Source organism: Strigops habroptila, chromosome 3 (assembly GCF_004027225.2).
Source record: "Strigops habroptila isolate Jane chromosome 3, bStrHab1.2.pri, whole genome shotgun sequence".
Classification (NCBI taxonomy): domain Eukaryota; kingdom Metazoa; phylum Chordata; class Aves; order Psittaciformes; family Psittacidae; genus Strigops; species Strigops habroptila.
This window is the reverse complement of record NC_044279.2, coordinates 69,928,648-70,072,826: the sequence shown is the minus strand read 5'-3', so window position 1 is coordinate 70,072,826 and position 144,179 is coordinate 69,928,648. Positions and strand designations below refer to the sequence as shown.

The following is a 144,179-nucleotide window of genomic DNA, read 5'->3' as shown; positions in this document are numbered from 1 at the left end:
AGACACAAACAGCAACACCCTCATTTCCCCAATTTACACAAGTAATTTTCTAGCAAGTGGTTTTAAAGATGTACATTCCCTCTAGTGAAAACAGCCACTTCTGCTGGTCATGGGGCTGTGTGAGGCAAATTCAGGACAGAAGCTGTGCTAAGAGTCAGCAGCACATCGCATGTATTAAATTATAAACAAGTAAGTGCTCTACCTTGAGATTTATCTCTCATTTCTGTGACCTGCCTTCCTGATCAGTTCCTGCCTGGAACAGCTCCTCCACCTGGGCAGACATCACTGAGGCTGCAGAGTAGGTTGAATGCTACAGAAATGATGGTTGTGACAGTAGAGGTGGCATCAGAAGCTCCACCTGAGAGTATCACTAACACTCCAAGGGCTGGCCAGCACTGCAGAACTATGGAGAATGCCTGTGTCCCACCTGACAGGCAGGTCTCACAAAAACCCCCAAACATTCCAAGCAGAACTTCTTCACTAGTGGTTGGGACTTAGAGCTGGGTTTCTAGTGTGCAGTGAATTTTACCTGCTTCCCATACTCAATCCACTACAGGGAATCATCCAGGCAGTACCAGTGTTTCCATGACAGCAAATGAGTGAGCAGCACAAACCGTCAGAAGTTCAGAACTGTCTCAAAAAAGATGAAAGGGAGAGAGAAAGGGTTAAAAAAAAAAAAAAAAAAAGAAGGAAGAGGGAAGGGGAAGAGGGGAGGGCAGGAGGGGTGAGGAGAAGAAGAAGAAAGAAGAAGAAGAAGAAGAAAGAAGAAGAAGAAGAAGAAAGAAGAAGAAGAAGAAGAAAGAAGAAGAAGAAGAAGAAAGAAGAAGAAGAAGAAGAAAGAAGAAGAAGAAGAAAGAAGAAGAAGAAAAAAGAAGAAGAAGAAGAAAGAAGAAGAAGAAGAAAGAAGAAGAAGAAGAAAGAAGAAGAAGAAAGAAGAAGAAGAAGAAAGAAGGAGGAAGAAAGAGATAAAAAAAAGGAAAAAAGAAAAAACCCATAGCTTCTGTCAGGTTGCTTAACAGAAGTCTTGAGAGGGAAACCCAAACTCAGCAGGAATTCCTGGACTGTTGTCATCATTTCACAGCCAGAACATTGTCTGGTTTCCAAATCCTCTGGGAAGAGAACAAGTCCTAAAAGGTTTCTGGTTTCCTTTTTTGCCTATGCTTAAACCCAGGCATGCCATTTTCTGCCCTCTGAGTGTGCCAGCCCCTGGTATTTGCACTGAGCAGATGCCTGATCCTGGTTGGTTAGCAACAGCATTAACTGGCTGTTATCAGTGTTTCAGCTGTAGAAGTCAATACTTCTGAGTTTCCTTGGGGTCCCCAATAAAACCTCATCAGATGTGGGAGTAGATCACCTGGCAACCAAGTCCATGTCCCTCATGCTGCCCACTGCAATGATGGCCTTCCCAAATGGTATGCAATGAAGTTTTTGCATTACTTAGGAGTCTTATCAATTATATTTCAGATCAGGAAACTGCCTAGATACCACATGTTAGCAGGAGCAAGTAGAACTAGAAGTTGGGGGGGGGGGGGGGGGGAGAAAACAAATCCAAATTTTGATCTGGGAAGCAAAAGAAAAGCTGGTGAGTGGGACGCATCATGGAGCTAATCAGACTAACTCAGACTACACAGAAATAGCAGCAGCTGGAGGAAGACCTGGTGGGAAAAATACATTTTTGATAGTGCTGTCACAAAGCTTAGGTTTGATTTGTAGCCTTCAGTTTCATGTAGTGAAACTAATCACATCTCAGACCATACTAAAGAAAAGTAGAGAGGACATTATCTTAGCAAGGAATTTGAGCTGCCCAGTGAAAGAAACAACAGGAGGCATTTTTTGACAACATTACGGTAGATGTGAGAACTTTCAGTCAAATAAGTTATGTGAAGGGAGAGGTTGTATAATTGCTAATAGGACATTAGATTGTATGAGGATTGAAGGGGAAAAAGGATGTGGAAAACACTCTTAGAATCTACTTGAGCTGAGAGGCAAAATGAAGGTCAGTTGGCTTGCAGGACAGAAGAATAGATTACACCTTGAGATGAATGCTACAGAGTATAGGTAAAAAAATCATAAACCTAAAGGGACTTTCAAAAGGAAAACAAACTGGAAGATGTGAGAGGCCATCTGCAAAATGCAGTCAGAAGGACTCTGCAACAAGCAAGAGTGAAAGCATGCACAAAGCGCTAAAGAAAGCAGAGCCCAACACAACTTCTAATGTCTCCTTTGGACTTAATAAAGGGAAAACCACTTTGAAAAGAAAAAAAAAATATAATAAAGGAGACCAAAGCTGAAGATACAGCCCAAGAAAAATGATTCCAAGAACACACAGTGAAATAAAGCTTCTCTTTGGGAATGGGTAAAGACACAACTTCCTCCAGTGGTGGGGGAAGTGTAGACACTTCTCAAGTATTTACTGGTGCACTGATTAATGGTTCCTCTGATATTGCAGTAAAGGATCTGGATGGAAAATCTAAGCTTATTAAGAACAGATCAGTAAGAATCAGGTCAGCCTTTTCTATTGCTCCTGCTTGTAAGCTAGATGTAAAAGTAACCTTGGAAAGACAGTTTGAGTTGTTCAGGGAAATAGTGCCTAGGACTCAACACACCAGACAATGGGGCTCATCAAAGAAAGACTGCAAAAGAATGGGTAAAAACAGAAAAAGTTGTTCCCTGAGCCATAAAAGTCTGATTCTTACAGATGTCTCCTGCAGCCCTGAACCGAGGACTACTGCCCTCCCCCAAACCCTCAGCCCTGCATCATTACCACAGCTACAGTGATCCGGGATCATTATTCCCTCGATCCAGAAACAGCCTTGTTAAATAATGCAATAGTTGAGCATGTCATGCCAAGAACAATATCTGTGTTTTCTTCACCTGGCACCTATACAGCAGTCGTGCCAGGTTATGGGGCTCAGGTTGATTTTTAGGAGTTTAAATGCTTTGGAAAATAACATGCCATTGAGCACGTTCAGTCAAGCATTAGGTTTCTGAAGTTTAATCACCCTGTCATAAATTCTGTCAAAACTGTTTAAAAGGATTCTTAAAAATGCTGAGAAGTCAAGTTTTCACCAGTAAATCAAATGAAAGCCTGAAAACTTGCTGAGATATTATTTAATAGAAAGCCTAGAGCAGGTGCATGAGTGCGTTACCCAACAGCATAAAAGCTAGGGACACTGTGAAGCCCTGAGAGCACCACAGGAAAATCAATTAGAAATACACCATGATGAAAAGATCACTCAAGCTAACATCTCAACAGGCAGAGACAAATACAGTACATCGAAGTATGTAGAAGAAATACATTATGTATATGGGTACAAAATGCAATTGATCCTTCTAAATTGTTGCTGGTTCCTGCAAAGCAACTGGTAAAGAAATCACTGGAGAAGCTGCCAATGCCTGTAGCAGCCTCTCCAGGAGATAATGAAGAGAGGCTGCTGCTCCAGGATAAGGCTATCCCAACAGGGGCCCATCCAGCACCAGGCTGGCTGGCAGGGAAAGCAGCAAACTCCACAGGAATCTGTTTGGCTACTCCCAGTGTTCCTCAGGTCAGACCTTTTCCACCACCATCTCAGTGATTCTGAAACTGTCAGTCCCATGCATCTGAGTCGGAAGATATTTAACCTTTTCTCAACAGGGTAGGGAGATCTTCAAACGCTTTTTCAGGGAAAAAAAAATTAATGAAAAGCCCACAGATCAGATCCACACTTAGTGCCTGCCAACAACTGCACATGTTGATGGATTGCAAGAATTTCTCATCTAAAAGGGTGCTGAGGAATGCTTTCTGCTCAGAACTTGGGTGGCACACAGGTACTCCAGACGTAGCAGGAGGTTCAGGTCAGGAAGAAGTTTTAGCAAGTTTATAACACTGAACAGAACTCCCATGAAGAAGTATCCACAGATTAAGTTGCTTTTCACTTTTACTAGTGGTTTCTGCTCTCAGTGCCTCACTGACCAAAATATTGCTAAATCTTTCATCATTCAGAGCTCTTCTGGAGGTGAGACTGCTCCTTTTGGGAATGACACAAAGTGAGAGTGGCAGAGTGGGACCCTGAGAGGATGTGGGCTCCTCAAGGAGCACTTCCACTTCACATCTGGTACTCCAACACCTACAAAGCCCGTGGCAGCTACACCTCAACAATCCTGCACCACAGTCCACTGTTACAGCTGCGCATACCCCAGAAAAGCCCACCTTGCTGGAAACAGCTCTCTCCCATGCGATGGATGGTTTCTTCTATCATGGCAGAGAAGAATGGGGAAGATGGTTTGTACAAGGTCGTAATTCCACCGAACGTTTTCTCTAATATCAAAACTATCCCCACACATCTCCCAGCCTCTGTCAGTGTACAAAGGCTGTACACACAACCCTCCCAACAAGCTGATGGAGCAAATCTATGCAACATTGCAAGAACCAAGGCAGGGTGATAGCTGGAAATGGTCATTATTCAGTCCCTCCCCATCCTCATGAGCCTGCAAGCTGGGAGGCAGCAAGGGGAAGGTGATTTTGGGTTGTCCTGAGTTCAGCAGCAGCAGTCATTTTTCTCCTTCTTAGTAGCTGGTGCAGTGCTGTGTTTTCAACTTTAGTCTGGGAACAACGCTGATAACACACCGGTGTTTTTAGTTGTTGCTGAGTAATGTTTACTCCAATTGAGGACTTTCTCAGTCTCTCATGCTCTGCCAGTGAGGAGGGGCACAAGAAGCTGGGAGGGAGCAGAGACCATACCACAGCATGTCATGCCCAGTATATAAACTGGGGGGAGTTACCTGGAAGGCCCAGATTGCTGCTCAGGTCGGGCTGGGTATCGGCTGGTGGCTGGTGAGCAATTGTATTCTCTCCCCTTGTTATTTCCCTTATCACTATTGTTATTGGTGGTAGCAGTAGTGGTTTTGTATTATACCTTAGTTACTGGACTGCTCTTATCTCAACCCATGGGTGTTACATTCTTTTGGTTCTCCTCCTCATCCCTCCAGGAGCAAGGGAAAGAAAAAGGGGAGGAGTGAGCAAACGGCTGTGTGGTTCTGAGTTACCAGCTGGGCTTAAACCACTACATGGGTGAAGGTGATTGCAGGTGAAAGCTCACCTGTGGTTGACAAGATTAGATCACTAACTTGCAAAAGAACAAACTTTAGGTTCCTGCAAAAGAGGTGGGACATGGAAGTGCACTAAATAGAAGAGCTCAAGGACTCACTGCAGTCAGCTGCCTTTCTGACATCTTCTAAGGGCACTGATTGCACCTGAAAACAGCAGGCTTTAGGGAAGCTGATGAGATCCTACATACATCCCTAATCTTGGTTCTTCCCACTCATGGCATGAACCACTTGTGACTCTTTTGCTGAATTATAACAGCTTGTACAGCCAGACTGTTTTAAAATAAAGCATTAATTTTTGTTTCTATGCTATTGGTAATCCCAAATGTTATCCCACCATCCACCAAGTTTCAAGTACTATGTCCATCAACCAAGCTGTCTTCTGTCCATCAAAACAGGAGCACATACCGCTGGGGTGCTTCTCAAATACCCGGAGAAATGCCAGGCAGCAGCAGGGCAATTCAAAATAGCCACAACCAACTTCAGTCTGCAGGGTGGGAAAGGGGGTGGCTGCACCAGTGACCACCCCTCACAAAACCTCTTTGCCTCACTGGCCACTGCTGCAAGCATTGGCTCCACAGCCCTGGTGGGACACTGCCATGTGCAGTTATTCTGCGACTTCCTCATTGTTAGTACCATGGTATGGTGGGGATCTAACTTCATCAGTTGCAATGTCCCTGCTTCTCTTAACCTCAACACAGTGGGGACAGAGCAAGGACAGGGTACCATGGAGATGAGAAAACTTGACACAGAACAACATGAAAAGAGCTGTCAGCAACGTGACCAGGAAAGAAAGTTCCTTGCCAGTATTGATTAAAAAGCCTCCAGGATGCAGGAGCTTCCTGCCATTTACTGGAAAGACAGGCCATGATTCCTCTCTTGTGCACCATGATGTAGTTACTTTCACTTTTCCTCCTTCCACATTCCCCACCCAGTCTCCCTTTGGCACATTAGCACCATCACAGGTAGGATTCATGCCTAACTGACTATATCAGTGGGTCAAGTTAACCATATATTCAGCAGTGCCGCTTTCAACAGAGGTAGGTGTCACTGCATCAGGGTATGCAAGGCAGGTACATCCCCATTTCAGGCTTAGAAATAAGGTGGAGATTAAAGTTCACCACTTTCTGCTACTGAAATCCTATGCCCCCAAATCCTTCAGGGATCTGATACTGGTTTGCTGCATTACAAAATGTTCTAAAGCTACTACTAAAATTGAACAATGTTAAAAAAAAGATGCATTAAAGTGTAATTTCTTCAGTGTAAATTCAAAGGAGAATCCAGCATTCACTACAGGATCATACCGCGGGTATTGCTGCTGTACTCTAAGATATAGGCAGGGTAAATCTGGTGCTTCTCAAAGATGACAAAGATGGAAGGGTCTGTTGGGTCAGCCATGCAGCTGTCATAAAGTCTGTTTGAATTGCTGGCTCCTCTGGGTGGAGGGAGAAGGTATTTGGGGTTTCCCTGAACAAAGTCTCCCACAAGAACATGAGCTACAAACATGCTGTAGCGACTACTTTGAGAGGAACAGAACTTGTGAGAATAGCTGGCATCTCTGGCAAAGTAGCTTCCTAGGGACCAGAAAAAGACACAGGTAAGACAATATGTGCACCAAGGAACAAACATCGGCTATCGGCACTTTGGCAGCCAGCAATTCAACAACCCCAGGTAGCTCTACACACATCTTTGCCAGGTGTTCCCACATCAGCTTATTTTAAAGCATTGACAGTCTCTATCCACATTTTGCCACCAAAATCCCAGTTCACCTGTCTAAGAGCTTTGCTGAAGAGCAGGTACCTGCGACAAAGACAGGTGGTTTTAGCACCTCCCAAAATGGGACTGATGTGGATGCTGCCTGCAGCAATGCAGATGCATGCAGGTGAGACTGCCCTAATGGCAGGAGAGCAGGAGTCAGGGACACTCGGTCACCTCACACCCACTAACCTGGCTGGAGTTTGCAGCCTGTGCTGCTACAGCCCCTGAACCCACACTTCCACACATGTACCTTTCCCATACATCGTCCCGTGAGCCCCACACATCCTCCAGTCAAAGTTCAGCTCACAGATGGCAGGCACATGGGACAGACTCACCCCATGGAACAGAAGTCGCTCATCTACCAATTTCAATTTACTGAACTTCTTCATCTGCTCCTTTTGCCTAGGGACAAGAAAAGAATAATGTGTTACCCTGGTTCAAATGAGGACAATTTCCCAACAAGACCCCTCCTACTTTTGGGTCACAGAGATACAGCGACACAAACCACTCTCTGTGGGGTTACTGCCTGCTTTGCACTCTGTTGGTACCCTGCTGCACAGCTGGCTCCTTCAAGCAAAACAAAAAGTTCTCAGCATTGCTATGGACTGTGTCACCCACAACTTCATACCACATGAGAGAGTAAAGAGACAAACATCTCTTGACTGGGAATTGGTCAGTTCCCAGGTTATATAAATCCTGAATGCATAAATATGATTATAAAACTGAGCTGTATGAAACCACAGAGAAGATTGCATAATATCTACTCCTATATTTATCACATAAAAAGCCCTTAAAAAAAACAAAAACAAAAACCAACCAAACTCCTATATGAAGGAGACTAAAAGAAAAAAAAAAAAATCTGAGATTTCACAGTTCAGACATGGTGAAGGAAAATAACTTTGTTTTTTAATAACACTAGCAAGGAAACACCCCTCCACATTCCGCCCTCCCCCCCCCCCCCCCCCAGCGTGTTAGGTTATGCAATAAGAGGCTCATTTCCACACACACAGAACAGAAACAACCCCAATAACCCGATCAACAAAAAGAGGAGCACCAGCACCACCCAGGGCTGCCCCAGGGGAGCCGCAGACCCAAGGACCAGGGGGACACTCAGTACTGTGAGCAGAGGAAAGTGTGCAGAGCAGCTCACAGTCGTAAGGACAGCACTGCCTATGAGAGTATGCGACTTCTTATGGGACAGAGGGAAAAAGTATTCGAGGATTGCACGGCACTTATAATGGCATGTTTAACAGAGGAACTGCAGGTGGGAGAAGGGAGGGACCAAGATGGTCTGAGGAGGAACAAACACAGGAAAATAGGTGGATAAGGGGGTGCAAAGAGCTGGTTGTGTAAAAACAGGCAACTGTCTAGTCAGTAGGCTTGTCTGGCCACGCCCTGTGCCTGATCAATGCAGTCTGCCCTATCTTCTCATTAAACTCCATTTCTAACTCTTACCTGGGTGATGGACTCTCCACAGTCTGTGTGCATGTGCACATATGGGGGTCTGGGTGCAGCAACTGGAGTAGGATCTTCGGCCACAAGAGCCACGTGTCTATAGCACCAGCAAGCACAGCAAGCGAGGGTGTGCGTGTTAGTGTGTGATCACTAGCCAACATAAGGCTGGACAGCCAGGGAGGAGGGTAGCTGGCCTGGAAGCCAGCTTTCGGAGCAGTCATAAGTCTGGGCCAGGTGCTAGAGAGACCAGAAGGTCTGAGCTTGTTTACCAAAGGGACCAGGAGGTCCAGACCAATTACTGTAGACACCTTAAGTCCATAGAGACCCATTTGCATGTGTGTGTGTCTATGCAGAACATAACTGGAGACAAGAGGACCCAGGGGCCAGCATAAGAGTAGGGTGAGTGCCTAAGACCAGCTCCTAGAGGGACCCATGCATGTATGTATGTTCCAGTAACTGCCTTTCATCCCAACCGGCAAGAAGAAGGGAACAGGATGAGACCATTGGTGCTATTTATGATTGAATAAGTGCCATGCTGTCTGTGTTAGGTTTTGTGGCCAGCTGTGTGCATGTTCATGTTTTGTGTGTGTGTGTATGTGTGTGTACTTACTGGGAACATGTGCTGAACCTCACTTCCAGGTGGACCTGGCAGACAAATACGTGTTAGTCTCACCTCTGCTGGGCTGCTGGATGTGGCAACTCCTAATGCAGACTATGGAGGACAACAGATCAGGAAATACCAGTCTTCTGCTATCATAAGGATAATGAAAGAGAATAGATACGAACCACTGAAAAACTTGCCAAAGCATTGGGTTCTGGATCCTCTGCAGTTGGTGGATGAAGAAATCCTTCATTGTCTTCTCAAACAGGTTCTTAATTTTTCTATATTCATGAGAAGTGCAGCTGAGCTCTACCAACTAAAAATTTTAAACACACCAAAAATAAGGAATTACTGACAGTAACAACTCCCAGGCCTTCCAAGGGACTCACGAACTTCCTCACGTCAGATGAAAAGCCCTACCATTAAAATCCCAAGCTGCTTCTGTCTTTTTGTCTTCTGCTCCCCACTTTCACCCTCATTCCCCATGTGGAAGCACAGGCACTGAGGGAAATGAGTGCAATCCCATATGAGCTTTCTTTGGTGAACACACCTCCACATCTAGATTATTTTTACTTCAGAGTAACCTAAAGATGAAATGCACTGCAGTATTCAGGCTGGAGAAGAGTATCAGTTTCACCTTAATTTGACACCCTAGCTCCTTCCCTACACAGCTAAGCCCTAGTTTTTACTACATCAAATAACATTTTGCCTCAAATCAATGGAGGAAATACTACGACACCCCCTTAAGGTGCAATTTATCCAGTTTATCAGAGGATCAGGTGCCTTCAGAGAGTGCAAAGGACAAGTAAGAACAGTAATGGCCAAAAGAGCCTTTCTTATCCTGTGTGGTATGTGTAAGGAGACCCAGGGAGCCTCCCAGGAGACACAGGTCTATTCTGAATGTGAAACCATCAGCCTTGTTTCACCTCATAGTTACTTATTTTATAAGATCTGTTTAATAGCTGTGAACATCTCAACTGCCTTGGCTCATGTCTTCAGAAGAATGAGTACAGGACCCAGTTTGCCCTACAAATTGGAGAGCTGGAAAGACCTACCTTGAACCCGATATCAGGCAGTGCAGATTGGTCCCATTGAGGAGGACAGACGAAATGTGATAGAGTCATGTTTGGGCTGCAGAAAAGAAAAAGGAGCAAGTCAGTCCACAATACTCCTAACCAAATCCCCCTTCCAAAGGATCCAGCCGCTGGCTCTATGGCAGCCTTAGGGTATCCCAAGGCTTTTATTTTTGTTTTACTTTCCACATAATAATTATCCCTTTTTCAAGTCCAGATTTCTACACACATCCTACTGGCACTAATGACTCTCTTGGCAGGTAGGAGAGCTTCGAATGAGAAGTAGCATGCTGCTAGCCAGGTGGTTTATACAACTGCTCCAGCTAGGCCTCCACGTGTGCTGCTTGAACCTCTAGGAAACTGGAGCATGAGCCCTCTCCCTCCATGTGGCCACTCAGTTCCCAGTCGCTGGACAGATCCCATCCCCAGGACCAAGCCTGTCAGGAGGCTGTGGTGGACAGTTGTGCCCTGCAGGCAGTACTTCACCAGTCAGTGCTCAACAACTTCCAGCACTAATGCCTTCCTGCACACGTGCATGTTTTAACCTGGGCAATAGGAGCATTAGAATCCATTTAGGGGTTACAGTTTGTTTTCTTTTTGAATCAACCACCCTTGGTTGAAGCAACATTTAAGTTCAACACCTGGCTTCAAATTCACTGCCTGCTGGTGAGTTTCTGAAGCGAAGGTGGCTCTTTTTATAATAAAGCAATACCACAATTAAATTTTACACCAGACATGCTCAAATCCTGTCAACTTTCTTTAAAAAAGCCATAAGATAAGGTATCCCAAATAAGTGCATCCAGTTCATTTCATTTAGAGGGATTTGCTTCTGCCTTTTTATTTTATCCTTAGCTTCCCAGGATCTGGCCTCTATCTGCTCCACAGTTCTCGGGACTGGCAGTCCCTTGTTCCTACTCTGTATACAGTTTATTCAGTATTATCGGAGCATAAATCAAGGAATAAAAATTCCTGGCCCAGTTGTGTCAGCCCTATGTGGCCTGGCCTTGCTCTCACAGAGAGAATAAACCTACTCAAGGGGTCTTTCACAGCTGCCAGAGACTGCCACCAAACATCCCTCCAGCACACTTCACAGAAGGGTTTCACAATTTACAAATACTGTTACTGCAGAATTCGCCATTAAAACAGTCAGCAAAAGTATCTACAAATTAAGAAATCTAATACTGAATTCTGCACAGGTAGGAGGAACTTCTCAGCAGGAAAGTGCTGTCACCTAGAGACATTATTAAATAATGAATGTATATTACCTTCTGTCTGGTCCATCTTAAGAGGACAGAAATTTTGGCCATCCGAGAACTTTTCTTTCAGTTTCATAGATCAAGTTTATTTGTACCATGCCTTGAAAGAAAAACACAATGACTCAATAATTAGATAATTTTTTTGTTCAGGGACACACTCTTAAGTGTTTAGAAGAAATAAAAAAGGAGGTAGCCCTGAACACCACATCACAGTGCTCTCTGTAGCACAGCCACACCACTCCATGCTTTGAAACCATTCTCACTTGTGCTGCTTCCGCTTGGAGATCAGCAAGATCAGCACCTGCTAGCACCTATCACGACCTGCTAGCATAGGTCGCGAAGCTCAAAGGCACCCAAACAATAGCTGCGCCCGCACACCCATTCACATCCAGGCTGTTGGACAGAGAAAACCACATCTGATGTCAGGCCTACAGCAGTGAAGAGCTTTCAGTAGGATGGAAGCCATAAATCTAGCTTTCCTGGCAGTGCGGGATTGTTACTGGTGCTAGGAGGAAAGTCTGTCTACAGGACCTCTCTTCTTGGTCCTGTAACAATATTACAGAGGGCATGCTGTGTGACATGGCTAATTATCCATTGTTTCCTCCTTTAACCACCACTCTCTTCATTCATGCCAGGAAACAGATTTAAAGTTTGGAAAGCTAACAGGAATTTTAAGATGGGTAAATAAATGAGAAACAGAAAAGCATTTCTTATTTTCCTATTTCACTCTCTGTGCAATCAGCCCTAAATTTTCCTTTGCTGCACTGCATGCTCTCTCTCTATAACTAGCTTGCAAAATGTCTACCATGGGCTCACTTCTTCACCATTTGACTTTCCAGTGCATTATTTTTTTTTTTTTGCCTTTTCTCATTTCTCCTCTTTAGTCGTATAAACTCAGACATGTAAGTCAGATGTCACAAAGTGTTTACTCTCAGCTCTTCTTCTGAACATATGATATTGTCAGAGATGCTTTTTTGACTACAGATGTACAAGTTTAGAAGCTTGAGCGTCTCAAAACTGCAGAGATGTACATACTGCTCAAGTTCTGCTTGGAGAAAACTTATGGGAGGAAAAAGACCTGTTCAGAGAAACCCAAACATAGGATGAACACTCTGCATGAAGAAGGCTACCTTAGAGCCAGCTACACTGTGTAATAAACTTAAAACACGAAGATACTTCACTGTCAAAGTCTAACATACACACTTGAGAACCAGCCCTGAATAACGCAATGCCTTCCTTGTCGTCTTGGAATTCCTTCTCCAGATCTGCAGATGTTACCGTGGCACAGCAGTGATTCGGATGCTGTAGAAAGAACAAGGAAATTATACCTGTTAGAAACCAGCCTTTGGTTTAGGTGACACAAATAACAGTGTTTCCCCAGCCTTTATCACAGAATGCCATTTTGAACTAAGCCTCTAAGGCTTCAAGCACCTCATTCTTCAGCGACAGAGGGATACCCCACAGAGAACTGCTGCTTGTAACACCACCAACAAAGCAGCCTTCAGCCTGTGTGGTCAGCTTCAGCCAAAAGATGTCTGTCATCTCTGGAAAACACACCCACTTTCAAAGCCAGTCCTTTGAAAGCTTTCACAGAGTAGCAATACTGCTTTGTGGGACAATTAATAAGGCCAATCTACCAGTGCACAGAGCAGCACTGCAAGGGCCCCCAGCATCATGTGTGAAACACACCAGCTGCAGAGCAGTGTGCCCTAACTAACTCTCCAAAGATGGCTTAACAAGAGATTTTTGGCATCAACAGCAGATGGATCTCACCTTTTTCCCATATTCAACCCACTGCCCAGAATCATGGAGCCAGTACCAGGCGTACTCCATTTCAGGAGCAGACAGATGAGTCAGAAGATACCACAGGCTCAGAACAGCTGACTGATGCCTGGCTGCTTGCTTGACCCTAGCATCAGAAGAGAAATCCAGATTAAAGTATGGGTCTTTTCCAAAGCTGCCAAACTATGTGATATCCCTGGTCTGGTCAGAAGCCTAATCACTTCTCAGAAGAGGAGACCGCTCCAGCTGGGAAGTGCAGATTTGGCTCAGAACCAAGGAAGTGAAGTTTGGGTGTTTATGGGGCATGGTAAGCACCACAGAAATGACCCTCACCTCTGTGGCTTGGACCTGGGTCACTGTTTTTCTCTAAAATATATCTTTCTAAATTACATATTGTAAGAAAACACAACTTGACACAATAAACTCAGCTCATTACATGAAGGCCAATGGTGCCACCTGGCTAACAAGAGTAAGATTTAGCTTCTAGGCAGTGTGTGATCAGCTGCAGAAGTCAGAGTGCCTTCAGAAGGCACTGATAGCATCACCCCTCTTTTAGTGTTCAGGGAAGCAAAGCAGCTGCTCATAGGTACTGTATCGGGTCTAAGTGCCCATGTGCTGGCAGCGGGGGCTGCAGGAGTGGCCTCTATGCAAAGAGACCAGGAGGTGCTGGACACAGCCAGCTCAACACACTGACTGCAGGATGCAGTTGAGCCCATCAGCCAAGCTGGTGGTGCCTTTGAGAATGCTCCCCTGCAGTGATAAGTGGGGACAAATGTGAGAGAAACAGCCCTGCAGACAACCAGGTCAGTGAAGAAGGGGAAGATGTGTTCCAGGCACCGGAGCAGAGATTCCCCTGCAGACCATAGACCAAGGCCATGGTGAGGCAGGCTGCTATGCCCCTGCAACTCTGTGGAGTACAATGGCAGAGCAGATATCCACACTGAAGCCCATGGAGGGGCCCATGCTGCAGCATGTGGACATCCCCTGAAGGAAGCAGAAGTTCATGGAGAGAAGCCCATGCCAGAGCAGGCTTATCCTGAGGAGTGCAGCCCATGGGAAAGGAGTCATGATGGAGCATGCGAAATTTTTGAGGATAGTGGGCTGCAGAGGGCAATTCTTAGGGACTGAATTCAATACCCATTCCCTACCACCCCTGCGTAGCTTCAGTGGGGGGTACAGGAGGGGAGGTAGAAAAGTTGGGAACTAAGGACTGAAGTTAAGCCTGGAAAGAAAGTGGATGGGGGGGATGGTGGTGTTCTAATCTTTGGTTTTATTTCTTACCATCCAAACTATTTTAATTGGCAATAAATTAACTTTTTCTCCAAGTCCAAGTCGGTTTTGCCCAGGGATTTCCCTGTCTTTATCTCAATTCTTGAATGTTCCCAGCTTATTTTCTCCCCCGTCCTGTTGCGGAGGGGGAGTAAGAGAGCGGCTGGGTGGGTGGGTGGGAGCCAGCCAAGGTCAGATTCTGTGCTGGGGGTCACTTACCAGCAAAGTCTCTGCTCCGTGCTCTACCCTGGAGACACAGCACCTACAAAGAAAAGAAGCTGAAACAGGTAGCCACCAATAATTCAAATTCAGAGGATTTTACTTTGCTTGCTGTCATGCTCCAGCCTCCTTTGGATGTCCCAGTTCTGGACCCAGCCAACATTTTTCTAGGCATCTCATCATTTCTCTGCTCCTATAACATTCCTCTGTTGAGAAGCATAAACACACAGCTGAGAGCTGCCCACCTGCCTGCCATGGAGTTTGCAAAGGTCTGTGGCTGAGCCACTTAGAGCTGCCTGAAGAATTTGAGCGCAGTATTCAAATCGAAACTAAAAGATGATTTATCCGGTGCTGGTACACCCTTCATGCTTTGGCAGGGATCACGGGTATTCAGACCAAGCCAGTCAGCGGAAATCATTATAGGAGGAGCTTTACAGAGTTGGTTACAGTACAAAGGTCCACAAACAAAGTCTTGGCAGCGCTGGACTGCCAGGAAAAATTTCAAGGAAAGGCCCAAGTCTCCTTCACAGCCTTTGCTCATTCCAGCGCTGTCTTCAGACCACGGTTGCTCTTTGTACGCAGTAACACCAGCCAGGCCTGTTCCTAAAAAAATGCTCCCAATGCATTTTCTCTCAAATCCCATTGCATGAGATTCATGAGATCCAGCACTCCTCGGAGATTTTTTTGGATGTGGCTGTCCCTTTACTCGCCTTTGCACAGCAATGTGCTGCTGCTGCCATGGCAGAAGAATTTGAAATTTGTGGATTTGAAGGGTGAGATTCGACAGGGGTGGAGGGGAAACGGAAAGGAAAGCACAGGAGTGGGGTGGGATAATGTTTCCAGGCAGCTTTTCTGCATTGCTCCCCCCATCCCTGTTCCATCTCTCCCTGCTCCATAGGCTACTGCCCAGCTGCCCTGCCAAGACGCAGGGCTCCCAGTTTGCCCTGACATCAGCTTTCCAAAATGTCCTTCTGTGCCCTACTTTCACTTTTACTTGCTCAGTTTCTGCTTCTTGCAGGGATTTTCCACTCACCAACTAACCCCAACTAGAAAGAAACAGAAGTGAAACACTTAATAAAGCAGATAGATAGAAATATTTCTCTGGCAAGACAGGGAGTGTCCTTCGCCTTCTGCTGAATCAGAGAATCATAGAATCAACTAGGTTGGAAAAGACCTTTAAGATCGTCAAGTACAACCTTTACCCCAGGACTGCCAAGCCCATCACTAAACCATGTCACTGAGAGCCTCATCTACACAGATTTTGAACACTTCCAGGAACGGTGACTCTACCACTGCCCTGGGCAGCCTGTTCCAATGCCTGAGCACCCTGTGAATTGATTTTTCTTAATATCCCATCTAAACCCCCCTGGTGCAGCTTGAGGCTGTTACCTCTTGTTCTATCACTTGTTACTTGGGAGAAGGGACCAATACATAAAAAGCAACTTCATGTCACATTTTCTCATGTATGCTTCTCCCTCATGTAGAAGAAAGGACGAATTAATGAAGACACAAACACAGCTTGCTGTATTACTAACTGCAAGCAGGTGTCCTTCTAGCAGACCTTAAAGCCAAGCCCACAAATCATGAAATCCCCAACTTTTTCTTTCTCCATCCCTCCCAGCTCAGCAGCAGCCCAGGAGACCCTGACACACACTGCCTCCCCAGCTCCCCTACTCACAGTCCCACTGTCGGGCTGCCACCACCCTAGGAGCTGAGGGCATCAGCTGCATGCTCACCAGTCAGATGAGCCTCTGAACCTTTGCAACACACAGGAAAAGTCCCCCTGGTGCAATCAGACCTTCAGAAATAAAACACAACTGGACTGCAAGAGCTTCTCATGAGCTCCCAACTGCACACGTCTGTACCTCGCTGTCTCTCGGAGTCTCTCTCCACGGGACATCACGGATGCCTCCCCGCTAGCCACTGACCTTTAGGCAAGGGAGCTGGGTAACACTTCTTTCTGGTTATTGCGCCATACACACGTGCAATCCGCCAGGCATGAGCAGACCGGCGAGGCATAGCTGATGTTTTTGGCAGATGCATTAGTAAAATCAACATCCCTACAAACCAGCAAAGTTTATCCCTATGAAGTGGCATTGTTTACCCCTGTTTGGTTCCTGTCGCCGCACACCAGCACTTACCTTGAGCCAATTCCTTCCAGTGGCTGGGGATATTCAGGACCGTCTCCTTTCAAGATTCCTGCTGGGAGCAGCTTCTGCTGAAGATCATTCTTTGAAAGCCAAAAGCTGGCATTGCCTTGTAAAGTAAACCCCAAATCTCAATGCAGAAAGCGGGTGCATCTCTTAACACACTCTCCCTGTTGGTTATCTCACTATTTGGGGGGGCTGCAGTATGCAGCACTGCGCAGAGCAACCCAAACCAGTGCAGAGCAAGCACAGAGCCCTGCGGGACAGGCTGTCAGCCCCCACGGGGCTCTGTACTCTCCCCAGTATTTGTATTCCTTTACCTTGAAGGCTGAGCCTCTGCCCTGTTCTTCCCGCATGGAAATCAGAGAAATGTTAGGAACTTATCAGTCTGACCTCCAGCCTTTCAGTCTAAAAAGTTGACAGTGTTTCCCAGGAAAGCTGTGAAGCATAAAGCTTAACAACAGGTCAAGTAGTACTATCTACATAAACTTGTCCAGATGTAACCTTTATTTATTCTCTCTTGGTTACACAAACTATATTCAGCTGAATTGCCCAGAACATTTATATTTCCTGATGATCTAGTCAGACCAGATCAGTGGTGGCTGAAACACATAAATCTCTATTTCAGTTTCTGGAAAGGCTTCACTCTTGAGTGCATTTTATAGACACAGTATTAAAAACAAATTCACCAAACACACCCCCCCAAAAAAAAAAACAACAAAAGAACAAAAAACCCAAACAAACAAAAAAGCCACAAATGTGATTAAGAAGTTGAACTTTGTTTCTTCCCCATCTGGCCTTCCTTGACTGGCTTTTGACCTCCCGTATAGTATCTGGCTCTCAGCTCCAAAATTGCACAACTTTTTATGCTTCCCTCTGGCTGATGAGATTTATAGGATTGGGTCCCACAGGTTCACTTTTGCATATGTGAATTCTGTAGTAAAATACTCTCCTGAACTGAAGCCAAGAGCTTCAGGAGGCATGAGATATCAGCTCTAGGAAAAACATTCTGGCTTGGTAGAAAATGTTTACATGGCTTTTCTGACAGCGGCTCACCACAAACTGGAAACTTCAGCTCACTGTGAACTGATACCTTCTGAATGCCGCGGGTTTTATTTTTGTCACTTTCAACTGCAATGTCATCTGCAGAGCTGCTGAACCTCTGATTTCTAACTGTCAGTGTAACCGTGGTACTATATCTGTCTGCATTTCCAGTACCTGACAGGTCTTGGAGCAGACATCCTACACATAGCCCTGCAAGATTATATTCCTGCATAGTCAGCAGAGGCATCCTAGTGTGGTTTCCTTGAATACGTCAGATAATTTATCATGTATAAAAAAACCACTGTCTGGTGGTTAGGATTACTTATTTCTCCTCTCAGGAATTTAAATTCTTGTTCCCTTTTCCTCTCTGGATGAAACGAAGAAGAAAAGGGGATGCTTCACTGCTTCATCCTTTCCATGTGTTTATCTGCAGACACACAGCACCTCTGTTGTAATTTTGGACCGCTCCAAGGTTTGATGCACGAGTAGTGATGCTACAGCATGGGCACACTGTGCTCACAGGGGTCCTGCAGCACAGGACCAGGCTGGTAGCACCTCATGCTTCTATCTCAAGATGTGTAAAATCCCCCCAGCCAGTACCTACAGGGGTGGACTCAGGCTATGTTTGGGTGATGGGGCTCACCTGGTTCTGCAAGGTCTTCTGCAGGTTGCTTCCCCAGCCACCCACACCGGAGGCTGGCCACAGGGATGCTGCGGGAAGGTGTGTCAGGGGGTTCAGCTTCAGCAAAGTCCAGTGCAAGGGAGGACCAACCAAAGGCTGGGAGCCTGGAAACATTTCCAGCTCTCACTTGAAACCACACTACCATTTAAAGCCAGTACCTTCTTGAGTAGGTTGTGATGGTTTTCCCAGTAAGACTGGATTTCCTGTTGGACAATGTCCAAAAGCTTGTAAATTAAACTTCGGGAGGCGGGAAACGAGCCCTGCAACCACAGTGCTGCTATCCCAGCTTAATTTAGCACAGGAAGAGGAAGCAGTCATAACAAGAATAATAATTCTCAATTGCTTTGAAAACAAAACAAAACAAAACTCCAAACCAAACAAAAACAAAAACAAAAACAAAAAAAAAAAAAAAAAAAAAAAAGGAAAACCAACCTCAACTTATTTAGTTCCAAATCTTGATGGTGAATTTTACAAGTTTCAGTAGATTACACTGGGTTTGTACTTTGGTTTTTCTCTAAGTACATAAATGCTTGATATAAAAGATTAAAAATGCTCCATGTTCTGCTATTCCTCTCTCCAGCCATCATTAGAGGAGTCTCAGCATACTAGTTCCCATCTTTTAGGAAAAGAATAACAATTAATTGATTGGGAATAGCTAATTGTTGTTTTATCTGGACATAACATTGACACATTAATAACGGAAACCAAAGTAATCCGACAATGGAAACCTTTCTCATGTCAGTAGTTCAAATAAGCGTTTATGTATTGATTCAGCAAGTCATTTGACTGCATATTCGAAGTTAAAGCTCTGACATGAGGTCTTGCATGTGTTCTTACAGCAACAAAAGATACATGAATTCAGGAATCTGCCTAAGTCTCATCAGTGGTCTTGTCTAACTAAAGAAGAAATTGAATATCACTGGAGTTGGGCCAAAATCTGTATTTTCAACTTCACTGGTGAGGACCAAGGCTGGGGAGGTGGAGGAAAGATCAGGATCTACTTTATTATATTCTTGTTAATATTTAACTTCTTTTTTTAAAACGTGTTTATAAATTTTGAAAGGTCATTTCAGAAAAATAAAATTTTAAATTGAAAATTTAGATTTCAAAACAAAATAAGCTTATTCTGCTTATTCTGTTTATTTATGCAATAAACAAAGCAAAACATTCCCACCTTACTTTGTTAATATTTAAATTTCAAAGGGTTCACTTTCTGGTGAACTAAATTTAATCCCCCTGCCTCCTACTTTCCAATTCATCTAAATTAAATCTAATTTATTCTCCCCACACATTTCCCTTCATAATACTTGTCCACAAGTATTATGGCTACTACAACATTTCAGTTTGAAACCTGCATTTGGCTTCCATGTATTGGACTCTAAGGTCTGCAACATGCTCCCTTCCTCTATTTGCCAAGTTAGAAAATTAAAAGATAGTGTGTGTACACACACACACACACACTATTTTACTGAGGACTGGGCTAGGCTGCAAAATTAGGATCTTGGTTTCGAAGACACTGCAGGCAAAGCAAGCTCATTTCACAGAAGTAGATTGTTCTGCTAAAAAAGAGAAGGGCAGATGTGACACACTCATCTGATCCCAATCAGCAAACTTAGGAAGACTTGCAGCAAGGTGTTGGCTCAGGCTTATCCTCGTTTGCAGCAATTAAAAGAATAGTAGCATGGCCTGCTTTTGGTAGGATCAAAGGTATCAGAAACAAAGTAAGTAGATTTTATCTTCTCCTGTGAGTTCTGATGGTTTTCTCAATAAGTCTTGATTTCTTGTTGGACTACTTCCAGCAGTAACTGTAGTTTATGTGTAAGATAATCTGAAAGAGGAGGGAAAGAAGAAAAGTTTAGTCCAGAGGAAGTCTTGAGATATGGCTGAAAATCAGAGCATCAGCTGATGGCTGGAGCTCTTTATGTTAGCAAATCACTGTATCCATTTCCTTGCTTGCTGTATGTTTTCTTCTGTTCAATGATTACTGATACACCTCAGCCCAACCCCAAATCAAAACAAAACAAGATTCATAAATGAAATTATAAATTAAATTCAAAACTGGGCTCCTGTCTCTGAAATGGTTGTGCCACCAGGGCTACACCCAAAGGAAGTCTGTGCTGGACATTATACATAGTGGAGATGTCTCCCCATTCATACACCCACATCTGTGCCCCAAACCATGCTGGCTTTTTCACCAAAGAGATAGCCCTCACGCAGCACTGCCTTCTCCTACTAGTCCTCTCCCTAGCCTTTCAACAAGTATGTTTGGGCACGGGTTTACAGTGTCTGCCTCTCAGTCTCTCCATCCTAACTTTTGATCTTGTTCCTCGGTGTCAGGCAAATTTGACTGAGAGGTGGTGATCCTGAATATACCATAACATTTAGTAGAATCCAAGGGCTGAGGTGTGAAAACAACCCTCTTTCTTTGTTGCCTGTTGATAGACCTCAGCCCTGTCTTCAAACAAAACATCAAGCTCACTTGTCAGTATATTCACCAGCCAGGCAGACACAGTCCGTGCCTGGCTGCCAACCAACACAGGTAGTCAGCACAGCGTACCCCCTCAGCTCTTTAGCTGCAGAGATTGTGTCTTGGGAAAGGCACCAAAGGGGTGGCGGGGGTCATGATTTAGATTTCTTGAAGTCTGTTGGTCACGGAGCAATTTGCATTAGAGATGAGCCCTGGGACCAAACCAGCATCCCCACCCTTGAGTGTATTTAGGTCCACAATACTGAAACTGAAACGTATACTTACATAACGGGCTACGGAAGCAATCTGACATTTGCCTGTGGATTATGAGGTAGTAGACTGGAAAACCGCTTAAAACTATGGTGCATCCGATGCTAATGTTCACAGGGTCTGAGTAGAAAGACATTGCCACTGTGAAGAGGCAGATGATGGTAAAAGAAATGGGAATGAACAGGGGAACCTAGGGAAAAGAGCACAGAAGACTCTCAGGCAAAACTGATGGCTGTAGCAAATCAGCCTCCATATGTACCAGTACACACCATATTCACTTCTTCATCTTAAAGATGACGAGAAAAATCATATAGCTGCCCTGCTCACTGCTTCTGTACAACCAGTTGCAAATGAGTAGGATGCATTGAACAAAAATTGACTCATACCACCTTTGGAGCCCATGTGAGATGCATGCCTCCTATATTCATGTGAATCAAAGTATGAACCTCACTTGCAACTGGAAGCCAGGCAGAGGGAGAAGTCGGCTATACCCCGCTGCTCTCTGAATGTGCTGCTCCTGTGCATGCACATGCACACATACTGACTTGCCATGTGTGGCAGCTGCTGGTGGAAAATCTGAAGCCAAGAGCAGCAGCAGCACTTTCAATCAAACCATTCTTTGGTTATGAAACTCGTGATTCACTTAAACCTGCCTCCAGCTTGCCAGAGGCATATAGTGGCCAAAACCAGACTCCCTATCTCCATTGCACCTGCGTCAAGAACATGAGTTTCAATAATACCCTGATGAAAAGACCAAAGAAGCAGTCAGCACTTCAGCTTTACCCTGTTGGTTGAGCCAATTTGTCTGTGTTATTTGGAGAGTAAATTGGAAGACTGCAATAAATAATAAAACTGTGAAACAGTCCCTCAGTCTTTGAATCCAACCTCAGCCAAGTTACTCTTTGCCATTGCTGATGGAAAGAAGGAGCTGCTGGTCTCATCTAGGGTGACAATCTCTTTTCCGTTAATAGAAATCCTGTTTTGGATACTGACCATGCCAAGCTGGAAGAGATCAGTTGCTCTAGAGGTGGCAGTCATCCAACCACCAAACTTATGTGCTCTTGCTGTCTTTCCAGATGGAGCATCCCCTACCAGCCTCTCCTGTGCACACACACTCACGCTGCACATCTGCTTGAGAGGTGTGCAAGAGCACTGCTACCTCTTCTTTCCGGTGTTTTCTCACCATTTTTAAACTCAAAATGCTATAGGGAAGAAAAGTACCAGCAGAACCACACGTATTTTATGCTTTGCTCTCCGTACGCTGGTGGCAGAAGACAACCTGTGTCTGGCCACTAGAGCGCAGCACATGCCCACACCACAAGCGTTCAGCCTTTCCCTCTTCCAGAAAACTGCTTGGCGGGTTTCAAGGGGTTATAGAAATTATGGATAGGGGAGAAAAACCCCAGCCAAACGGACCAAAAGCCCAGCATTTCCCTCCCTTACTTAATCTGCCTTTATGAATCGTTAAAATCCTAATTCTCATCTAAACCACGACTGCTGTCTAAAATAAAATGGGGCAAAATGTCAGCAACTGAAAACATCACCAGTGCTACCACTAATAAACTTCCCCTGAGAGCTTGGTTTAAAAGAAAAAGAGGAAAGTTATTTAAATTCTGTTTCTGGGTGAATATATGAATGCAGCCAGCCAACAAGCTGGAAAGCTTCAAGGTCTCTGCAAAACACGCTGTCTCCAGCAAACACCGAGAAGAAAACTCACCCTAAACTTTGCATCAGGCTTTGAACGGCTCAGGGAGGAGCCCTGGGAGCTGCAGGAAGCATTTCTGTCCCCTGAGCTTCTCGCTGACCAGCGGCACAGCGCCTGTGAGCAAAGAGGTCTCCTCTGCCATGCAAGAGCTGGCTGGAGGTACCAGATGGGAACAAACTGCACGCCTCAAGCACTGCACTAGCCAAACCCTTTCTGCACATTATGCAGCAATGGGAAAAGTGCCCTGAGTACAAGAAAGCTGCTCCAGCACCAACTCCAGCATCTCCCACCAACACAAGGAGGATTCCAGCACCGAACAGTGTGAGAAGGGCCACCAGAGGGGCCCAGTTGAGGCTAGGGAAAGGCACAAAAGGACAAGGCGCCTTGCACTTTGTGGCACGCATTTATGAGCTGTGCAAATCCTCAAGACCTGCGGCAGCAACAGTTGCACACAAGCTGCTCTACACTATACAATATTTTTGTGCCAGCAGATGATTCCCCTCAAGTCAGGTTTGCTCCCAGGATCCCTCTGGCCATGCTCTTTTCCCTCTGGCCTGACACCCTCCTGCTTCTCAGCTAGAGCCGAGACTTACCTATCACTGAAATAACATCCAGGCAAGGGTGCCTCCTTGCAGCTCATGACAGATAAGTGTGGCAACTGCCTTCTGTGCATCGTCCAGTTCCCAGCCTGAAACTTTGCCCACTGGAGCAGGCAGCCATTTTACAGATGTAGCTGCTGACGCCATGTAGAACCAGCTTTATAGAATTCACCACATCTGGCTGTTCACACACATCAACCAATTTCAAGAGCTCTCCACATGCCTTACTGAGCAGTAGGAATTAAGACTCCTTAGAGCCTAAAGGCAACCACAACCATGCAATGCTCTAATTATTAGCAAATACAAGAGAGAATGTCAAGTCTGTGCATTCCTGGCTATTAGATACACGCCATGTGTTACCTTGAACGGGCTCTGCAGCTCTGGGTGACGGTAGCGATGGACAATGAGACCAAGGGTGGCTAATCCTATGAAGAGCCATCGGGAAAAGCTGAAGAAGTTCAATAGATGGTAGATATCTCCAATACACACCATGGTAGTAACCAAAGGGAACTGGGTATTGTGAAGATGAAATACAGTCATTAAAACCTTACTGTGGTCCTCAGACTAGAAGAGGGTAATATGGATCACCTCCTCCAGCGCCCCTGCAATCACAGGCAGCTACTTCACAGCCCCAACATTTCAGAGGTCAGAGCGCTTTATAAAACAGTGTCACAGGCTGAAGGCAAAAGGCCTAAACACACTATAATGATGTGCTACAGAAAGGAGCAATCCTTTCAAGATCAAGAGCATCTTTGATGCTTTATGTCCTAAGCAGGGTAATTAAAGCATGCATGATCCAAAAGACTCCAGTGCCGGCACAAAGGCTAGCTATAAAGATCTCTGCTAAATTTTTAGCAGGTCAGCCAACCTGCAAGAGGCACTGCAGCACAGTTATGATGGAGCTGGATCATTCCTGGAGAAAAAAAGAAAACCATAAAGCCCAGCTGAGAGTATCTCTGCAAATGCTCATTCCCTGCATTTCCAATACACCTGGGATTTTCAGTTTTCCAAATAGCCAATAGCCAAAGGTGTTTTCATAGGACAATATCAATCAGCAATTGCGGCAGATGGTAGGGACAGCACTTTTAAAAAAGCTGCCCAAGGCTATAAGGCAGGGACTTCGAGATAGTGGGTTTGGATACTGCTGCTGGCACAAGAGGAGTTCATACTTTGCAGCCATTTTCAGTATTCCTCCTTCATTGTTTTTCAGAGGCTGACTTAGTGTCAACATGCTTTAAAACTCCTCAGCTTCCGCGGGCTTTGCAAGAAAGGCAAGACTGCAAGAGCAGGGGCTGTAACACAGTCAGATTTCCTTACCATTAACATGACTGCAGGAAGTGGTGTATGCCTTCGGATGTGGATCATGGAGAAGAGAGGAGGCCACTGTCCTTCCCTGGAAGCCACAAACAGGGTCCTAGGAAAAGACAGGGAGCCCTGTGCATTAGCATCACACATCCAGACTAGAAATAAGATCAGTCACTGGGCTGACCTGAGGCCACAGAGAACTGCCCCCCAGCACAGGTCTGGCTTTAGCCACATTTTTGGGGGCACTCGGTAGAAAAACCCAATGTTGAATTCCCATAGCTCTCCCAGGACCAGTTAGTTCAACTCAGCACAAATCCCACTAGCAGGACCACTGTCAGCATCCCCTCAGGTGGCCGGTTAGCAGAGACCTGTGGGCAGGTCCAAAGTGACCATGAATGAGTCCAGACTGGAAACAGAAGCAAGAAAGTTTCTTGCCATCAGAGAATGGGTTAATTTTTCCAGTAGGAAGCGGAGGTGTCACAAACTGCAACTCTTTATGAGAAAGGAGCATGAGTTTATGAAAAGGGATTGTCAGTCTTGATGCTTCTATTTTTTATATATATATATACACACACATGTATATATTTAAATACATATATAAAAGAAAATAAAGTGCAGTTTCCTCAAATAATAGAGAAATCTCAATCCTCTGGCCAGCTGTTGGAAAATACAGCTTGGCATACTGCCGAGAGGCCAGCTATGCACAAGACCAGCTACAAAATGACAGAAGAGATCTCCTTGCCTGCATCTCTCCTTTGACTCACGAAAGGGCAATTAGGGAGAAGGCATTGCATCTAATTTTATAAATTTAATATCCACAAACAAACCATGCCAGAGCATCAGCTGGGCTGGAGCAGCGCCCAAAGCAGCTGGGGCGTGAGTGTAAAATTGGTTTTATTGCTGTCTCTGTGGTTTTGCAGGGGTGTGACTGGCCAACAGCCAGGGAGGCCCCATCGCTGTTTATTTGGCCTTTCTGCAGTGATTATGTTAATGGTGCCAAGATGGGGGAGAGAAAGGTGATAGGGACATGCAGAATCTCTGTGCTGTCCAGGGATTTTTTATCCTCAAAGAAAACCATGATCTAGAGAAGCTAACAGGGAGGATTCTCCCCACTTGTATAAAATACAGGGCTTCAGGGTAGTGCATCAAATAACTCATTAGCTTTTGTGCTATGATACATCCCTTTCATATCAAGGGATTTTTCCTTTTGCAATCAAAGCTGTGAAACAGAACCAGCTCCAGAGGGTTTGCTCAGCTCCTTGGGACCAGCATGACGTGCTTCTCCCTGGGCTCTGGCCTCCTCTCCGATTTCAAGGCTCCCATAAGCGCATGCAGTATAGCAGCCAGTGAAGCTGGCAAGATAATTTTTTCATGGAACAAAGCTCTTCTTATTGCCACAAGACTTGTTGAGCCTTAACTATTGCTTTAGGAATAGCTTGTCCCTGATAACATTTTGCTGACCTCAAAGCAAAGTCCTTAAGGGAGAGTTTGCCTTTGGCCAGAGGTCCTCACAACAGAGGAACCCTGTGCCCTGCAGCCGAGCAGCTGAGTGAACCCAGAAAAAGACAACTCAGTCTCTCTGAGCAGCTGCCAACATCAACAAAGCCTCCAGTTCACCAGAAACGTTGACATTTCACTTTAAACCAGGGATTTAAACTGAAGCGGGAGGAAGAAGTTAAAATATTTGTTTGTGACCAGCCCTAGGTACCAAAATGTGGACCTGGTCAGAAGTAGGCAGGGTAACTCTTAGCCAACAGCAATCATCATGTAGTTGACATCCCAGGAGTCAAAGGCCTTATTTTCCCTTAAGGGCGGCTAAAATGCCGCTGCATGGATGGGCAGTTGCACAGGTTGCTGGTGCTTCCCTCTGATTCAGTAAGCCAAAGAGTAATAAATTCTTAGAGACACAACCTTGAAAATGTGAAGATTCCTCCATTCATGGTTCCAAAGCAGGACAGCGAGACAAGGATAGGGATGACAGAGGTCAAGCTTTTGAAGGCTCGTTGCGCAAAGCTCTGGAGGAAGAGCAAATGTGATTTTAGGAACATGTGGTGATCTCTAGGCAGTATCAGGTTCAAAAGAAAGAAAAATCCCTCCATTGAAGAACTAAAATATAACACATAAATCTTGCCTTTTCTACTGTCACTGCAGGTTATTTTCCATTATCTTTTAGGCAAGACTAGAAGAAGTTACTGTTGCCCAATATTCCAGAGAAATGAGAAAGCAATAAAGCACTTCATAGGAAAACCACCCTCAAAACACTTGCCATGACCACCCCTTCAGTATAAGCTGACGACACTGAAGAAAGGTAGCAGTAGGGGTGACAACTCACCACAGCCACAGCAGGAGAGGCCAGAACGTCTTGGGTTCCCAAGACTGTGTAATAAGAGACGTTGGTGAGCATGTACCCCACAATTACTGTGATCACGGACACGATGACAGCCAGGGGGATGTTTCTGCCAGAAAGGGGAAGAAACACACACAAAAACCAAGCTGTTATCCCTTGTTATGCACAGTATTACTGCAGATTGCAACTGGCACTGTTTAGGTGAATCCACAAACTTTTTTCCTCCCGTACTGAGTTTGGGAAAGCGACGATACCCCAGAGGCTGGTAACCCAAGATGACTTCTTCCCAGCCTTACCGTTCAGGTCTGACCAACTCTTCACGCACAAAGCTGGTCTGAAACCTGCATGGTGGGAAGAGACAGGGACAGAGTTTAAGCCATGTCTGGGACACCACTCTGCTGCCCATGGAGCGCCCTCCCTTCACACCTACCAGCCTGAATATGCGAACATGCCTGCATAAAAAGCCAGGGGAAGTTTATCCAAAACCAGGGACTGTCTGTCAAAAGGATCCTGGAATTTCTCAGTGTGGCCTACAGAAGAAATAAACAACAGACACGGAGCAAGCAAACGTCAGAGATAGGCTTCCTTCCCAAGGGATAACACCTCTTGTACCTCTTGCCCAGGCCAGAGAAGACCATTTGTGACTTCCTTGGAGCCAGGTATTCAGATTTGTTTCATTGCTTTAATTTGCAGTGCTTGCCAATGCATTTACTTCACAGTGGCAGAATAAACCCATCCCCCATCCAGCTACAGGAGACATTTCAGAAAGGGCAACGGCTGGTTCTGTTTCAGGCAGAGCCTGCTGTGGGAACAGGAAATTGTGGAGACGAGAGGACCGAAGTTGTCCTGTCCTTTCTTTAGGTCCAAAATTAATTCACCAGGTTGACCCCCCTCTTCGTCCCCCACAGCCCCCTAAGCAGCTGGATGCACACTCTTCTTTGATGTGGTGCAGCCAGTAAGGCGGCTAATTCGGCTCTCGTTGTGCTCCCTCCTGATCCTGCTGCCAGAGCACTGACCCCAGCTCCACGCTGGCCAGAGCATGGGAACCGGGGTGGAGGAGGGAGCGGGAGCCACCAGCCTGGCCTCCTGCTCTGGGACAGTTCCTGCCCACCTCCTGAGGCTCACCAATGGTAGGGAGACTGAGGACACACAGAGCAGAGCAAATAAAATTTGAAAGTAGAGGAGCCTCAGATAAAGGTCCTGCTTTACCAACTCCCCCAATTTTCCTAAAAGTTCTCTGCTTGAAATAACAACAGTTGGGATTTTGGATATGAACCGTAGAATGGTAAGGTTGGAAAGGACCTTAAGATCATCTAGTTCCAACACCCCTGCCATGGGCAGGGACACCTCACACTAGACCATGTCACCCAAGGCCTTATTATATCAAACTCCAAAAAAACCCCTAGGGAAGGAAGAAACACCTAATTGCCTCTCATTCGAAGGAAGACCAATAAAAAAACTCAGTCAAAAGGATTTGTGTTTTCAAATGCAGGTGGTCCAAGGTTTGGTTCCACATCTATATTTGGTTCTTCATATCAAAGTCTCTTTAAAAGTAAAAGGTGCAGAGCTCGCATGGTTGTGCTTCTCCAGGAAAGGGATGAAATGGCAACCAAGCACATACAGGAATTCAGGCCACTTCTATGAAGGCGCCCCTACAAGGAGCTCTGTGATGAGATTTAGGCATTTGGGTTTGAAACACTGGGCCAGCAAGTCTCTAAAATAAACCCGAGCCAAAAGGAAGCTAATGGCAGAAGAAAGGACACGATTGTAACCGGAAAAAAGAAGAACAAGGCAGGGGAATCAGACAAACTGATTTAAAAGCACAAAAATTACTTTTAAGGAAAAAAATAAAAAAGAAAATAGATTTGAAGAAAACTAAACAAAAACATGGGACTGGGCCTACTGAGGTAGTTCTTTTTTTGTTCTAAAATGGTTGCTGATAAATGATGGTGCATAAAAAGGATTTATTGTCTGCATTACATTAATGAGTGATTTAGAGTCCCCCATGAGTCACATTAAATACAACCTGTCATATTGAGGTCTCTTAGTGAATTCTCCCTCCAGATGTCACCGGCACTTATCCTCCTCACTGGAGGATGGGTGCCAGGGCTCCAGATTGTCATTTGAAGGCATTCCTAACAATAATGGCTCAGGATTTCTAGCTGCAGGGCAGTCCTTCAGTTCAGAAGTGCTGCCAGCCCGAGGGGATCTTTGCATGTTCAAAGGAGCCAGCGCCAGACATCAGAAAGAAACAAGAACGTGGAGCCTACTGCCTGTGTTATTTTTTCTGCAGAGGAAGGTAATAGCGTGAAGCAGGAGCAAGCTTTATCCCTTGAGTGGGAATGCCTTGGGCTTTTCTATAAACTGAGGCTTGGATTAAAGCTCTTAAAAATACTCTTGTATCATTCCCAGAAGATAACACTGGCAGGTTTGTTTCTTTTCCTCACTCTGGATGTGACTGTGCAATCCAGTCTGCAATTCTAACTTGGCAAAAACCCATCGTGAGTTTACTAAGTTACCATTCTTCTCAATTAGAAGGTAAAAACCATTAGCTTACACCACAGAAGGGTTAGAGATGCTGTCACCAGCGCTCATCTGAGGGCTGGGAACTCATTACACAGCTGCAACTGGCTCAGGTCGCCATGGGATGCTGTCACACATCCCTGATGTCCATCAAATTTATGCTGTTTTGGAAGGATTTCAAGCCACACTGAAAACAGGCAAGTCTGATGCCAGAGAAAGACTGCCTGCAGAGGAAGGTGCCTGTATGACCCTGGGCGGGCTCACACTGCCTCAGGCACTGAGGCTCGCTCGGTTTTGGAGAAAGCACAGTTGAGCCAAGTGCATAAGTGAAATGGTGCGGCTTAATGCCAACTACCCTGGTCTCAGCTCCCAGGTGACTGACACCCAGCACACAAGCAGAGAAAGCTCCTGTCAGCTAAAGGAGTAACACCTTGTCACTAGGGACTGATAAAAGCCGTGTCAGGCAGGCACGTTGAGCACCCTCCCTCAGCCACGCAGCAGCACACCTACCCTGGGCCAGCAGCATCATCCCTGGCACGATGATGAGTGCAAGAGCCAGGAGTTTGACGATGGAGAGAGCCATCTGCAGCTGGCCACTCCAGGTGACGCTCCAGGAATTGAGGGCAAGGATCATGTCTGGAGAGGAGACCACACTGTTACAGCTGTAGCCCATGCTCAGTGCACACAGGAAAACATACAGCAGTGCTCCCTGCTCTAGGCATGTCAGGGAGAAGAAGGCTGTGTCTTTGCAGAGAGGATGCTCGGGGTGAGAGGTGTCAGAAAACATGACATGTGTGGTGCAGCATACAGCATTTGGAGGGGGAGCTGGGTTCTGCTCCTAAGCGAGACCAGGAGCCTGGCTCCTGTTGGGTGATGCATGCCTGCCTGGGGGGAAAGTGGGAGTTTGCAGGGACATCTGTCCCAGCAGCCCCCTTCACTGCGGTCCTGTGCCAGCACACACCAGCTGGAGCACGCAGGACAGCTTCACAGGCTGGGTGCACGAGGTGAGGAGTTCAAAACCTTGAGCTTTACACCCTCAAACCAGGTGACATTTGCACAGTTATTCATGAAGAGCTGCTAATCTGGTATTTGGCACAATCCCCCAACCTCAGGCAATAGATGGTCAACAGGGAGGCCTATTCCACTTCTTGGAGAATATAGTGGCCCCAAACCAGCGCCTTGGATGAGGCAGTTTTGGGTGGCCAAGGAGGTAAGATTGGCTCCTATCCTACAGTTATCCCAGAACATAGTACCCTGTAACTGCCCCTGGTCTGGGACAGAGAGGCTCTGAGATCGGCAGTCCCATAATGGTTAGTACTTACAGTACCCCAGGAGAGACACAAGCTTCACAGCAGGGACAGGGGGTGCACAGGGGGCAAAAAACGGCTCCAGCATGTAGCTTCCAAATGCCAAAGAAATCACAGCGCTGTTGGCAGGCCTGGGGAGGGAATCGAGCACAAGCTGTGGTCTGCAGACAGCCGAGAAATGGCATGATACAAAACTGCACAAAACTCAGGAGAGGAGGTTTCCCCAGCCAGCTTAATGCTGCTCATCCATGCAGACGGTGAATTCCCATAGAGTTTTTTTCATAGGTTTTTCTCAGTAAATGGGTTAAAAAAAAATAAAAAAAAAAAATCACATGTTGCAACAAGATTAATTCCCAACTTGAAAGCAAAAGTTGAGATTAATCATACTGAGCAATGCAGTCAGTGCAGTGTGGGTAATATGTCCTCCTTCATCTCAGTTTACGTGAAAGACACAGGTTATTGAGAGGTGAGAACTTTCCTTTTAAAGTTAAAAAAGAAGTCATTTACAATTTTCTAAAATATTATTTAAGTCAGGGCCAAGCCAGAAAGTTGTCTCCACAGGATAATCCGAGAAAGGTTCACAGGAAAACAGAAGATCTGAAATAAACCTGGCATTCATTGTTAGCCTAAAAAATACTTAAAACGGCTCTTGAAGGATACCAGCTGCCATGGGAGAAGAGATATTCTTCAACTACAGATCACATTGAATATGTGTAACTATTAACTCATGATGCCTTCTTCCTTTTATCACTGAAAATCTTTAAAAGTTGTGCAGATTGTTTCTACTCTTTCCTTTAAAAACTGCCTAGACTGCTACCTGGCACAGTAACTTCGGGGTATCTTTAAATCATCACAGCACCCAGGAAAAGGCAAACAAACAAAATCTCTTACCTAATAGCAAAAAACTCTGCCCACAGAAATAAGAAACTTGGCAGACGCCCTAGTGTCTCCAAAATGTAGATATAATGTCCGCCAGACTTGGTGATTCTTGTTCCAAGCTCTGCATAACACAAGGCACCTGGAAAAGTTCAGGTAGGAATGCACTGAGTAAATCATCCCATGGATTTTCTCTTTTCTGTATGACTTTCAGGGATTGAATGAGTCTGTTTAAAATAAGTCGGGAATTAGAGGAAGAGAATTTGGATTAGCAGAAATACTCTTCCCTATTTTTGCATGCTACAGTGTTTTGAAGCAAGTTTTGAAGCAATCAACTTCTCTGTCAGAAGGAAAGAAATTCTCCATTTTCTAGCTAATGATGCAATCATTAGGCCATTTCAATCATGTTTTTGACCACAGACCATATTCCTGTGTCCTTACCTTGTATCTTCACATAAATCCCTTCTTTTGAAGACACAGCAGAGAGGACCCGGAAGGGCATCTCCTATGAGAGGGAAGACCTGGCACTGGAGGAAAACACAGCCCCAGTGGTGGAGAGCAAGGGAAGCGCCCACGTGAGAGGCTCAGTCAGTCTCTTCTCACATGTCCATGTACGAGTGTACTGACAGACCTGGGGACTGCCCGCTCCTGTCTTGGCAAGTGCTCTGTGCCTCCCTGCCCCTGCTCTGAAGCCCAACAAGAAACCATGAGAGAGGTGAGCCACAGAATACAGCTTAAAACTTCCAGGCAAATGGATAGAAACCTTCATGCCTCTGCCTGTGCCAAAAAAATCCCGTCTGTGTTTTCTCCATAGAGCAATTCATCATGCTGTTTGAATGTATCCAAGCACAAATTTTAAGCCCTGCCTACACTGGATTCACTTGCTAGGTTAAACATCTTCTGTCCACCACAAATCTTAAAACACCTCACTTCTTTGAGCACAACTCCCCTTGTAAAGGGGCTGTCAGGATGTGACCCTGTAGGGTGAGTCCATCTGTAGCTGTGCTATACACTTCTTTGCCCAGCTCAGCGACTGGGAGCAGAGGAAGAGCACAGAGGAACCCAGTGGTGATATGGCCATGCTTCCAAGTCCGGTAGCGGTTGTGCCATGTGCAGGTCATGCCAATGGTGAGGACCTCAATTTATCCCACTTCTCTGTTAGTAAATCTGTGCAGAATCACTGTTCAAAGCGGCAAATAGAGGCAGACACTGTATCTTATTTATTCCAGTGGGTCTCTTTACATGATTCAAATGTGCAGTTAAGTGCTTTGCTGAACTTATGCTATGGGACTTGTATAAATGCTGTACTTGAAAGGAAAAAAAAAGCCTAAAAGAAAGCAGGCCTTTTTAATTTACTGTAAAAGAAGTGTCAGAGATATAATCAGAAGGCAATGATAAGAGGGGAGAACACAACAAATTTGCCTGCAAAGTACAATCACTTGATAAAGAGGCTCCCAAGGCCCTTCCAGCAGAATCTATCAAAGGATGCAATGGAGAGAGAAACCTTTCCACGTGCAGAGCTCAAGCTACGTGATCAGCACACACATTATCATTTATTGCTCTGCTCAGTTAAAAGAAACACCGTGCTCACTTTCTATTTTAAGAATTTCTTTAAGCAAACGTGTATAATTTGCCAAACAACTACATATAGGCTGCAACATGAAATATTGGTACACATATGCTAAGAGCAAGAACCACGCTTGTTGCCATACTGACAATTGAACATGTCAGTTTCTAAACTTGTGTGTACATGTCACAATGCCAAAGTGGTTTTTTCCACATGGAGCATTTCTTCCTTCTTGGATTTTTGTTTTGGGTTGCTTGAGGTTCCCCCCCGCCACGTTATGACAGAAGAACTATAGTCACCCACTGAAATAAATATAATATCTCTCCTCAGAGCTGACAGATCTTGCACTTCTCCTAATAGCACCTTTAGAGAATTTCTGAGACAGTGATTTTATACAGTTAATAAAGAAAACTAAAACCCATGCATTTCATCCATCATAACTTTAAGAGCTACATTATTTCAGAAGAACTAGAATGAAAGTGTCGTCAAAAAGTCAACCCTTTGTGAGAAAAGACTGGTACTAAATGATGCCAGAAACCAAGCCAAGGGTAATGCACAGAAAGCAGGGCTGAACTGATCTGCTCTATCTCCTGCTCCAAAGCAGCATGGCACACTTCCAACCCATTTTTGACAGACACCCAGACACCCATCCCTGGCTGGTGGATACTCTGCAGCTCCCCAGGCAATCTGCTTCTCTACCCTCACCCACAGAAAGGGGATCTCTTCTGGCATATTAAGACTGTTACGTCTTACCCTTTTCACAGTGTCTATGAAAAGCACTGCACAGCCCTCAGATTTACAAGTGTCTTTTAGGTGCCTACATCTCCCTTCCGCCTTATAGGAGTCCCCTCATTTTCTCCCAGCTGTTCTGGCAGAGACCATGCTATCTCCATCTGCAGTCTTTGTCACTCCTCGGCCCTGGACCTGCACATTATTTCATATTCACAACCATAAGTGCTGTGATTTTCTCAGTCACCTCAGTGGAATCATTTAAATGAATACCCCTGGTGACATCCCAGCTTGTTATATATTCCTTTCTGTTGCAGCAGGAACAGGGAACTTCTGGGTTATTCTTCTCCCAAGTTTTTATACATAAAAATGTGCTACATCCCCTCACCTCCCAGTTGCTTAAGTAAAGGCTGACAAAGCTTACCACTCACCAAACATTGAGAGGATCCCACAGGCAAACCAGACAACCAGGGACAAACCCACGCTGCCAGAGTTTTTCAGCACTCCTTTTGGGGAGATGAAGATGCCGCTGCCAATCATACTGCCGATGAGGAGTGAGAAAGCCCGCAGCAAAGTTATCTTTTTCCTCAGAAAGACGGGCTCCTGTTCCTTCTTGTCTTTCCCCATGGCTTTCTTCTAATCCCAGAGGAAGGTCATGCATTCAGGAGCTACAGACTCCCAAGTATCCTCAAAGATCACCTGTAAGATGAGGAGAGAGTTAGGGATTCGGGGGTCGTCTTTCCAGACAAGATTTTTCACAGAAACCTGTCAAGATCTGTTGAATCTCTTCTCCTCAGCTGCTGGATGCACCAACCAAACCATAGGTGCTTACAACACACTCAGCATCACCTCACATCCGTACAGCTCCTGAGAGGGACTGTGTTTTCTGCCTCTTCTGCCAAGGAGCACAGAGCATTGCAAGTTGCGTGCCACACTTCAGTATATGATTGCCAAATTCAGCTCTGATGCCCAGACTGGAACTGGCCAGGTTAGAGTTAATGTAATGGAAACTGATTTGGGGGAACACAGATACCAGCACACTGGCAGAAAGCAGATTTCAAGTTACAAATCTAATAATCAAAACCTTAAGGATCTCTGAGGTTAAATGTGCTTATTTAGGGGTGTTTTTTTTGAGGAGCAAATTGCTCTGTTAGGGGTATACAGATGATTTAAGGTTTTTTTAATTTCCTATCCACCTTGCTTGAATGAACAAACCCTGATTTTCTCACTAGGGCTTCATTTTATCAGTGTTTCTCAATATATTGTCAAACCTTTTCACTGTCAGATCATTGAAGAGTCAGGAATAAGTACTGTTTACAATTGTAAGACAGAGCACAGTCAGCAATATCAGACGTGTCATTTCTTCTATTTATATAAACTTTCTTGGTAATAACAGCAGGAGTGAAGTTTTTCCTAGGAAAGAGGGAACTTCAGACATTCCAGGGATTGTGTGAGTTGATCCAGATTCAGTTCTCTCATGCCACAATAACCTCCTACTTCACCGTCTTGTCTCTCCAAGTCTTTTTCTCAGTCCTAGCCTGGCACCTTCACCAAGAAACTCACCTTCTGCCTAGGCAGGTAGGATGAATTCACATCAGTTACTACTCTAATTTGCAGTAGCAAACCTGTTTGTAGTATTCGTAACAGTAAGGTAGACATTTTACACTGCTAATTAACAGTAGAGCCCATGGTAGAGCGGACAGGTCTGGAGCAGATGAGTCTGCTCCAGGACAGGTCTGGAGCAGATAATTTGGCTCCCGTCTCTGCCGCACAGCCCCTCCAACACTCACACACTCGGCTTTAGTGGGTTTTTTCATTACTCTAACCCATTAAATTTCAGTATCATGAATATTTGCCCCTGCCTCGTGGCTGTATACTACTGCAGTTACACTGTACAATAGACCATATTTTATTGATTTCTTCAATTACATAATAATTGCAGTGGTGTGCCCGAAAGCAAGCAGCAGTCACCTATAGAAGCAGATCTAAGCGGTCAGAAATTACTTTCTCGATAGTCAGTGGTTTGCACCCATAGATATAAATGTCCCCATAACTTTGAGCGGACAATTCTTGTTACCACTCACCCACAATACCTCTTTGTATGCCCCGTATAAACTCAGTATAACTAAGGGCTTCTCTCCCCCATCCCCAGCTGTTTTCCCACCTGGAAACTGTCAGGAAGAAGCAGGGTTATCACTTTCTCCGCACGCATATGACCAGCACATGCAGAAAGCCCTCTCTCCTGCCAGCAGTGTTAGCTGGTTTCTCTGAGATCGCGCCAAGCCTGCACAAGCATCTTCTCAATCAAAGCAGCCAAGTTTAGTTATTAAAGCTCTAATGAGTCCCGGAGGACTCCTCAAGGCTCAGATGGGTCACATCAGCCTCGTCTGGTCCCGCAGAGCTGCTCCTCAGAGTCCCAAAACCTCACAGGGCTGCTGGAGACAGCAGCTCCAGAGGGGCAGGGAAAGACCCCTGGGAGCTTCCCGAGCCATCAGCTGCAGTTCCCTCAGACACTAATTAATTAGCTCACGTGAAATGCCGATATCATCTGGTGCTTCTCAGCCGAAAGGAGAACCGCAGAGCATTCATTTGCAATGGTGAAACAGAGGGCTTATCAAATTGAACCCAACTGAAAAGAGGTGGTGTGCACAGCTATGTTTAAAATGCTGTTGTGAGATAAATAAAAGGGCACTTATCTGTTTGGCTGGGCTTTAAATAAAGCAGGTGCATTTAAAATCCATCAGGCTCCCAATTCTTGCTGGGATCCCAAAGCAGCAAAAGACAGCTTCTCTTTGCAGGCTCTGAAATTAAACAAAAAGAGGGGGAGGAACAAAAAACTCAGAGATCAAATCAAATTTACAGACCAGGTTAATGATCCAAAGTAAATACCAAACTCCATACTTCTGTCCACATGCCCTTTTTTTTTTTTTTTTAAATACTCCTGCCATGCAAAAGTATTTGTAGATAAAACAGTCCAGTCCAGTAGTCTATCAGGATTTGTTCCAGAAGTTCTTGAAGGAAGGAGGGAAAGAGTAACAGAAAGCTATTGAATAGCACTTCAAAGAAACACCTAGCAGTGCCCACTGCCTGGAGAGACCATTCCTGCCTGCTCTGCTTTCCAGCTACATTCCAGCACCAGGCACATTAAAATGCAGAGATGTTAATCCTGTGGCAATGCTTAAGAATATTCACAATGTGCTTAGCACAAAGGAAACACACAAAGCTGCTTTTTGTTCACCCTTTTGATTTAAAGGACAGGCTCAAATCCTTCTCTGTTCCAAAATGCAGCACCTTTGCATGAGATCATCATCCAATCCAGCAGGACCGGAGAAAAACAATCCCATTTCACAACTTCTCACACCTGCTGGATCTTTATTCCCTTCTTCCTCATCTTTACCAATTTCTTTATTTTTATTTTTAGCTATTAATCTTACCTCACAGGCATTGCAGCATGGTTGGAGATGAAGGAGGCAATAGTAAAGGGAAAATCTTATTTGTTATTTGTGGTGCTGTCTAGAGGCCTCAGCAGAAAGCAGGACCCACCGTAATCAGTACACAGGCAGCGTTGATGTTACACTGCTGGAAAGCTAGAGATATAAACAAGCAAGTTGGAAAAAGCAGAGGAGGGAGAAAGCATCATTCTCAGCTGGGAAGCCGAGACCTAGAGCAACTAGTGACCTTCCTCCTCCTATCACATGGGAAGTGTGTGGCATCTCTGGGAAACAGATCATACCTTCAGACTCCCAGTTCAATGACTTATACCCCCAAAAAACCCCACCCAGCTACTAGGGAATACTCCTAACTGTTTACAGCTGTATTTTCTTTGTGTGGGCCTCAATCAGTACCATACAGCCAAGAACAGGTTAACCCCTTCCTTTTCCTACAGCAAAACATGCAGGCATCAAACTGTTCTCCTCAGTCCCACTATTTATTTATTGTTTTGGTGCCAAAAATGTCACTCCAATTCAATGTCCACCACAAGGCACAGGATCTAACTAAATAAAATCAGCAGTGAACAGGAGTTTTTTTATTCATGCATGAAAGTAGCATAAATAAGCTTTAATGAGACTGGTGGTGGTCTGTTCTGGGAACTCAATCAGAAAATCTAGTTAGGAGAGCTGAGAGATGTTTGTTTATAGACCAAAACAAGCACAAGAAACAGGCTGAAAAGACAAGACATGCAAGCTCAACTTCTTTTCAGCTTTCTACAGCTGGTTTACCACCCTGGATAAGGAACTGAAAGGGACAGTGGTTAATAAATCCGAGTCAGGCTTGCAGTCCAAGCTGTAGTAATAAATCCAGGGTGATTGCATTAGGTGTAAATGTAAGAATCGTTTCCATCAGCTCCTCTTTGTACAATTTCACAAATTTAGTCTCATGAGTTGTCTATCAAAAGAGTGCCATTTCCTAACGTTTCTTTCTTAATGAAAATATTTTTAAGCCTTGACAGTAAAATAGTTCTTGGCTCAGGTCGCACCACTTATCATCTCATTTAAGCATTTCCAGCTGTCCTTTGGACAAGAGTTACTTTTTCTGGAAAACAGACTGATGATGTGATGAGCCTGGACCTCTTGATGATGTGACGATGACCTTTTAATTGAAAACCTAAAAGTGTTGAATCCACACTTTGGTTCTTTGCCTAGAATCCGGACTAAACTGAGCCTGGTTTACAAGCAGCAAAATTCTTGTTGCTTTTAGAGTTCCTTCCTACCAGGGTTTATATCCTACACCAAGTTTAAAAATTCTTTCCGATCACCAGTCTGCCAAAGCAGGCCCTACAAGTGGAGATGTTTTAATAGTCGTAGCACTGATTCACTTTCACAAGATGTACAGATCATATGATGTCATCTCACTCTCCATCCAACTGCCACAAGAAACTCACACTTATTTGCATCCAGAACTCATTTTCCATGAATGTTGTGCAGGAATATTGGCTTTTTCACAACCATTTCTTACCTTCATGTTGCAAAACACAAATATGGGAGAGACACACACCTGACTAAAATAGATTCAACTCTTCTTCTACAGCACCAGCTATTAAAGACTATCAGAAAAGCGTGCAAGCATCCTGTGAAACGAACTAACATGATTTCCCTTTCTTACAAGCAGGAGAAGGGAATACCCCAGGCACCTGGCTCCCTGCCCATCATACCCAAAGCAGCAACACCCAGACGACAGAAGCTGGGGCACATGAATCCTAGGGGGAAAAAAAGCAACTTAACTAGGAGACTGTCTCACATCACGGAAGGGCTTCCTGAGGCCAAAGTCTTGGCTCTGTAATACCTCTTTTGAGGCACAGCGTAGGGAGCTGTCCTTAGAGCTTTGTTCTTTTGTGGATGACTCTCCAAGTAGTAAGCTGTTTTCACTCTCCAGACCAGACCGCCTCCCTGGAACAAGAGAATTTGTCCTATTTGAAACTGTTTTCTTAGCTGCGTAAGACAGAACACAAACAAAAATGAATCTAAACATCTCTAGCAGAAGAGACCCAACAGAGAAGCCTAATGCTGTAGCAAAGTACAGCCAAAATTTCCCCAAATGAGAATTCTTCTTAACCATTTCAAATAATAAAAAATAATCCCATAATACAGCAACATCCTCCCTCTTCCTAGCAATTTGTCACACTGCATCAGTCCTGTGGTCTGAGGGTTAGCATGCTTTTGATGTGGAGCTCGGCAGTGCCAACATCCGACCACCCTCACCCTTGCAGGAGAAATTCCTCCATGAACCAGGTCCTTGGTTTACCTCTTGCCCTGGCTGAGAGCTACAAACGATATTGCTTCCTAGGCACTGCTTGGTGATTTATCAAGAACAAGTCTAACAGCTTCAAGCTGCTCCCTGGGGCACCCATCCCTGGGGCTGCTGGTGTGAGGAGCTGCTGTGGTGGGGGGCTTTATCAGGACCAATATCCCCATGAGAGCTAGGCTAACAACATCATCATCCAGAACCACCCAGCACTTCTGAGTGGCAGACTAGTCCCAAAGCCTTCGCTGAAATGGTCTGCAAGAACAACAGCCATTTCCTGAATGGGGGAAATGCCAAAATGGCCATGCTCATCACCAGCTTTCCTCACGAAGAAGAAATTCCCCACCAATGCAAGCTGTTTTATCCTGCCATGGAGGCAGCTCTCGATGCAGAGGAAACCCTCCTCTGCTTCTGCTATTGTCAGACGTTGGGCCCCATCCGATGGGGGTTCCTAATGTACCTCTGCTTTACCCATCTGGAGCTGAAACCTTTCAGAGCTGACTGTGGTAATAAAACCCCTATTTCCATATTGCCTCATATATTACACTAGTTTCCCCCTTAATGTCACTGCAGTGCTGCTGATTTATCACCCCAGGCCTACAGCTCCCCTCAGCTCCCTCAACCACCGTGCCTGGCTTTGCTCCTTTTCTTCCTGTCTTTAAACATTCAAACCCAACAAGCCGTCATTTCTGCATTAACCACTCACTCTGATTGCTGCTCACTGTCTACTCAGAGCTAATCCCCAGTGTTCTGTGCTAAATCACCTGCTCCAGTACCTGACTTGCACAGGGCCTGAACTTTGCCTCAAACATACCTCAGTGTGGGGGGACTCTCTCCTATGGGCCTCTCTGCTCAGCTGTTCCTCATTTATTAAAACATAAGCCAAACACACAATTACACTGGAGGGAACACATTTCTTTGTTAACTCTTCCTGGCTCCTATCCAGAATTTCTTAGGCTATGGGGATATATATTTCAGTACGCAGTGTTTCAGATTGATTGCTCACTGTTCCCCATGACTCTGGCGGAAGGAAGGGGGACAAGGAGGGTTTTCTCTGACCAAACCCCCTACCTCGTCCCCCATGAGGCAGTGCAGGAAGGCACAGGTAACAGGGAGCAGTACCTTGTAAAGAAACAGCAAACCCTCCAGCCAGAAGGAAAACAGGACTTAGGCTCAGCCCTGACACACACACAGGGCCTCCCTCTAGCCCAGCTGTGGGTACTGGCTGAGCTGGCTGCTGCCAGACAGGAGCCTTCGTGGGGCACAGGGCTGGGAAAAGGTTTAGTTAAGGCTGCGGTTATGAGAGGGGAGCATGCTGCATGCTGGGAGAAGCTTGGGTACAGCTTTAACGCCTGGTCTGAAAGGAGTATCTCCTGTTGGGCACGCAAAGCCCTCAAAGGTCCTGCTTTGTGCCTGCGGTGAAGCAGAAACTCGTTATTGCATCTCATGGTTCAGAAGAGGTGAGGGAATGAACATCTGGCACTGGACTCCCCAAGCCCTCACCAGCTGCATCCCGCTTTACCTGAGAAGCTGAAGAGCAGAGACATAGCAGAAATGCACACTGAAGGGCCATTAGGCTCCTGATCATAAACAAGGAGGAGTCTTATCCGATAACTACCTCTATAGAGCTTGCTGTGGGGTGGCATTTGGCACCATGTCATCACAAGGATGAGTGTGCAGCCCCTGACAGCTTTCCCAGAACCTGAAGGATGGTATCAGAAACTAACCAAAACCACAACTCGTGTGTTTTCTCAGGTAACATACCAGGCCACCTCCTGTTTTTAGTGAGAATCAGATTCTAGGAACAAGCATGTCAACAGAAGCAAATCAACACACTCACTGGGAAGGTTAAGTCAACACAAGGGCATGTTTATTCAATTTTAATGTAAGTACAGTCACAGAAGTATCTGCTGTGGTTAGGACTTCTGGGTGCCTCTGGTTCTGCCTCCCATAACAAGCAGGACTGTTGCCAACACTAGTTCAGGCCAACCATGGCTTTGTCTAGCTGAGTCTTAAAGACACCTCAAGGTCAGAGGCCCTGACCTCTCCAGGTAACCTGTTCCAGTGCTGCAGCACCCTCCTGGGGAGAAGCTTCTCCCCTGAACATCCCAAGCCACAGTTTATGGCTGTCACCCACAGCCATGTCATCTACCACTCCTGAGACCTGCCTCGTGTCTCCTCACACAGATCAGCTTATATTTGTCTTTGGTGATGGTCTTTGCCACCCCTCCCTCTCCAACAGCTGGGGCTCTACCAGCCCCAAGGCTCATTTCACTTCAGGTTTCCCCAAAGTCAGTGGACTCAACACAGCTGTGGGCTGTAATGCCTTGAGCACAGATAGCTATTGACAAGTGAAAGGCACCGAGTGTATATTTCCCTCAAACCTGAAGGCTCCAGCATGTCTGTAATGCCCCCTCAGCCCCACACCCAAATGACCTCCAGCCTCAGAAACTCAGGTTTGGGCTTGATTTTTTTGTTTGGTTTGGTTTTTATTTTCCTTTCTCTCTCTCTCTCCTTTTCCCATATTGAACTTTGAACCTCCCTAATGGTCTCTTCTAGTCCGCATGATTGCATCATTCATGGCAGGTAAAGTTAGCGTGAATGGAAGGAAATACGAACATCACTTCACACAGCACGCTGGCAGCTGGGAGAACCTGCAGCCAGCCGAGGTTACAGACCCCAGTCAGGTCAAATAAAGACCTGCATCACTGGAGGGGCAGAAAACTACAATTGTGATTATTCATGTTGAAATAGAGGTCACTGCGTCTCCTGCTTCAGAGCCAAATCTGAGCGCTGTGGGGTGTCTCAGAGGGAGATTTCCTTTGTGCCAGAGCAGCCCAGCAAGGCTCTACTGCCACTTGCTCAAAGGAAGAAACACCATGTGGTTATTTCCTTGTCATTGTGGCTCAGCATACACATGGAGAGAGAAAGGGAGGACCTGCCATTGCAGGATGAGGCTGTAGCCACGTGAGACACTGGGATTTGGGGTCGCTGTGGCCAGCACCAAGAAGCCACAATCCTGAGCGTGAAAAACCTGAACTCAGATTCCCTCCCGGGTACCCTAAATGATGCCAGCCAGAACATCCCAAGCCCCCACCCTTTCCAGACAGCTCTGTATTGGGGGTACTTGCTGTGCAGGCACTGGCAATTCAAACCTCTATTTGTTTCTGTCCCCAGATTTGCCACATAAAAGAGAAATCAGGAGGCTGTGCGGGGCAAGTACCGCTCACCCGGCAGAGTCTGGAGGAGGAAGCTGGTTACCTGAGGAAGATCACTGCTCTGGCAGGGGCTGCAGCACCATCAGCAGCACCAGCTGGCTTCAAGGATCCTCTTCATGGAGGAAGCGGTTTGTGAGAGGTGCCCCATGTGAGTGAGAACATTGCAAAATTCAGGACATGTGTACGAATTCCAGACCGATGCAGCTGCTCGAATATAGTTATGAAAAATATTAACAATTGAATTGAGAAGTCATTGCAAAATAGCTAAGGAAACAGAAAAGAAGCTGGCATGCTGTGCTTGATCTAAGTGTGTAACAGCCTCCACATGTTACTGGGACGGCACGATCTGCACCAGCTGTGGCACTGCTTCCAGAGACAGAAAAACACTTCCAAAGGGAGCAACTGTACAGCCAAGGCCAAGCCTTGTTCCCTGTCACGGTGCCAGTGAACCCCACAGACCTCCCCTGCCTTGCAAAGATGGGTTTTCCAGGACACAAAGCCTCTGCCACAGTTTGGGTTTCTGTGCTTGTCAAAGCTTGGGACTGAAGCATGATCTGCCGGGATGAGTTAACTAGATCTATAATCTTATGATTCTACGAACTAGATGTCAGGAATGCTCTCAGCTCTGTTCAGAACTGGACCTCTGTGCCACCACAAGTGCTTGCTTTCAACCAGCAGTGATGCTAAGCATCACTAGATCTCACCAGCACAAGCTGCCGGTCCTGGACAGACGCTTGCCACCCAGGCACGGTCCCGCTTACAGCTGACCTGGCCAATCAGTGCTGAGCCCTGGAGAGGCACAGGGACAAACAAAGAGGGAGGTGACGGCCAGTGTTGCTTACTGGACTCACCCATCATGACCATGGGTGTCAAATAGCTACACTCTCCTTTCCTGGTGTCACTTTGGCTGCCACCTGCCAGGCATCCTACCACAAGTTTGGTACAAAAAGCTGGGAAAGTTTCCATTCCAGATCAAACAGAACATGTCATTCAGCCCCCAACTATGAGCTATCCGTTGTGTGGCTGTGCAGAAATGCAAAATACGTCTGGCCTCTTGCTGTACTTCCATAAAGCACATCCAGAAAGAAGATGCAACATATCATAGAATGGTTTGGGTTGGAAGGGACATTAAAGATCATCTAGTTCCAACCCCCTGCCACAGGCAGGGACACCTTCCACTAGACCAGGTTGCTCAAAGTCCCATCCACCCTGGTCTTGAACACTGCCAGGGATGGGGCAGCCACAGCTTCTCTGGGAAACCTGTGCCAGGGCCTCACCACCCTCATAGTGAAGAACTTCTTCCTAGTGTCTAATCTAAATCTCCCCTCTTTCAGTTTAAAGCCATTCCCCCTTGTCCTGTCCCTACAGGCCTTTGTAAAAAGTCCCTCTCCAGGTTTCTTGTAGTCCCCTTTAGGCACTGGAAGCTGCTCTAAGGTCCCCCCGGCGACTTCTCTTTTCCAGGCTGAACAACCCCAACTCTCCCAGCCTGTCTCCATAGGAGAGGTGCTCTAGCCCTCTGAGCATCTTTGTGGCCTTCTCTGAACCTGCTCAAGCAGATCCACATCCCTCTTGTGTTGGGGGCCCCAGAGCTGAACACAGGACTGCAGAGAGGTCTCACAAGAGCAGAGCAGAGGGGCAGGATCACCTCCTTCAACCTGCTGGTCACGCTCCTTTTGATGCAGCCCAGGACACGGTTTGTTTCTGGGCTGCGAACGCACACTGAAGCCGGCTCATGTTCAGTTTCTCATCGATCAACACCTCCAAGTCCTTCTCTGCAGGAATCCTCTGGATCCAGTCTCTGCCCAGGCTGTATTTGTGCTTGAGGTTGCCCCATTGCAGATGTAGGACCTTGCATACCAATATCCTGCTTATCAACAGAGAAGACAATAGGAGCACTATTAAGAGATTATACCAGATGTATTTAACTGGTTCTACTTAACATGTGGCTGCTCAGTGGCAGGTAGAGGATAGCAAGCCACTGCATTCAGGGACTTCCTGTAACTATCCCTCCTCAGCCAACTACTGCTGGTTTACATGAAAGAAAAGGGGGTTTTGTGGGGTTTTTTTCCCCACTCCTCCCCTATATTCTTTTTGTTTTAGCCTAGGAAATCTAATTTTAAAAGGCACTAGCAGAACACGACAGATGTGTGGCTGATGGAGAAGCAAGCAGCAATTTCAGTCCCAAGACACAGGAAAGACAATGCAAGTCTTTCCACAGGTTTCAGCAGGCTTTGGGTTAGACCTTCAGGGTAAGGAAGGAAAGAACACCACAAAGCCTTGCACTTTGTTCATGCTGTCAAGCAGCGAGGAGCCCAGGATGCTCAAACTGAAGCCTTTGGGGGCTGCTTGTCCATGGGGAGCAGCACGCCGTGCGGCAGATGGGGCGAGCTGGCAGGCGCATCCGACACCGGGTGTTCCCACCCAAGCGGGATGCCTCAATGGTTTTTCCATGAGGGCTTGGAGGCAGCTCGGGGATCTCACTGCTGAATCAGGCGCTGTGTGGTGCAGGCAGAGGCCTTGCCGCTGGCGCCAAGCCCTGCAGCTGCACGATGCCTGGCACACGCCATTGCGGCCGCCGAGCCAACACAGACAAGCCTGGGGAGACACAGGCTCACCGCAGCAGCTCCATTCCAGCTGATGGCATCACTGGAGGCTTGTGAACCCTCAGCGGGAAAAGCTGACAAATAGGCACCAGAGACAAACCACAGGAAACACATCCCTATCTGGAGGAGAAAGGAGTTGCTGTACAGCACACGCCAAAGACATCGGAGCACAGGCGGAAGGCTGTAGATTTGGCACTCGAGTGCAAACACTATGTCCCTGCCTTGCCACATCGCTGGCCTTCTGAGGCAGAAGTATTAAGGTTATTAGTATAAGGGTACATGTCCCACAGTATGTAATTGTCAGGCTTTTCCAGGAGCTCTTCAAATGCAGTATGTCTCAGTCCTTTCTCCCAGAGAGCTTCTACCTGTAGGGAAAGATGGCCTTGCCACCAAGGGCTTTGTTTTCAGCTGCCACCAACTATTTATCTCTGCAAAGCAAGCAGACAGGGCCATTTACTTCCTGCTTTGCTGTAGGTTGTTCAGAGCAAGAACCTGTTGAGTGCAGACAGCAGGGACCTTGACCAAGGTCCCTGCTTATTTTTCCCTCCTTGCTTATTTTATTTTGATCTATGTTGTATTACCCAGATCTCAGGGCAAGCACAGACACAATGGCCCTCCAGGTTTTCATGTCACCTGAAAACTGCAGAGGCACAGAAGCACTGTGGAAAGGGCAGGACCTGTGCAGCCCTGTGTCAGCACTTTCATTTGCTGTGTTTACGGGACATCTCCTCTCTTCTAGCAGCTAGCAGTGGTGGGCAGCTAAAGGCAGTTCCGAGTGCAATGCCATGTAAGTGTCTCACTCCAGCTGGCAAGGGCAAGAGAGGCAAAATTAAGAGCAGCAGCTCTAGAAAGGGAAATGAGAGGCACAAAGATGGGGGAATGGGAGATTAAAACATCCGATTGAAAAGGAACAATAAATCCCTGGTGGGGAATATAACTTGGGGGGTAGAGAAGGAACAGATTGCAGCTCAGTAATGAGGCAGACGGTGTTTTCTTTGTGATCTGCAAATTCATTTGGGTTTTCTGACAGAAAAAGACCCCATGCTATCCAGAAATCTGCTTGATACATGACCTGCCTCCCTCTGCCTTCAGCAGCAACAGCTGCTGGAGCAAGCAGGTCTGGCAAAGCCTACCTGGCCTGGCAGAACAGGATGAGGTCAGGAGAAGGCAGCAGAAGGCAGGCAGGACATCAGCAGGGCCAGGCCTTCCTGGTGCCTGCTGAAAGGCAACGCTCTGGGTTGCTCAGGCCTATCAAAATGGGCAGGATGCTCTGCTTGGGCCACACAGCCGATGTGACAGCCAGGCTCAGCATCATAGGCAGTGCCCCAGACATGAGGGGCTGCCTAAGACCACTAAAGCATGGCTGAGGGCATCTGGCAAAACACTGTCTTGCTGCAAGAGACCCTGGAGCATTAAGACCATAGCTCCTCTGTCAGGCAGAAAGGCTCCAGCTGTGCAGTTTCAGTCTGTAAGGGCTGCAGACAGCAGTGCAGAGCATTTCAGGATCTGACATACATGGAGCAGGGATGTTGCTACCAGCCATCAGGACTAGTGTTCTGGCAATGCTGAGGCATTCTTGCAAAGCTCTTTTAGGGAAGGAGAGGGAGGAAAGACAGCTAGCTGGAGATCCTCACATCTAGCTCTCACCCCTTGGTTCACTGTATTTCATTAGGCAAATAACAGCTTAGGGTCAACAGCATCAGCCTCTTTCCTAGAAATGAAACAACCACATCCAACAAACAGGTTGCCAAGTTGAGGACCTCGGGATGCAGGCAGAGGTCGCTGCTCTGCAGTCAGCTGCTTTTGGAGTTTTTAGCACAGAATTACTCCTGAGGCACTAGGCAATAGCACAATCTCTCCTCTGCTGTGGTTTGGGGAACACAAGTGTATGAAAGATGGGGCAGGAGCCACATCTTTCCACCACATGCTTGGTTTTCTCATTGAGGCCTTGGCAGAAGTACTCAGGAATAAATAGGCAGAGGGGGTCCATTTGTTTTCTTTCCTATCTAATAAAGATTAGTTACAGTTCTCAGAGTTATCAGACTGATAACTTGCCTTCAGTATTAAAGTCTCCCAAACAAAAGAACAAAGAGAAGTTCAGCATAATCAATAGCTCTGTGGGCACAATGCACATGATGGCCCATACAAAGTTCAGCTCTACAAAGATACAATCATAGCTAACGTGCATGGGGAGATGTCCTCTCTCTCCCTATTTGCAGGGAAAAAGAGCACAGAGATGCAAAGTGCCCCTTGCAATATTTGGTTACAACAAGGTGCAAAGGCTTGATTTGCTTGGACCAAGTCACGCTCACACTTGCACCCAGAAGCTGGGGAGCACCAGGCCCCTGAGTCATCTCTCTGCTTTGAGCTAACATGTGTACTGCTACTTCTCGTGCAGCCAGCAACAATCCCAGACCCGGGACCTGCACAAAGACAACAAGCTGATGAGAGGAGCCTGGCTAAACAGCAATTCACCAAGCGATGGGTCAGCCCTTCGAGTGCCAGTCTTCCCATCAGCTGCCAAGGCCTCTCCTCTACCTGCACACAGACTTACGTCACAGCCAGAAAAGTCACCAGAGCCTACTTTTACTCTGGAAACAGAGCAAACAGCAAAGCACCAGCACATGGACCACATCACCACCAGCCGGCGGAAGTCTAAAGACAAGGTACTCTGGCTCCTGATTTATAAAATAAATATGCTCTGATGTGGCACTAATACACTGTTTGAAATGTTCTCCCTGCTATTGGAAGGACAAAGTTTCTGTAACAAACTTAACTAACAAATACCCCTATTTTTGTCCCTCTTACAGTCTAATTACTCAAACTTGCCAAAATTATCAGTGTGAGTTTTCCTACTTTACATAGAAAATCTCTGTAACCAGCTCCAGTTGCTTTTCCCTGTCTTATTCAAACCAGTAAGCTCCTATGCTCACTTACAGCTACACAGACCCGGGCCTGTAGATCAGAACCCAACACCTCACACCAGTGCCGAATCAGCGAGAGCAGTTCACTGTCAGAAAGATGATCAATTGATACAGGACATCCTCATCAGTAAATGACTTCAAAATTGAAGATGACTCCTCAGGGGATTTGCTGTAGGCTCATGTGTTAGGTCGGGGGTCAGCTACAGGGCTTACCTAACAGCATTTTACAACATGCTACTCAAAACACCAAGCGAGGCAGTCTTCCTTCTGACACAAAAGAAGTTGAGACCCTGCCACATGGAAGCTTTGTAGACTGGTTTTGTGTTACCACTGTGGTTGCAAAAGACATGAATTTACTTGTATCCTTCTTGGTTGCATATCCATTCTGGTGTTATCACCAGTTTTTCAGGGACCAACATATTTAGTTCTTGTGTTTTCCTCTCGTATGAAAGTTTTCATCATGCTTTTGACTCAAGCTCACTGACTCTTTACAAATCACCTCTGGCCTTTTATTTCAGGACATTTACTTCCAGAGGGCAATACATTTTGTTGCTGATACTGACATAGCACATACTGTTAAGAAAAGCCTGTCTGTAAGTCTGCAAGGTCAGGATATTTCTGAAGAGTAACAACAAAAAGGCAGACACCCTTTAAAACGGATCTTAGATCATCAGTCACTAAAGGACTCTGCTTTGTGTCTTGCATACAAAGGACTGAGTATTATGTCTCATACTTGTCGAAGCAATGTTCCTGCCTTGTATGAAGAGACGCTTCAAAAGGCATCTTTGCCCCAGTTTACTTAAAACAAACAAACTAACAAAAAAAAAAAAAAAAAAAAAAAAAACACCACCACAACCAAAACCCACAAAAAACCCTAAAATTTTGTGTTCCAGCCATAGAAATACCATGGAAATATCCATGAGCTGATTTTTCCAGGGAGGTTACTTACACTGCTGATATAAAGTCAATGTTTAACAGAACAGATGCCACAGAGGTACACCTCTGTGCCTGGAAATAAACACAAAGGCCAAATTGAACATGCCCACACATATCCCCGCCATGGCATAAACTCGCTGCATGGCCCTGAGGATGGCTGTGAGCTGAATCTATCTGCAGACTGGTGAGGAGACATGGGGGAGAATAGCCTAACCAGTTGCAGTCCTGACAAGCTGTATTCATTTCAGATTCTATACACACATTCTTCCAAAAGACACTGCAAACTCCAAGGGACAAGTATAACATCATCTTTCTCACTGTCTCTTAGGAAAGCAAGTTGCAGAGCAGAGGTTTTCCCAAAGTTGAAGTAGCAATAAAGTGCCTCCAATGGTAACAGTTCCTCAGCACAGCTGAGCAAGTGGCTTTCTAGAGTGGTTGAGGCATGATCTGTGTGGATTTCACTGGATCCATCTCTTTTCTTCTTTTCACTTTCTTCCAGTCTCTTCATTTTAGTGCCAAATTGCAAGTCCATCCGAATAAAGAGACATTTGGAGCTTTTCTTTGCTGTGCCACTGAAATAAAGCCTTTAACCAATAAGCACAGGCTCACACAAAGGATCACATTGGATTCTCACCTGTTCTCCCTCAGTGAGTGAATGCCTAAAAATTGGTGGAGCTAAACCCCTTCTGAATGTTTTATTGCATGCACAAATGAGCACAGAGACAAGTGCACTCTTAGGCTATGGGAACTCAGGCATTAGGCAACTTACATCAAAGCAGGGAACATCTAAGCAACAAGAAAAAAGAGGTAGTTTACAAAGCATTACACAAGGAAACCCAGCAGCAAGGTGCATTCACTGTACCTTCATCACCATGATTCTTCGGGGGTATCTTCAACCACTTACAGTAACAGCCAGGACTACAATGTTGATTTCCCAATAGGACTACTAAACACTTCCAAGCCTTCCAAGTAACACAGAACTCCCACAAATCCAGGGCACAGAATCTGTCACAAGTTGGTATTTCCACTTCCCTCCTCTCTCCCCCAGCCTTCTCCCAAAACAGCTAATGAGTCAGTCAAAAAACATTTCGGATTTATTTTAAGGCATTGGCTGTTTTGCTATTTAAGTCTAAGCTACTTTGAAATAAAAACAGAATTGTTTGCATTTCCCCCCCCACCCCCCGAAAGAAAAGCAGTATCAAAACCTAATCTCCTTTCACATGCAACATAGGTGCAAGAAATCTGCATTTCCCCCACAGAAGAATGCTGCAGGAAAGATATCCCATATGCATCCCCTGGGCTCATGGGAACTGGAGGTAAACTTGAGGACCAGCTGAGAGATGCAATAAAAAGATGGGCTTTATTCTATTGTAGGAATATCCCTTTGACTGTGACCCTGCCATTTTAGTCATGGTTTCTCTAGGGTACATCATGACTAACATCCCCGACTGCAGAGGAAGTGCTGGCCTCCAAAGCAGTAACTGTGGTGAGCGCAGCCCTTTGTTTTCACCGGATATTTTCAGGGTAGCACAGAAAAAGCAATCACATCTGGGACCACCTCAAGGGGCCATTGGCAAAAATCCAGAGGCTCCGTAGAAGAAGCACCAGATTGTGGATTTTGATGCCTTGGGCAGGATGTCTGTCTGCACAATGGCTGGGGAAGGAAGGAATACAAAGGGAGATGGTCTGATAAGAGCATGTCCATGATAAAAAGACTCTGTTCAGTATTAATCTATTTTAGCAAAAAGAAAGGTGCCCACAGTCACTGGGTTACAGACATTAGTCCCTTGCCTCAGTGAAATGGGAACTGGTTAATCTTAAGGCAATGTTAAATACTGCACTTTAAAATGAGAACAAAAACCAGACAACAGAACAGGTGTGACAGACAGTGGGTCTTTCTCACTCATCCTGCACTTCTGCGGAAAGTTGTTAAAATCATTTCCTCTGCTATTTCACTGCCGGTAGCTCTGTCCCGCTTTGTCCTGAACAGAGGAAACGTAGCAGCTGCAAGGTGAAGATCTGTGCTTTCAGAAATGAAGCAGTTCTTCCGCAATAAGAACTACCAGCCTTTTACTTACAAATTTGTTCTACCGCGCTTGGATAGCTGGGAACATTCACATTAGCGAGCGGAGCGGATTTACTGACCCGCCTATAAAGAGCTTTAAAAAAGCACTGTACCCTGTGAATGCTCCCCCCGTCTGGCTGCCAGCTGGTCTTTATGCCACCTCAGCTTACTTCTTCACCAAGGGAAAAACAGAGATTTCAGAAGTGAAGTTTGAGGCTGTGATTCCCTTTGCAAACGAGGGCATTCACAGCATGACAGATCATCGTATCCTCTAGCCTCCCAGCATCTGCCCATGGCACGTTGTCCCACCTGCCCTCTGTTTTGAGTCACTTTGCCTTTTTTCCAGATGTAGTTTTACTGCGTGCACTCCTATGTCAAATAGCAGCACTGACAGCTTTAAAGGGATGGGTGCCCGCGCCGTGCTTTGACTTGAAGTTTTTGTTTGGCGAAATTCGGTCAAGCTCCGAGGCAGGACGCGAACGCTGCAGGCTGTATCATGAGCTCCTCCTGGTGGTCATTAATATTGCATTAACCTCCCCTGTGTTCAGAGCTCCAAAATAAAAACAAGCTTTCGGACCTTCCTGTCTTCTATACTCTAGAAACACGTTTTGAAATGGAAACAGGAAATAAACTATATATTCTGAGTGTGATGTAAAGGCTTTCCTTCCTCACTGCTTGCAGATGTGGCTAAAGGGAACGAGCACATCCTTACCCCTCACTTTTTTTTTTCCCCATAAAAATCTAGATTTTCATGTTTTCTTCCTAGCAGAAGAAATAATTTTGTTTGCTGCATTTATCACGCTTTTGTATGACCCACAGCCAAAGAAATACACCCTTGCTAACTATGCTTGTCTGTTGAAGACTGCCTTCTCCATGCTGACTCTGCAAGGCAGGAAGAGGGAAAGAGGAATTCCCATTTTCTGAGACTGAGATGCAATGGACAGAATGGGAAATTCTATTCCACTCAAACAGCATAGGTAAAAATATTATAGAAAGCTAAATTATAAATAATCCTGGCTTTAAGGTATTCACCAAATCAGTTTGTTAGGCACTGCACAAGCATCTAGCTGCTGTCCCAGAGAGGTTACACTACAAAGAACAAGCAGTAACGCTTAAGTGAAACAAAAGGTGGAAAAGGGAACAGTACAACAGTTTTTGCAAAGACTGTCACTAGCAATGGTCTCCACTCCCCTTCCAGCTGGCCATTAGCATTGGGTATTAGGGCATTGCAGAGTATCTTCTGATCTCTTTATAACATGAAGTAATATAAATACATGAATATGTAAATAAATAGATTCATTTATATGAATTCTCTATATGCACTCTGCCAGCCCAGGTGGTAGAAACAAAATCTTGGTGTCAGATGTGCCTCTGCTCAGAGCCCCGTTGTCAAAAACTGATTTGATGCACTTGGAAATTCTCAGAAGAGGAAACATCAGAAACTTCCTTCAGGGTGGGCTAGCAGAAATCTTCATTAATCCTGACTGTTTTCAGTACATAACCAAAATGCCTCATGTTAGAACTATTAAGCCCAGTATCTTCCACTAGAAAGGTTCATTTTGGAAACATTTTGTCCAGGATATCCTTCTGATGAGTTGGCATGGAATTGTATTATAGCTGATCTATGAAACAGCAGAGGATCCATTTTTCCCACTATCTATCTTCAGCATCCCTTCCTTTTTTTCCTTTGCTGCTTCTACATGACCAGTGTCTCTTATTCAGCATAACAAGTGCAGACCATGGGCTTCCAAAATCTAGTTTGCTCAGGCACTGTCACCCAGACGTGGATTACACCAGAGGTCAGAGGCACAGCCTGGCTCTGTGTCAGATTACGTTCTCGTATAGACAGTACTTGCATCAGCAGTCAATCCCCACTTGTGGGAAAAGCATGGATTAAATGAGCTGCATACACATCCACACATATTTTCTTCTGCACACTTCTAAGATACCCTACAAACTAATAGTGATGCAGGTCCTATGTTTGAAAGTGATCCGCACGTCCTTTACCATAACATCTCCAAGAGATAAAAGCTTGTTTTTCTAAATTTTACTGTTACACAGTTTAATTCCCCAGCTACTGATGTTATTGATGATGATCTTGACGGTGTTTCTTTGAAAGCCCTTCGGGCTGTTGAATTTTATTGGCTATTCACAGATATGGCAACCTTTGGGCTCACACTGCATCATTAATTAGCACCTTAAGATATCAATACCATTCAAGGAGACATGAAAATCCAGCCAGCAACAGTTACACCCAGGAATGCCCTCACAGATTTAGAGAACTTGAAAAATGTCAAAATGGAAGGCCAGAGATGTCTTAGCTTACGTGTGAGAACTACATCAGTGAAAAGGACTAAACACTTCAATGCAGAAACGCTGCAAAGCATAGCCAAAAAATTAGGTGGAGAAAAAACAGAAATCAATACAGCTCCCTAAAATGCCCACTAAGATTTTGTAGCCTTCAGCTAAGAAAACCTAAAAATCTATAGGAATAATCCATTTATGATTTTTCAGACTTGTGATTTTTTAACTTGCATCGAACTTGGCTGCCACAGAACACAAGCCTAAACCCAAGAGTAGTGAAATGGACTAAAATAATTAAAAAAAAAATAAAATTAAAGAGTCACTAAATATCCTCCAGCTCAGATTCTCTGCAAAACCAGCCAGAATCTGGCTTCATTGTAGTCTGATCTTCCTGGCAGCTGACAAAGAAGTTCAAGCAGAGAGATCCAGAGATCTTAAATGATTCTCAAAGAAGTCACCTAGTTTAGATGTTTTTTATAGAAAAGGAAGTGTGTCTGTTTAACCTCTTTCCATACTGCTATTACGGTGACCGAAACACAGATGATTCAGCGCTGCAATGATAACATGGCTTTGCAAGCTAAGCTGCTACATCATTAAGTGACTAAAACACTGGCCAAAGCCATATTCCGCTCAACTCCATTCCAAGCAACAACTGAGGAATAACAGATAGCAAAGTGGCAATGGTTTTGAAAAAGCTTTTCCAAAATTGAAAAATGGAGAGGTTCACTTTGTATTATGCCAGTAGTGTAAGACTGATTTGGGAAAGTAAGATTTAAATACTTCCAAAATACTCAAACTCAACCTGACTCCAGGGGTTGGACTTTTAAGAAAGTTCACACCATTCCAGGCATGAGCCTGGATATACCTCCATATTATTTTCTGTCCTGTTTTAACACAGAAATGGCCACCAATCTAAGGAAGCACAGAATAACCCTTCTCCACCTGGAAGCAGTCCCCAGTGGGCAGTGGTTGGGTGTGGGAACTTTCCTTTACGAAGATCAGATCTTAATTCTGGCTACTGCTTCTCCCCATACAAAGGGGAAAGCAGTGATGCCTATCTTTTGTGCCCCATCAACTTCCATGTTCTTCACCACACAGGCTGCCAGGGTTTGAATCGAAGGTAAAAAGAACAGCCCTGCAGGAACTGGCACATCAACCAGTTGCTGACTGGAGAAATCCCTTCTGCCTTTTGCAGGTACTTGGGTGATGTCTGCAGGCTGCTGCTTCAGTCTCCTAAAGGGCACACGTTCCTCTGCTGACCGGCCAGTTACTCTGACCTTTGCTGCTCCTTCCCTCAGCAGCACACCCAGAGGCCCTCATCACATTAGCAAAACAAAGGTTCAGATATAGGAGCACAATCCAAAACCTTCCTTTTCATTGAATTCCTGCCTGTGAGAAAGCAGCTCCCAGGCAGCAGAGGCTGACCCTGCCTCCTTCTGCAGTAGGCTGGACTGGGAAGCACCAAGATAACTTTTTTCCAGGAGACCACTGGGAGTTCTGAAGCATCAGAAATCTTGACCAATGAGCCCCAAACAAGCAAAAACCCTTAGAAGCACAGCTATATATATAAAGGCATGTCACTACACCAGCTGAGGCATTAATTTAGACCCCATTAAAATCAGTGTATGCACATTCAGCAGCTAAGCTGGTTAGAAATTAAGGGTAGGGCTGTTGCCAAGGTGTGCAAATCTAAGGAGATTCTTCCCTAGAAAAGAAAACTGTGGTGCTTCTAACCAGAGATCATCCCTATTTTAGCCCTATTACTTGCAGCCATTTCTATCACCTGGCAGTCCAAGTATTGCAGGTATTAAGCCCATTCAGTGTATGCAGGTGAAACAGTGAAAAACGTAGCTTCCTGCAGCTAATTAAGAAAAATTACCACATTTTATACACTATTTCCCTTCTGTTCTCTACCACTATGTACATTTTGATCTGATTAGTCAACACAGCATCTTGAAGAACTCAAGTTATACTATAACTTGTGCTTTAGTGCTGCAGCTAATGACTGAAGGTATAGGCTCTACAGGATGTTTAACAGATCAGGGATTGCTTTTGTGTCGTTCCCAGTCTTTTAAAGTCCTTTTCACTGAACCACAACAGTCTGGCACAAAATAATACTAATTTTTTTTCCTTAAAGCCCTGAACTGTAAAATATAGTGAGTTAGCATCAGTGCAGAAAAAAATTTAGAACTCTCCCAATGTCCAAACCAAGTGGAAACAAATTTACAGTATTTCAAGAGTGTTGACAGTACTATTTTGTGGTCAATTAAAATGTGTAATAAAAGAATTAGTGAAGACATTCCTTTAATCATAGTTGCAACAAAAATACTAATATTACTGGAGTTTGGTAGCTGACATCTCCTCCTAGACATTGTCTCTATTAGGGATTCAATTCACCCAAATGACATAATTTTTCTCCTCAATTACTATAGTAAGTGCTATTTAAAATGCACTTATTTAAAATAAGTTACTAATGGCAACATTACTGAAAAACAGTCTGTAAGCTACCAGCTCACAGCCACAGCCGTGGCCCTGTATTATGAGTACAGAAGCAAGGCAAGGTTTGCATGAAGAGAAAACGTCTTTCATCTAAACTAGAAGGGTTAAACATTACACTCATTTCCCATCATCCAAATATGTCAGTTGGTCTAATGCGTATCACTTCCCCTTACAAACCTCACTCACAGGGTAACCGTGGGATGTATAACATGAAATCTCTGCTTTCTCTACAAACTTAACTCCTCCTTTAAGTGAAATCCTCTTACTATTGAAGAAAATGGATCAAGAGAACCGGTGCCTAGAATTTCATCTAGCCACAGAAGAGGTATGTTATACAGTGGGTTTTCCCAAAGCATCTCACGAACACCTTTTATCTGGGCTGCTGCAGAGGCCTGGGGAGAAAGAGATCATTCAGATGCCATGTCCCATTTAATGCTTGGTCTCCCACCCAAGACTACAGCAATTCAGCATCACTTGTGGTGATTAGTTTTATGACAGGCACAGCTGCCCAGCAGTCTCTGGAATATGGCACTGCACAGCCCACAGACTTCCCTTCTCCCCACTCCCAGTGGACCTGGGCTCAATATGGATGCACTTAGAAGCAAAGGGGTTTCTCACAATGTTAACCTCACCTTAACCACCCTGTTCCAACACCACTTTTAGGGCAGCTGGCATAGTAAATACACTCTCTGAATGCTCTCCTTCTTCAAGAAGTGTAGCTTGCTGGGAACACAGAGGTCAGCTGCCTCTTCAGGAGAAGCACTTTAACCACGTGGGAAGAGCTCTTTTCAGTAACCATCACATGATGGAATTCAAAACAATTTCTATGAGTGCTGGTCAAGCATAGGAAAATCCTTACTGGGCTATACCTGCAATAGTTCTATTCAGAGATCTTTTGTAAAAAAGCAAAACCTCTGTAATTAGAAATCAACAACTTACTTAAGAATAAAGCACATAATTTAGTATCTTTTTCAAATTAATACTAGCCTGAAAAAGCTACCTAGTTAAACCACATTTCCACATCCAGATCCTATTTTAGAAGACCAGAATAGTGGTTTCTGAAGTTTTACTGGCTTCTAGTTTTACCAGAACAGAAAGCCAACTTGCATCTTTATGACTTACCACCAAAGTGTATGACTCACCACCAAAGTGTATGACTCAAGGGCAAATGTTTCTTCCAGATAAATCCAAGCGAGAACTTTACTCACACTCCTTGCAGCAAATATAACATTTCTTACGAGAAACAAACTTCAGGGCAAAGTATCACAAACAAGCAGACTCTTTGTATACTGTTCTTTTAGTTGACTTACATGTTCCAAAGTAGAGTATTTTTTCCAAGACCAAAGCAAATACAGCAGGAGCAATACAGATAAATAGATCTATTAAGCCAAACACAATTCTTCAAAAACTTGCAGTACTTATTCTAAAGACTGAATATAATTGGCTTCAGAGAAATCAGACCATAGTCTAGACAAAGCAAACTGTCCTATAGCCGGCTGTTAGGTGGAATATTATGAGCTCTGGCAATGACAGACTTGTATTTATTGTCTTGATCACCAGCTACTTCTTCTGCAGGTAAAGACTTTAGTCATTGACCGCTGTAGAAACAAAGGCATTTAAAACCCCTGGTTGTATCAGAATGTATCAGAGTAACAATAACATTCTGGTTTTACAATTTCAGTCCTCATTAACTTTTGGCTTGAGACAGTTGACATTACTTACCAGCAGTAAAGCGCAATTTCAAGGGCTCCCAGGAGAAATACTTCTATACAACGAAAAAAATGTTTCTACAGAAACCAACACTCAGCATGTTTGACTTCACCATATTCATTCTACTACTCAGGTTTCCACCACCAATCCAAAGTTATATCTAAACAAAGCAAACAAGAAAAGGTTTGGTTGAATGTGTTAACTAATGAGCCACCACCACCACAGCTTCACAACTTAAGCAGATCATGGCATACCCTATGGAGAAAGAGCTGAACTTCACTAAACGTACACAAAACCAAGTTTGTAGGCACTTTACAAGGGGGTACTCTACCTCAAACGCAGTAGAATACTATCCATTAAAAAAAAAGACTACCAAAACCAACATTAGTCTTCAGATGCCAAGAAGGGCATCTTGCCCACTCCCTGACTTCGGAAATTCAATTCTTTTGCTGTATTTGGTAGCCTTGAACTCTTTAAAATCCATCTGTCCATTAGGGAAGAATAACCCAGGTAAGTATTCTCTCATTCTCCCCAAATAGAAAAGCAGAAAAACAGAAACTCTGACTTCTAATGGAAATACAGCTCCAGGTGCTGAAGGCTACCCAGCAGCATTTAAAGCAGCACTTTGAGACATTTCACATATTTACCAGTGTATTATCCTACCTATTATCCACCACACAGCAGTCAAAGAGAAAAGCTGTGGATATAGCTGGCAAAAACAAAAGGATAAATAGCAGAGGTGCTTACATAGGTTTTTATCTGGGTATGAAACTCGTTTTTGTGGCCCACTGAGGCACTCTCTTAAGTCCATCACTTTATTTTAAGACCAAAGCATTAATATGAACAGTGAGCCAAGTGTGACAAATCCAGATGAGTCTGTCTGATGGAAATGCATAGGTTATGGCGTTGCTCTTCAATCACAGTGATCAAGACTTTCTCAAAATGGGTGGTTGCTCTGACAGACAAACAGGTCTTTCAGATCTTTGGCAAATCTTTGGCTAACCAAATTTAAAATCGGTTTTAACACATTAATTGAAAAGATGTAAAGGCATGTCAAAATACAGCAGGAACTCATTTCTGGACATACAAATATTTGAACTTCATCCCCTGCACTTAAATCACAATTTTTCCTCACAATTTCTTATTCCACTCAAGTGAAATTTCTTTTTGAAACAGCACAGAAGTTTCAGCCCCCAAAATCCACACCACCACCAGGTTTTAAACTTCAGGCCACAGAACTTACTAGTTTGTAAGTTCTGGGGTTTTAGACCATCGGGTATTTTTAGACTATTTCAATCTTATACTTAAGCAGTTTGATGAGGTCAGCTTTCTTGTTCTTTGTATGTAAAGCACCTGGCACAATGAAGTCCTGGTCCATGAAAAGATTTCCTAGTCATTACAGTCAACCGTATGTTCTATTTAAGCTAAAAGCCAGGCTAAGAAGCAAACTGAAGCAGCCGCAAAGGATGCTCAAATCAAACACCTTCTGCCACCTGGTTCTTCCAATGCAGTTGCTGTATCATTTATCTAAGGCTCTCATAAAATGACTGGCACTGGAATCTAAGCATCTGCCCATCACGACTCTGAAGCAGTTCAGTAGCATGGAGCACTGTTTGCAGAAGAAAATGCATTGCACAAAGTTGGAGTGCAACACAGTCATGCATCCGTTACCCCCAAGTAGAGTACCCACATGCAAACACAGTACTGTGTGTTGGCCATATGGAGCCGAAATAGGGAGCACTGACAACTGTAAACTAGAAGATGGCATGTGGTGGGAGATATCAGCAGAGAAGTCATCCAGGATAAAAGCAAGTATGATTAAGTACATGGAAGTGTGAAAGAGAAATCTCTTCTTCCAGAAACTGCACACACAAAGTAACTGCACACATCAAGAGATGAGTCAGTCATCAGTAGCATGAGAAAAACCTGAACAAAAGCCAAGAGCAAGAACATGAGAATACAATTTGACACCCTTGTCACAGTTCTCGATCTGCTAATATGACAGATCACAAACACTTCCACCTCCCTTTTATATTAGGATTCAAAAAGAATATACACATCATCACAAAATGCATTTAGTTGCCACATAATATACTTGCATCGAAATGAGATTTGCACTTTGAAAAAATAATTAAAAAACCCCAAACAACAGTATCAGAATATTCCCTCTCACATTTCTCCAGAAAATTTCTTCTTCAAAATGCGACAAGGGCACAGAGATTGGACCTAGAAAAGCGTTTTTCTCTTCACGATATTCTGTACAGTTCTCCGTATTTACACTGAAGCGAATGAGCAGAAGCCTGAAGAAATTAAACACTTTAGAGTGCTAAAATCAAAACATAAGCAATACAATTTTTTAATTTCAGTATTTTAAAGTACAGAAAGTGGAAACTATGAATATCAAATACAAATTTAAACAAAGCCACTTGTCCTCCCCTAGAATAATCAATGTGAACTACTTATAGAAACTTACAAATTTAAAGTAAAATCGAAACAAAATAAATACTGTACATACACTTTCCCTGCCTGCAGGCAAAAGAGGATGGGAAATACTGTTATGAATTGAAAAAAATGCTCTTAAAGCTGCAGCATCCCATTTCCCAGCCAAATACTTAACACAGTAGTGCGTTTCTGTAAAAAGGAAGACACACATACACCGACCCCTAGTGAGCAGACCAGCTAATATTTTCAGAGACATCAGAAGGAAAGATAGAAATTAGGCTACGAGAGTAGAAAAAGGAGAGGAAAAGACAAACGGGCCAGCAAAACCTTACTACAAAACTAGTAATACAGCCAAGAACTAGCCCCTTTTTCATCTTTTTTCAAATTCCATGGTTCTTTTAAAAAAGAATTAAAAAAAAAAAAATTAAAATAAAAAAAGGATTCACCAAAGCATTGGCAGCAATAGACATTTCCCAGCAGAAGTGACAATACATATCAATATAATCTCTTAAAGTGATCCCTTTCATTCCCTTCCCACAGCATGAAACTCTTATGGCTTAATTTATATTAAAAGTAGAAAAAGTCTTTTTTTCCAAATAGAAATGCAGCCTGTGAAAGACATGCATTTCCTTATCAGTGCTACTTATATTTCCCATCCACTGCATGATTTCTCACTCATACGCTCCCACAAAGAGGGTTACTAGGGGGTTTTTTGTTGGGGTATATTTTTTTCTTTTTGGAAAAATGGATGTTGCAGCTTTTAATCTTGTTTAACCACAAATAGTAAGGCCCTTGGTTCCATTTACATTTCTTCTGTAAAAGAGTAGCTCTGGGCTCACTCAGCCTCAGAGCTACAAACAGCTTTTAATGGTCTGGAAGTATTACGTGAATGAAACTCTGGAAAGACACTAGATTTGGGGGTCATGGTTGGGGTGTGAAGGGATAGGAGGGCATGTGGAGCCTACATAGGGCACTAGTTACAGGCTTGTAGTACCGGGTTGTTCTAGTTTCAGTTCTACTTAGTCTCCACAATTACCAAAGCAAGATTCACATCAGCTCCAACTCTGAAACCCTGCAAAAATCTTCAACATTTACAACTTAATGGCCTTGTGAATGAAGGTAGCTTATGCCATATAGCAAAGCCTAGGGAAAGCTGAAGCCTCTAAAATGTGATCATGACACTGTGCTCTTACATGTCTACTAAACATAACACAAGCACTTCAACTACCAAAATAAGAAAGGCCCCAAACCTCCCATGTGATCAGAAAGCAACAATTTAAACTCTCAACACCTAACCCTTTCAAAATTGTCTTTAAGAATGGATTCATGTGGAGTACTATAGGTTGCATAGGTAATCTACCTCAGAGGTCAACAAAGGCTACCTTGTAGCCAGGGTTTATTAGCAAGTATAGTAGGAGAAGAAAAGGGAAAGTTGCTGGAAGAGTCTTTGATATAGTTTTTTCTAGGTGGTCTTTCCATTTTCCTGATTCTATTTTGTCTTTTTCTGCAATTGCAGGAACTTGAGAACCTAAGAGAATGGGAAAACCTCTACGGTATTTCTTGTCCTACTGTTCTGTCTACAAAATTAAAAAAAAAAAAAAATTAAGTTTTATGCCAAATCCAAGTTCTCTGACTTTTCAAAAAAGATTATCCTTGAAAACGAGTTACCATAGCAGGCTTAATTCTCTTTGTTGTCCAGTCAGTGTTCCCTACTCCCTCCCTCTTCCACCCCAAGTGAGACAGCAAGGAAAAAAAAAATAGGGCTTTTTCTCTCCACTACAACAACACAAGGTTCAGTCCATCTACAGAAAGATTGGTGCAGTAGTGTTTTCGTCTAGAACACAATAAAAATATCCCTACATACATGTACACAAAACAAGTGAGGTCACCACATCCTCTTCATGAGCTACCAGGAGACTTCTCCCTGTCTCCTCCCCCCCCATTTTTTTTTTTAATTTTTTTTTTTCCTTTCTCTCCCTCCCCCCACCCTTTTTTTTTTTTTTTTAATACTGCTCATCATGGCAATTTCTTTAAAATTACTTGTTCTGAGGTGGAACATCAGAATTAACTTCTACTGGAAGCATGGATATCTGAAGAAAATGGGAATGAACCTCTGCCCGTTGACAGCCTGTGAAGAGACTATTACATAAACTGATGACAGTGGAGAGCCACTTTTGCAAAAACAACCCAAAAAACCCAAAAAACCATGTAGAAAGTAAAGAAAGAATAAAACCAAGAAGAAATAATATATATGGGTCCAGCCACATCTGTGTTCCAATAAGTAAGATACAGATAAATAACGCGGATGGTTAGAGAAGAGACTTTGTATAAGCCAGTCACACGTACAAGAAAGCATACTCCATATTTTAAAATTCCTTGCTCCAGATTCTATTCTGGCATACTTCTATTTCAGTTAAGTGTTCTCAAAAATCTGCCTTGCAAGAGAGAAAGCTCATTCTTCATTCTGCTCTGAATGTGATTGCTGCCTTAAACTGGAATTTTCTATCCTGAAAAACTACACAGCCAGCAAGAACGAAACAGTTTGGTTCAATATGCTAAAGCTAAAACAGTTTCCAAAGCCTGGCAGGCATTAATCCATTTGCTCAAGCTTAAGCACAGAGGGTATATACACAGTTTATTTCTTTGACTTGCTTTGGTGAGAACATACTAGAAGATAGTTAAAATATTCTCTTTTATCTATTTCCATCTGGAAAACAGCACCTGAGAACAGCAAGTACTTAACAGTCACTTTCAGCCCCTGTAGAAGTAACCTCTTAGCTTATCTTCTACTTTTTAGAAATCCTTTGCTACCTCTGCTCCCCACAGGCTAAACAAGGCTGAGAGCTTACATTCAATTAAGAAAAAAAAAAAAAAGAAATCAAACAAAAAACCCAATCAAAACCAAACCTGAAAACATGCTTTTGTGAAACAATAATTTGCAAACAAAACAAGGTTAAAAAAATTCACCCATACGAACACCCACAAAACTACAAAGTCAAAGCAATGCTCCAGAGGAAGTAAAGCCATGAAAGCTACCTGACTTGTTTGCAGTTGCATTATGTTTTGATGTTTCTCAATTTAGAAACATAGTGCAGTGACCCTGCAACAATCAAAAACACCTGACATTAAAACTATTTCCACATATTTGTAAAAGCATTCATAATCTAGCCTAGATTAAAAACTGCATAAATATTCAGGAAAGTCCAACTGAATTTGTTTTTAAACTACAAGAAGAGAAAACTATTCCAGCATAGAATATGGAGGAAGGAAAAGTTAATCAATTCAATTAGTTTGATAGCTATGCCCAAGTATTTTTACTCTTGGCAAGCAAAAAAAAAACCAAACCAACAAAAAACAAAAAACCAAAAAACCAAAAACCAAAAACCCAACCAACAATATTGTTGTTACTAACATATTAATCTTTACATTTTGGCTGGACCCTGCAAAATGCCCTTTTTCCAGAATCAAGTAAAAGTATTCCCCTTTCCGCCTTCATCCCCATCCCCCAAAAGTTAAATATTTAATTTTATATTACAGAAAAATACAAATTTAAAATCAAGATTATTTACAATAATTCAGAATTGGCATTTGCTATCAGCTCTGTATGAAGCCTGACACAAATGATCATTCTGATACCAGTAAGCTACTTAATGCTTATATATGCACCAGTTAAGACTTTTAATTGGCTGTCTCACCCAGCTTTGAAAGCAACACATTTCCTGCCTTCCTGACTCTTCAGTAAAATGTGTTTAAAGTACAATATTTTAATGCTTCTTCCATGCTACATTAATATGCCAAATCTTAAGACTGCAACGTGTATCTTATGAGTTATTTCAGAGTAATTGTTCTGAAGAAACATTTATCTTAACTGATGCCTCCACTCCTCCAAAAAGATGTATTAGGTTTTCCTCCTTTGTACCAACTCCTAAATAACCTGTACAAATACAATTTCAGGGAGCCTTTTTACAGAAGAAAATCATCACAGATCATCCAGAGGAAAAGTACGCACTCAAATTTGGAGGAAAGGGGTGCAGTTTAACACAAGTTAGCTACTGGACTGACAGAAGAAGATTCTTCTGTCGTTAGGAGTCTCTTCTAGTCCGTCAAATAAATAAATCTGTATTAAAAGAGGACAGGTCAAAAAAAAAAAAAAAAAAAAAAAAAAAAAAAATCAAGCTGGCAGAGAATATGCAACTTGCAAGTCAACAGAAGCCCAGCCAATAGCTTACAAAAAGCAGGAAAAAAAAAATAAGATTCCATATGCCTTAATTTAAAAATAATTAATAATGCATCTCACCCCTATTTAAGACTACAACCTGAATATCAAATTTAGGAGTCCAGACTAATCACAATTAATGTGGCTCTCCACTGCACCAAACATACATTATCAAAACAATTAAAAACTTTCACATTCTTAAATCTAAATTAATAACCCCACAAAAAAAGTCTTCCAAATAAATAGTTTCTTAAATGAATTTAAAAGTTGTCAAAATCTATCAGAAATAAATTATTGATAAACCACCTTCATCATCTTCCCCTCATTAATAGATCAGAAACTACCAGCAACAAATGATATTCAAGCCCTGATGAGAGACTATTTCTCACAGTCCATGTCTCTCTGAAGATTTCCCCATTCCCGTATGGTTATTGCTGAGCAGGTGTGGCACAGTGAAAATGCAGCATTGGGTTGGTTTTTTTTTTTTGTGTGTTTTTTTTTTCCTTTCTCATTTTTGTTCATCAGGCAGTGTTTTATACGGTACATGCAAGTCTGCTTCAAGCAGAGGAATAACAGCAGCTCCAGGCTCTGTTGACCTCAATACTGGTCTGTGTAGGAAAGACAGCAGTAGTAGAAGTAGCAGCTACATTAAACAAAGAAGCGTGCATGGCCATTCCGGTTCAGCTTCAAGATCTTCCCAAGGCGCTGTTTAGCAGTTGCCATTCCTTTCTTTGGACGTTTGCCTGAAAAAGGAAATCAAGTACTTGAATCAGGAATTTCAGAACAAATTTTTATTGCCTTAGAACAAAGATGAAACCCAGCTTTCAAGCCAAAACAGACAAGATTTTCAGGAGCAGACAAACAGGGATTCAGAAATGTAAAAAACAGGAACTGTCTTCCTCAATTATCACAATGCAATTATATTGTTCATGAACGTTTCCAGTCTAGGCAAGGGCAGTAGGTGTGGTAGGAGAAAACCTGAACAAATCTTCTTGAATTTTGCTGAAGTTATTCCCTTGAGTAAATTACTGTAATTAACCTAGAAACTAAAAACTAAATAGTAAGATCGTCAGACTTTTTTGAAGTGTCAGAGCTTTTAAACCTTCACTTCGATAAACAAATCTGACTAAGGCCAGTGTTTCCAAGAACATTTGTGATCCTGTTCCCTATGTAATAAAAGCATAACAGATACACCTGCTGAGGTGCAACAGCAGTTATGAAAGTTTCATCTGACCACGCACCCAGTTAGATCTCTCTTAAATCTGCCTCCACACATTCTGTACCAAAAATTGAGTGTCCATAAGATGCCCATTTTATATCTTTCCTCAAGGTCTAACCCTGTCTTTTTTCTAACAGCTCTTTTTGAGGTTTACAAGCTCCTTTTCCTAGTCTGTTTGTTTGTTTGTTTTTCAGTCTGGCAACAGGACAGAGATAAAAATTACCTTTTGTCGCCTGGTTGCTGATAGGGGGTGGGTTTGAAGCTGGCCTCTTTGTTGGATGAAGTGGTACAGACAAGGATGTTTCACCATACAGCCTGTCAGGGCTAAGGCTGCCATCACTCAGCCGACATTCTTGAATTAGACTGGAGTCTCGTGTATACTTGCCATGCTGAAAACTCAAGCTGTTGTTGTGGACTATACTTCTGTTTTCCTGAACCTTATAATTAGCTTCTGATGCACCCTCTTTCTTGATATATTTTTGAGCTTTATTTGTATCCTAGTATGGAAATGAGGAGGGAAAAAAAAAAAAAAGTGGAAGTTAGTACCTTCTGGCTACAAGTTTGCTCTTTTTTCTAATTATACTACCACATCTTTGAAAAAGATATTTTAGTTCCACCAGTGTCTGACGACTTTATGATTCCATCATTTCTCTATATATCTTTTAGATAGCTCTTAAAAATAAGATACAATATAGGGTATCTCTGTGCAAGCTTTTCCATATGCACTTATGAGCAATGCTATAGATTAATTACACATACCAGTATACTCAATTTCTCTACTTTCTGGTTTTAGTTTGCAGTCATCAAAGCAAAGGCAATTGCTCTTGATTAAACTGGCCACTATAACAAGCCATACCATAACCACTGACCATGTAAATAGGAAAGTTGTTTTCAATATTCAGCTGATGACAGAACAAAAGCTAAATTGGGAATTGCGAACTGTAAGTACATCATGTAGTTTGATATTCTTACCAAAAAACCACTACAAAGCACACAGTTAAAAAACACTTGTTAGTAGCAGTGTTATTTTGCAACTTTAATTGTTCCATTTAATTGTTCTAATACTTCTAATATAGACAAGTTTAGAAATACTAAAAAAGTTCAGGGTAAGACACACAACCTTTCATTTATATATTTCTTGCTGGATTCCACCTGGACATCAGAAAGCAAAAATATTCCTACCTGCTGGCTGTTGAAAGGTTGTATCAGTTTGGCAGTACCAATTTCCTAAACAAGTATCTTTACTATAACTACTATCAACAGGTTCCACTTGTTCTGATGCTCTGGTTGGGAACAACAATGAATAAACAATACAGTGCTTCCCCAGTTAGACTGAAGGTAAATTCACACTTTTTTAATCAAGGGGTTGGGGTTTTTTCTGTTTTGGGTTTTGGTTGTCTTTTTTTCCTCCAAAATACTGCCCTGAGCATCTTAATATGAGCCATTATGGCAGGACAGAGTTTGAAGGAAAGGGGAGTGGGGGGAATAAATAAAATTAAAAAGGCATGACAAATATAATACTCGGTTACCAGACCAGAAGTATCTGTTTTCAGATATGCAGTAAAGACTGGTCCACAATTTTTCTGTATTTACACTTTCAGGATCTTCTTTTCCTATAAAAATCTGTTCAAAATGTATTGCTTTACCTGAGGGGTAATCCTCGAAGCTTCATTCAGGTGTCTAGCCCATGCTGAAGTCCCCAAGTCTCCTTCCTCTTCCTTCACAGACCTACCTAAAAAGAAGTTCCAACAAGCTTAAATTTTAAAAATCAGTAAGTAGGAATGCACAATTCATTACATAGTTGAATGGCTGTATAATTAAAACAAGAAAGAAATGAAAATGCAATGGCACATATTTCCTAGATACAAAATCAGTTGTCAGAGCTCCTTGGTTCTACACAATAAACTAAGAAAACAACCTGCAGAATAAATACACCTAATTAAAGATCCTTATAGCACAGTAAGAAGGTCAGACAAATACTATCATTCTAATTTTAAAGTACTGATTTTGAATACAGCTTTGTTATGCATGTTTTTGTGCCATGACTTTGTATCATGAGGAGTTCATGCAACGATGGACATTTAGTTCTCAGGTATTAGCTCTCAGGACTGCGTTGTTTCTGATGTGCTTGCTATTCAGGTACAATATAGGGAAGATCTATGCTGACAGGCCTACAGAAGAAGTGTCCACATTGAAAACACATTTACAGTACAGCTAACTTGTAAAATTAAGAGTATCCCAAGACACCAATTCAATCTGAATTTAGAGAGTCTGAAGGGTTTTGCAAAACCTGCCAGCTAAGAAGCATGGTTTCATCTTTACACCCGTGGAGTCTGACACATGTACTGGGCCTGGCTGGAAAGGAATTTTTTCCTAACAGTCCATATGGTGCCGTATTTTAGATTTGTGGGTAAAATAGTGTTGGTAACACACCAGAGTTTTGGCTGTTGTTGAACAGTGCTTGCACAACGTCATAACTTTTTCTTTTCTCACTCTGCCTCCTGCAGTAAGTACCCTAAGGACAGGCAAGAGATTAGGAAGGGACATAGCCAGGACAACTGACCTGAACTGGCCAATGGAATATTCCATACAATGTAATGTCATGCCTGGCAATAAAAACTGGGGTAGAGGAAGAGACTTGGGTGAAAGGCAATCTCTCAAGGTGGTCACTGCTCAGAGACTGACTGGGCATCAATCTGCTTGCAGGAGGTGGTAAGTGTTGCCTTTGCAACACTTGTTTCTTTTCCTCTTTCCTTCACTTACTGAACTGTCTTTATGTCCATCCATGGATCCTCTCACTTTTGCTCTTTCTGTTCTCTCTCTCCTTGGGTGGTAGTGGGAAAACAAATGGCTGTGTGGGTTCTTAGGTGCTGGCCTGTATCAACCCACCACAATTTAGAAACCTGGATATTATGTTTTTCATAAAATTACAAAGATGAAAGGACACTGTATGTGTTTGTGTGGTTTGCTTGTTAGTGGTGGTAGTTGTATTTATTTATTTGATTGGGGAGTTTTAAGGACATACAGCTTCAATTACCAGAACACAGTCCATGACATCACATTAGGCTTTTATGTTATCCACATAAACAAAACCCCACATAGTATTAGTTCTTTGAATTAGCACCCTATTTTTTGGTGGGATTCTATTTATTTTACATCAGCAAGGCTATAATCCTCTTCCAATTCTCCAGCAAAGAATTTTCAAACATGACTACCCTTTTTCTCTCTGTTCCAAGAAGTGATTTTGATTCTTTTGAGGGGATTAGCATTAATGTTCTGCTGTCTGTCATTCCCAAAATGCATTTAACAGATGTCCGTTTTCCACAGACATCAAAATGCCACTGACAAAAGAATTACTTCTGAATTCTCCTCTTCAAGATTAGAATCTCCTTTAATGCACTGCAATCATATCAGAATTTCAGGAGTAAAGCCAAATATGCCTTCCAAAAAGGCATGAAACATCACCAGCAAATTCCTATGGATATCTAAGTAACACACATGCCATGAAAGCTGCAACCATGAAGGCTGTGCCAATCTTTTCAGAAGGAATTACACTTTCAATTTAGCCATAACTTTGCCACTCTTTTACAGCTGCGACAAAACTTTTAGATGGCAATATTTAGAAGACGTATTCTGACGACCTCTCAACTAAGTCAGTCCCAGTCCTCAGAAGTAACATTTACCTTCTATTAAAAAAAAAAAAAAAAAAACAAAACAAAAACCCTCCAAAAAACCCACAAAACAAAATAAACCCAAGTGAAAAGTGCCATTTATGTAAAAACTTCTCTACAGATCTAAAAATGAAACTTTAAGTGCTTACTCTGATCCGTTTGCCCAAGAGCAGAGAGCAGCAGTGTCATTAGTTCAGATACCTACCACATTCTATTGTTTTGTGGCTCTGAGATGGCTGTCTGTCTTTATGCCGACTCCTGGGGTAGCTTCTGTGTTCCTGAAGAGAGGTTCTTTTATCTGTGCAGTCTGTGCTTTGAGTATGACCTGGTAAACATGTAGTATAGTGCAATCCTGCCATAGAAAGCATGCCCTGAATAGCTTCTTCTTCTGTACTTGTCGAGGTAGGACATTCCCTAGAAAAATAAAGGAGTATTAAGCAGTTCAAATTCCTCTGAAGGAATGATTTTTATGCTGGTACAAAGCAGGACCACAAATATGTGTGAAAAGGTCTAACATTTTATAAACAAATGCCCACAGTGTGCTTACTTTTTACTGGGAGTTTCATTTCTGGATGGCTTCTGGGTATTTTGACAGAGGTCTCTTGTGACCTTAGATTCCTCTTTGAAATTTGATGTTACTTCCTGTTTCTCTTCATCACCTGAGCTTTCTGACTCCTCTGTGGAGGAATCCTTCTGCTGAAATAAGAGGAAACAGTATCCAGAATGGTCACCATGCATCTTAAACAGAAAAACTACCTTAATTTATGCTAAGCAAAAAGTTCAAAAGCTTCCAGGTCCAACTTTTTTACACATACACTATTCAGAATGCAGTTAACTTGAATATAGCTACTGAGGGACTGTACATTGCAATTTTGTAACACTGCTGAGTACATGCTCCAACAACATAGAAAACACAACACACATTAAACCATGCACAAATCATTGTATTCTCTTTAAAGAGAGCATTGATTATTGTTATCTTTGATATTCAAAGTAGAGGGAAACATATTGAATTATGGTTCCAAGAACCAGCCAGAATTGATGCCTATTACATATAGCTCGACACATCCTGTCCCATGTAACTGTTTCTGCTTCCTTCTCTTACAAAAAACAACTTGCAGCAGCAGCACCTCTCTGATGAGTGACAGAAGCTCTCAGGTAAATCCAGAACACAGCAGGAACAGACACACAACAGCTGTTGCCTCTCTTACAGTGGCACAGCCTCTTTTCATGAATGAAAGGGCTTCTCAGCTCCTGCTGAGATTACAGATTGTATGGGCAGGAGCTTCTCAAAAGTGAAATAACCATATGTGACTCAATATGCTTTTACATGAAGCAAGGGCTACGACAGAGATGCTCCGTCTTGGTAATTCAGACTAGTCTATTTTCAACAAGTACAGAGAATAGCACAATTTTTTTTTTTTCAAGCCAAGGAATATACATGACATTCAATCAAAGTGTTGAAAGTGGAAGATCAGAACGTGGAGGAATCGTAATTCTTCAAGAGGGACACCACTATCCCTATCATCAAAAACGGAACAGGAATGAATGAAGTGCTTCATATCACCAAGGGATGTTTTCATACAATAGCTTCATTCACAGGAGCAGCCTGTCAATCTTTGACACTCAGAAAGTGGCACAAATAGGCAATTAAATTATAACTATGACTCAATGTTAATAAAGCTATTGTCTTGTTTTGTTAAGACCTTCTTTGGTGCAATATAAAAACATAAAAAGAATTTACAGGAGCTTCTGAAACAGTTAACTTTGGATATATCATTAGAAAAGACAAATTTAAACATGCAGAAGAATTATTCCATTAGATACTATTAGAAATTAAGAAGCAGAATAGCATAGATGGAACCAAGAGAGTAAACGGCATTAATATAAAACATTTAACTCAACGGCGAAGTCATCCAAAACGGGCTGCATTCCCCTGTGAAGACTAAATGTATCAATTTTGAGTAACTATTGATTCTGCGTCTTAAAAAAAGGAAACCTGCTGAGCCAAAGTTACTGACAGTGCAGTTTAGGAAACCAGAAGCCACATCACGAAGGTTCCTATCACTTATTCCAACATCTAGATAAGGTAATGATAGAAGACAAAGATTAAAAATAAATTTTGACCACTGTGGAAAAAGTAGGAATTTGAAGACATCTTGTAAAGTCTTATCACAGGCAGATGATTGAATGAAAGACCAAAGCATTAGCTTTCCAGAAGGACAGAACAAAAGTTTGAAGTAATCATTCCAACCTATCAGCATTTTACTGCTGTTAAAATTGAAATTATTAAGTCAGAGCACAATTTTGCAAGAGGGAAAAACAAAAAAAAAAAATCATTAAAATATTTGTACAGACATATAGAAGACATTTCTAAATACTAAAAGTTGTAATAAAATACATGGTATAAATACATATACATGTACACATGTGTGTATTTATATGCATTTAGTTGTAAGGAAATCACTACAATTTAGACCCTCAAATGGAAGATTTCAATTTATTTCAAATACTCTAAAACACCCCAATAAGATTTACCCACTTAAGCTTACTTAAGAAAACTGAAGGCCTGTAAGATTGTTTCCATTTAACCACGGTCTAAAATGAAACTGTGTGGTAGATACTCATAATTATAATGATGAAATTTAGACTTGACATGGAAGAAATGAACAGAGCAACCAGGATCTTACTTTTTTCAGACTTCAGATGTTTCAGAGCAGGGCTCATCCTCTGCCAGCCCTACTTTAATGCCAAAGATGATCATAAAATTTGGCTCAAGATAGCACACCTTGTAATTTTTCTCAACATTAGAATAAATGGAGAATAAGGCAGAACTATAAGTTTGAGATATTATCTTCAACCAGAATGAAATGCTTTGCTGTTGCTCTTTTAAGGTAAACTTTGACCAGATGAATTTGAAGTGAGTGAGCAAAATTATATTTAATTGCTTTGTTTATTTTTGTGACTTTTTCTAGCTGTACCTGTGTAGTGCAATCAGGCTCAGATTCTTCTGAATCAGAAATATCAGAGTACTCTGAGGATCCATTCCTGAGTTCTGATTTCACACTTTCAAAGAACACTGTGGGAAGAAAAATTAAAATGTAAGACCCAACATGTATTACATGTAATATTTAACTATTGTTTGGAAGTAAAGAACTAGAAACATATATATAAACAGTCTGTAAACAAAAGGACTTCCACACACCAATTTGGTTCACAAGTCAAGTTTGCTTGAAAATCTAGTGAGTTCCCTACTGTTGACCAAAAAACTCCACAAGTGACTGACTTGATGAAGCCAGAGGAAGAGAAATCAGGTGCAGCAGGAGCACGTATTTTTTCTCTCCCATAGAGCACATCCTCCATAGATGGCACTTTGGAAAACTCTTGGTTTTTTTACGCAAGCTAGAGGCCTGAGAAGTGGCTCTCAGAAAAAGTTAATTAGAAGTAATCTTCAGTATTCCTTTGTCTTTGACTCTCTGAACCTGGAATTTCCTTGTTTAAAATAAATGCGGCTCTACAGAAACACTAAAACATGGAAGTCACAAGATATTAAGTGATTTAAAGGTAAAAAAATAATTTCATTACTTGCAGTTTTACTTTTACATCACAATTTACTGGCATATTCTGCCTGTTCTGTGCTACTACAGAGCTGTCAATCAGGGTTAAAATGCAGACCTCTTCAAAGAAGATTAAAATATTACTGTGATAATGCATAACATACTTGCATAAGTTTTAATCACAGAAAAACCTGAAAAGGAAGAGGATATACTAACCTTAGACATGCTTTTTGCTAGCAGTAAGAAAAAGTACTACTCAAAGAATGAGGTGTCAAAATAGACATCAAGAACACTGGCATATGACAAAGCAATCAATCAAATCAACCACCTAGTCCACATGGTTTACTTTTTAAGTGCTGAAAGAGCTCAAACATGAAGTAGCTGAGCAGCTTAAAGAAGCATGTACTTTTAAAAGACAGCGTACGTCCAAACCAACCACGAGTAGGAAACACATTTGTAAGTGTTTGGAATCCAAGGCTCAAGATCACTGGGTTGTATGTATACCCATGTCAAGGCTGCTGGCAGAAAGCTTGATTAAGTACAAATCTGTGAAGGACTACAACATGCAGTTTAACCAGCAAAAGATGTTTGGAGAAAAGCCAAATAAAATAAAAAAAATTTATTAATGTGGGTCAAGAAAGTAGTGGATAAAGAAGGCAACATAACTTTTTCATGTTTTTTCAAGTAGTTATAGTTTCATATAAAACTACGCTGAAAGCAAACCAACATTTTAACTTTACTGGTCTTCATCCCAGAGCTAATGTCTGATGACCTGTGTTGGTTTGCTTTCAGCATAGTTTTATATGAAACTACATAAATAGAATGCAATTCTTCATCACTCATTAATTATGCAAGTATAAAAGATGTACCTGTAACCCTGAATATACACTGCAATTCTGGTAGGACTTTGTTCCTAATGTAGACTGTGGCAAAGCTCACAAATAGGCATCAAATATATTTCAAGGTATATTTTTAATTTCTAAAAACTGCATAAGTGGTAATTATTTGTAGAGTCAGAAGTAAGCCAAGAATAAGACAGATTCTCAGAAGGTGAATAAAATGAACAGCTGGGACCAAAATCTAAAGAAGACTAATTAACCTTAAGATAGTATCGGAAAGAACTGTGAGGAACACAGTAAATTACCAACAGCACTGTATATGAAGGTAAGCTAAATACAGTAATGCTCAACATATGACAATGAAATTAATATTCTCAATTACTGTAGCTCAAAAAAAAACCCAAGGGTTTTCCGATGACAACTCAAGCCTTTGGCTCAGTTCAAAGTGGCAAATAAGATTCTAGGATAAGCAACAGCATGCATGATACAGAAAATAATAGTGTTACATAGCTCAAATGAATTTTCCTTTGGATTATTGCCTCTTTCAAGAAAAGTTATGGCTCTGCATGCTTTCAGGGACTGGGAGGAATACTCCAGAAATGGGACGAATGAAAGCAGCTGTTACCTGTAAGATCAGGCTAAGCTACTGTGAATTCAAAAAAAATCTTAAATCACCTTTTCTTTATCCACACAAAGTATCTTGCTCTATTAAGCACAGCACTTATCTTTGTCTCTCTGATAACACAGGGTCACCATTGAGAACCAGGATATTGGCATGACATGCAAAGCTATATAGACCTTAATCTGTTTAAAGGCATCTCTCTGTGGACATTGCCTCTTGGCCTAAATCCCAGTAAAAACAATGGAAGGTGGCAGCTGTTACAGAAACAGGTAGTTCCTGTTGTGGAATTCTCTTCAGAAGAGTATCTTTTATTTCTTTCTTTCTTTCTCTCTCTCTCTCTCTCATTCGGTATCAAATAAAAGCAACAAGAAAATCTACCATTTCCCTGTATGACTGAATCTTTGATTCAAATATAAAACTTACTTTAAATTTACTTAGGTTAAGTTTACTTAGTTTAATTTTGAAAGTGGAGAAACACCACATATGCTTAAGCCTTCACTCCACAAGCCATTTGCCTTGTTGGTTCATGAGCACACAAGAGACACCTCTTTCCCGTGCAAGTTTTTCAGTACTGTCCTCTGTGACCTTTAAAAGCACAGTCAACAAGGATTAAAAATTGCCTTGTTAATGAAAATAATTAAATATTTTATCCAGGCTGACAATGGATTCAAACATTGCTACAGATTGTTATGCAGGAAACTAAAGGAACTGTAAATCTCTAGAGGAGTCTTATTAGCTCTTAAGTGTTGAACTGTTTCCTAATACACACTCTTTAAGCCCTTGTACACTGTACCGTGAAAGGATGTGACTTTTATAATTAAATAGAGAGCTGAACAGCTATGTCAAGGACCAATATGTCACTGCCCACAGACAGTGCTATTAAAAGTAGGCACTGAAAACAGGCATTCGGTAGTGATACTTTGCTAATTCATTGTGTGATCGGTTCTGCTGAACACTTGGCAGGAAGGCTTGAGGCTACAGAAAGACCAAAAAAGATTAACTCCTAGTGAAGGATAATTAAAAGTATTGGAAAGTGGGGTTAAAGTGTTTCACAGATAACCTAAATTCTTGTCCAGCCTTGCAGATTACTGCAAAGATTGAAAGTATAAGATTATATTAATGCTAAATTATGTTCGATCACCTGTAAGGAATAAACTTATTCACTAGCAAAACATACAAAATTGTATGATCAACTATGTATGGAGCAGAAAAGTTAGGTGTAAGATAGGTAGCTGCATCTTTTATTCTCTACAGGGAATGATGTGATGAACTTTTCATACTGAAGTATATTTTGGTCAAGAAAAAGAAATAAAAAAATCAGCATTCTTGCATTATGAAACAGACCAAAAAGAACAAATGCTCATCCAGAACACCAATTAAACCTCCATTCTGAAAAATGCTGTACACAGTATTCAAGGTGGCACTGACATAAAAAGGCGAGTTTTACTTTTCAACTCTATCTTGTTAGCTTTTTCAGTAGACAGATAGTTTTTGACAGATGTTTTGTTGTAACTTCTAATATCACTTCTCTGATCTATTAGTTTATCCCCTTTATACTGTGGTAAAATTTCAGTCAGACTTCACAATAGTTATACCGTCAAGATCATCAAAATATTCAACCGATAGGACTTAGAGACAAGCTTACTGTTCAGTGGTTTCTGGGCATCTGCATTCCCTTCTCCCTCAAATCCTGAGGGCTGGTCTTCTGCCTTAACAGTCGTCTTTTTTGATCTCGTCCTGTCATCTTCATCTTCACTATCTGCTGTGTAAAGACTTCGATCTGTAAATGGGCGTCTCTCATCTCTGTCTCACAAGAAAAAAAAAAAAAAAAATCATGTTATTCTTACAAACCTGAAGAAATTGTTTTCCTTTCATTATTCACAATATGCTCTTGAGATACATATTGTGTATGTATGCTCATTTCCTCATTCTGAATTGTACATACTCCCGTTTTACGCCCTGTACAATCGGCATTTCCATAAAGATGCGAAGCTTTACAACAGAATAATGTTAATGAGAATCACTTTAATAGATGCATACAAACCAACAGTTTCTACTTTGAAGCACTCCCTCCAGTACAAACCCAACAGAGCAACTGAATGAAATGCTGTAACAAAGGAACATGCAAAGAATCTCCTCTTCTTCATACCGTGGCTCCACTAGGGGACAGCAGACACAACAGACACACGTTCCCTCTGTATTCCTAACACAAATCTTACTGGTAGAAGAGAACTTAGAACTCCACAAACAGAAATGTTATTAACAATTAGCATGCTCCAGACCACAATAACTAGGAAGAAGTGATCCACAGTCAACCCTTTGTACCTAATTATTCTTCCATTTGACAGCAGAAGGCGAAGATCATTGTCTTTTGTTCGCCATTCAGGTACTGTAGATGATGGCTGAAGAGGCTTGTTAAATCTCCCATTCAGTTTTGAGCTTGTGGTATCCTAAAGAAGTAAAAGCAATGTTGCTTATTATTTTTTCTGCACTCTACAAAAGCTTCAACTGCCTTCAACTGTTCAAAAGCAGAACTTCGTTAGTTCGAAGCCATTACATTTGACATATACTCTGAAGCAATCAACAATACACTTAAATGCCAAACCAGGAACGTGCAAAATATTTTTTTTTTTTAAAGTCTATACTGATATTGAACAATATATTTCTACATTAATGACAGCGACTAATATTCCTAAACATTTGTTTTTAGCAGTGAACTGCGCGGGTTAACTATTTATGACCGATTTTAGGTTCAGCTTCCTGTCTTTGGGGGCTAAATGAATGTCTCATGTTCATGCCTTATGAAGATCAACATAAGGACCCAAACCAGTATTTCTCCAGTATGACAGTCCATCCTGTGGCAACTAAATTTGTCAGCATTTCTTATTCTCAGGAAGCTCCTAATTTGTGTTTTCTCACTCTTTCTCCCATTTCTGTTGCTGCTTTTCAAATTAAGGTCATCAAACCTGAGAAAAGGAATTTTTTCAAGAGACTACATTTCACTCATTCACTCCACGATACCTTTGTAATATGACTACAAAGTCCACAGCCCCACAATGGAGACCAAAGGCAGCCTCAGGCTTATGGGCAGGGAAGCACAGCCATACAGGAAGTAGGAACATAACTGAAAAACAAGGCTAATCAAATTACAGTAACTGAACCGTAAGAAGTAGCTATCTAAAAACACATAGAGAAGCAGGCTGGCTCAGAGCCTTAAGGATTTGCAAGCTTATTTTCTTCACATAACTGATTCAAAGTAGCACTTGATAGCTACGGCAGTCCTAATTCCCAGAGAAGCTGTGGCTGCCCCATCCCCGGCAGTGTTCAAGGCCAGGGTGGATCGGGCTTGGAGCAACCTGGTGTAGTAGAAGGTGTCCCTGCCCATGGCAGGGGGTTGAAATGAGATGATTTTTAAGATCCCTTCCAACCTAAACTATTCTATGATTCAAAAACTATACTTGAAGTAGGTAGTGGATTCAGGGCACCTTCTGAACCAAAATGTTGAAGGAACCTCAAAACAAAAACAAACAAACAAACAAAAAAAAATAAATCCCAAAACAAACTACCAACACAAACCAAGAAAACCACACATATCGAGGAAGAGAGAAATCCTTATCAGGAAAACTCAAAAGAAACTGAAAACAAATCTATCCATCTCTCATATGTATTCTTATGCATGTTAAAAGCTTTTCCCCTTCAACAGAGATTAGAAATGTACTCCAGTTTTGTCCTTTTTGCACATACATTAATACTTGCCTCCTCCCACGGTGACATCTCCAGCCTTTTCAGTACCTCCCTAGTGTGGAGTTCCAGGATGTCCAGATTAGAAGGAGTTTTGGTAGCATGGTCTCGCAGTTTCCTCACCCTTCGTCTGGAGTGGTGAGGGTAAGTTGTTTCATGTGAAGACCGTGAAGTTGGACACACACCAAGAATTCCCTGAGTTTTAACTAGTTTGCTGTTTTCCTCCTTTAATTAAAAACACGTATTTCAGAATAGTCTTAGAGAAATAAATCCACATTTTTAAGTGATGTTTCTTAATTCATGTAATTAAATGTAAATTATATAAATAAAATCGTTTGACCTTTTAAAGAAGTACTACATATTTCCTAAGGATTTGATGTACAAAGCTTCATATAATCTCCCACAATAGTAGTGCTTAACACCAGAAGTTACCACCAAAACATCAGGTTTTACTTGTGAAGGCAGTATAAGGTAGACATGTACTGTACCCAACAGACCACATTTCTCTTTAGTTCCCAGGACTGTTCTTTCCACATGCAAATGTGAGAATATTTCAAGAATCAATATTCATTAAGGAATAAGGGAGCAAAACACTGGTATAGGAGAGAAATGTACTACGGAATTCCCTGATTCAAATTATTTTCTTGCTGCAGGCTTATGCAGGGTTGCTTCTGTTCTTACCTCTACAGAACGAATCACTTTTGAGAGCTCTTTTATGAGATGCCCAGGCCTAATGTTGTCTGGAATTTCAAAGGCATGTTCTGTTACAAGCTGCATGCAAAGGAGGAAGAAAAGATACTTAATTCATTTTTCAGATAAAAGCAGAAGTAATATGAAATAAACAAATCTACGGGGAAAAAAGGAAAAAGCCAGATTAATTTCTGTAATAACGACTGCAAACTGCCAGGCCAGATACACAGACACACATACTGAAGCTTCCAGTCCAAGATTTAGAAAGCAGCAAAAGTTTAATATTTTGTAAGTACAGTTTAAGTGTACCTCAAAACACTTTCAGTTAGAATTAAACAGACAAAACAGCACTCCCACAGAATAACTGGCATGAATTCTGCTAACCCTTTAATCAACTATTTTAAATGGAAAAACATCACACAAGCACTTTCAGCTACCCATATTTCAAAAACGAGATTCAGCAGCAGAGTTATTGCTAGAAGCAATTTGATACTGTATGTGCATTTCATTGAACCTGGCTTCCTCTCAGTCATTAAAAGGAATGCTCTCTCCCCCATCCCCAAAAAAGCCAGCATGGATATGTAACCATGGTATAATGATTCATTTCAATGCCATTAATTTTACAGGAAAGATTAAATCAGCTGCTATTATTTACCACTGTTCATTCTTTGAATGTATCACCTCTACACATTCACACTTGGGAACACAGCACCTCTGTCACTAAACTGCGTAATTTTTCCAGCAAGCTACTGGTTATTTTAGGACCATTCTGTACTTTCTACTTAAGAACTTCACTCTCCCAAAAGCCTTCCTGTCCATGAAGGTTTCAAGAGGAAGTGACTGATGCAATCCTCCAGAACACCAACTTCAAAGTTTCCCTGGTTTAAAAATACTGAAGCCTTCCTAATGCAAACAGAGTTTTTATCAGAAGCACAGTACTTTGCCAGTATGATTTATAGAAACTCTTTGAACAAACGAAGTTCCACTGGCAAGCCCACTTGTTTGCTACTATAAAATGTGTCTATTTCCACCAAACATTTCTCAAGTTGTGGCAGAGTCATTACTAATAAATAAATCTATCCAACTTAAATATGTGAACATAACCTAACAGTCTGAGAGAAAGAAAGGATGGGCAGGAAATAGGAATACCTACAGAGTCCATGTCTGAAAAATGGTTATCATTATTAAATAACTTGGTTTTAAGTTGTCTCTGCATATTGGTTCTTGGAAAAGAAACAAGCAGGCTTTGGGACTGAGGAATTCTCTTGTATTAGGGAGAACAGTAGCAACAAATGGCCTCAGTATGTCAGATATAAGTAGAACGTGAAAAAAACAATGGAAAAAAAATCTACAATTAGTTCAACAGTTTTAAGAAATTGTTTTGTGAATGTTGGAAATATACAAAGATAAAAGCAACTTGGCTTAAATCAAGAGATAAAGATTTTTAAAAGTCCTGGTAGGCAAATGAAGCCACCCATATTTGGAGACTAGCATTACGATGAAGTAGATCAATACTTAAAAACACACACAAAAATAACGATAAAATAAAAATAACAAAACCCACATCCCTCCCTCCTTACAAGAAAAAAAAATAATCTTTCACAACAGCTATTAATATCTTTTAAAAACACAGAAGAGTTACCCAAAATAATCTTACTCATACATGAATCAAACATCTGAGAAATTGCATCTGAGGCCTGTTGCTTACATAAGCTGGAGGGAAGCCAGAGCTAAAATCCAAGAGCTCAGATGACTGGAGAGGTCATCATCCTTACTGTGTACACCAACTAAGACGCAGACCAATGACCTCCACCAGAGTAGTCAAAGGATACACATACTGGTAAAAGCCTTGTCAAACTGAATTCAAATGAATGCATGAAAGCTAGAATAATTTTAGTAGCACTCAACCTCTATTCTCAGCATCTTGTAATTTTTTGGCAGTATTTAAATGAAGATACCACTGCCCTGCTGAAAATGAGTTTGAAATTCTCCATCAAAAAGACTGTAACAATTCACTAAAATAATTCACATGTCTTGAAAAGACATACCCCATGATACAAACGTGAAACCTCATGAGTAGGCTTCTCATTTGAGGAGTATTCATTTGTCATTTCTTTTTCAGAATCTGAAATTCCCAGCATGAGCAGATCATACAGCAATGTACAAAGCTCCTGTCTGCAGCTGCATACAACTACAATCCTATCAGGCACATGGACTGCTGCAAAGAAAACACTAGCTCACTTATGAAGCAGCAGCTAGGAAACATGAATGCAGTGTACAAAACATGATAGCTGGTGGACAGCAGACAACACTGCGATGCGGTGCAGCTTCCTCACAGCTGAAGTGTCTGGTCAGCCAGTGGCTTGAGAATACTCACATTAATAAACACTCAGAATGCAGCATGTGCACTTTTTTTTTCCCCACAGATAAGTAGGAAGCACATCACATTCTAGATGAAGTATTACTCAAACTACTCAATGAGCTACTAGACAGTACACAAATGCTACAATATTATGCTAACAGCACTCTAGAAGAGAGGAATTGCAATCCAATTACAAATGAAAATAAGGATTTATAAAGGCTATGTTTGACCTCAGTTATGAGCAGTCTGACTACTCAGCTTGCTTATTATCCATGCCATGGATGCAGAGATAGCTTGGATTCACACACAGTTTAACAGCTTAGGCACAACATCCTCTAAATACTGCTACACTGCTTACTAGCTAGCTTTGATCCAGAATGGCATAGAGAGAGACACTGGCGAACCAACTCGGAGGTGTTACAGAGGGCCAGCAAAGGTTCACCTGGAATCATTCGCACTACACAGGCTGAACCCCCAGTGGATTCCACACACAGTAGCCACCTCTGCACTTGCACCTCATGTTCAGTTCCACGAAGTTCATTATGTTGAATGCAGCACTGTGCAAATATCATACCTGTTGTATAATGACTTCTCTTACAAGGAGAACTTGTGGGCAGAAAGACCAAACAGATCTTCAAGAACAAGTTCAATTCAGCATAGCCAGCAACAAACTAGAATTCATAAGCTCAGTTAGAACCAAACTGCCTGTCAGTGAACAGCACTTCCCAGAAGCACTGGTTCCAAGAGGGCTTATTAGCTCAGGCACATGAAAAACACGAGGTTAGGCCAGATCTAAGTGCTGTGCCAAAACAAATAAGTTTTTCTGGAGAGCAGAGCACCAGCAAAGCCACCGTAGACAACGTACTAACGATTTTATTAGAGTCAGCCAATGTTCACCAGCAACAGTATTCAACTGAAGTTAATAGCCTCGTCTGAATCTAAACTGACTCTTCAGCAATAGAGGTGCACCTGAAGTGTGCTCTCCAAAGCATTGACATGAATGGGAAATGCTAAATATCAGGGCATTCATTGCCTCAGACTAGGATGAATCATCTATATAAACAGATTTGTTAGAGAAAAAGCCACACTGTATCAGCTTATCGTCTAGCATTCCTCTCCCATCCTGAGGTGAAGCAAGGTTCTACTTCTATCAGCTACAACACAAAAGCTTATTAATTGGCCTAAAAAAAGACTTTGTTAGCATCACAGAATATAAAGTTATCATGATGATTCTTCCCCAGATCAGCAGTACATGCTCTCCATAGAGTCCTTCATTACTCACTAACAGAAAAAAACAATCCACAACTTTAAAAGGGCATCAACCTTTGCTTACTTGTAAATCAAAAGAGAGCTCACCAAATTACCAAACAAAATCACTTATACTTACTTCTTTTTTCATCCATAATTTTAAAGCAGTAAGTAAAGCCTTCACTCCTTGCACTAAATAGCTTGGAGGCTGGAAACCATCTTCCCTCAGTTCTAAAAAGGATAAAGATACCAATTTAGACACACACTAACAGTGAAAACAATAGAATGATACCTACCCTTCAGCCAATGAAGTTGACATTATATGACAGCACAAAAAAAGGAAAAATTATGCAAGCAAACAAAGCATTACATCCTGTATTTGTGTGCATATTGTAACAACAGCAACAAAAGACACCCAACCCTAGAGTGATTCTACATATCTTCCCCTTTTTGTCTTATTTTTTCATGAATTAGGGATAGTTTACAACATACTAAAGGTCAATTAGAACAAACCAGATCTGAAATACAGAACAAGAGAAAACATATTTGAAGAAAGAAATCACTTCTATTTCATTCAGAAATATTTTAGTCAAAGGAGACCAGAAGGATGTGGGATGTATCTCCAAACTAGAATTCCTATTGCTTTTTCCCATACGTAGAGCAAATGGTTCACACTAGCACACTTCCACTCCCCATTTTTTGTCACCCTTCCAATTATCACAGTTCTCCCTCACACAGTTTACATCATTTTTCCTTCCAAAATTAAAGGGGGAGGGCTGTGGTGGGGTGGAAACCACCCTGCTACAGAAGCTGCTCTTCTTAAGAAAGCTGGTGCTCCCAAGTGATTACAATTCCTTTTCAAATTTCTCTTTTTCTTCAGGGGGGAAAAAGAAGGGAAAAGACCAATTCTCCATAAACAGTCAAAAGGAGATTGCAACCTCTCTCCATGTTCCTGACAAATATTTCCACTTGTCAACAGCAAGTAGACCAACACTAGAACTACTGGGCTCATTTTATTCCCTTAAAAGAATATACTAATAAAACACTATTCTGATGGATACCGTATTGGTCTGCTGGCAGAAAAAATGAAGTTCTGTTATTAAGCGGCTGTTCTTCCCTCAGAGATGCCTCCTACTAGAGAAAGAGCATCAGGCAATTTGAGTTGCACTAGAACTCTTCCTGCCCACTAGCTTACTCAGTTGATAAAGTTTTGAGCACACAATGCAGCACCACAGGCTGGATTTTCTAGCTGCAACAGAAAAGACTGCATGACATAAGAGTAAAGAAAATTAACGAGTATTGGATGGATTAAGAAGTTACCTATTCTGAAGCTCCAAGAACTATGAAGAAAAATAGTTTAGGCAAATGCCACCATACTTAAAATATCATAAAACACTTCTTGCCAATGAAAGACAAAATCACAATGTTTATGACCCTGTTACCATTTTATAAAAGGAATCAGAAAGATACATTGTGCTGATTTTGCTTTCTGACCTGAATTTCACAGCAAGTACTGCTAATAACTACGCACTCAACATTTTACAAGTTGGTCATCACCACTACCTTTCACAACCAAATGGGTATCATCCTTTTCTTATAAAACTAGGGATTCTGACCAGTAAACACCTAATTCACATGAGTCTTGATGCCAAACCCAACATAATCTTCACTCTAGCCATGGAAACTTCTGTTTTTATTCTTTATGGTAGTTTTATAGATTACAGCATTGTTCTGCAACAAAATACGTTCTAAGCCATAGATTGAAAATAACAGAATAAGCTTCATCCCTAAGACACAAGTTACGAAAGGCTCCCAGTCTACATATTCAAGGAGTCATGGGATAGAAAGAGGAGGTGGAACAAGTAGGGATGGACACAGGACATGACTCATAGTTAGCTGGATGATATAGAAACATCTATCCTACAGCTTTTCCAGCAGGAGTACAGCTCCTACGTCTTCTGACGAGTTTGCAAATTCTAAATACACAGCAGTGAGACCAACCAAAGCAAGCTTTCAAGAAGAAAATACTCCTTTGTTTTTTGGGTTTTTTCTTTTCTTTTTAAGGAAGAATTTTCTGCAAGTTTGTTCTATTTGGTAAGATTTTTAAGTTGCTTTAGCCTCCAGAAACTTTAAATGCTCATTTAGGAAACAAGGGTTACTATTTTCATATTTAAAAAAAAAAAAAAAAAAAAGTTACATGAGATTCTGCTCTCTTCCAAAGCAGAAGCTGAATTTAGCAGACTCCTCTGTTGAATTATTTCTTTTGAATTATGTATTTTGGAATACGATGTTTATTAAGATTAAATAGAGCAGGCAGAGGGCAAGATATTTGAGGAAAAGAACATGAAGTCAGACAGACACTCTCTCAAGCTGAATTATACACAGGTACAGATACAGGAATTACAGGACTAGATGAGGAAGTTTGAAAAGGACCAGCAACTGTCAAGACCAAGAGGTTGTTGAGATGCCTACTGATAAGCACTCATATCAATGATTTAACACAGCTCATAAGAACTGATGCATCTTTCCTACGAAAGCCCTCAGACACTTTTCCCTTCACAACAAAGGGCAAGATAACAGGTAGTCTGACTGAAAAGTTCAAAGAAATTGCAGAAGTGCAAGAAAACCTCTTCATTCAGCTGCAAAGCCACAAAGAAGAAACCCACAAATATAAATTAGTGGGATCATTGAGAGAGTCCTCTGCTGAAAAAGAGAGACTATCAAAGGGGACTCAAAAATCTTAAATGATACAGAAGAAGCTTGAGTGAAAAACTTATGCCACTGAAGTAAGCTTCCTATCTTCTTTAACAAGGTCATTTCAAATAATGGCAAATTAATCCTGTTTGGCTGGTAGCATAATTGCACTGCGACAGGATCTCAGATACTAAGTCTTGATAACCTAGAATATTTTCACTGACCAGATACATCATCAGCATTGGATGAAAAACACTAATAAAATAGTTCAAAGGTTCCAGCAGCATGCTACAAACTGTTTGTTACACACATCCAAGTGCACTAAGATTCCTGCACAGCACAAGTTAGCCTACAAACCTTTTATCACCAAAGCAGTTTCCACAAAGATCATTAGCTAGAACCAAGAACTGCTGGATGTAAAACAATATGGCTTTAAAAATAAATAAATAAATCAAGTCTGGTTTTCCAGCTTAAAAAGTTTCAAAGTTTCCTCTGTTCACACACCAGCAGTATTATCTTCTCCATTATCAATGAAGAGGAAAAAAAAAAAAAAAAATTTAAAGCATATACATGTATATCTTCTGAAATAAAACAAGGCTTACCTTTCAATGTTTCCAGTAAGTTTTTGGCCACAAACCAACAGATGGCTTCAAAGAAAGGAAATTTGAAAAGATCCGGGGTTTTTAGCCTCTTCTCCATTTCGTAACACCTGAATAAATATTACAAAACATGAACGATTTAGTTATCAAATTCATTATTTAACTATATAATCATTCAAACTGACACAATGTCTAAAATAAAATAACCCTTGCCGTGATAAATAAAAGAAGTCAAGTATCATGTAGTTAAATCTCAACAAGACCACAGACAAGATTGAATTCTGCTCTCATCCAGGCTCTGACCTTCTCAAGTTTGACTGTGGCACTTCTAAGAATAAAGTTGGACTTCATAAAACTAGGATACGAACCCCATGTGTGATCTTTTAACAGATGGAATTTTATCAGGATTCCACTGTAATAAATAAAAACAATATATTTAACAGACAGGTCCCTATCTTGGACAAAATCTAAATACAGCTGCCCTCAGAGCAATGCTGACTTGAGTAGGCTCATTTCAACTCAGTGTCACACACCTGGGCTTGCTCAGTTTTGTTTTACTCACTTATACTAATTTCCAAAGTAGAGTTTTTCTTTCTTTTTTTCTTTTATTCGCTTACATTCTCGTATACCCTTCATTTTAATTTTGAAACAAACTTTGCAGAAGTGAAGTAAGAGTATGTGCTCGATACATTCTAACTGAAAATGCCACTATTGTCTGCTTGAAAGCCTGTACCAATCTCATCCTGATTAAAAGCATGAAGAAAAATATCTATTAAAAGAGTACATTACTTCCTGAGGAAAAGGTATCGGAAGAGCTGAGGCTAACCTGAGCTGCATGCCAATGTTGAGGTTGTGCAAAAAGTTCCCTCCAAAAGCCATACAATCCTGAGACGTGAGCACAGCATGAATCCAGCCTGAAATGACAGATTCTGAAACTTAATGCATACATATAAATTATTGTAAGACTGTTTTTAAATACATATATAAATAAAAAACACTGTACCTGGAAACAAAAAAAGGCAAACAAATTTGTATTGTGTGCTATGAATAAGTAAATTTTAACAGAATGTAAATTCCAAGTTTTAGAAATCTAGTTGAACTATCGTTTTCTGAAAGTGTTAAGACATTTCTCACTGGAATGCAAGACTGCCAGTGATTTTTTAAAGTAAAAATTCCCACCCAATTTCCCATCCAATCAACAAAAATAAGCAAGTCAGGAGAGTGAAATTATACTGAACAAAAGATACACTCACAAAAATAGAAATTATATTCCTTTAAATATTTACACATTGCTTACAGTAACTAAGCCATTTGCTCAACAAAGTAATCTAGCAATACTGAAGTTTCTGAAACAGGAATTCAGACATGGTTCCATTATTCTAAATACAGTCATCCTAATTGTCATGATATTATGATCAGTTTAAAATCCAGTCTAGGCACTCTGACTATATGAATTTGTCATGTAATTGAAATACTGTCCCTATGAACTCTACAATTGAACACGGCAAAGTATGACAAACATTATGTTACCAATCTAGCTGATTACTACCCGATAATTTCAAGCACACAAAAGAACACATGATATTAGCTTCCTGGTTAAAAATAGTTACTTTAAAAATTTATACTGTGCAGTTTTAATGTAAATTAACTAGAGTTTCTTCTTTCAAGATTTTTTTTTTGATTTCGCATGTATATATATGATCTTTCGACAAAAGATGAGTTGGCCATACATTTGCAGATTACTTCATTGTCTGACTGAGTGTAGCCAAGATGTACAAACACAGGAAGCTCCCCAGCTTGAGGCAAGATCAGCCCAAATCACAAGCAACTATATATTGCAAACTACGTTAAATCCATGCCCCAATTCAGTTATGAACAACTAATTCCAGTTGTTGTGGCACCATAGGTAAAAAAACCTGAAACCTGGCAACCATGCTGATTAAGCAACATGCTTACTATGAAGCCTGGGAAGGAAGGAAATTACAGAATGGTATATGAGAGAATGTAGAATACAATGATGGATGCAACCTAAAGGGGTTTTTTTAATTAGTATTATACATTGTTCAGTTTCACTTCAGTTCTTTGAGAAATGCAGTGCAGTGAAGATTGCCTTGTACTACCAGCTGTATTTTGCATTTGTTAATATGGTTTCAGTTTTTCACTCTTATCATCATCACTGCAGTAGATTAATACCTCTGACTCTCCAACGGAATATGTGTGTTTCAATCCTTTACGCACACATCTCCCCAGACACTGATAAAACTGATAACAAAGCCTCATCACGGCTACATCAACATCAAGGATTTTTATGGCATGCCTGTATCAACCAAAAGATTTAATTTTCTACATTCCTACTCGCTATTTTTATGCTGTAGTTTGATCAAGTTCCATGTAACAATGCAAGAAAATTTGGTGTAGACCACACAGAGTAGCCTGAATAATATTTAAATAATTCTTAAAAGCCTCCCAGTAGGTGCTATGCATCTACATGCAAGATTGATTTTAAACCAGACTACTCTGAACATATTGCAGCAATTATAAAGTAATCCACTAGCATCAGTGGAAGCAGGAACAGCAAAAGTGATTTTTCGGTAGAGATCAGGGGTTTTTTTGAAAGCCTTTAATCAGTCTTAGAGAATTTCTCATTTTTAAACACCTGTCTTGAAACCTAGTATAAGTCATTGGTTCCTACACTATACTCCATCATATGAATGTGTGTATACACATACACATGTGTCTACACATATTTACATTTAAAAGTATAATTAATTTTATGTGTACATGCACACAAATTCAAGTATACATTAGAATGTAATACTATTCTAATATTACATTAGATACATAAAGTATTTAATGATTAGAGTATCTAATATTAAAGTATAATAGTAAAATATTATATAGTTTAATAGTTTATTATTAAATATATTAAATATTACATTAATATATTTAATATTATGTTATTAATACATAAATAATATAGTAAATTAATAGTAAAATATTATATAGTTTAATAGTAAAATATTAAATGCTAAAGTATCTAATATTACATTAGATACATAAAGTATCTAATGATACATAAAGTATCATTTTACGATACTTTCTTTTTTGGCCACATTACAGTGAGAGCTCAGATTCAGCTGATTACTTGGGAAGCGGTAACTATTTTCAAAGATTTACGCATGACAGCAAAGTTCTTTATTCTGTAATTTTGCATTCTTTGTTCACAGATGTATGACTTTATGCTTAGATGAATGGAAAAATCAATGTCATCTCCTGCCAAAAACATATGGTTTTAAAAAGCTCTGAGTGTTCAGGAATGTTAAGTGCATATATAGCTTCTCACCATGTAGTATTTATTCTGCGCAAGCCATGAGCTAGAACAGTAAACACTAAACCTCACAGGGAGAGAACTGAGCTATAAAAAAAAAATGTCTACCCATGACAGAATAAGGTATTGAACGTAACCTTCAAGGCTTACTCTAGAAATAGAAACATGTACAATTTTCTTTCTCCATATATTTAAAGCTTCCTCCCCTCAAAAAGGGATGGCAGTACCCAGTACAAATCTTCAATAATAAAATAATTAAAAGGTATTTACATGAATGGACTGGATACATGAATATACAAAAAGTTAGCTGGCACTCGCTTTATTAGCAAAATATGGTTTGATTTATTAAGCTGCTAAGTTTACGGTATTTGGGAGTTTGGGTGGGGTGGAAGTGGTGTGTTTTGTTTGGAGGATTGTTCTGTGGGGTTTTTTGTAAATAAAAAAGTTACATTGTTTTGTTATTTCTCTTTTCTTAAGAATGTTCTGTAATTCATTAGATACTATTAGGTGATGGCTGTAAGAACAGGTAAAGAAAATCAGAGAAGACCATACCTCTGCATCATTTTTAAAGAAAGCTGCTGAAATAAATTTCTGAACACTACAGTTTCATAAACTGTATCTACAAATATCCTCTTATTTTCAATAAAAAGAATTAACACATGAATCCAATTATACATTCTTTAATTTTATTTAGGGACGCTTCCATTTTGATTCAGAATCTCCGCAGGCTCCACCATACTTCAGATTTCCTGCTGACAGAAAAGAAGAAGAAAAAAAAGAAAACCCCACCCAAAAAGCCCACCCATCTTTTATTTTTAATTCTCTAGCCTACAGCATAAGTAGTTTATGTGATGTTTTTGTAATAATTTCACCTAGTAGTTCTTACAGTATTCAAAAGCTGTAAAAATTGTAATATAAAATTAAGATAAGAATTCAGTCTGGATATCTATCAAATAGTGAACAACATTTGTCCTCTGAATTGGAACTATTTTCATTATATCCAACTTCAGCTTTTATTTGCTGTCTTATAATTGGGTAATAAGCATCCTTTCTTTCCCTGATAACTGTTACTACTGTCAGACAACCTAAAAAGCTAATTACTTGTTTTGAAAATCTGAATTCATGAATTTTTTATTATTCTCTTATCCAAAATTTTAGGAGAAACCAAATGTTGGCAATGCAATCATTTCAGGATACCATCAATTCCTGCTGATTAAACATACAAAGTCCTAGAAATAAGGGTAACATCTTACCTGTTGGAACAAATAAAGTGTGTCCTTGCTTCACAACACATTTGTAACATTTGTCAACCTTGTCCCCAAAATATACTTCACTCTGGGTGACAGATGAGCTCCAAGACTCATACAGAGCCAAATTTTCATCAGTGGGCTTAATCAAATAGAATATCTTCTCACCCTATTAAACAGAAATGCCAGATAAATAAATGAATGTCCTCCTGGAGGCATACTACAACCTCTGAGTCATTCCTAATTAAGTAACAGATTGCTCTAAATGATAGGTAAGCCATATTTCCACCATGGAATGTCAGGCTTTTCAAGTCCCAGTGTTTCAGAACTGTAATCCACCAAAAGCTGAGTCAATAAAACACTACCCAGTTGGTGTTCTATGATGTAAAACCAGCAAACAAAGCAAAGCTTTTCCTTGGCATATAAAAAAAATCCAGCTTTTATAAACAATTTATGGATCTGTGCACACAGGCCAAATGACAAAACAAAAGATGAAACCACTTTGCCTCTTCTATGATGCATACAGGGTGAAAGTTTGTGAGAAGAATAAACAGTTGAGTATGTCAATTTATTCAATTAATTTCAATTAATTTCTTCGTACCAAAGCTCTACTATGTCATTTACCAGTCTACTAAAATGATCAGCCAACCCAGTTAACAGTCTAGAAGCCACCAATGGAATAAAAATGCAACACCAACAATCAGTAATTCACTTTAAAGCTCCTCCCCTCGCTTTTTAAGTGCAAGATTTCATACAGGAGATAATGCCATGGCAGAAGGCTTCACGCCTAAAGAATATTGTTTCACATAGTAACAAACCAAGAAGCCTTCATACCCAGAGAACATGGTACCAAACTGATGTTCCTCCAAAATCGATATGAAAATCAGTATAGCTGTCCTGGACACCCATCAAGCAATACTTCTGAACAAAAGGCTTAGGGAAGACAGAATCATCTGGCCAATAATTTTCCACCCATGAAAGCTTTCTGGCAATATCTGGTACTTCCACTAATTCAGACATCCTTTTAAAGAAAACAAAAACAAAACAAAAAAGAACCATAAATATAATCAAGAATAATCACACCTCTTTTTAAGTGACAGCTTTAAATTTTTTTCCTACAGAATTATTACTTATGAGTAAGTATTTTATGCTCACATTATATCATAGTAGGTATCTACATAAAATATGCAGCCTCCTATCTTTCCCACTACAGACATTATATTCCTACACATACTGTTCAGCTTAGTGAAAACCACTTCCTGTGTTCAAGGAATTGAAGTCGATACTCACTTTGTGTCCGAGAATTCCAGGCTGATCACATTCAATACTTTTGGTCGGTCAGGATTTGTGAAATACTTAATATAATTATGGAGCTTCATTTTACTGTCTGCTTGTCTTGCTACATCTATTACATCTATCACTTTGTCACCACCTGTGAAAAATAGGATGACTTTCTTAAACCTATCACAGATAAAACCAGCCAATTAAGGTGTTTAAGAGAAATTCAACTTTTTTCCAGCCTTTATTAAAACATTTCTGCACAAAAACTCCACTACCAGTATTCTCTTGGAACAGAGGCAGACCAGTATAAACCAACTCCTTAGTAGGTCTAACTTTAATTGCTATAATCAGCTAAGGACAGAACGAAAACCACTCTAAAAATAAGTTCTCTTTCCGGTGGCTAACAAAAAAAGAAAGAGAGCAGTATAGAATGACTGCAACTAGGTTAAAAAAAATGGGTTTGTGGCTGCACTGGGAAGACTAGCGTAGAGAAAGTTAACAAGGCAGAGCTATTCCTCACTCTTCCTATTAATCATCACCACAGCACTTGAATATTTAGCACAAGGACCATTGAGAATTACTTACAATAATAAACCCTTCTGTTCACGGCTTGTAATTCTTAGCAAACTGAACTAAACTTGCACCATGATTAATGTTATTAATGTTAAAAACTATGCAGGTACTCCCTTGCAAACATTCTACAGCCCACCCCACCACCCTTATATACATGCATAACTCTTAAGCACACAGTAATTTCACTGAGTAATTGCCATGACTGTGCTTCATTTCTGAAGACAACAAGGACTGGTTTGCACATCATGTATTTTAAAGTGATACATCTGTAGAACTAGACAAGCAAGAAGCCACCTTTAGCCAAGAGAAAGCCAACAACATCATTACAGTAATTGTTTTATGTGCACCTAGCTATATACCAGTCAAATTCGACAATTACTTTTGGAATGCTGGAATGTATCTAGATGTACATTATTAACACAATTACTTCAAAATTGCAAGTTGATACTAACTCACTAAATTCCAGTTGGAATAATATTTATTCCGTTTTCTTATTTTTTTATTTCAGTAATAGAAAGGTGGATCTGTGGCATTCCAACTTTTTTCCCTAAACTGGAGAACCTGGCAGGTGAAAATACACGTATGAGAATGAAAACATCAAGATTCTCTAAATGTGAAGAGGCAGTATTCCGAAGTATTAAAACTCTAGTAACACTTTAAAGCAGAACACATTACTGTTTATAAGCATTATAAACATAACAACTTTCTATACACTACATACTTCCTGCATTCTGGTGGCACTGTAAAATGTTGATGGACATGAAAACATACTTTCAACTCACATCATTGTATTAGATTATCACAAGAACAGAGACAAGACCATATACAAACTTCTCAACTGTACTATATGTTACAGGAAATGTCACCCTTCAGTTGGCTCAGTCTCTATTTCTCTGTACTGCACACTTACATGGGGTTGAAAGAATTAGAGACTGCCAAGATAGCTGATAAGAAAGAAATGGTCCTTGGGAAGCTCTAGCTCTCCTGCTAAACGAAGCCAAGGTAGGAAATTTTCCAGGAAGGAAGATTTAATTCAGAAATGTCAATTTACTGAGCCCAAAACGTTAAGTTTTGTAATATCCTAACCAATGACTGAACTTTATTGATCATCATAAGAGTGATTCATTCAACTCCCACAAAGAGAACAATCTTAAAAGTCACTATACTTTACAACATGAAGCAAAAAAAAGCCCATGTTTAGCTTGCATGAAAATTAATGTTTGAAAGCTGAAAAGACTGTACTCCCATCACGTATCTACCACACAAGAAAAAAGAAAACACAAACAAAACACACACAATTAACTCACATATCTTTAATTCTAGTCTCTGCTAGTCTTCAATTTACATATATATTTAGCACCCTTATAATAAGCTCTTACAATCATGCAAATATTTATTTTAATTTAAGGACAGAATCATCTGTATATACTCCAGAGTGACTCTTACCTACATAGCGTTCCACATCTAAAACGGAGAAAGTTGGCGGAGGAAGTCTGAGCCCCAGACCATCTAATTTAGGAACCATAATTGGAACATCAAACCCATGTTTCTCCAAGTATCTTTGTGTCAGCTGGCTTCCATGCATTTTCAAAATTACTTCATCAGCACTGGTGGAAAGAAATAATGGAATATTAGCAAAAATGCATCCTCCAAGCACTAATGAAAGAAAAAGAATTTATATCATAATTTAGGGGAGAACAAATAGGAATGGCTACATTTGAATCCAAAAGAAGTGGTCCCAGTACTATTATATTAAGCATTTAACTGAAACACAAAGAAAACTATGTAAACCAGCACAGAAATGTTTACTGTCACACATAACCTGGGAACTCATGGTCTTTCTATATGACTGAGGACATAGCAGTTTAAGAGGATGGGGAAACGGAATTCTCGGAGAAGGCATTAAAGTACATTTTGGTAACAACAACAACCACCACCTCTTTTAAAGAGCTGTAAGTCATTGTGTTTCAGTGACATAGCCAACCACAACTCAGGATGAAAATACAACCATGTTTCTCTGCTTTCCTCCAAAGCATGTGAGAACAGCTAGGCTATCAGCTCACATAAACATTATTTGGAACAAAAGTTGAGGAATAGACAGTAAATAATTCTGACAGTTCAGGCACAAAAAAGCCAACCACTCATGCTACTACCCTCACTCCCCCCCCCCAAAAACAAAATCAAAACTCCAAAACCTCCAATGCTTTCAAACCACCATACAGTGGTCCCAACAGACAACATATCCCAGTGCAAAACGGGAAGCTACTGCATGAAAATGCAAATGTATCCACCTGAAACAGCGACTGGGGATGGGGGCGGGGGTGGTGTTACATTCTAAAAGAGGAGGAAGTTATCCTCAACTTTCCCTTTCTGAAACAGAGAAAATGTCAGCTGTCTCCTCTAAGAGACACTCAGTGACAACACATCTCTCTTTTTTTCACTGAAATATGTAAATAAGCTCTGGTACCTTGGGAAAGAGCGAGCCCGCAGCTGTTTAACGAAGGTCCGTGTTCCAGCCTGCACTGGTTTGGAACCATCATCCAACTCTGTGTAGTCATGTCTGTGCCAGTTCCTCCTCTTCTTCACTACAAGTTTCAGAAGGATTAAACTTTGAATTAGTTAAATCAGATGGCTCAGCTTAGCAGTCATCCCTCCAGTGAGCCAGATATGCCTCAATCACATTACTGTGATTAACAAACCTTACGGTTTATGCAGAGGACACTCAACCTATCTGCAACACATGAAGTCTTCAGGACACCTGAGAGTAATCCTTTATACTTCTATAGCTCCTTCTATGTGAGAACCTCAGTGCACATTATATACGATTTAAGACTCCATATCCAGTGCAGCACAAGTAAACAGCAACAGCCTAAAAGCTGTCCAAATCTAAAAGGTCAGCAACAAAACTAGGAAATTAAAGTTCTATTTCTAAACCTCAGACTTTTTTGTCTCTTCCAGATCCACAGACTTCATTTTATATATTATCATAGAATTAACAGCACCTAATCCCATTGACCTATCTCACCATATGAGCATACCCATGACCAGTCTGATAATATTACTACTACTCACTACCATACACTGTTTGAAAGCAAACCACCTTTCTTATATACACTGCTTATGTCTCCATAACAGTTTCGAGTGTAAAGGGCTTTGGGCAAGCACAATACGTATAACACAAGCATTGCATCCCGAAGTAATCAACATCCGAGTGGTTTGAAGCTTTAATGCACTGTTACAGCATATTAATAAAGAAAAATCAATTATGTTCTATTATAATTTTGGGAGTCTGATAGGTCAATAGCAACTAAATCGCATTTTTAACAGTTCCTTATACTTAAAGGGCTGAGGAAAATTAAAAAGAAGAAAAAACCAAAACACCCTAGACATTCTTATAAAAGTTGTTGTGTTGGTTTCCCCATGACAAATCACAGATACGAAAATGAGGAAAAAAATATTGCACATAGAATCATAGAACACTGCCAGGGATGGGGCAGCCACAGCTTCTCTGGGCAACCTGTGCCAGCATCTCACCACCCCCATAGCGAAGAACTTCTAATAGCTAATCTAAATTTACTTTCTTTCAGTTTAAAAACCATTCCCCCTTGTCCTGTCACTACAGGCCTTGCTAAGAAGTTTTAGGTTGCATTTTAGTTTTTCCTAAAAAAGCCAAAATCTGCTCCACAGCATTAGATAGTTGCTACAGGAAGACTGCCCCAAGAACATTTACTGAGGCCAGATCTATAATTTAACCACTAATATTAAACAAAAATTGAGTTATATCTGCTGAGGAAACACAGGAGAAGGAAAAGCTACTGTTCCTTGTCAACACAAATGGTGTTCTACAGGCGTATACAAAACAGTCTGCAATGCAAATACAACACCCAGCTAAACAACTGTATTAACAGGAATTGTAACTTTACGGAAGAGCTCATTCTTAAGTTTACCAAAGTCATGATATACCCAAAATCTGAAAAAGTACCAGCAATACTGAAAACACAGCTAACAGGAAGCTAAGGACTTGGGGGCGGGGGGGGGGGAGCACAGAAAGGTAGTTTCTAAAAACAAAAATATAATGCTGCTTCTCCAGAAAAAAAAAAAAAACCCAATTGATTATATAGGAATAACTGACATTTTATAGTCATTAAACAGAAGAGGTAATTGTTCCTATTGATAAGCTGTTTCCTACAGACATGACAAAATGTACCCTTTAGAAGACACTTAAAGAGAATAAACTGACATTTATAGTTATTTGCTAACCTGCAAACCAGTGCTGAAGAGCCTGCTTAATGAGCCAACTACCCAAATACAGTAAAACTTCATAAATAATGAAGCCAGGTTTATTAAGTTTTCAAAGCTATTTTCTCACTCATAAATAATGACCCAAGAAATTAGTGGCTAATACTAGTTTGCAACAAAGTAGTTTCTCATAAATTCACTGCTATTATAACAGCTCATTAAAACTGTAAGATGATACAGCTGCTTATGAGATTTTATAGCACAGGTCCGACTTCTAAAAATCTATCTTTCCAACACTTACAAATCAGAAATTGAAGTTATTCTTTTACTTAGTACTTGGCAGTGTACTTGCGTACAGCAAATCACAGAATACCACTTCTATGGCCTGGTACATCATCTCATATTGTCAGCTCAGACCAAACACTGGCATTACTACCACAGTCAAAAAAACCCCAAAGAACAGGCGGGAAGGTATTTACAGGATTTAAGAAGGTAACAGCAGAAAGTAATGTCCTGACAATCACAGTCCAGTTAACATTTACTGCACCTTGTGCTCTCTTAAAGCTCTGGATTCTAGAGTCTGGTGGCAAACCTGACACCAAAATAGAATATGAAGACTCTAAACCAAATAAGCTAAGAAAACTCCACAGTGGATTAGTATTTTTTGAAATTGCTCTTATTATTATAATTTAGGATTTTAGGATTAATTGCTTAGCGTTTTATACACATAGCTGCTTACTAAAGGTCTTGTAAAGCTGATGCTCTTCCAAATCAAGACAAGGATTTCTTTTTGTTTGAAATACAAGAAGAAATCGATTGGTTAATTTGATCTTTACATCTAACTATGCAGTAGCTTTCTTTTCATTATTAGTACTTTTACATCACTAATTTTGTAGGATACTAAAAGTAACCATCCACTTGATAGTATGAACTATGTGTTTCTTGTATATTTTTAGTAGTTTTTTTGCAGTATGTTGTTTGATTAGGTGGGACTACACACACAAGCATCTGCTGAAATCATAGATACGCTTGCCCTTCTAAATCAAAGAGATGAATTTTTGTCTCTTTCAAAACTTCTTTTTCACATGATTTGAGCATTCTGGAGTATTGCTGCAACAGTTGAAGTCATGAGACATTATCAGTCTCTCCAAACACTAGAGTAAGTAGAGCCCAAACCACAAACTCTCATAATTTAATTCTGACAGCTTCGCTAAGAACAGTTAATAAAATTCCAGGTGAAGACTTATTTCAATATATCACCTCTTGCTTGGGTTGTAAGTGACATGTCTGAACCACCGACTATATCTAGATGATCTACTTACCTAAGGCAATATGAAGTAATAAGGATAATTTTTACCACAGATTCTTGTCTTTTTAAAAAGACTTCCAACGCAAAAATCACTCTTATCTCACTGTCAAATTGCTACAGGTGAGACAGAGCTTACATTAGAGCCAGCAGCCTCTGCACTGTAAGAAAGGTTATTCACAGGCATCACAGTGAAACATAATAGTTCTCCCAAATGAACAGAAAAAAAGTTTAAAATTTACTAGTTTATTAGTTTGAAAGTCTGATATGATCCCTCTTCTACTCTTCCTAGTCCCTCTATTCCACAGGAAACAACAGGCAGAAAGGTGGGGAAAGAAATGGCTGTTACTTGTATTCTGATTTACAGGAGAGACATGAAGATTTTTAACTGAAAATGACACTGGAATACTAAAACCTACAAGCACGTAAAACAATTAACTTACGTTTTAGCCTCTAACTTGAAAGTACCTAATCCTGAAGTCACATACTGTGTAAGATACGCATCACGCAACATACATCAATTACATCAATAAGTGATGCTTTATCACTTGGTTCGTACTCCACAAGACTACCACTGAGGGTGCAGTGGTTTTAAACTTATTTCTAAATGGTAAAGTCAGCTTTGAAAAGACACTAGATCTTAAGTCACTGCTGACTATAAATTATTACATGGTCTTCAACAGAAAACAAAACAACACTTTTTCTACACAATGATTCCCTAATTTTCATTCTTTTGCTCTCTGTCAAGTGCAGATTGCTTAGCTCTGTGCACTTTGCCTTCTCTAATCTATAGCAGTGGTTTATATTTTATTCTATCTGCATCTCTAGATCAAGGAACCTTTCAGGATGGTTGGTTTGTTTTGTGGAGGTTTTTTATCAGCTCAGAGTTAGTCATGTAGAACAAGTAACTTCTAAATAATCAAATTCATCTTGATTGTTCTTTTGAACAGTAATTTTTCAATTGTATATGGCTAGAGAACAGACTGAAAGTGTAAAATAAAATCTGAATACTTACTTAGAGAAGGTCCATGGAGAATTGCACAGTTGGGACAATGGTATAGATCAATGTCAACAGCATGGTGCTCCTCTACCCCAACACAGCTGGAATAATATTTTTAAAATGTTAATGAGAATACATGCAAGAGTTGTTTTTCAAGATATATATATGTCTAAGTTCTTACCAGAATACACTTAGTCTATAAAATCATGATACCAAATTATTTCAAATACTGAGTTGCCACATAAATTTTGAGTAGTAATTTGCTTATTGCTGAACAGAGATTGCCATTAAAAAAAAAAAAAAAAAACACGAAATAAAAGATCAGATTTCCTTAAAGATGAGGACACAATATATACCATTATCCTCAACCCACCAAAAAGCTTTGATCCTACTTACAGGAAACAGTTTATGCAAAATCATTTGGGCGATTTTCTTTACAAAAGGTATGATTTCAAAAGAATTCTGAAGTCTGTGCTGTCAATTTACAGGAGGTATCATATTTTTTTTCCTTTTTTTTGTCTTTCCCCTCCCTCGCAAAAAGCACATAACTCCTAACCCCAAATCAATGAAGAGTACTTTCATATTCTTCCTGAAATCTTTACACTACCTGTACTAGCTATGCAAGCTACAAAAGTGACCACACAAATCACTCTGTAGAAGTGTTTCTGTTTTAAACAGCAACAAGTATTTCAAAGAGCACTTGAGAGATGTAATGTTTTCCCAGTGCACATTTTTTCCCAGATAAAATAATCAAAGTGGGATTGAAGTTGAAAATCTTTGTAACAGTCATGACAAAGCACCTACACAGCTGTATTATCTAAATAACATAATTTTGAAGTCAAAATGAAGTCTGTTTTCTTAGAAGATAAAACACTAGAGGTTAATTGAATAGGATGTGCTTTTGCACAAAGTTCTCAAGGAAAAAAAAAAAAAAGAGGTAATCCCTACTTGGCTTGTAGGATCTGAATTCTGGCAGACTTCTTTCTCTCTGAAGTTCAGTAACACTTACAAAATTGCTGACTTTATAATACAGAAGCAAGACCACAACACTCAAAATTTACACCAAAATTAGGTATTTTTATTCAATGCATTCTAGTAACTTGAACAGTACTCCATTCACACAACCCGTTTCATATCAGAAGTGTAATGACTGCTTAAACACTGAAGCTTTGAAATGATCCAGCTACATGAAGTCTTTTCGCTAGCAGCCTAGTGCCAAAACTGCTGACACGCTCCAGTTAAGTGTCAGGACATGCTGCCAAAACAATACACTAAACAGTCTAGCATTCAAAGTGCACCAAGGAGCAAATCAAATGCGAAACTGAAGAGCATCTCCCATGTAACTATCAATGAGAAGTTCACCATTCTGAAATCCCTGTCAACAGCTGGTTCTTCTACTTTTCCATTCACTACATAGCACATCAAATTTCAAAATTATACAGCTTTTTTATATACATCCTATTTTAAAATCTAAATACAAAACTCAGCTGCCACAGTTCATCACAATTCTTGCAATATTTAGTATCTGTTTTAAGACCACAACTACAGGAATTGTTATTACATGAAAATTCATTTGACATATAAACAAAGAAAAAGGCAGAAATGGTCTTTAAAAATGCATGTGCCATTTCCTTCTGCTTGTGTTCCCTCTCTTTTTATAGAATGGATGAGTAACTCAATCCTATGTATTGTAAGAAAAGCGTTTTAAAATGTACACTCTACAAGCCCCACATGAAAAGGCTCGGTTTATACACCCTTCAGAATCCCAAGATTTTAGCTACATTTCTGATTTTTGAAGAGCGAAAGATATTTTTGTTGGACTCTATTTTGGTCAAGTTTGTATAATTATTTAATGAAACAGTGTGCCATGGGAAAACTTCACTTATTCCTTTTCCTCCTTCTTGGTGTTTATCTATCTCACACCTTCATCATCCCCCAATCAGATTATCTTACTGACTAACATTAAGAACTCTGCATCAAAGTCCAGTAAAAATCCTTTGATAACTGTTGGTCATACTCTCATTAAGAATGTTATTTTTATTGTCTCTTATAGAACGGTACAGAATGTGCTGAAAATAAAGTAGAAATTTTGTCAAGTACTAAACACTTTCTCTGACTTGATTAATTCCATAACCTTTCATTAAGGCACCTGGGGCTTTGTGTACAGAGACAGCAGGTGACACTGGAACGGTATTAGAATAGCTGGAATAGCCATTCAATAAAGCAAGCAAACATTTTCAGTCTACTAATTACACTCTAAACTCAGAATTAACTGGGAAGGCAAACCACTAACTGGGAGAGACTGGAAGTGAATCTAGTAGCAGACAACTGACTAATGCAAAGGGCAAATGAGGTACCAGCAGCACCTACAAGAACAAGCATTACCAAGGATGCCACAGAGCACATCAATCACATACAGCACCATTACAAGTCACTTTCTGAGTCCCTTTCTCCAACGTACACAGATGAATCGGACATTAATCATTCTGGCTACCAGCAAGCAATCAATTACTGTGGTAAGTGCAACTTCAGACCTCAAGCATCAAAGCAAGGTCACCAAGAGGTAGCAGAGAGCCTGGAAAGCATTAACACACTCAAACACAGTAACACTCCCAATCCACTGCTGTTTTCCTGAATGAAATATCATTAACAACCTTCACCTCACCATTCATTTGGGTTGAAATGTCTTTATTATATATTACGTAGTTTCTGAATTGCTCATCTCCTGCAGGGAGGCTGTAGACTAATCCTCAGAAATGGTGAAAAAGTTTACAGTGTTACAAAATAAAAAAAACAAAACACAATGGTAAGAGGAATAAAAGTTTTTGCACTGAAGGAGCCTGTGCAAAAATACATCTAACTCTGTTTATGAAGGTGGAAGGCCTGAACAGGCCCAATTTTACTTGAAATGGTTCTAGAAGCAGTAGCAAGGTAGAAAAAAAAAAAAGTTAAAAATAAAGAGTCAGGCTTTCGTGACTTCCCCAAGGTGACCAGTGTCAAAGCAAGGTCAGCAAGAGGTAGCAGAAGAATCGGGGATGTGCTCCATATTTTTCACATACAAGAACATGCCCATCCCTGGCAAGCGACGAAAGCCCTTGCTACTCAAAGTTCCAGGAACCAATTCTCCAGACTTAAGTCTCACTAGAAGGCGAGTGTTTTTGATTTAGTCTCAACTTGCCATTTGATTATTGTATTTGTAGCTATGTAAAAGGAACAAATGTAAATAAAAAACAATCAAAAGAGGACTATCTAACATATCTGATAAGATACCAATGGACCTCTACTTTTCTGTAAAGGGAAAATAAGGTTTCTTTGGGGGGATCTGGGAGAAGGTATCCTGCAGAGGCTGTTCTCTACTGCAGTACTGCTATTAATTTACAATTTAAGAGAGGAGTCCACATAATTCAGTATGACAGATTCAACAGCTATTTCACAATTACGCTGGAACGTCTGTACAAGGAGTTTGCAGAAGTCTAACGCATTTACAGGAAGCATTATCCCTGAAGACTACAGGGTTCTACATAGTAAACCGCCCGAGGCACCTGACCCCTCTCCTACAGCAGCATGACGTTGTGAACAAGTACTGGATCCATGCCAGTCACCACACAGGCTGCTGCACCTTCCAAATTTAATACCTGCTTGCTCTTGATCCAGTCTGGCTTTTCTCTTCCCTACTTTTGACGTTACCAAGCACCACCACAAAATTTTAGAGACTGCTTAACTGCTTCTGTTGGTGTGACCGAAAGAATCCTGATTCAAGAAAAAAATCCAAAGCACTCTCAATTCAAGGCTTTATTTTCAGTGTCCTTAAAAGGGCACAGCTACTTAAAAAGCTATTTTATCTTATTAAAACAAGTAGTCTAAGTACCATTATATAAAATTCCAAGTATGAGAATGATTACACACAATTGCACTACAGAAGTCAAGATATGAGTAAAGTCTGGATGCCCATTTTCCCCATTTAATTGTCACAGCTGAAAAGACTAACAAACCAGGTTATCAACTGCCAGCAAGGTATTTCTGCTAGGAAATTTTTGAGAATTCCTGTACAGAAGGCATACTGAAAATATAAGTCTTGAAAACAGAGAGAGGTAAGTGATTCTCGATGATCTAATAGAAGTACGGGAGAAAATAAACGGATCATCCTTAACATGGAAATATGAGTCAATTTGTCAAGAAGCTGGGTTGTACACAGGACACCATTCTTTTGCATTCCATCTTCTGTTCCTTTCCCCCATATTCTCCATGAAGAAACATGATGGGTAATCTTTTCCTTTCTCAACGATCCTATTTCTGAACAAGAACTCAGCACATCCTCTTCTTCAAGTCCACCCTTGCATCAGCACCCACAACCTTTCTTGCTATGCTTCAGAGAGCACTGCAGGTTTTACCCGTAAAAGGAGAAAAAAGCACGTCTTAACATCCAGTAGGGAACAAAAAAGAAATCAACAAAAAGCCTCGAACAGCAGAAAAATACTAGGAATATCAGAGCATGTTACTAGGAACACAGGGCTATAGACAATTACTAGCAGTATAGAGATGTTTCCTATTATCTGACAGAGCAGATCCCCAAAAGGCTTTTTCAATTTCCAGTTATTCACAGAACAGCTGAGAAGATATACAGGTGGTGAGTCCCTACTGCATGTTAACAGGGATGAGGAAAGGAATAAATAAATTCTAGAGGTAGCAAAGATTCATTAGGAATAGAACAGCCCTAGTTGTCCAAAAACTGAAGTGGCTACAACAGGTACAGTTTCACATAATATTAAGCTGCGTGTAACTGTTGGTGCTGAAAAAAGGTGTCACCCTCCTCCCTCCAACTGCCTGACCATGGACTCCTATTGCTTCTCTCACCAGATCTAAACCATCAGGGAGTCATGTGCCAAGTCAGTTCAACAAGCTGATCCAAACCAAAAAGTTAACTACGACGCAACTCACTTTTTCAGATAGGCTTTAGAAACCCTGACAATAAGATTCCTACAAACAAAAAATAAATAAAATAACACGTTACAGTTATAGGCTGTTATTTACCAAGTAGATAATGTTGTTTTCAAGACATGGTATTTGAAAATATTCTGTTATTTCAGTTGTACATTATTTTGTCTTTCTAACAATGACTGCTGAACCATGGGAAAGAGATGTCAGTTCAGCAATCTTCTGCTGACAATATACCATATGAAAAAAGAGACTGATACCTGTCTTTTTAGTGTTGGCCTTATTACTGAAGTTCACATCATCATGGATGAGAGAGATCTCTACTGTCAAACTGAGCAAGTAACTCTGTAAGTAGTAGGCAAGTATTATAGCCAACTTTTCAGTTTACCTTTAACAACATCTACAGTTGCTACTTTCAACCCTAATCTGTTTGAGCGTAACAAACCCCAAAATACTATTGCATTTATTGTAAAAAATAGTTAGCAAGCTTGCGAGTTATGCAAAGAACTTCTCCTTCTCCATCTCAAAAATGCCAAGAAAAGCATGGGGTAGGAAGTCAGTTTGGCAAATTTTAAGCCATTCTGGTTAGTCATTTAACTCAAGCCTATTGTTTCCAAGTGGAAAAAGGATGACAAGTAGGCAATATTTACGGGTTAAAACAATGGAAGTACTAAAGATATCACTGCCACAATCAAATAGCCACATCTGCCACTCATTCAGTGACAATATTAAAATACTTAATTAGGAATATAAAGACAAAGTCATAGTGTGACAATACTGTCGGACAGACTACATACCAGCCCATCGCATAAAACCAGCTAAAATAATGAATTGCATTTGAGAGAGTGTCTAAAACTTAAAATAAGTCTAGTGAGCTTTAACACCCTGACCCTCAAGTACCAGCGAGGTAATTTTTTTCCTCTCCTCCCTTCAAAATGCATGCAGTTACACCAAAATAATAAAACTGATCAAAAACCACATAGTAACATGGGAAAGCGCACGGAGCCAGCAGCTAGCTCATAAGCCTTGCTGTGGTAAACATAGTAACAATTCTGGAATGACAATACAAGTAGTTTTAGGTTTACAAGGATCTACTTTAGCAATTAAATAATTCTAAAGTGACAAAATTCTATGCACTAGATATAGATCCATACTGCCTTCAAATAAACTACCAAACATCAAAATATCTGAGCTCTTGTTTTTGCCATATTCATTTTCCAAAACAAAATACCTTATAAAAAGGAATGAGTGGTATAAACAGCACTCCAATAGCATGCATAAATACACTTTTTAAAACTAATTTAAAAAATAGAAAAACAGATTAATGGTTATCTGCCCTCTCAGAGCTACCAATTTTCCGGGGGGGGGTGGGGGGATAAAAAAAAAATCTAATTTGTATAGAACATATGCATGCTGGCCCAACAGTTTAGTACATATGCACTCACACACAGAAATAGGACATAAAAATTACATGCAAGACCAACTCTCAAAATACACTAACTTATTCAATATTGCATCATCCTACAACAAATGTAAGAATCCCCTGCATAGAATCATAGAATAGTAAGGGTTGGAAAGGACCTTAAGATCATCTAGTTCCAACCCTTCCATGGGCAGGGACACCTTGCACTAAACCATGTCAGCCAAGACTGTCTAACCTGGCCTTGAACGCTGCCAGGGATGGAGCATTTACAACTTCCTTGGGCAACCCATTCCAGTGCCTCACCACCCTCACAGTAAAGAGCTTCTTCCTTGTATCTAGCCTAAACCTCCCCTGTTTAAGTTTAAACCCATTCCCCCTTGTCCTCTCACTACAGTCCCTGATTGAAGAGTCCCTCCCCAGCACCCTTGTAGGCCCCCTTCAGATACTGGAAGGCTGCTATGAGGTCTCCACACAGTCTTCTCTTCTCCAGGCTGAACAGCCACAACTCTCTCAGCCTGTCTTCATACAGGAGGTGCTCCAGGTGCTCCCTTATCATCCTTGTGGCCCTCCTCTGGACTTGCTCCAACAGCTCCATGTCCTTTTTATCTTGAGGACACCAGAACTGAACACATAGCAATGCTACATGTCATAACAGACATAAAACTCTGACCTTTGATTGCTTAGAGGCATCTGTTCTGACACTTCCAAAGTCCTAAGAGATCTTAGTCTACTTTAGATTAGATTAACCATCACACTGCACACTAAAAATGTAAATGTTCATTACACAGGTTTAGATTTCCCTAATGTAGTTGAACCCTATTGCTTCTAAACCATGTAATACATGAAGATAGGTATAAGATCTATTTTGATATCCAAAGGCTCAGGCTTCCTGGACCTCCAGTAGCTCCACCAGCACTGTCCTTTCAGAAGACACTTTCAATGGCAATAGTCATGCACATTCTTCTACTGAGAAAGAAAATCAGCATGCATAATTCCTCTCAAGTAACAGTACTTTTCACTCTCTGAAAGCACAGAGGCTAAAATAATCAGTACATGACATCTTGTCAAAGAAAGCTCAACTCCACAGAATGGATTCTGAAAAGCAGAAACCTAATAGGAAAATTACGATCAATGGAACAAAGCTATCAAGTTACATAATATATAGGTTCAGTTACAGATACAACAAAACCTTCTAGCTACATTTAGGGATGTAGCTGTGTATTCAATTAACATAATCACCATGGTATCTAAAATCTCAGGGAAACAACAGTGATGTACATTATTTGTACACTGATTTTTCCATTTGTAATTCCAGTGCAGTCTGAAAATGAGTTGATACGGTTTTGAAACTGAACACATGCTTTTTTCCAAAATTTGGATTTTTAAGTACAATTATTTCAATTTATTGAAATTGCTAGAATGAAGTTAAGAGATAAAAGGGCAATTACTTTTACAAAATACTTTGACAACTGACTATTTGGTATAATCAGCATAATCTTACTTCTAATCATCTACACCGATGAAAAGATTGTGTGGAGAGCTGATTTTCTATGCAACAATTTCATGTAAGCAAAATTGAATTTAAAAAAAAAAAAAAGGTAAAATGACTATTCATACTAGAGTCAAAAGAAGTACATGCTCAGGAAATCAAAAGAGCTTTACATGCAAAAATACACAATGAAGCCAACATTTTCATTACGGTGTAAGACTGTCAGGAAAAGACAGCTTGATTCATAACAGCACTGGCCATCATGGATTACATGTAGCAGTTTTATGAGAAGTACTTTTCGTAGTGACAATTTCATGGCAAGGCCAAGTTAACATTATCAAAGTACTTCTGACGTATTCCTTCTGTTTAGTACCATCTATTAAGCACGTACCCAATTTCTCCCCCCTTCCTATGCCAACTGAGATTTCTATTTATTCTTTCCAACCAGACTGATTGCATCAAGCTGCTTTAAAAGAGTATTTACAATTATTTTTTGCCCCTGTCCTTTTCAAATCATTGTTCTACAGAAATGAAGGTCTGAAAGAGCCTGGATCTTTTGGTGTAGATTTTAGTGAAATAAGCTGCTCAAGATCAGAAAAATAACATTTAAGAAAACTACAGCAGACCTCAAAACTAAACAGCATGTCAGTGAGAACAAAGAGAAAAGAGATTTTAAAAGCTGCAGTGATTGTTGATGGCCTTATTTCAGTGTGAAACTGATGCGAAACTAGTATGATACCAGCAAGAGAATCAAAATGTAAGATTTAGAGGAAAGAAAGAAAAATATCTGAACTGAAAAAATTTCTTTTAGCACTTTAAAACCGGCACCAGTGTAACCCTTCACAGATGAAGCAAACCATTCTGCTCAGGAATTCAGAAAGATTCTCTGTAGCAGTTCAGGCTCCCATCTTTCTCCATTCATTTTCCCAGTGTGGCCAGACTGACACACCAAAGAAAAGGAGAAACAATAGCCCAATCTTACTTCAGGCACTATGTATTAGCGGAGTTGCAACTGCTAGAAGCATGTTGAAATAAATGAGACCATCCTGCCCTTCCCAGAACTGAAGAAGGAAAAAGGATTAACACTGGATTTCAAATAATTCTAGGAATACTGGAGTCACAATTTATCTAACCACAGGCAACATTTTAGTTCTGGTCGTCACGCACGTAACACCTTTGTCTTCCTATTAGGCAGCATGGGCCTTACATGCACAGAAGAATACACATATTAGTTATTTGGTTCAAAGAGAGAGGGCACTGGATAGGGAAGAAATAAGAACAGAAATTGACTGTCTTCCTATGCACTGATGACGAAGTTTTTCTAGGTCTTCAAGAAAGTTTTTCCATGATGTATTTTTATCTCCTCCTCAAGACTCCAAACCAATGGAAGCTTACCTCTTCTCCTCTAAGATATTCCACAACCAGCCCCTGACACATAACTGCATCTTATTTACATAATTTGCCTTATTTCAATTCCCAGCCAGGGTTATTCTGTTATAATTGTGCTTACAACTAAGGAATAAACAAACAAAAACCCCACCTTACAACAAACCAAAAAAGGTACTTAAAAATAATACCTTCAAGCCAGTGAGGTTTTAAAGGCAGAACTGACACTTTCTCTTGATTCTATGAAAAGAAAAACAACAACCATGACAAAATCTTCAACCCATTTAAAACAGCTGCCATAGCTATCTTGAAAGAGACATCTTAACTGAGTGCCTATGTGTGGTCGTATCCTACCTGAGAACAAACTACTACCCAAAATCTCTAATGTTATTTCTCCATCAGAAAAATAGGAAGAAATAGGCTGAGCTCTACTGCAGAGGTAACAAGAGGATAGGAAAGGGAAGTCAGCATACAAGTTAATAAAACCTTCAATCATTCAGGAATAAAGCAACTATGACAACTGTAATACAGCAAATGAGGGCCACCTTTTTTCCTGACTGAAAATATAAAAACATTGAACTTGAATAAGCTTTAGATATATATATTGTTTACAGACATTTGTTTGCCTCAACTCTTACATTCTTAGTTTATTGTCTTAATCTTTCTCAGCGCCAACTTGCACACAGACTCCTGATAATTATCACTCTGTCTCCAGCCATCTTAATGAAGCATTGTGTATGATGTGGTTTAAGAATTACTGTCATCCCAAGTCCTTTGAGCACAATCAATGCGAACTTCTGTTCCAGTTCCAGTGCTGAATTTCCGGTTAGGTAAGCAAGGGCCTTTTGTATGCAGAGCAGGTATACTAGTTACTTATTTCTAAGAGAGGCGGTATGGGAAGGGGAGGAAAGAAAAGAGAAATAACTGAATCACAAACACACAACCAACCAACCTACGAAGAGAAACCCAAAATGACAAACAAATCTTAGGAAGCAATGACATGATCCAGCTTGCACTGATCTAACAGCTTGCAGCCACTGGAAGACGCAGGTTACTCATTCCCTTCCAAGCAAGCACTCCCATTCCCCTTCCCTGCAACAGCCCTGGTACTTGCCTGGTTACAAAACCACCAGTTTTCACTCACTTATCTGACAGAAACTAACCTAGCCAGTTTTTTCCCCCGTTTACCAAGTTAGCTTACAGCAGTCAGACAGCTATCAGAGCCAACCCATGAGAGGGAGTGGGACTGTGTAACCTGGAGAGAGGCACATGAGAAGTAGGACTGCCCCTTTGGCAATGGAAGCCACTACACCCAGCCAGGCATAGTGTTGAACTTCACCTCCATTATTCACTAATACTCAGAACTGCTCCAATCTAATAGATAAATTCCCAGTAGCTTACCAATTAGATTGCAGGGAACATCCCTCCCTGCTTCTGAAAAAATTCCTAGAATTTAATCATATATGCTGCACAACATTGAAGACGACATTACTAAGTCCAAGAGATGCATATACTGGCACTTTATGCTCTAAGTGATACAAGGTTTTTCAGATAGCACAGTATTTAAGAAGGTCTTTGCCTGGCTGCCTTTAGATATCCCAATCCTTCTCTGATATAGTGTTTAGTTTTATCTTGAGACCAGTTATCTGTAGCTCCAGCTACAAAAGTAGCTAAAGAAAGTACCAGACAGATGTATGACTTTATGCCACTACCTATGTCATTTGCCTACAAAACACTCTTTCCAGTAATTCACTGCAGTATAGCAGTAATTACAACAGATCAGAAAACCAAACACGTAACCCAAACAGTTTGAAAGCTACATTTCTAAACCACATCAAACATAGCTTTCCATAAAGCAGGAGAAGATCAGGGCAAATTTTCAGCTACCGTCCCACCTCATACTTTGAGAGAAACATGATGACCATTCTGAAGGGTGAAAATACCTACCCGCTCTTAATAAAAGAAATACCACTTCTTGCCAGCTTTTAGGGAAACAAGGAGACTTAATGTTTGGGGGTTTGGGGGGGGTGAGGGGGGCTTAAGAGGTTGAATTAAAGAAATTCACTGGTGGTTCTTGCAGTTTCTGAACTCCAGAATTACCTACACCCAAGTCTCACAAAAGTATTATAATAGTCTTATGTAACATGCATCTCCCTTAATATTAGATATTAGGCCAAGCACCTCTTTTAGGCCGCCTGCACTGTACATTAAAAGCAGTTTTTAATTCTTTTAGAAATTTGTTGGTATGTCTTCAGCAATTCCATTTCCTTCTCAACAGCTAGAAGTGTTGACTGCTCCTCATCAATGAAGGGCATGGACTGCAGCCTCCCTCCTACAGAGAGAGTACTAGCTGGTTATTCCGGTTGCCTAATAAAGATGAGCTCTTTAGAAAGATCAGGTTGCCTAATAAAGATGAGCTCTTTAGAAAGATCATGAAGCATGACAAGTACTATCAGTACTGTGTTATTTTATGCAATGCAGTCTGTAAAGCTTTCGACATCCTGAGTAATACTGTCAGTAGGCACCATCAGATCTGTCTTGTTCTCAAGCACAGTGATAAAAAAAGGTTTAGAGGTGAACAGTAACAAACCCAGGATGGCTTCCTAGCCCGAGGGGATTGCTTAGGAAGCTAATGATTGTTTTTAAACTGTGCCCCTTCATTGGAAAATTATGTCAGGCATGATTTGAAAAATATGACTTTCTGCTAACAACATTAGGCAATACCCTTTTCTGTCTCCCACGTTCTAGCACCAGTAACCAATATTAGCACAACCTTAAGACTCCATTGCTGCAAATCCCTTACTCCTGGCTTACTGTATGACTGATTTGCTGCTTTTACAGACAGCAGCAATAGCAAACTTGGCTTCAGCCTGCTTTCTACACCTTTTAATTGGCTCCTTACACCAAATACAGTTTATCACATCACTGGTTTAATAATTTCTGAACCAGAGTGGGTTTAAAGACCTCCTGGAGCCTCCTACTAAGTAGCCTTAACACTCACAGTAGCATTCAGAGTTTCTGCAGCTATACTCGAAATGAGCCTTGTATTGCCCTCAAAATACAACTCGACAAACAGCTCTCCTTTAAGGAAAAAAATAAAATTAAACTTCTCTGCTTCTCAACTGTGTAATTCCTCTTCCAGCCTACAATATTTTTCAGACATTGCTAAAGACTTTTCAGCAAGCTGAGTAATTTCTGCATCTTCTAGCCACGACATAAAATAACACATGATGACTCCCATACCTTTGACATACCTTACTTTTATAAGGCAAATAGACTTGCAGTCAATAGCAAGTAGAGACAGATGCTTCATTTTTGAAGAAATCTGAGAGCAAACTGGCTCGTCCTCTCTAGCTCACCATCCTCATTTCAAACGCAGATGGAGTAGCTGATTACATTAACTTCTATTTAAGCTATGATACAAGCAAACTGTTTCAGATACACAGATAATGAGTTTAAATATCAGATGTTACATTGGCTGGCTGGTAGAGCAGTACGCAGAATAAGCTCCTTCAATCAACTAGATAATGCCCATAATTTAGGTATCTTTATTGGATTCTTAGCTGCTTATAGAGGTCCAGAGGGGCATACTGGCCAAAACTGCATCCATGCAGGCCGTAACGTATCAACAAGTTACTTTTACGCATTACTCCTCCTACAGAAATCTAACTGTTCAATCCTCTTCAGATGGAATTAATGAAGCATAGTCATTTTGAGACCACGTGGAAACTTCACATAGTGCAGAACAAAGCTAAATAGCATTTGCGGGTTGAGTTACACCAGAACCAAGACTGAATTTTATATGCATCACATTTTTATTCTGGACACAATCTGACATACTGATTTTAATCTAAAACTCTAAACTGATCCAGGTTACTAAAGCCAGTTTTGCTTTATTATAAGCTATCTAGAGTCACTGAAATTTTGCAAAAAGCACAAATCCACATCTTTTATTCTAGATTTTACACACGAACACTTTTAGAGGTAATCTTTACTTCACAGTCTGTGCTACTCAGCTCCGCAGCTTTTAGATTGGGGAAAAAAGATTTTATCTGTATATCACTCTAGTGTATGTATATATAGCTCTGACAATGCTGCCTTCTTCATAGTGGTAAAACACTAATCACATTCAGACAAAAATACCCAAAGAAATACAAGAAAAGTATGAAGCTGGAAGCAGAGGACCTACTGCAAAAGGTCCCCCAGAAATGAGTAGAGACATTTACCATTCCTGTAGAGAATGGTAAAACAGAGACGTTATGGTTCACTTACTGTGAAAAACACAAAATTAATTCTTCATGAAAAATTTCTGACTCAAACTCTGCTTAATTGTTTCTATCAGAGAAGACAGTAAGTCTGCCAAAGAGCAGCACGTCCAAGTGTTTTATTTTGGGTGTCAACACTACAGGAAGTGATTATACGAAAATGTTTTGATATAAGCTAAGCAAATTATGCCTTTGCAACTCAAGAGTGAAAGTACACATTATTACAGGTCTTGGGCTCTGTCTGCAAGGGTAATCTGCACCATCATATGCTGGAGGCCAACTGGCTGGAATGCAGGTCTGTGAGAGAAGGACCTCATAGCCCTGGTGGACAACAAGCTGATCATTACCCAGCAATGCAACCTCATAGCAAAGGCAGCCAACAGCCTCTTAGGCTGCCTTAGGAAAAGCGTTGCCAAAAGGTGGATGGATCTTTCCCCCGCTACTCACCACTGGTGAGGCCACACCTGGAGTGCCGAGTCCAGTTCCAGGATCCCCAGTAAAAGAGACATGGACATACTGGAACAAGCCCAGAGAGGTTGCAAAGTCTCCATCTGTGGAGACATTCAGAACCCAACTGGTCACAGCTCTGAGCAGCCTACTCTAGCTGATCCAGCTTGAGCGGGATTGGAAGGGTGAACTAGATGATCTTAACAGGTCCCTTCCAACCTCAGCAGTTCTGCAAGTCTGTAAAAGTTATTAAATCAAAGTTTTCTAGGTTATTTTGTGTCTGTCACTACACTGTTATATATCTAGTTTAAACCAAAACTAAGACTACCAGAGGTCTTCTGTTCCACATCAGTTGATACTAACAACATGAGGATGCAGCCTTGGAATGAACGGTTGTAAGGAACGATTACTTTCAAATCCAGAGTAGAGAAGAATGAGGGAGAATTTGCAAGAAAGGAGGGGGTGTGGTGTGGAAATAAATCTAATGTAAGGACATTAGGGCAATATCCAAATAAGGATGCTGGCCTCTAAAGCTTACCTAAATTCAGAAGACAGACAGCTAACCACCAAGGTAAGTACACTCGCCTAACCCCTCCCCACTTGTCCTGAAAATTCCAAGAGCACCACTTATTCTGTTTGCTCTGCACACCTAGCCAGCATGCACCACGTTTCCTGGCATCTAAGCCAGAAGGCAAGCACAACTGCCATGATTTCAAAACATCAGGCACTACAAAAATAGTTATGGAAGAAGAAGTTATTTTGTTTTTCCAAGTGATATGACGGCAGCAGTGCTTATTCAGGTTGTGGGAGTTCAAGCCCACACATCTCAAGGGAATGTTCACCTCCAGGTTACTTCTTATGTAAAGATACTCTTTATCTCCCCCACTTACAGCCTCTCACTCTGCAAAAAGAATCCAAGAATCATGGGCCCAGAACAGAATGTAACATGACCCAAACATAATCTTCTGGTTAGGGCACTCAGATATTGACAAGATTATCTTGAGTTCTGATCCCTGCTCTTGACATTAGTGAACAAATACATATGGTGAACATGTACAACCTTCTGCAGGTCTTAATACATACTTTTTCTTAGTCTTCTGATTTAACAGTGCTTCCTACAGGAACATAACATGCCATCCTCTGACTATGAATGCACCTGTTTCTATTTAGAATAAGGCAGAACTGTCCATTACTCTAAACATTTCATGAACTGGTGAGAACTTTAAATCTGCCTAAAACCTGATTCATACCTGCCAGACCTTTTGGAGTACAAGTAACAATTAACAGTTGCTGCTTTTCTGGTTTGAAAAGTGACAGTAATGTTTTGCTTTCCTTTACAACCTGTACCAACATAATCTGAAAGCTCCAAAAAGATTATTCTTTAATAATTATCAAAAAGTAGCAAATACTTCACATAAGAACAACCCTTTACCACAAGTGTTTCGTAGATAAAGACTTAAAGGTCAATGGTCTCTAAAGAGACTTTAATGAGTTCAGTAATTCACTGAATGTTAAGTATTAAGCTATTTTCTTACAGTTCAATTACAGTAGAAAAGTTTATTTTTTTGTTTGTATTACATAGCACTGGCTGTGAAACTTAGTAAAACTAAAAACACTAAGAAAAAAACCACCAATATACTTGGAGTGAGAATTCCCCAACCTTACAATATAACTTGTAGTACATCAATTCAAATACACCCAGAATCAGCTTTCTTCTTTAGACAGTTTTTACTTTTAGCAATTCAAACCATAGAGCTACATAAGACAACCTCGAACTGTGTATTTATCTTCAGCAAATGCAAGAAAAGAGTCTCCTCTTTATTATGCTGCTTACTCCCTTTGTAGACACCCTCTGAGAACAGAAAACTGTCCTAACCTCAGTCCTGATTTTTCCGACAGCTGAAAACCAGACGACCTGTTCAGTCACTCTGTGTCTGGTTCAGAGTTTTAAAAAGGAAGTATCCACTCCACTCCCAGTGTCTTAGCATATAGTCAGAAGTTTCCAATATAGTCAGTAAACTTCCAACAATGATCATTCAGAGATTCACAGGTTTTCTTCCAAACACCTATGAGGGTACACATGATGCTGGCAAGCTTATTAAGGGATAGAGAACACTTCCTAACAAACAAAAACATTGTTCCAAAGTATCGTGGTGCACAAACTTCATAGAAAGCTGATTAATTACTCAAGAGGCTCAGAGAAATGCGTATATTCATACTGGAAAGAGAATTGTCCAGCTTCCTCAGGTTGGCATTGTAAGAACTTTACTACATTGTGTTAAACAACGATCCAGTACACAACAAAGCACATTTACCTGCTACCTCACAACAGAAAAACAGATCATTCAGAACATTTACTAATGTGTTATAAAAAGCATATTATATTTTACTAGAGTTGCCTCGGGACACTGTGAAAAACAGCACAGCCTGCTTCAAGCTGCAATATGGTCCGCAAGCAACTCCTTGGGATTCTCCATGTAGTTTGCATTGGGAACTGACATCGCATACAGCAGAAATGCATTCACTTCTATACTCAACACACATGCACCAAGAGCAGCAAGGAACACACTGCAATTCACTCTTAATTACATAATGTAGATGTACCAGTGCCTGTTTCATGTAAGCTTAGTCCAGACAAACAAGGCATTCGCTCAAAATCATTTCACTGATCATCCGACCATACCTACAGGCTAAAGCTTTGTTTTCCCATGTTTTACAACTTTTTCATTATTTCATCTCATTTTCTTGTCCCCTTCCCCATACTACATCACTGTTTAAGACTCTGTTTAGCATTAAAGAAGAGAATTAGATGCAGTGCTACCCTATAAAAGACAAAGATTCAGGCAGTTAAGGTAAGAGACATGAATTGACATTCAGATGCTGTGGGGAAAGAAAAAAGGCACAACAGCACTAATGTGCAATAAACAAACAAGACTGTAGAAATACCTCAGATCTACTCCTTAATGTAACAAAATCACTCTGAGGGAAAGACTACTGGTATGTGATGCATCTTTGTAAGCAGCAGGTAACCACACCTCAAGTTAGTAGGTCAAGAACTGGCATCTTCCTTTCACCAACGTACAAGATTTTGACCTTTCAGTAATAAGTCTATTCAGTATCCAGTACCAGAACTGACAAGGAGTCAAAAGATTTATTTTTCTACAAAGCAGAGAGTTTGTAGGGTTTTTTTATTAGCCAATAAAGTTATTTCCACACTCAAACCAGGCCCAGGAAACAGAGCTCTCATTCTCATTGGCGATGCCAGCCAATACACGAATTAAAAAAAAATAAAACAAAATTAGAATTTGCCCTTACAGGTAAAATATAAAAGCCAAGAGGTAACATTTACAGAAGCACTTAAGAGTTAAATCTTTGCTTTAGAAAATTATGATCTACTCAAACGATACTCCTAAATCTAATTCATGCCTAAATCCTTCTTACTAGAGTTTCATGATGCTTCAAGCACAAGCTACAGCCAAGGCATTTGCTTTCACTCAGCTAAAGATAACACTTTTCAGCAAGGATGCTAGTCTAATCACTCAGTACTACAGCTGTCCCATTCATTCTCAGCAAGAGTAAGAACTGCGTTCTAAACCACTTCTCCTATATTCATTACATCAGAGCAGCACATTTTACTGCAGCATTAAAAGAATCCAAATGATGCCCTCAGAGGTCCCAGCAATTCATACAGGCAGGAGGGTATGGAATCAGAGGCATCAAGTTGCTGCTCACCTTTGCATCACACTGATGCGTCCTCCGGGCAGACAAATACTGTAGTCAGAACTTGAGATTTAAGAGACTACATGTGGACACCATTTTTCTTAACATGCTTTTGGTCCTATCTTACATAAGAAATACCTAGAACAGCACGGTTTGGGCTTGAGGCTGTGGTGTGTCCATACAGCACACCATCATGAAATAAAAACAGAAAACACTATCCTGAGAGGCGGACTGGCAACATTTGCGTGGGCACAATGTCACATTAGCACAGCTTGCTTTTTGGTACTGTTCCTAGACTGCTCTGTAATGGCACTTCGCAGGTCACCAATCTGCCCATCCATACCCATGCAGGCCGCTCATTAACTAAAGCCTCATTTCACTTCCACTGGTTCTTGACACTGAATTTCACAAGTCAACAGCATAATGTAATCCTTTAGTGAAAAGATCCAAATATCTTTGTGACTGAAACAAAACTAAAAACCTCTATCTCGGGCAAGCCAACCAGAAGTTTTACAAGTACTACTGGGTAATAAAACACTGCAATGCCTTTGATTGCTCTTCATTTACCCAATTTGGCTTTTGCTTACTGGCCCTCAAACATCAATATCCCAAAGGAGCATGTCAGTCTATTAAAAAAATACTGCCTGATAAGTGGCAAGAATGACAGATCAGATCAATCTATACCTTCAATATCGAAGATTTCATTTCTCAGAAAGTCACCTTTGCTTGCACTCATTTTCACAAACTAGTGCTTTAAGAGCTTTTAAGTGAATAAAGCTTTAATGTAAATGGAACAAACACAATTAAATTTATGAAATTAGTTTCCCAGGCTAGCTGCAATGTCGGCTCACAGTTTCAAATGAAAATAAATAGACTTCATACCCCAATATATTAAAAAACTAGAACAGTCATCCTCACTCCAGTTGGCTTTTAAGACAGAACGATGTGAGAGGGATTTAGAAAAAAGCTTTCTTGCTTTTGTGGCAAACATCAGCATTTATGCTTGCCTGAGCAACAATGAACTCAATATTTTCAAAAAGAAAGACCAGTTTTAAAGAGTACTTTAGTTAATGCTGAAGTAATGGAGAAAACATTATTAAATATTAATTCCATTCAAAAGCAGAATTGACCTGAGGAGATGTAACCAGCCACATAAATCCACATTACCACCATATAGCAGACATCTCAAGACTATTCATACTCCATAGATTGTTAGTTCTGTGTATTCATGAGCTAATGTTACAATACATTAGAAAGGACTGACAAATGAAAAACAGCTTAGCTATTTTAAAAGCTGTATATTTCACTAAAATCTCTCTCCTATGTTGCTAATAAAGCAACAGCAAAGTTGTTAATTAATTGAATTTTCATACTTCAGCAGTGAGACAAGTGTAAAACCCAAGCATGTTTCTGGTTTTAAACATGCACATTGTACCTATGAAAGCCTTTACTGATTACTCAGGAGTTGCTTTGAAACAATAGTGCTTTATTTTAGAATGATGTAGGGAAAGTAAAAATATTTACATGGGGAGTATGAGCTCATCTTCAACTTGTGCAAACTGTCATGCACGCAGAACAGAGACACCGTATCCGATAATCTTTCAAAAGATGATACATATAGTGCAGACAAAACTGCACTGAGCATAAGAAATCCGCTAATGAGTATATGGACGGAACACACAGACACACACACACACAAAAAAAAAAAGATAGAAACCACAAATGAAGAATGGAAATTAATGTGATTTAATCCACTGGCAGTTAACAGACTGATACTCCACTGTAAGGCTTAATCCATTTTATTAACCCATTTTATTGCCATTGTGTTGCCATAAGAGAACGCAGCATTATAAACCAATCAAGATAAGTTTACAACAAAAGGAATATATTTCACATTCTGCACAGCAGCACCTTGCAGATATATACAGAAATTAGGCGTACCGAGCAGCAGCCCCCACCCTGACATCTCTTACCTCTGTACTTTGTAGATACAGCAGTCACAAACCAGAGACCTCCGAAACTTAGTGCTATGTAAGCATTAACAAATGACATTTGGACTATAAAATCACCATAAATTAACTAGCTAATTAAAAAATCCACTATTAGCTAGTTAAATTACACAAAGACTTACAGCACCTTTGTCTGCACGGTCACCAAGAATGGCCACCAAAAAGAAACAATCATCAAAAATACTGATATAGATAAGCTTAACACTACAAAAAATTAAAGGTAGCGTTTAAATGACTAATTCTGAACTTTTGTATCTTTTGACTAACACTGAACAGGCAATAATTGATTTCTACTTTAGACATTAGAGCTACAAGCATTTAACAGTTGTTTAGAAACTCACCAGAATGTTGCTGCAATTCTAATTTTAAAAGCTAAATTATGTACCCTTCCGTTCTCTTGCAGATCTTTACTGGACAGTAATTTTTTCCTTGCCCTAATTAGTATGTCAGCATGCATATTCAAAAACACCTACTGTGTTTTATTCCAAAACATCAAATGGGAAAAAAAAAAAAAATATTACCAAATTACAGATCTAAGGGAAGCAAGTGTTAACTTTCAAAGTACGCATACTTCAAACAAAGCCAGTTTTTCAAGAAAACTGTAAAGAAAAAAGAACCATGTACATATAATTCTACACATTATTACACAGTTTCAAACACTGAAGAAATTTGAATACTCTACAGCACTCATTATGGTAGAATGCATCTACTTTAATATATATTAATAAGTCTTCCCACTTCACAGATGGGAACCGAGAGTTAAAAAATGATTTGCCCAAATGAAGAATATAGAGGATTGGAAACAGACACCCAATTACACAAGTGCTAGTCTGGCATCCTTATTACTATTAGTTTCTTCTCAGTTTAACCAGAACCGTTTCAGCTTTTGTATTGTTAGACGAGCTGAAGTTACTTAATTCTTTGCCAGAGGACACACAGCTCATTGGATTTAAGCTGAGGCTTCCATCCTACCTCTGAGGAAACAAGGATAAACCAAAGAAAAGTAAGGTTAACAAACACATTAACTTTTCCTTGAGGTCTCAAACCACTTTACTAACATACACGCAGTTGCTACGGGAAGAATTTAAGGCTTATATGCTATAAAAGCCAGAAAGTCAGCTCAAGAGCCTCTGATACCAGACCAAAAGCTCTAGTGACCAGACAAGCATTTGTTGATTCAGTTCAGGCCCCCGAACATTTACAATTACAAGGCCTTAATTTTCTGAAAACAGAAGGTCTGCACCAGAAGGCATTCCTAAGAGTCTCTCTTTGCAGTCTCCATGTTTCTTGACATGAGCATCACTGTATCTTATCCTTTAATTCCCTTTAAGACAGACACAGGCACTTCATCCGTCTCTGCAAACAGGGGATGCTCTGGGGTTGCAATACTGCACCTGCACTGGAAATGCCTTGCTTGCTATGGACCCTACCAGATGAGCACATGGGTCTGGGCCGAGGCCATTAGATTCAAACCAGAATCACATATGGTGACTCAGACACAAAAAACGAAGTTCCACAAAACTGGGTGAGCCATTGATCACCGAAGCAGCCAGTGAGGAAAAAAACTGGGCAATCCCTGTCTTTTCCCACCATCATCTCCTCCAGCAACAGAGTCCTCACCAGTGTTTTGCAACAGTCTGGGACTCATCCTAGCCCTTGATGAGCCTGTTAGCTCAGTAACCCAACAAAACCCTAACCCAGCAAAATAATGGGTTTTGTCAGTTTTCTGAGAGAGTTGATTTACCGAACACACATGCGCTGGACCAGCAAAAGAGAAATTACAGTAGCGTGGAGCCAGGAGTGGGACAGCCTCTTTCAGCAGCAAAGAGCGGGCAGAGCCCATCGTGCAGAACCTCATGTGTAAACCTCCAAAACAAAGAACCAATTCAGGAAAAGTAGTCACTATAGCATGTGCATTTCCTTCTTTTCTCAAGGAGAAAGCATGTCTTCAGAGTACAAACCAGTGCATTACGAGGGACCTGTACTGTGTAACCTAACAGAGGTACAAGAGGGAACCTTGATTAGGAAACTGAGATGAGATTAAGGAGTGGTTGAGAAACTTCATGTTTCTTCAGAGACCAAATGAAGACATGCTCAGATCTATACAATATCAGAAAAACTATGTTCTACATGAACTTAGCTCAGATGTGATTTTGGCACTGTTTGGGGTTTGGGTTTTTTTTTGCATTTGAGGAAAAAAAGCCTCGAGGCATCTGCAATTGAAATAATCATCCTCAAAAGGTACACAAAATGCCTTTCTTTTCAAACGATGTTACTAAATGGTTTTTAATAATGACAAAGCTGTAAAAAGCATCAAACGCCTAATGGCAAAGTTCTATATACCATCAATGAACTGCTCTAGGAAAGGGGGGAAAAAAAAAGTTAATTCTTTCAGGAAGGCTACTCAGAATACAGAATTAATCCTGAGAGCAACAGCTAGCAATTTAAAAATAATTCTGTATGAATTTAATCAATTTGATTTTGCTTTGGAACGTAAGTACATACATACATAACTAGTACATACAGATTCGTGCTCTATCGCCTTTATTGCCCTCTAACCTGCTCAAATGAAATGCTGATTTCTGTAAACATCAAAGTATATAAAAGAAAAGGGACTTATGGCTTCTAGTTTCATATACACAACACATCAAAGATGCGAAATGAGCAAAGCTGGATGGACTGTCTTCTTTCTTCTGGAAGGAGAGACACCAAAGTTGACACCATCATGAAATTTCAGGAAAAAATACAAATTTTGAACAAAAATAGGATGCTTCCCTTCTATTACCCACTTCTCTAGCTTTGAAGAATGAAGCATTTCCTTTGTTTAAAAAAAAAAAAAACAACCTTTTTTTTTTAATGTTAAAAAAATACATTTAAAAGGTTACAAGCATTTTGAAAGACAAAGACCATTACTGTAATTGACATTCACACATCCGATAACTTCTTACCTCTTTGTCTTTGCGACATGCTAGAAGTTCACTGTATGTTTGTTGACAAACAAAAAACATCCCTCGGAAAAGTGCTACACAGAAAGCTTCATAAGGACACCTGCATTTTTAATTCTTAGTTTGCCTGACTGACTTCTCATGCTCCTTTACAGCCAGCACAGCACCAGTGCAGCTTTACAAAGTAAAATTAGCCTTGAAAAGCTAACTCTATAATCATTTACTCCTGAAGCATTACAGGCAACTTTATGTTGTACTCACAAAAACTGAATTATATGCTTAAACTTAAAAGTTTGTTCCAACCTGTCTGAAATCTAGTCTACAAAAATAAGTGACATATATGCAATGCACATTAGTCTAGTTGAGTACCGGTATCATGGACAGAATAAAAAAGGACAAAAAATTCAAAGCTGACAAAAGGATTTCTGCAAACTCCACAAACATACTTCACGAACAGAGCTGACTGCAAGATCAGTTTAAAAAAAGATACTCTGTGGTTACATATATCACAGTGAAAAACACAAGGGAGGAAAGACGACAGTATGTAGTTAACCTAGAAACTGAGAGCATCAAAAAACAAAGGGAGACAGAGACAGAACGAGAATTAATCATGCTATGATACATGTCATTTGAAGATGAAGCCAAGAATTTAAATGGGTGTCAAGAGTTACTGAACAGATTCAAGAAAAAGTTGAACACTTAGAGCAGCATGAAGGAGTGTTCTAGCTGGAGCATATCCTAGACAAGCCAGAAAGCGGGAAGCAGCTTAATGTGACATTTTCATTTAAAGAAGATAAAAAGACCAGAAAAATACAAAAACTGTCTAAAATATAAATGGATTTGCCCATCTGAAAGATTTGACAGTTTGTCACACCTAAATCTCCGCAGTCTCTCCACTCCTGCAAGCAATTCAAGAAAGCGATGAAGCCTACAACACCACAGACACACATTATGCTCTTTTGTTCAGCAAGAGGTAATTACACAAGATTGTGGCCGGATGTTAGGCCCACTTGTAGAGTAACTAAAACCCAGAATGTAAGCTTGCAACCTTGTAAAGCACATCAAAATATTCGCTTTTACACAAATATTTGCCAGAGGCAACAAAATGCGTATTTGGTAATATTAAAGTACTGATAACAGTAAACCAAAACACAGTCATTTGAAGACAGACAGGGCAAGAAAACCCAGAAAAAAAAAAAAATCACATAAAATTTAAAGGGACTAGTACCGATGTGTCAGACCAGACTTTGTGCTGCCTCCAGCGTACTGCTAAGGCACTCTCTGGACTATAAGCAGGAAGGCAGCCAAGAGCCTGTAATCCAATAATACGTGCTAGGTATCATACTAGCGTACCACAGTCTGAATAGTAAGCATGGGTTTACACATTTCTCAACATGAAGTCACACTAGTCCCATTCCACAGGCTGGAAAAAATTAAAATAAAATTAAAAACAAAAATAAAAATCAAGAGAGCATGAAACTAACTTCACAAAAGAAGTCAAGATTTGAGAGAGCATGTTTTCAATCACAAGATATGTAACAGCCTTCAGATACTCTTAGGGCAAGGGGAAAGGCACTCCCAGAGCAGACCACAGCTGGGAGAGGACAACAGGTCTCCCACAATCCTGTCCCTTGGTCACGAGACTGGGTGAGGGTGCAACTAAATCCCAGAGCAACGTGGCTATTGCCAGCTCCTCCTCGCATACTTGCTTACTCCCCACACTTAGGGCTTCAGACTGTCAAAGCAGTTCAGTGCTAGCACAGTTTTTGTAGCACTTGCACAACATGGCACAGGAGCCACTGTGGACCTCAATGGGGATCAAGATTTAAGAAAGCTACAAAGAGGTCTGCCTCACCTTTGTATCAGACAGTCAATACTTCCCTCCTCTTCACAATTTCAGAAATTAGTTCATTTGTACCCTGATAATATTAGCACGCAAGACTGGCATTTAAGATAAGCCTGCACATAAGCGGAGCAATTGCCTAGACAGACTGAAAGAGCAACACACAAATGCAGAAAACTACTTGCAAGAGAGAGAACCTGTAACCATACAAAGACTTTCAGACAACATCTGCACCTTTACTACAAGCAGTAACCAAGTTTCGACGAACTTGTATTAAACTACTGTAATCCAAAGCAGCAGTTGTGTGCCTAGCTACAAACAACGGTACTGGCAAGGGCAGTAGTAGTCTCGTTAAAAATATTAATGAGGGATTGCTTTTTAAAGGTACAACAGTTGGACTTTGCCAGTTTTTTAGAGTTTACAAAGCCCTTTTCATAGGTTCTATTATACTGTGGTTTGAGTCAAGGGAAACCCATGTACAAAGAACAAATCATCTCAACGCATGTACAAGCCAACATCTGAAATACTGAAAGCCTTCCTTTCATCAGAAAACGTGGCAAGAAAACACCCATGTGTAATAATTACTGTTAAGTAACACCTAGATACGCAACCTACTTTTAGACGGCGTTTTTCTTTTGCCATTGAAGGGGAAGAAAGGGAGAACAACAAACACTACACACGCACGCCCCAACCATCGCTTCTCTGCTACAAGCGCTGAGGGCAAGAGATGAAAGGCAAACGCGGCCGGACCGGCACCTCTCCCCGTCGGGGAGCCCTCCCCGGCGCACCGCTTTGTTCCGCGGCCGCAAAGCCCCGGTGCGGTTCCGGCTTTACGAGGCAACTTCGGGGCACAGGAGGGGCCGCCGGACAGGGCGCTCAGGCAGCGGCCGGCTCCGCTCGGCTCAGCTCGGCTCGGCTCGGCCCGGCCGGGCCGTGCCGCCCCGCGCCGGCAGAGGGCGAGTCGGCTGTCTCGCCGGGAGCCTGTTTTTGTTACACGGGGGGTATTTAAATGTCCTGCTGTCAATCACGAGGCACTTCCTACACGGCCGCCAGCTCCCCGGCCCGCACGCCGGGGCTGCCCCACATAATGGGGGCGGTAGCTCGGAGCCCCGCAGCCCCAGCCCGGCCGAGCCGCTTGGGCCGCGGGGTCCCCAACTTGCTCCTTTGTTTAACTGCCCGTGAATCCCCCGCCGCCTCCCCCTGCTCGCAGCCGGGAGGCTGCCGCCGGGCCTTTATTATCCACACGCTCGTCTCGCAAAACACACGCGAGTCGGCGGCGGCCGCCCGGGACCGGGCTGGAAACGTCAAAGCGGCGAGAGGTGCGGGGCGACCCCCCTTCACCCCCAGCCCCAGACAAAACGCCTGGTGAACCGGGAGCGCCAGCCCGGCTGGGGGAGAGCCCCGGCACCCGTCGCGGTGCTCGCTCCGCGCTTCTCCGCCAAGAGACCGCCCTGTCCCGAGAGAGACCCCCTGTGGGAGCGGGGCGAGGGGGGGACACGACGCCTCCCCAAAGCCGGCTCAACTTCAGGGTGTCGCCGGCCCCACATCTGTTGCTCTTTCATAACCCGCCTCCCCCGCTGGTCGCCTCGCCCGGCCCGGCCGCCCCCTCGCAAGCGAGGACGCGTGTTGCCCACGGACGACAGTCCTCGCCGGCACCGGTCGCTGCCACCGCCGCGGGGGGGAGCCGGAGCGGACAGCAACCCGGTCCCTCCGTGCCGCGTTGCCATTGTCCCCCCGACCGTTACCGGCGGAGGTAGGCGGGGGGACGGGACACTGCCACCGCCTGTGCCCGGTGGCCGACTCGGCGGCTCAGCGCCCACCCCCCCCGCGCGCCGCCCGGCTCCCGGCGCCTACCTGCCGTGGAACCAGTCCTTGCAGATGTCGCACTCGATCATGAAGCGGCTCACGTCGTAGGGCTCCCTGCACACGCAGTACACGGGGGTCGCGGCCGCCGCTCCGGCCATCTTTAAAGAACTCCCTGACTGAGGCGCCCGCCCGCTCCCCCTCCTCCCTGCGCCGCGGCCGGCGGCACCAATAACAACAGCGCGCGTGCCAGCCCCACACGCCGCGCGCGCGCCCCGCCGCCGCCGCCGCCGCCGCCGCCGGCAAAGCACGCACGCACGCACGGGCGGGCGCGAGCGGACAACAGCGCGCGGGGGCGCGCGCACGTGCGTCACCCGGCCCCCGCGGAGGCGGGAGGAGGAGGAAAGGATCGGAACGGGAACGGGACCGCCCCCCCACATCCCCCCGCTCCTCCCGCATGGCGACCGTCCCCCCCGCGCCTGCGCCCCGCCGGTCCCACTGAGCGTGCGCGGGGGGCGGGGGGGGGGTGTGTGTGTGTCTTGGGGGACCGGGGGGGGTGGAGAAGGGGCTTCCATTGGGGCGCGGGGAGGGGGGCGCACGTGCCGGCCCCCCCTCGGGAGGGGGCGGGGCGCGGGGAGGCACGCGCTGGCCCTGCCCCTCCCTCCCTCCCGTCCCGGGTGGTGGTCACGCGGGGAAGGGGGAGGGGCAGGGTGCCGCGAGGACACGGGCGGGGAGGAGGCGGGGTGCGGCGCCGCGCGCCGACTGCCCCTTATGTAACCGCGGCGGAAGCGGCCGAGCGGCCACGGAGGTGACCGAGGGAGCGTGAAGGAGCGAGCGCCGTCCCTCATGGGCTGCCCCCGCCCGGCGCTGTGCCAGGGGCGTCTGTGGGACCGGGCTGTCCGCGGGGCAGGTGCCTGGCTCGCCCTCCCTACTATGAGGCAGGGAGCAGGGACCTCCCGCAGGCGGCACCAGCCCTGGTGAAGGGCCGCTGCCGCGGGGCGGGAGGCGCGCACCGGTGTCTGCCAGGGACCCCTCCGCGGTTGCTACCGCCGGGAACCGGAGCAGGTGCCGCGGAACGCCGGCGCTGCCCCCCGGCCCGGGCTGCCCGCTCCCACCTGAGCCGGGCCTGCTAAAGGAGGTCCTCTCTTTGGATCTTAACTGGGCTCTTCTCATGTGGGTTCAATAAAGGTGACTGAAGACACAAACGAGGATCACACAGTCAGTCAAATGGTATTCATTCCCTGCGTTGTGTAAAGAACGCTTCTCCCGAACGCATCGGTGCGCAAACTGAACTCCGTACATTGAACGGTAGAACAGGCATGTGGTGGTGCTTTATTCCTGTAGCAACGAACCTCGGGGCCGAGGCACATCGGGTTTTACAACATATAGACAGGCCAGGGTTTCATCTGCGGTTTGCAGCTGGTTTATTTTTTGTCCAGTTCTCTGCATACGTTTGCATCACTGTTCTGTTCCATGCCGTCTTTCAGGACACAAAAGTAACACTGACTCATTTGTTACATGTAATCAAGGTTAAAAAAGTAGAGTTTAAGTGGAGATTTTTACTTACCTTCCTGCTGGCAGGCAGGATCTCTAGATGGAGATCGTGTTGTATAAGGGAACAAGGAGTCACGTCCTCCACGCTGAATGTCCTCACTTAAAAGCAAAACACTAAAGTATGTTGAAGTGGGTGTTACAATGATCATAACTGTAACAGACTAACAGTTCATACAGCATTATAATTTTATATCCAGTGCCCTTAATTGCCAGTAGCCACCCAGAAAAACCCCATATGCTGTAGGTTTGTTTGGCAGGGGGAAGCTCAGAAGTAGATGTTTCCTTTCCAGGCTGTTATTGTGAAGCTAGCTAATGCTAATGTTAACATTTACATAAGACAGCAACACGAGATGGTGATTTGGCAGCAAATTGGACAGCAAAGAAATGTAAAACAAATAAATCCAGCACGCACACTGTGTGACTGAATGGAGAATGAAATGGAGAAATACAGCAAATGTGAAGGATATCCTCAAGAAATCCCAGGTTCTCCGACCAAACCCTGGCTCGTTTAGAAAGTGCATGCGATTCTGACCTGCAGGATGTTGTAAGTGGAGGTTTCGGTCCTCTTCTGTTCTCCAACACATCCCACTGTTTCAGCAGCTCAGAATATGGCCACAGACACATCAGTCCTCTAAAAAACTGATGTTAAGCTTAAGAGGAGTAAAAAACACCGATAAGGTAGCAAATGGCAATATCAGGGTTTCTGGAAATAATGCATACCAAGAGGCTTTCTCATGAAAAACACAGTTTTTCTTAATCCGATTCAGAAGCACACCCAGGTAGGGCTCTTGCAGAAACAATTACAGGTAATACAACAACTACTAAGAGACGACTGTTCAAGTTAAAGTTGTCGTTGTGTGTTTGTGCAACAAAACGTCAGCATATGTAGCCACTCTGGAGCCTGAAAGTGAACAATTCCTTGCTCCTTAGCTTGCTGTTTCTCAGGTTGTCACGTGGCGAGTTTTATCTTGACATTGAAGTTAGCAGCTGCAGCAATAACTTTATCCGAAGTGGCCATAAAAGTACACACATGCTGTGTTTCAGGAGGCGTCTGCAGACAACAAAACCCTTAATCACTTCAGTAAAGCACACCGCCGGGCATTCCCGTAAGGGATCTAACGTGTGTTACGTGGGGAGGGCTCACCTTGTTCTGCTCAAGGTGAGTCCAGTGTTACTGGACTGGAGGAGGAAGTTTTCACTTGACATTGAAGAAAGTTGCCCAACCGTGAGTGTGTGAAGAATGAGGAAGCAGCACTTTGTGGGGATCTTCCCTTTACCAGCCTTGATTACAGCAACAAACTTGAGTTTCCTGGAAAAGAAAGAAGTTGCAACCTTAAGCATGCACAGCAAAGCTCGCCTTTTAATAAGCACTTTGTCTACTGCCACAGACAATGTCCTTTTGCTGTTGTGATTTATTTCAGAGCAAAGTGTGAAGTGATTCAGTCTGCTGTGGGCACTCCTTAGGCAGGTGGGAAATACCAGCTTCATTTGTTGAAAAAAACCCCCCAAACTCAAACATAAACCATCTCCCTCTCAAGCTGATCTGCTCTCTGTCAGCTTTTCTCTTTCTGAGCTTTCTCTCCAACTATGCTAAACTATACTTGAAAGTAATACAGCAAAAGTTCAGAAAAGCCAAAGACCACACACTGTAAAAATTACAAAACCCCTTTTAATAAGTGTTCTTCCCAGAAACTTGGAGAGCTTTTATGTGACAGTCTTATTAAATGCAGTTTAGAAATCAACAAATGTAATACCAACCTTGAATGTAAATAAACAAAGTTTAAAACCCAATCCTCCCAAAACTTCAGAAACAAGCTGATTATTCGCAGCAGCACCCTGTCACCTGAAGAGACCTGCAGCCATAGCACTCTCTGTCCTCGGCTCCCAACCAGCAAGACAGGCCAACATGAAATATGGGGTGCAGAGTACCTTGTAATAAGGGTTCATATACTTGGCCCCTGGATGAGCCCTGGCTGCCAAAAGCAGGTGAGGCAGCAGTGCCACAGGGCTGCAGAGGGCTGAAGAACCAGCTCTAGAGGAGCAAGTAGTTCTAGAGATCCAGAGGCAGGAGGACAAGGGGTGGGGACGGTGAGGAAGAACCAGTGGAAAGGCAGCGAGAAGTAAGCAGGCAGGAGCAATGAGGCTTATTTCAAGAAAGGAGAGGGGTCAGTGGAACACATCAGGCATTCTCAGGCCTTTCTAATTACTCCGACCCACTGCTGCTTCTCTGTGATCGCATGCCTCCCTGCTCTCTCACTGACATACAGACACTGTCATGCTCCCTGTTGCCTCACACTCTAGGCTATGCCCAGCCTACCATCCTCTCAGCAACCAGAGCAAAACAGTCGATCCTTCAAGCCATGCCCAAACAAAATCTTCCCACGCTACACTTCAAAACGTGCCCTGACCCCCTGGCAAACACAACTTCCAGCCTCTATACCCAGCAAGCTCCACTGGCTGCCCCCAGCCCCATGCCTGTGCTCCAGCAAAGACAGCAGAAACACAGACATGGGGGCTGTGGCTGGCAGGAATGAACAGCTTGGGCACTTAGAAGTATGGGCTCATATGTAAAGAGCATTGGGTCTGTAGACACTAAAGTCAGGGTTTGGGACTGGGATATCAAGGACTAAAGAGCACCCTTTTCTTTGGTCCTCAGGGCAAGCCCAAGTGCTGGTACTCAGTGATGCAGAAGGCTTTCGGATTATGTTCGAAGGAGTGCTGGCTGGTACTTTATGGTTAAGGCTGGAATGAGGCTTTGGGGTAAAATGGGTTGAAAGTGTAGGATTATTCCTGAATAATGTGAGGATTGAGAGATGATATGATAAGGTCTGGTACCCAGTTCATGTCATTCCGGGACAGGGCTGCCAAGGCACTTGAGCTAACCAGATCAAGTGGCTTCCTGTGAGGTCTGGAGGGATAACAGATGTGCTCAACCCTAACTTTGGGGTGAATTATTGACATGGGTGGGCAGCGGAGGCTAGAAAAAATGTCAAGAATAGGGAGTAGAGCTTAGGACTGAGGAACTAGAATGATTGGAAGATTATACAGCCTCCCAGCAATACAATACATGCATGAGCATATGGCTTATAATTAGCTATATTGGTGTGGCTCGCCGTTGTACGGGCCGGTATAGAGTAAGGGAAATAGTGGGGTTTGGGTCAGGGTGCTAAGTACAGGTCACATTAGCTAAGGCCATTGTTAGGGGTTGGGAGTGTGAATTTTTCTGTGGTTAAACTGTTAGTGATCAAAAAAGCAGGGTGAATGGAGTTCATTTTGCCCTGCATGCCCTACAGAATACATCTATAGGCACATCATCTTCTGATCTCCCAAAAGACTGCCTTTGCCATACGACATCCTTCACCCACAAGTCTGCTGTTGTCTAGCACTTCCCAGATCTTCAGCAATCCTACCAAGGTTCATGGTAGGCTGAGGGCTGGTATCAGCAGGGAAAAAATGTTTATTGTGGTTCTAGGACGCTGGGCTCTGAGTCTTAGCAAGCAACCCATTCTTATCAAGGACATGACTCCCAGCACTCTGCTCAGCAGCAGAGAAGGGGGGATGGGAGAAGAGAGCACTGATCATTGCACAATAAAAGCCCATGTCTTGCCTCGTGCATCTCCCAAAGCACATGCCATACATCGTACCAGGCATAAAGGAAGGATAACGTAAGGGCAGCGGGACAGGAAGATTGCCGAAGGGAGAAAAGAAAATTTTCTGGGACTCCTGTGTCACTTCTGGGTACTGGCTGAACCACGTACATATACCCACAAATATGCCTACTTGTCTCTTGAGAGGAGAGGGAGAACTCACAGCCATCAGTCAGAGGACAGTGACTCTTGCCCAGTAGGGCATGGCTGGTTAAACAAATACCAGAGATGATACTCAGCAGACAAAGAGATGGCCTAGCAGCAATCCAGATTAGAGAGAACCAGAAAGAAAAATCAGACATTAATGGACATCTCCAGAATAACATGAAAATACTCAGATAAAGAACTGGGAAAACATGGGGGTAGAGGTAATTTCCCTATGTTCAGCCATTTCTTCAGTGTATTTTTGTACCTTTTGGGAAAGCACTGATTTTAAAAATTATTTATTTATTTTCACATCAAAAGGCTTAAGGCTGCCGAAAAGCAAAGCTCTGGGCTGAAAAAGTGTTCCAGTTTCTCTGCATGAAACAGCCCCAAGTACACCCAGAATTGGCAATATGATCTTCGCATCTGCAGAGAAAATACTGAGTCATGTCATCGGCCCACACACATCTAACAAAAATAAAAGCAGCCCAACGATTCAAGATTCACCCACTCAACTTTTAAAGAAAACACAAGTCATTCAGTCATGCCTCATGCTTCAGAGACCTTTAGAAAACACCCAGCACCGGGAACATTCACCCACGTCATGCCCACGCTCTATTTCAAACCAGTGACATCATTTGCAACTCATTCACTCGCCGGTCTGGAGATGGCGTTTGGCTCAGCATCCTTGGAGGAAGTCGCCGAGACTTAAAGTTTTCAGCTGAAAACGTGGTAACTGCAGCCTCGGCCCTTCCGTTAGCAATGCTGAAATGGTGTAGCAGTGTACACGGCTTGAACCCCTGGAGGAGGCAGGAAAGTTCCCTGTGCTTCATTGCATAAAAGATCTGGCGAACTTAAGCTGTAGTTTGTATAAGTTGCTACTATATTCTTCCTTCAAGGGTTAATCCTGTACTGAAGCGTTCACTCTCCCCGCGCTGGGCTCCCCAGTCACTCGGCACACATTGGGAGCTATTTGCACAAACATCAAGATTTGGGGATTTACCCAGGAAAAAGCAGGTTTCCACATTTCACCCAGCTGCTGACAACTTCTCTTCCTCCTTCAGTGCTAAAAGCTTCTTGAAGTATTAACAGCTGAACCTGGACGTGCGGCAGCCAGTCCAGCTCATGACAGAGTGGGAGACGTCACTGCACCGAGACGTGGAGTTACACAATCTCTGTGGTGCTGAAAGCAGTGCTGGAAACTTGTCATGAACCCAAAGGCCAGAGCTAATTTGTATTTTCTTTTGCACAGCATGATTTCAATCAGAGCAAAAAGCGCCCAGTTGTGCTTTATGTACAGAATGTTATAAGTAGAGACAAGTTAACAGAGCAACTAGGGGCAGGATGCGCTCTGAAGACAGTGCAGGGAGGAAAATTAGACAAGGAAAAGAACAGCAGGCAAGTCACCTACACCCAATTTATTATCATTTCCTTGATTCTTCAGGAAGTCCACATGCTATGAAGTAAGAGGCTAAGAGGCACCTTCATCAAAATGCTGTGATTGCCTAATTCTCTTTATAAGAAGGAAAAAGATTTAAAAAAAAGAAAAAGAAAAAAGAGACCTGCAAAAAGCTTGAGGACAAGCTTATTTGAAGAAGCCCTCCCCAGAGCTTCTGGATGCGTCACCATATAAAACAAGGCGTTGAGGAAATCCGTCTCGCTTGCAGCCGATACTTGACAGCAATAGAGTCCAGGTAACCTCTAACATAAGCTGCTCTGGCTTCAGCTGCAAACAGGTGTGTGCCAGTTCCTCTTTACAGCCAATTTTCTGCCTCACTGAGAGTAGACATTGCAAAGGGCTGGCACAGCCCCCAAGCACTGCTATAACAACCCAGGTTTCCCTCCAGCACCCCCTTTCCACACCGAGACAGCCAAAGAGCAGAAGTTGGGAGCCAGCTCAGTTACCTCACCCCAGCCAGGCTCACAGCCATGCCCCCTTCCCAGGACACCAGGACACAGCATCAGGGTTCATCCTTGTGTGCCACTGATGTGTGCCAGCATAGGACATCAGGTTAATACACCTTGACGTTTCTTGGTTTGTTTGGTTTGTAGTCCCAGTAGGTTCACTGGAAACTCCAAGGTGGGGTTTGCTGCCTGGAGAGTGCTATCGCTGAGGAAAATCCTTCATTTCAGCCTTCCTCTCTTTACCCACTGGGAATAAATGCTCCTTTCCCCCTCAGTTTAGCTTTATTCCTTGACAGCTGAGAGAAAAAAGAAAAAAAAAAATTAAACCCGGGACCTTTGCTCTGGAGCATGATTTAGATGTGTTGTTCGATGTCTAGTTCAGGACAGGATGAGCTGCATGTCAGGGATATAAAAGGAAAGCTGTCAGACAAGCTCATCTGTAGCTTCCTACATTCAGTCTGATAAACCCTACCCTGGAGCTTTATCCCACCAGCTAGCCCCTTTCTATTGTAGCCCCTGACAGCAGCACCCTCTCTGCAATCATTCCTCCTCCACGTGCTCCTTTGCCCCCCTCCCCCCTGCACATTTGTCCCCCTGACTCAAACAGCTCCCCAAGGAGCTCAGCCACCACTGATGCTTGGGGACAGGAAGATAGAGTCAGCCGAATATGCAAACAATCCTATTTGCACCCCAGCATGTACGATCCGGGTCTTTGTCAGCATGATGGAGTACACTCCATCCTGTTTGTTTTCCTTCCCTGCTATTACCATACACACCCTTTCCATATGAGCATTATCAAATCCTTTACCTGAATCAGCCTTTTCAAGGCAGAGGCTTGCTGCTGCCTGGCTAGTATCCGTCCACCAGTATTTTATTTTTCTCAAAAATTATAGCCAATCATAAAACCTAGTGCAAAATCTACAGATGGCATTAGGGAAAAAAAAAGGCACCAAAAGGATTTTCCATGTTTGATTTCTGATGCCACTAAGGCATTGAATGGAAGTCTTTTCACTTGCATGAACAGCCCTGCTTGGACACAGCCCGTTGCAACTAGAGCACAATCGCTTTTTGAGGCAGTGTTTGGGAAGCTGCCTGCCTGCCTGCCTTCACCCCTGTGCAGCTTCATGCCACAGGGACATGCATGGAGCATGGGTATCAGCCGGTCCCACCTCGCATCGCCTTGGATAAGACAGATAGGAAGGACGTCGGGGCAAAGGTGCAAAGTGCTTTTGCGGCTCGGGGTGGCGGTGGCAGCCGCCAGAGCAGCCACCGGCAAGGCCCCAGGCCTGGCAGACAATAGCTCTCTCCCTGCTCTCCCTCCCGGCCGCATCCATCGTCCCCAAGACGGAGGAGTCTCATGAATCAAGTCAAACACCCAGCGACAGGCTGGAGAAATCTATTAATATGCACCCGCCGCAGCACGTCGCCAGCCCCCTGCCTCGCGCGCCGCTCACCTGCCTGTCTCACCCCTGGCAGGCAGCGCGGGAACAAAGGAGCAGGGGAGGATGGACGGCAGCGACTGCCCCCGAAACGGAGGGAGGCAGCGGCTGGAGACAAAGCTCATTCGCCAGCCGCCATGGGTGTAAGGAATGCTCCCGCTCGCCCTATTGTCTGGGGTCCTTTGTGTTCTCCCACCCCCCCGGTCCCCAACCGCACAGGCAGAAATATTGGGAGCAGGACAGAAACGGCTTTGTTGGAGGAAGCCCTCGCCTGCCAAAGGCCTCCTACCCTCACCCTGCCGTATGTGCCCGTCTGGCACATGGGCCCACGCTTCTGCCTCACAGGGCAGGTAGGGAGCAGGGGACTGCAGAGCAATGCATGGACCTGGGGGGGTTGTTTCTCTGCACCTGGCAGCCACCTCCTGCTCCGTCCAGAGATTTGACCCTGCAACACCTTTGGGAGATGGGAATGGTCTGGGAAGAGCTCCAGAGGGGAGCAGGAGGGCTGTCCCCTCCCCGCACTGCTGATGCAGGGCCAGCAAGCCCTGCTAGGCCGCATTAGGGAGCAGACCTGGCAGCGCAGACTTCAGTATGCACTGAGCACCCACCATGCCCCTGCATCCCTCCCAGCCTCAAGAGCAGCACAGATGCCTCTGCCAAACCTCCACTGCTTTGTCAAGCGGCGGCCGTGGCCCCCCCCTGTATGAGCCACATCTGTGGCTGCAGCATTACAGCCCCCCCAGGTCCTGCAGGGCTGGTGGCAGGACCCAGATTCCCTTGTCTCAGGGCAGAGCCATAATTGCCAAGCCCTCCCAAGGGGTCAGTCTCCAGCTGCAGCACACTGCTTGGCTCTCCTCCCACCGCCACGGCACACTGGCATTGCAGGGACCAGGAGGGAGAGAAGGGGAAAGCCAGGTCCCACCAGTGTGGGCAGCAGGGTGACCCCACAATGCCCATGCCACTGCTCAAGGGACTACAGGGAACTCAAGAGACTACTGTCGCTTCCCACAGCAGCCACAGCATGTGGGCCAGCTCTAGTGAGCAACCCATAGAGAGGTACCACTCATCTGGCCACAGCACATGGGCTCGTGCAGGCTCTGCCCTGGCCACTCTCACTGCTGTCTGGCACCTTCCCACTGGCACTGCTCCCACAAGCAGTCTTAGTCACACACGGAAACAACCGCAGCGTGGGTCACATTCGGACAATATAGCCAACAGGACTTAAGCAAAGACATATAAGGTCCAAACCTAAGCGAAAAGCTTGCTCTTGAGGGGTGGCATCTGAGACCACAAAGGCACCCCAGCATGTGCCTGCTCCACTGCCAGGTGCAGAGAATAACAGGGTTTGGGAATGAGCACCAGGAGACTTACTGTACAGAAGCTGCTGATGGAGCCTGAAGGGGGTCTATTATAAATAACAGGGACAGTAAGGAGGCAGCTGTATACATAAAACTAAAGAGTCCATTTCTCAGTTTTGTGCTGGGAAAAGAGTTTCTGACACTTCCTGGTACATTAAAGGGGCATGCTCTATCCGAAGTTGTTTCTCTTCTTATTATATTGCGTGTATTTAAAATAAATTCTATGTAGTTGCTGAAAAAACTCTTATGGCCATCAACCAGGAGATCTCCAAACAGGCTTTGTTCAGAAATAAATTTTTGCTGAAGAAAACTGTAAAATTCCTACTTAAAAAAGGGGGGGAAAAGTAGAAGCCACAGTATCTAAACAGCATCATTTTCTTAGAGTTTTGCTCTTCACAGTGAAGCTTCAGCTCTTGTAAAGCACACTCATGCTTTATAAGCAGGAATCATACTGAGCTCAGTGGATAGGAGATTCCCAGTGACACCTCAGTTGGAGAAGCAAGGCTGTTGTTCCCAAAACTTCCAGCTAAGAGGAGATTTTGTGAGGGTAGATAAATAAAAAGCCTTCATCTTGGACTGTAAAAAGTCAGAGAAAAGGGAAAGACTGGGGCTGGGCATCAAGTTGGTGGCAGAGCTCCTGTACTCTCTCCTCCATGCCCCTTCCCTGACAACTCCTAGGCAAATGGGGACATGGCAGCTCTGCTCCTTGTGCACTGAGCCAGTGTTCCTGCACAGCAGGATTTCAGCAGCTGGAAGGCTGGCTGCATCAGCCCACAGCTGAACTAACGTGACTACATTAGTTCATTTATGTTAGCCATTTTGGCATCCAAGCTGGAGAGGCAGCCTGAGTTAATGAAGCTGGTGGGAAGGGGATGGGGTGTGACAAGGTGCCTCTTACCGCAAAGCAGGGAACTTCCCCCAGGCTGCCTTCAGCTCCAGCAGAGCGCTCGGGTCATTTGTAACTTATTAACACCACCACTCACACGATCAAAGTTCAGCACATGTTTAGTTGCTCTTCTGGAACAGCGGACTTGAAAAGCACATATTGCAGCTTTCTTAGAAATAAAAGAGACATCTAGAGAAAGCATCTCCTGCCCCATCTGCCCAGAGACCTCCACTGCACTGCTGTGCATTTGGGTCGTGAGACAGTGTTCACTCACCAGCCGGTGCATGAGGAGCCAGCTCTGCTCAGCCACTGCACCCGTCTCCGTCAGGCCATGACTCCCTCCTCTCACAACAAAGCAGCTTTGCACCCCAGTGAAGCCTGAAAGTGTCGCTGGGTTTAGAAGGAAACTCTCCACCAAGAAGGCAGATTTATTCACTTTCTGGTGAGATGAGTGGGTCTATCAGCACGTGCTGTATGTTTCAAGTGTCTCCCCTGCACATGGAACTTAACCCTAATCTAAATTACACCTCCAGTGCCCTAACTTAAAGAAGTGTTTAATAGACTATGTCACTTGGAAAATTAATCGCTTCACCACTGGGCAAGTGGGGATGGTTAATGGAGTCAGTGTTGCACCTCACCATCAGATGAGAGCAGCAGGGCTGCTTCACCTGGGAGCGAGAGTCATGTGCAAGGGGACTGCTCTGGTTCCTCCAGCCAGTCTCTTGTCAGGCCACTAAGCTCCCACAAGCCAGGTCACCTCCGAAAAAAACCCAGGGATTCCAGGGATGACTCTCTTTGCCTCCTGCTGTGCTGACTGCTGCTCCCCAGGAGCTGTTCCTTTGGAGGCAGAGGAAGGGAGAGCAGCCCTCGCAAACTTGGAGCATGGTTACCCCACTGGTGGGCAGAAAACCTACCCCACCGGAGGCAGCAAGGGTACACAGAGAGGAGCTGCAAGAAAGGCACAGAAGAATGGAGATTCTTAAGAACTAAAGCAGAGAGGAAGGCGAGAGCCATCACTGATGAAACCTGGCAGTGAAGCGCTGATGGATGAAGCTGTGAATGCAGTCCTCCAAAGGTATCACTAGGCAGGACAACACCAGAAAGAAAATCAAAGCAAAAGAGTCCCTGAGCAGGTGGCATGCTTTGAATCCTGGCTGGCCTGGGATCAGCACTACAATCAGTGCCAAACCCAGGCCATACGCCTGTTGCAGCGATCAAGTTACCCAGTGAGAAGGGGTTACACAGCAATTATAATTATCTCCCCACCAGCAAACCAGCCAGATATCCTCTGCTGCACACAGCTTCCCTGCAGGCTCACAATCAAAGAGCCAAACAAGTTTCATTCACTTTGCCACTACTGCCCAAACCAGCGTAGGTAATGGCATTGGACCTGATACCCAGGAGACAAGACTCACTGGCTTAAACGACGATGCACAGCGTGCTTGCTTGCTTGCCTGCGAATGTCCAGAGAACATACAGTTCTGCTATTTGAAGTGTTTTCATTTTACGTACTTTATAATGAACAGTATCTGTGTGTTACTCTTCGTAAGTATCTGCACTCCCTGAAGGTCAGGCGAGTAAAGTTACTTCCAAGTAAAGTTACTGGAAGAATTCCTCATTTTTGAGAATTTTATTGGAGCGATGAGTGATTTATCAACCACTTCTGGCAGCAGTTGCAACTACTGCTTACTCTGGCCCACACAGGGCCACTATTTTAGCCCTATTAGAAGTGAGATGTTCATTGCTATTCAAATTATTTGAGTGCCTATTGCCAAACCTGAAAGGACACATCACCTGCAGCCTTTTAATCAAAGGCCTGGTCTGTGGGGAATGAAGTTCAGGGCTGATTTCTTTCTGTTCTTTCTGTAAAAGGCATCACTAAAAATTCACCACACTGGTGAGAGAAAGCATCCCTTCTCCCTCATGTTTGCAGAAGCAAATAAAATTGGAGAAAGGAAAAAAGTTCCACTTTCGCATCCACTATCAGAAGAATGATGCATTTTGGCCATCACAATCATTTGTTTTCCCTGCAAAGACATACTGAAAAGGTCTTTGCTTCTTAGTGACTGAGGAGGAGGGAAAGAGAAACCTTGACCACAAAGAGGAACCAGTCTCTGGGAAACAGGCAGAGAGGATGCTGTTAAACATTTCAGGAAACATTACAGGAAAGATGGGGGCAGCCAAAAGCTTTGAAAGTTTTGATTCCTCCAAGATAATGAACTGCATGTTCTAACAAGAGGAGAAATAGTCCACGAGCCCTCTCTCCCAAAGAGATTTCTACTTTAAAGCCTACTTTAAAGGGCTGTAGAGGAGGGAACGCTCTTGGCTGGATTAATTTACAAGGTAAAAGTGATTTTTCTCCCCAGGAGGAGTTAAACTAGACTCATGCCCTTGCTTCTCTGGCATTGACAAAAAGCATCTGAAAATCTCCTGCTTGCACGAGGAGGGCAGGAGTATCTCCTGCCCAGAAGCACAGGCGCTGCCGTGCCCAGGACCATCTCAGCAACTGGGGAATTGCCCAAGTGGCATCTTTGTGGGAGAAGTTAAATACTTCAGATTCTCTTTTCAACCAGGCTACTTAAGCTTTGGATCTGTTTTTGTTAAAGCCTTCTTATTTTAATGAAGAAAGTCCTTGTTGAAATGCTGTACCCTGGCCCTTCGGTTACCATTAACGTGTGTCTGCTGAGATCGCCAGCAAGCCTTCAAGATGGAGCAAGGCTGAACTCAGTAGTTCTCAAGGAGCGATGAAACCCCTTTAAATGTAGAATGGGGAAAAGATCATACTTGCAGCGAATTGAGGATCCAAAACAACCCTGAGAAATTCAAGTTTTGGGCCAACAGCAATCTCATGACACACAGGAAGGGAAGTGCAAAGCTGTGCCTTGGGGAGGAATAACACCAGGCATCAGCGCAGGCTGGGAACAGACTGTCTGAGTAGTCACCTGGCTGAAAAGGACCTGGGAGTTACAGGCATGCCAAGCTGTATATGAGTTAGCGGCATGTTCTCATTGCAAACACCACGAACTGCATAGTGGGCAACGTCAGCGGCAGCGTGGCCAGTAGGCCAAGAGCCAGTGATAATTCAACACGGCTAAGGCTGCACCTGGAACAGAGCTGGAATGGTGGACTTCACAAATATTATGAGTCCCAGAGCAAAGTTAGGGTTTCCTGCAAAATCTGGTCATTTCAGTTATTGTGGGAGAGAAAAAAAAAAGAAAGAAAAAAACCCAGAAGTGACAATTTCCCTCCAGTTCCCGTATCTTTATAAATGACCCTACATCACCACATTTAGGGTGTGCATCTGGGAGAGCAAGGTGCTCTTTGAAAGAGAAGGTTCTTGTAGGAAGGAGACTTGAAAAAGGGAACCAAGCTCTGTGCTGTTCAGGACACAAGGCAGAGCTGCCAGCGGGGTGAAAGGAAACGGCAAAAAATGAAATTGCTGACAACCTTCCCACCCTCCTGCAACCCTAGAGTTGCATATTAAGATTCATTTGAGATGACAGTGGACTAATATATGGTTTTGACAGGGTAAGGTGGAGAAGATCAGATAGGAGAAAATACAGCTGCATGGAACCAGCCATGAAATCCTTCATCTTCTTTGGAGAAATGCATTGCTTTTAGCTGCCAGATGCCAGTCACCAATGCAAGCCCAGGAGGTAAATAGGCACAGGCAGTGTTTGCAGCAGGAAGCTTAACCAGAAGGGAATTTTATCCTCCTAGAGCAGGCCTCTGTCTAGGGCAGCTGGAGACCTGTCTGGCAACCAAACACCAACACCACTTAAAGTCTAACCTGGTCACGTACCTGCTGCTACTTTGCTCTTACAGGTGCTGTGATAGCTGGGGGCTGGTTTTCACTGCTGGAAACAGAGACACCCATCTGCATTGACCAAAAATCAGTGTTCAGCAACAGTTATTAAAGGCAACTGCTGCACAAGCAGCACCAACAAGCATTTGGCCTGGCCAGACTGACAATATCACAGTTAAAGTAGGCAAGACCCCCTGCTTGGCAGTCCAAGAGGAACAGCCCTCAACTCAACAATTTGGGCGCTTCCACACAGCCTATAAATCTCAGTTGTGTGACTGCTGCTCATGGATTTTTATCCTCCTCCCTCTTCTTGCCTCCCATCCCTCCATGAGCCCACTGTCCCTTCAGCAGACAACAAGGGTTTTTTCAGGATAAGATCAGCATTTCTCCACCAGGCCTCCCAGGCACCAGAGGGGATGGGTAGCAAAATAGCCAAGCCTAATCCCCACATGCTATGCGTTGGAGGTTTTTTTATCCCATTCCCTTCCTTTTACAGCCTAAGCGGGGCAGACTCAGGCCAGACCTCAGCTTCCATCTGCAGCCTGGGATTATGATCTGAAGCATAATATTTCTTTATGAGCGAATTATCACCGAGACTTCAATGAGCTGTTGGCCTTTTAAAAAACTAAGTGTTTAGTATTTTTATTTCTTTCTGCTTTGCAGTTTATGGCTCCCATAAATCAGATGACAGGCTGTGGCACAGAGGCCTGATCTGATCTGTGGGAACAAGGAAAGAGGCAAGAGAAGGGAGCACCGAGCTGTTAACCAGGGGACCTCTGCTGCCTGCTGTAAGCATCCCCAAGGGGGAGGCAGGATGTTGCCTACCCCGGGCAACACTAAGGCTATGCTGACACTTTCTGACTCTGAATTAAGAACTTATTTCTTCTATGCCACACCATCTACTTGTAAAATGTGAAAAACCACTTCTCACAAGAGTGAGAGCAGTGACAAACCCATTAACGTTTACAAACTGCTCCATTGGTACAGAAATCAGAGCTACAGAGGGGACAGACACAAGCAAAGTACTGGCCTACTACACTGGTAAACCAACCCATGCATTTGAAACAGTCAAACCTGACCCAACACATTCCTGATCTAGAAGTCTTACCTTGTAGCAAATGAAGGATGCTGCCATAGTTAAACCATGTGATTAAATATCCTTGAACATTTCGTCTTTGACTTCCGAGAGTTCGGAGTTCAGGACCAAGTTTCTAACTGAAGTAGACATTTAATCACTCAGAGATGCACCGAAGGCATTGCTATGAAGCATCCCAGCAAGCAACGTCAGGGAAACCTCCTCTCTACATCTCCATGCTTCCAAATACTATTAAAAAAAACATCTATCCTGTAGTCAGCCTACTCCCTGTCGGGGAAATGGGATTCGTTTTTCTTGTCCCTTGCCACCTATCTTGTGCACTTGGACTCTAAATGCTTTAGGGCAGACACTTTCCTACATGCACATATGTGCATGCTTAACACCTTGCCAAGTGGGCCACCATCTTCACAAAGTTCTTAAAACCTCAAAAGACATATAGTATACAATATTGCAAGGACTTTGTTGGATTGAGGCTTGCAGGGTTATTCACTGATGGTGGTTTTATTGCTAGCTGTATTGCTTTGTTCAGTGATAAGAATTGGTCTTTCTCCCTATATGTTCAAGGCTGGTTTGCTACGAGAGACATTGGCACAAGTACTTTATCCTTCACTGCTAGGAGGACAAGAGCACAGGCAACTTACTGCTGCTTCCAGGGAAGGTCTGTGCAGGACAGGGCGAGAGGATTTCTTCAAAGACAAGCCCTGACCTGCCTTCCACTGGTTCACATAAGCCCAGGAGGTGACATAACTCCGTGTGGCAACCCTCCCTTGAATATCCCCACAGTCCCAATCCTTCATTTGGCATTTCCAAAGCACTTAAAACCACCACCAGGCATGTGATGCCCTGCAGACACCTACCAAGGCAGAAAGGGATGACAACCATTGCCCTACTTTTGAGCAGTTGCCTGCAGCCCAGCCTCCACCACTGGTCCTGCACTCAACCAGGAAGATGTTACCTGCTATGAAAGGCTTATTTAAAGGCAGGTGTTGTTGCCATCCTCTACAAGCACCCACCTTCTCAGTGGGTGCTGACAGCTCTGGGCTGTGCACCCAAACTGATGTGAAAGCCAATGCCAGCAAGTGCAAAGGCATGGGAGGACTCCATTTTACACACGTTTTACCAACATTTAAATGCACATGAGAGTCCCAGCCCATCTTGTAACCTGCATATAGGACTGTATGAAAGGTAAAGGGAGGAAGTAAATGGGGGAAATGGTCTGGCTTCCACTCAATGCTGAGGAAATGGAGGGGAATGTCATCCAAAGCACAACCCCATAGCCTCAGAAAATGCCTGGGAACCTCAAATCCACATGAAGAGCATGCTGGATTTGGGAGGATGGGGACTACAACGATTTCAGTTCCTTCCAATAGTTCACACAGTTACCTGCAGAGCAACTAAGAAAGGGAAGAAGGGGAGGCAGGCTCGGGGGGGGGGGGTGGATCCCAAAAAGCACAGCTCCTTCCTGGGGCTCTAGGCCAACATCCTTGAGAAGGACATGGTCTCCTTTTCTCCTGTTTGGCAATGCTTGAAAGCAGGACATGCAGATGCCTTTGGGAAGCCCAATGCTTAGACCCCTCCAAAAGCAGCAATGGGGCTCCTGGGCCAGGCCCCTGCCTTGAACTCCCACCCTGGCGATAGCCAGGGAGGAGACCCCCCTACAGGTTGCCCCACATAAAACAATATAAACAAGCAGCTAACCACACCGAGGTAGCAGAGGTCTGACTGTTGTCGTTAAACTGCACAAGTTGTTCCAATAAAACTGAGACTAGACGATAAGCAGCAAGCAGTAACAGCAGGAGGACATCCATCCATCCATAGTCATTGGTACAGGACTCAGCGCGGCAACTGGAGCCAGGCTGTGACATTAGGAACAAGAGAGTGCCGGCAAGACAGAGCCCTGCCAGTGGCTCACCCCCATGGCTGAGGCTGTCACTGGAAGTAACAGGATTAGCAGAGAGAAGAGTAAGCTTCCACGCTGGCAAGGAATAGACACAGTGCGTAAGAAGTTCAGGCCATGCTTCTAAGTGAGTATTGAGCATGAGAGAATCTCTTCAACAATAATAATAATCATCCAATATTTAAAACAAAAAGATGGAAAAAAAACAGTGGGAAGAACCCGCTGTATCCCCCAGGAAAACGTGTGCTGCACAGAGCAATTCCCAAACACAGACACCAGTCTCATCCTCCCAAAACCCGGTTGTAAAGCTAACAACTGTTGCACTATTAAAGTGTCAGATAAGCCAGGCGAAAGTGCCAGAGAGACTCCTGCAGCCTCAATAGACTCTGGGATCACTTGGACGCACCAGGTGTTGCTCTGAAGGTATCAAGGAGTGTTAAGGCCAGAGATAAATGTTATCAGGAGTTTCTCTGCCCTCTTCCAGGAACTACAGCTGACCTGTTTGGCCAGGAGGACAGGCAGGAAGCAATGACACCCATTTCAGAAAGCCACCTACCCTCTCCTGCAAACGACTTCAGGGAAATGCAAAATTCACTGCATACCTCCTAAAGTCATGCAACTACTTTCAGTGCTGAAAATGTGCATCTTGTTTCCAGTGCAAAGTTTTCCCTGTTTCGCTTTCCAGTCATCAGGCTGGGCTGAGGCTGCTCCTCACGGCAGGAGAGCTGCTTGCTGCTGGGAATCTTGGAGCCCACCACCACCCAAAACCACCTCTCCCCGCCATTGAGTGGAGGGGCACATTAGAAGAGGGGCGGGGGGGGCGGGAGGGAAGTGAACTAAAGCCAATTAAAAGCACAAGGAAAATGTGGGGAGGCAGGATGTCATTACCAGAGCTGGAATTTGGCCTGGGTACCATGGAGATGAAACACAGCAGATGGTTAAGGTGTACACGGGAAGCACGCGTGCAGCACCTGACTACAGACTTAAGGCCAATTAATACAACAAAAGAGAAAACTTGACAAGGAGGCTGGAGACCTACAAAATGAATAAGTGAACCATGAAAAGGAGAGGCTCTCCCATCAAAAAAAAAAGAAAAAACAACAAAACCAGGCAGCAGAGTGTACAATACCTACAGAGCCGTGAATAAACTGAAGTTGGAACAGATGGAGACAGAAACAAACCGCCGTGTGTATTAGTTGGCTACCAAGTAAAAGAGCTGGCGTGGGGAAAGAGCTTCCTCGC

The 144,179-nt window shown here is 42.3% G+C and overlaps 3 protein-coding genes and 1 long non-coding RNA gene across 15 annotated transcripts; all 4 read right to left on the bottom strand.

Annotated features, from left to right (window-relative positions):
* Window positions 1-4,998: 4,998 nt before the first annotated feature.
* LOC115605731 (protein mono-ADP-ribosyltransferase PARP12-like) lies at window positions 4,999-16,449 on the bottom strand. Its single transcript, XM_030480578.1, has 8 exons — window positions 16,364-16,449; window positions 13,002-13,137; window positions 12,432-12,530; window positions 11,238-11,328; window positions 9,955-10,030; window positions 9,085-9,215; window positions 7,094-7,245; window positions 4,999-6,659 (listed from the first exon to the last, which is right to left on the bottom strand). Exons 5-8 carry the CDS (start codon window positions 10,021-10,023, stop codon window positions 6,376-6,378), a joined length of 636 nt encoding a protein of 211 aa, XP_030336438.1. The 5' UTR covers window positions 10,024-10,030; window positions 11,238-11,328; window positions 12,432-12,530; window positions 13,002-13,137; window positions 16,364-16,449; the 3' UTR covers window positions 4,999-6,375.
* Window positions 16,450-16,975: 526 nt separating this feature from the next.
* Window positions 16,976-39,370, bottom strand: LOC115605670 (cystine/glutamate transporter-like). 4 transcript variants are annotated; one of them, XM_030480451.1, is made up of 14 exons: window positions 36,968-37,188; window positions 36,231-36,867; window positions 34,498-34,765; window positions 31,786-31,912; window positions 30,910-31,025; window positions 30,098-30,223; window positions 27,495-27,594; window positions 27,361-27,405; window positions 27,050-27,173; window positions 26,629-26,732; window positions 24,730-24,826; window positions 23,773-23,922; window positions 21,124-21,298; window positions 16,976-20,199 (listed from the first exon to the last, which is right to left on the bottom strand). In XM_030480451.1, exons 3-14 carry the CDS (start codon window positions 34,691-34,693, stop codon window positions 20,135-20,137), a joined length of 1,425 nt encoding a protein of 474 aa, XP_030336311.1. In that variant the 5' UTR covers window positions 34,694-34,765; window positions 36,231-36,867; window positions 36,968-37,188; the 3' UTR covers window positions 16,976-20,134. The 4 variants fall into 4 exon arrangements, with proteins under 4 accessions (XP_030336311.1, XP_030336310.1, XP_030336309.1 ...); XM_030480450.1 differs by having other exon boundaries at window positions 36,763-36,867; XM_030480449.1 differs by lacking the exon at window positions 36,968-37,188 and adding an exon at window positions 39,350-39,370 and having other exon boundaries at window positions 34,498-36,867.
* A 25,047-nt stretch (window positions 39,371-64,417) lies between these two features.
* KDM7A (lysine demethylase 7A) lies at window positions 64,418-125,496 on the bottom strand. 5 transcript variants are annotated; one of them, XM_030478222.1, is made up of 20 exons: window positions 125,258-125,494; window positions 98,957-99,042; window positions 94,864-94,981; window positions 93,843-94,003; window positions 91,833-91,974; window positions 91,377-91,563; window positions 90,549-90,711; window positions 86,794-86,881; window positions 85,971-86,077; window positions 82,814-82,905; window positions 79,056-79,145; window positions 78,378-78,599; window positions 76,959-77,083; window positions 76,279-76,436; window positions 72,597-72,694; window positions 70,163-70,311; window positions 69,821-70,029; window positions 67,591-67,676; window positions 66,168-66,441; window positions 64,418-65,468 (listed from the first exon to the last, which is right to left on the bottom strand). In XM_030478222.1, exons 1-20 carry the CDS (start codon window positions 125,365-125,367, stop codon window positions 65,374-65,376), a joined length of 2,760 nt encoding a protein of 919 aa, XP_030334082.1. In that variant the 5' UTR covers window positions 125,368-125,494; the 3' UTR covers window positions 64,418-65,373. The 5 variants fall into 5 exon arrangements, with proteins under 5 accessions (XP_030334082.1, XP_030334083.1, XP_030334085.1 ...); XM_030478223.1 differs by having other exon boundaries at window positions 70,163-70,308; XM_030478225.1 differs by having other exon boundaries at window positions 78,390-78,599.
* Window positions 125,497-126,424: 928 nt separating this feature from the next.
* Window positions 126,425-128,387, bottom strand: LOC115604804. 5 transcript variants are annotated; one of them, XR_003990415.1, is made up of 4 exons: window positions 127,905-128,387; window positions 127,293-127,811; window positions 126,774-126,859; window positions 126,425-126,686 (listed from the first exon to the last, which is right to left on the bottom strand). It is a non-coding gene; the product is annotated as an uncharacterized LOC115604804 (long non-coding RNA). The 5 variants fall into 5 exon arrangements; XR_003990416.1 differs by having other exon boundaries at window positions 127,293-127,399; window positions 127,481-128,377; XR_003990418.1 differs by having other exon boundaries at window positions 127,293-127,391; window positions 127,481-128,377.
* Between the last annotated feature and the right edge of the window lie 15,792 nt (window positions 128,388-144,179).

Coding starts and splice junctions, on each gene's coding strand:
- LOC115605731 (XM_030480578.1), bottom strand. CDS start 10,023: ATGACTCTATCACATTTCGTCTGTCCTCCTCAATGGGACCAATCTGCA. Junction 7,246..9,084: donor CTTTGGCAAGTTTTTCAGTG/GTTCGTATCTAT, acceptor TCTTGTCCCTAG/GCAAAAGGAGCAGATGAAGA. Junction 6,660..7,093: donor CGGGACGATGTATGGGAAAG/GTACATGTGTGG, acceptor TCTGGTCCCTAG/GAAGCTACTTTGCCAGAGAT.
- KDM7A (XM_030478222.1), bottom strand. CDS start 125,367: ATGGCCGGAGCGGCGGCCGCGACCCCCGTGTACTGCGTGTGCAGGGAG. Junction 86,078..86,793: donor AACATTGGCATGCAGCTCAG/GTTAGCCTCAGC, acceptor ATATTTATTCAG/GTGTTACGAAATGGAGAAGA. Junction 78,600..79,055: donor AAGTGATTCGTTCTGTAGAG/GTAAGAACAGAA, acceptor TTTTAATTAAAG/GAGGAAAACAGCAAACTAGT.
- LOC115605670 (XM_030480449.1), bottom strand. CDS start 34,693: ATGGGGAAAGACAAGAAGGAACAGGAGCCCGTCTTTCTGAGGAAAAAG. Junction 27,174..27,360: donor GAGTTGGTCAGACCTGAACG/GTAAGGCTGGGA, acceptor CCTTTCTGGCAG/AAACATCCCCCTGGCTGTCA. Junction 23,923..24,729: donor TTCCTGCAGTCATGTTAATG/GTAAGGAAATCT, acceptor CACAATACCCAG/TTCCCTTTGGTTACTACCAT.